Genomic DNA, 121,896 nt, shown 5'->3' on the forward strand with positions numbered 1-121,896 from the left:
TTTGAAACCTGACCCTGAAAGAAATGCCTTCTCCATGACTTCACACAGGCAGCTGAACTTGGCAAAGATACAATTACCATATTTCACTGATTATAAGATGCTCATTGTTTTAGGACCATTGACTTAAAAAAATACTGACAATTAAACTCTGAAACAATGCTAGAAAACTATGGAACAATATTAGAAGGTATTCCAATTTCAGCATACGTCTTAGATTTGACCAATATAAAACCTGGTCGTTTTGGTGTTTTTTAAAATTAATACAGAATTCCACAGCCCTTCATGCAGTTGGGCAATCCTCCTGTGATTCACTGGCAGGTTCGTTTTTCCATGATCCTGGATGACTAAAGACATACATTTGATCTCTTCAAAGTGCTGGTAGAACTTCTCCCCATTCCTCACATTATCAACGTCACTTGACATTTTGCAGAGAAAGTAAAAACCATCCGACGTAAACTCTATCCACTCTCACCTTCACTCCTGTCATCGTAGAGGAACTGTCTTCCTGTCAAAAGTCGTCCCTTCCCAGGAGCTGTCCCCTTCTCCTCACACTTCCTCAAAGACAGCATTCCTGAAGACTTTCTATTCCCTGCCTCATCACTTTCTCCCTCTACAAGGCATCATTCCATTAACATTCAAGTATGTTCAAATAGCTTCCTTCTTCAAACCAAACCAAACCAAACCAAAAGTATCCCTTAGTTTCTACTGACTCTGCCCCAAGGCTTACTCCTTGCTAAGCTTTCCAATTCTAACCACCGTATCTTTTAATCTGATGCCACCTGCAAACATAGCAAATGTTCACGTTTATCAATTCCCAGATCAGCGATCCGAACAAGCCTCACAAGCCCATTACAGGGACTGAGACGACTCTCACTGACGACAGCTCTGGAGCCCTGGGCGTTATCGATGGCGATGGTGTGGGCACTGGCGCAAACGCGCCCACCTGTGCTCTAAACATGGATGCGCATCACTGTGCGAATTCTACCTCAAATGTAACAAATAAATAAATAATAAATGCCGGCTGTGTGACAAGAAAGCCGAAGGCAACGGGTATTTTCTGAAACAGAGTTAACAGAAGAGGCCCGCGGGAAGGTGTCACTGGAGAAGGGCCCCTCCCCAGGCCTCCTCCTCCCCAGGTGCCTCCACCTGGAAGCCCCCACTCAGGCGTTGCCTAGCAACAGCTCATTGCGATCTGATCCTTAGCTCCGCCCACATAGTGATTCCTGGACAGTTGGCCAGGTTGTCTGGTGGCGCTGGACGCTTTGGGCAGAGCGACCAGGTCAGTTCTATGACCCCCAGTGATGGCCATTCCCTGGGGCAAGTGGGCGGCTGTATGGCTCCCTTCACAGACCCAGCTCTAACTTCACAGAAGAGGGGCTGCTGGAGGATCAGAAAAAGAGGAAGAGACACCTGACGCTGAGAGGAAGGAGGTGGGAGCCACGCGGGCAATGTTAAGAGCAGAGAATGAGACCCGAAACTCTCTGTGGTGACCTAGAACAGAAGCATGAAGCGTCAGAGCTTCAAACGCAGCAGCAAACTGCTCCTTGCTGACATCAACTACAACAGAAAGACTTGGAAGTCAAACTTCTGAGAGGAAGACAGACAGAGCTAAGGTGCAGAAGCTGCAGTCAGCCTTTAGTCAGGAAATTCTGGAGCTGGTTGTACCATCAACCCCTGCATCGCCTTCACTGATGACACCAACCCTCAAGCTACCGCTGCTTACAAAGACGTAGAAATTAAACTTCTGAGAAGAAGACAGATCGTGCTAAAGAATAAGTTGCAGAAGCTGCAGGCAGCCACTTAGGAAACTGGCGCGGGGCGGCTGGTGGGGGGCGGGGGCAATGTCGCCGGCCAGCTGAGCACGTACCAGAGCAGGCACAGCACCGCACCCCAGAGCCGTCCCGTTCAGTGCTTCCACACCTGCACCTGCGTCCCCGCTTCCCTGTACCCCTGCCATCCTGCCTGGTCATTGGCAGAGGTTGGGCAACGGTTGCTACAGCAGGCATAGCACCGCCACCCACAGCACCCGCCCTGCTCCCCGCCATCCTGACAGGGCCGCAGTAGCGGTTGGGCAGGGGCTGTCGCTGGCATGTGCCCGCCTGAGAGCAGTGGCTAGTGGGGTGGCAGGTCACGCGCCAGGCGCGCAGCAGCGGTGGGAGCCCCGCGCACAGCGCCAGGATGTGGCACAGGGAAGGCAGGCGGAACGCAGAGGCGCTCAGGATCAGCTCTCGACTACGCTCAGCAGGTACCCGAGCAGGCACAGCACCGCCGCCCCCCGTCCTGCTTCTACCGCAGCTGCCAGCCATTCCAGTGATCTTGACTTTTCCCCCGAAACTGAGCTGAACTGTGTTGCACCAGGCCCGAGAGCTTCAGTGGCGTCTTACCCCTTTTCTGTGATTCAGGTCTGAGTGGATTTCTAGAAAGCCTGGAGCCATGTACGTGGCGTATTTTCAACAAGAGTGCATAGTCCTTGATGTCTCCCTTTGTCAGTTATAAGTTCAGAAACCCACGTTTATGAGCATGTTTATGCTTACGGAACCTAGCAATGCATGGGTAGCTGGGACTCAGGAATGATTGTCATCAGTTTAAAAATCCTTGTGGATTGTTTGAATCTCTTTATCCTTTATTAAGTAGGTTCTTTCAAATCAGCTTTTTCCAGGTGGCAGAAGAATATAACTGCAGAGAGCTCCCATGCTGAGTCTAGCTCTTTATGTTTCAAATATTTTAAATCTCAAGGTCTCTAAGTCAATAACACCATTTGGGCACAGTACTCTCCCTTCTGCCAATCACTGGTGACCAGAGAGGCGGAATCTGTGAGATGGAAGCAGCTCTGTTGTGAATATAATACAAATGAAGGGGTATCTCCCCCAAAGAAAGGCAGTACAGTGGGGCCTTGACTTATGAGTTTAATTCGTTCCGTGCTCATAACTCAAATTACTCACTCGTTTGTCAAATCAAAAAGTGAGACACATGATGTTGTGTCGTTCACTGTGACGTTCGCTGCGCCAACTAGCGGTGGAGTATCTGAAACTGGCTCTTAACCCGAATTTTAGCTCGCAACTCAAAGCAAAAAATCGACAGAGAAGGCTCATATCCCGAAAAACTCATTAGTCGGGACACTCGTAAGTCAAGGCCCCACTGTACTAGGCCTCCACATCCACCTCTCTAAAATGCTTTTGAGAAGAGTTTGGGAGGCTCCCATTAAAAAACAAACACCTCTATGCCAAGCACTCTAGAAGGTACTTTATATAAATCATTCAAATTCCCCCAATATTACTGTGACATAGAAAACGGACTCACAAATGTTTAGTAAACATCACATGGATCTAGAACTTTTAATGCTTTCATTTTACTATTTATAGTTTCTTTTATCTACAAAACTGAAATATAATTTTCACTGTACTCTGCACTAAGCATATGCTAAAGTTAATTTTAAAAATAACCAAGAGACTACACGACTGGCAATAGTATTTTTTATTATTAATTTTTCTTTTTAAAGGAGAAGCATGCTTTTTTTTTTTTTTTTTTTTTTTTACAGCACCTGTAAACAAGTCAGTGAGTGTTGAGTTTCTGAGTTTTTATATATATTTTTTCCCACCCACCACGGAATGTTAGCATACTACACCACCAAACTGCATTACATAACAGTTATGTAGGCAATAGTTACTAAAGGCAAGTTAGGCAAAAACAAGGGTAAAATTTCATGGCTAAAAATATAGCAGCAACTTCTAAAAGATGATTTTATTAAATCAAGTCATTGCACTTGGTCATTTTATTGCTATAGCAAAACAAGGCCATTAAGTTTGTAACACTTCTCATTTCTGGTTTCAACTGATTGTCTCCTCTGTTCATACATTTCAAGTTTAAATGCAAGCATAAAATGTTTACCAACACCTAGAGAGCACTTGGGTTTGGTTTCAATGATCACAGTAAGAAGCATATAAAAAAGAATCATCTGTTACTCCAGGCCCACTTTCCTTTCTCCCATCTTCAGACTTAGATTTTCTGAAGAAGCTTCAGAATTAAATTCTGTAAAGGAGCTTTGTGGTCACACACGTGTGCACACATGTACTACTTCTAATATTGAAGCACAATTAGGAAAATTAGTAATATTGTGTGTTTCAAAGAACAGCAACCTGAATGATACATTCACAAATAACTTGGCAATGACAGATTCCGTGCTACTCACCCATCTGTCATTTATGTTCTCAGAGCAAATAATAATGATTTACCTCCAAGTAAAGGCTGTTATTGTTACACACCATTTTGTGTTATAAACTTTATGAATAGGAATTAACAAAATTCCCATATCAAGGACAAATACTGGTAAATTATTAGATTTAAGTAACCAGTTTTCCCTTTGAGTATGAATTTGTTTGGTTTTCTCTACTTTTTGGTCAAAGGTAGAAAAATAGAGACAGTACTTTAATTACTTTTCTATTCTGATTGAAGAAGTTTATAAGCAAACACTTTAAATGTATTTCTGGACTCTTGACCATCTTGCCTTTATGTGCTAGTGAGAAAATGACCAACAGAAACTAACAATAGCCTGAAGTCAGATGGAAACTTCCCCACCCCATTATTAAGGGGAGGAGGGGCCACTTAGAGATTTTTTTCAGACAGAAAGCTGAGGATGATTTCTAGGACAAACTGTTTGTTTCTACTTGAGGACTTTCATTAAAAGAAAGTAAGGTCTAACTTATTTAACAAGAAGGAAGTCATTCATTTGACAAGTCATTTAAAAACATTAGAATAGGAGTAAACAATTTTGTTCAGTAATGACCTCATCAGAAGAGCCCAAGGAGTTTAAAGAGTTAAAACATACATATTCAACACAGTAAGTTTGCTCCAAACACTCATGTAAGTTGTGCATCTAACATGAAGTAATTATGAATTGGAATTTCTACTATTTTTGGCTTCAGTTATTTTATTTGAAATGTGACAAAATTAATACAAGATTTCAGAATTATAAGATCAAAACTTTAAAGGAAAAATATTGGTTTGGTGCTTTAAAATAACATAAAAAGGAAGCATGATAGAGGGTACTCAAAATCTAAGTCATTTGCAATAAAAAAAATCTTAAAATCTAAATTATTTTGCAAATGAAGAATGTCAGATTTCTACTTTTATTATAAAAACGGACATTTTCAGACTACACATATAACACTTTAAAATATTCAACTGTTCATAAATGACTCTGAAGGAACTGCTAATTCATCCATTTTGTGAAAATGCATTTTTAATATGGTCAACTATATTTGGTTTTAAATAAGCTACGATTTAATGATATATTAACACTCTTTATGAAGCTGCTTCCTAAATCACAGTCCAAAATATCTCCACCACTTAGTTTGATCTATTAGGTCAATTAAACATTGTAAAATCTACCATTTACACAGTGATAACTTGTCAAAGTATGAAACCTCACACTGAACTTCTGAAAGTTTTGAGTTTTGTTTACAATTATTAAAAATCAGAGGAAGGGGCATAAAGGATTAAATCACAAGATTATGAAATGGGTAATAGAGAAGCCTGTAAAATAAGCAGAAAAGCACAGCAATAAGGCTGGTGTTTGCATATCATGTATGTGCTGTAGTTTTTAGGCACAACAAGTTAAGGGTTAAATTGACATTTTTAGTTCTTTATACCCAATGAATTTAAAATATAGCTCGTATTTTTCCAAATATATTTAACAATCCAATATATCTTAACTAAATTCCTTTTATAAATCCTATAGTGCAAGCAATATGAAATATTCTAAAAGCAGAAGAAATTATTCTGATTAACTCATTAGATATTCCTATATGCATGGGTGAGTAATCTGGATACAGCTAGAAAACTCCCATTACATCGCCCAGAATATAAACAGCACTGCAAACAAACAGGCACAACAGTGTCATCCTGGGTAAGAAGCTAAAAGTGAAAGAAAAAATACATATTTATATATATACACACAAAGTACATATCCCCTAAGTATAACGTAGTGACTATAGTTACTATAAAGCTAATCTGTCCCTCTCAAATAGTATATTTTACAGATTATTTGTAAAGATATCACCATATTTATAGTATAGATCTCTTTAAAAATAATACATTTCAATAAAAAAAACTATTGTGAATTTTCCTTTTTATACAGATTCAGTAGTATTTTCAAGCAAACTAAAAAAGAAGTTTGCAATCCCAGCACGTAAGAAATAAGGCCTCTTTTCTCCCTCATATTGGCAAAGCAAAATATATAAAAAAAATTCACCCTCCCCCTACTTTTCTATAGATATTATAGTTCATATACTTGTATTTCTTTACCACAACATCAGCATTTGTTATTTTTAAGTAACAAGTCAATTGAAGTTCATAGTGTTGCCTCTGAATCCCCATTTCATTATAAATACTGGGTCTGTGCCTCTTCAAGAAGACAGGACAGCTTTTTTCAGCTTCGCAATTTCTACCTAAAATACAAAACATAAATTGAGCAGCAGAGACAATATCTTTACCCTAGTCAAGTTTTTTTTTTATTTTATAATATGTCATTAAGATCTGGTCATACTTTCAAGCCTACAGATGCTGATTTCCAGTCTAAATCCAATTTCCAATGGTGTGTACAAAGTTCAACAGAAGAAAATGTCACCATGCAAGTTCCTAAATGGCAGGCAACAACAACACAAAGGCAACTACAGTTGTTTCAGCCAGGAAAAGGTTATGCCACGTAAGCGTTTAGAAGAACTGTAAGAAAATCAGCCCCACAAAGAAAGAGGATCTTTGAAACCAAATTAAGAATTTATACACAGACCTTTAACAAAAGGGACAGTACAGAACAGCAATAATAATAATAATAGTAATAATAATAAAAATATATACATAAAGTACCAGTTTAGTTCTCTTTTTCATGTACAACCAATGTGATACTGGTAAATCACTTAACCTCACTTGGTCTCAATTTCTGTATCTGCAAATAACATCTTCTAAATTGTTATCTTTAAATCCCAGAAATGCATTTAAGTTTCCATGTACTGGAAATATTGTGACCTGTAGGCAAACTCTATCCTTCAATTAACAGAAGTTGGCAATTCAGAAACTTAAGAAAATTTGAAAAATTCATTAAATTATCACAATAACTACAGTTATGTAATTTTGATATATTACAACTAAGTTGAGGCTCAAAAAGATTAAATACCATGCTAATGGTTTCCTGCTAGTAAGTGGCAGAGAACTTGTACTGATAAAGTCTAAGGCCCCAAAACACTGTTTTTATAGTCACATTGATATATTTTGATCATCTTTGACCTTTCCTGGCATGTGGAAATATTTAGGCCTTACCATCTCCTGAAAGCATCATCCCTCTACCCAAAAGTCTATACGTGCAATGGCAAACCTCTGACAGATAGTTCATTATTAAACAACTAGAGGCCCAGTGCACGAATTCGTGCACCAGTGGGATCCCTTGGCTTGGCCTGAGGGATTGGGCTGAAACCGGCTTTCCGGACATCCCCTGAGGGGTCCCGGATTGCGAGAGGGTGCAGGCCAGGCCAAGGGACCCCACCAGTGCACGATCGAGGCCAGGGAGGGACACGGGAGGTTGGCCAGCCGGGGAGGGACCACGGGAGGGCTCCAGGGCATGTCCGGCCCATCTTGCTCAGTCCCGATTGGCTGGACCCCAGTGGAGTGTCTGCCCCCTGGTTGTCAGTGCACATCATAGTGAGCGGTTGAGCGGCCTTAGCATATCATTATTGTATTACACTTTGATTGGCTGAACAGCTGACCAGACAACCAGACACTTAGCATATTAGGCTTTTATTATATACAATGAGCATTTTTGTCAGTAAAAAACTGTAATTCAATATGCTCACAATTCTCTCCAAGGGATTCTAACCATTCAAGAATGGTCTGTTGCAATCCAATGTGGCTCAGTGGTTGAGCATCAGGAGGTCACAGTGTGATTCCCGGTCAGGGCACATACCTGGGTAGTGGGCTCGATCCCCAGTAGGGTGGAGAGGGGCTGGGCAGGAGGCAGCCAATTGATGATTCTCTCTCATCATTGATGTTTCTATCTCTCTACCTCTCCCTTTCTCTCTGAAGTCAATATAAATACAGTGGGGCCTTGACTTATGAGTTTAATTTGTTCCATGACGGAGCTCGTAACTCAAATTACTCATGTCAAATCAAAAAGTGAACGAGTGAGACACGTGATGTTGGGCTGATGTTGTGGCGTTCACTATGACGTTCGCTGCGCCAACTAGCGGTGGGGTATCTGAAGTTGGCTCATAATCCGAATTTTAGCTTGCAACTCAAAGCAAAAAATCGGCCGAGAGACAGCTCATATCTCAAAAGACTCGTTGGTTGGGACATTCGTAAGTCAAGGCCCCACTGTACATTTAAAAGAAGAAAAAAAAAGAGAATGGTTTGTTAATTCCAGGATCTTTCTTGATATTATTATTTGACTAATATGATTATTAAACATTTTAGCAGCATTTGATTGGGACAATTCTTAGTCTTCAGACTGGATGAAGACAAAATTGCTCAATGGCCTGCCTACTGTGCTATTATTGTCTCTAGTCCAAAGATACATTGACCAACCGTACCAACTTTAATGGGAGAGGAAACACAGAAATAGAAAGAAATAAACACTGATAGAAGAGAGAGTAGGGGGTAGAAAAAATAATCCCAAATGCAGTCAGTAATACTCCTGACAGACTGCATAAATTTAGATATTAGGTAAATACTTATATTGCTGGAGTTTCTCTCACCTACTTCTTTTATGTTCATTATTCATATGTAATGCTATATAATGCTAACTTCATAGTAACTCAAAGTACTACTTTTAATTTTTGAGGAAATATAATTTCTCCTTGCAGCAGATGATTCTAAAACTCAAATGCCTAAAGAAGAGTGCTTTTACAAATACAAGTGGACACTTTCCCCATTAGGGAAAAAAAAAATAGTACAAGTCACTGAGCAGCTAATAGCTGATTTGGCTAAAAATAATGAGTCAAACAACTTTCTTCAAAAACTAACAGTTCTGGCCCTGGCCAGGTAGCTAGCTCAGTTGGTTAGAGCGTCGCTCCAATACACCAAGGTTGCAGGTTCGATTTCCGGTCAGGGCACATACAAGAAGCAACTAATGAATGCATAAATAAGTGAACAACAAATTAACATTTCTCTCTCTCTCTCAAATCAATTAAAAAAAACCAAACCCAACCGTTCATTTGATTCTTGTAATATTTAAATAATGTCCCCTCATCCCCCCAATCCTGAGACTCAACACTATTAGTTCCTCTTACCTATTATCTTATTTTCATATATGAATATAAATGTGTATGTATAAAATGTAAGGAATAAATATCAAGAAAACATTTTAAAATTTCTCAATTTCTACCATGTTACACACTGGGAATTTAAGACCTTTTTAGCATGTATCCTCTAACATTTATCAATTTGACAAAAGTTGACTAGCTATCTAATATGTACATAGCACTGTGTTAGAAGATATGGGCAAAGATGAAACAGACATAGATCCTGTCTCCAACAGTCTTATAGCTAAAAGGTAGGCAAAAAGAAGTACATAATGTAACAATGATAAGATAAAATTAATTTCTTACAAAACTAAAGTATATGAACTTGGAGAAACATAAATTAATCTTAATCAGAAAAGACTGGTACCAACCTAAGGTGACTGAGCTGGGCCCTGAGAATCTGTAGAACTTGGGCATGAGAAGATGAAACAAAAAGAAAATAAACAGGCATAGAAGTTCAGATGATTAACTGTAAGGGACAATGGAGGATCAGCAAGTGAGGAAAGAGAGATAAACTAGGATCAGGTCATAAAAGACATATGCCGAGTCGAGAAGGTTAAACTTTATTCGGCAATTAAGAGAAAGTTCTTAAAAGTACTGAATTAAGGAAATTTGAGATAAGAATGAGAGAAATTTCACCAAGCCAAACAGAAGATAAAGAGCATGAGAAATAGTGGGAATAAGGAGATAAATGTTAGGATGTGAAGCTAACAGGCCTGAATGGAATGGAATCAGAAGAGAACAGAAGTACCATGTCCAAATGCTAGAAGGGCAACAAAACCATTGACAGAAACAAAGAATAAGAAGAGCAGGAAAGGAAGATGATAAATTTCACAGGGGACATGCTAAGTCTACATTCAAGTGGAACACCCAGGAAAACTAATAGCTAGAAACACAAGATAGAAGATGGGACAAGAAGGCTTAGATTTAGATAGAGATGCACTAGAGCTAATCAAGATATTCATGGGCTCAGAGAAGAAGAGGGAATGCACAGAAAGGAGGATCAAGGACAGTACTGAGGGAGCACCTCCCTTACGCCACAAGAAAGGAAGAAGAGATGGAAAAGTTAAAGATAAAAATGCAGGCTCATAAAAACCAAGCAAATCTTTGAAAGAGTGGCAATGTCAAAATGTGAAATGCCGTGGTAACTGCAGACACTTTGGAGTTGCCATCAGTAAACTAAAAATGCCAGGGGTGAATTCAATGCCAGGACTGAATTAAAAGTGAAGAATTAGAGACTGCTAATATATGCTTTTTCTTCTTCTTCTTCTTTAACAGATGAATCCCAAATGAAAAGAGAAAACTACAGTAGATCCAGAGGGTATCTGGACATGAGAAGGGGCTTTTCTTTGTTTTATTTAGACTAAAAATAAAAAATTAAAAAAAAGAGTGTTTTTATGGAAGAAGGAAAAGAGCCAGTAAAGGGGATATCTCTATATTTAAAAGCCTAATATGCTAAGTGTCCGACTGTTCGACCAGTCGCTATGATGCGCACTGACCACCAGAGGGCAGATGCTCTGACCAGTAGGTTAGCTTGCTGCTGGGGTCCAGCTGATCAGGACTGGGCAAGACAGGCTGGACATACCCCGGAGCCCTCCCACGGTCCCAATCATGCACCAGTGGGGTCCCTCAGCCTGGCTTGCACCCTCTCACAATCTGGGACTCCTTGGGGGATGTCAGAGAACCAGTTTTGGCCCAATCCCTGCAGGCCAGGCCGAGGGACCCCATCAGTGCATGAATCCGTGCACCGGGCCTCTAGTGTCATATAAGGGTAAAAACAAAGTTTTGATAATTGACTAAATATCTTCACATATAACACCTCAACAACCAAAACCAAATAAGGCTAAGTGACTTCCTCAAGTTCAAACTGTATAACTTAATCCCCATGAGCAAAGGTTCTGAAGTCTGGCTGCTTTTGTTAAAAATTTCAGCTCTACCGGTGACTTAATCATTCTAAACGTGTTTCATCCTTAAAATGGGAATAATCCTACAAGTTGTTATGTGTGTCCAATGAGATAATGTACAGGAAGCATTAAGCCTGACTGACCCATTGTTTAGAACTGGAAGTCATGAGTAGAAGACAGAAGAGGAGCTCAAGTTTTTAATGGCAAGTCCATGTCCTCTCCATGTCTCAGTGCTAACAGAAGAAATGGGTAAGTATAATGAGGCAAGGGAAAAGTTGGGGAAAGTATAAAATAAATAGAGAATGGAATGAGCCTCTGAAAAAAGGCAGGACACACTTTCTCTGACATATGCAGAAAAAAAGACAAATGAAGGCCAAAAATCAGTGAGGATGGGGAAAAAGTTAAGGAAGACAAAGAAAACAAGTGAAATTGTCAGTCATCAGCACAATGAAGGCGATGACATTACAGTTGTAAAGTAAACTCTCAGTGAGAGATTCAAGTCAGCAAATCTATAGCCATCCCTTTACCACCACCACCACCAGCTTTGTTCCCAGCAAAAGTAAGTTGAAAAAAAGAGAACTCAGCTCCAGTAAGAAGCCAGGTTGAGTGCAAAAGATCTAGAAGTAGACACTCTTAAGAGGCAAGAGCCATGCTTTACCCACGTGCCTCATGCACCGCCAATGAGAGGTAGTGCACAAAAAACATGTGCTCAATCATACAGTGGAATGTGACAGGGAGTCAACAAGAGGTTAATTAAATGGTTACAGGCAGCAAGGAGTGTCCAGCTGAAGGAGGATAGCATCATTTGTAGTGGAACCAATCACCAAGTTGGGATGGAAAAAACATGTCTAATTTATCCTGCCTGCAATCTCAATGCTGGCAGAAATGAGTTACCTCTAGATTACTTCTCAGCACCTTCTCTTCTTCCAAATCTTTTCGTAGTTTTTCCAGTTCTTTCCTAAAAACAAAGTCTTAATTACTGTTGAGGCTTAATTAAAATATACATTTGACTAACGTCACCAGTCTCTGGGTTGCCTGACATCCCAAAACATGGGGGAAACTTTTTAAAGGAAAGAGCCATGTTAATTGAGAAAAATTTCAAAATCTCTACATGGAATGGTTCAGTATAAGAGGTAATACTCAACAAAACATGGCACAAGTACCTGAGAATAAATTTTTTTAAGTGAATACAGAACAGCTCATAACAAAATAAATAACAACTTGTTTTTAGAAGCAATTGCCCATATTCAGTTACCATGCATTTCCCAGGCCTAAACAACTTGGTAAAACGAATGTCAAAATATGCCCCCATATAAGGCAAATTATAGTTTATTAAGTAAGATAATCATTTCTCTTCTCTATTTTTTAAATTAAAAGTTACATTAAAATTCCAAAACCAAACCAATATACAAAATAACTTCAGCCACCAATCCCTCTTCTTTAACTCGTGTTCATTTTGTTATGTTCTATCTACCTCTTTATAGTCATTTTTCCTTCCACACATCTCAATATATATTGTATATGTGTCTTTTTCACAAAGTATTTTACACAACATTTCCATGTTGCTAAAATTTTCATATTTCTGATGACTGCTGTTCGGTATTCAAATATTCAGGTTTTTTGTTTGGTTATAGTTGGTTTTGGGGGGGGGGTGCAAAGGAAATTGGAGGAATAAGAACTTTATTTAACATCATGAACACATCAATAGATCAAATTTCTAAAGCAAAAAGTGTGGACATTATCAGCCTCCTGATATACTAGGAAAATTATCTTCAAGAGAATTGTAGAAATAGCTTGAGAAAACTGTGAAAATTCTCATGAAGAATATATGAGAAAAAAAGGAAGTTTTAAATTATATAATATCAGAACTAATTTCTTCTGTGGTTTCAATGATTATAAAGCCATATTGTGATTAAATTTTCTACCGACTAATTTTTAAAATATTTAATTCATATTTATGTAGTTAAGTTTGATATGTGATATAAAATGTACTTCTAAGCTATTTAACTTCCTATTTTGATAAAGTTTTCATTAAATAAAATAATGCTTCTTTTGTCCAATTATTCTATTATTCTGAATTTATTATACATTTAATTTATATCTGAATTAGGATCTACTCCTAGAATATTTATCCTGTTCTCTATATCTATACTTATAATATTGTTACATTATTCTAAGTATTTGTTTTTTATTTTGATAATTTAGAACCACTTTCACAACTTCACTGCCTTTCAAAAACACATTTACAAATATAAGCTTTTTACATAGCATTGTTTTCTCTTTACAAGAATAAGATCAAACTACACATCTTGTCCTGTAACTTTTCTACTGAAAATATAAATTACTGACTCCATCACTCTTTCCATGGCAATCTCCCTCAGTTTTTTAATGACTTGTTCTATGTATTTGAGGTTTTAATACTGAATGCATAAAGTCTATTTATGTTTTTATAAACTATAAAGATATAATAACAAAGCAAAAAGCTAAGAACTCCAAGTCAGCTTAGGAAGTAAAATATATAATACCAGTTACCTCTGATACCCAAAAGTGACCCCCTCTCCTCAATCTCATTTCTCCCGTCTCCTTCATAGGATGAGTTTTATAGTATTTATTGTTCTTTTTCTTCTTTTTAATTCTGTTATGCATACAAACGTATCATGAAACAAAATACTGTTTGCTGTTTTATTTTTTTCAACTTTATGTAAATAAAATAACACTGTATGTCTCTAATTTACTTTTCCTGCCCCCCCAATATTTCTAAGATTAATTCATGTTGACACATGAAGCCATAATTCATTTATTTTTATCACTGTACACTGTACAGTATTTCTCTGTATCAATATACATACATATATGGAATACACACACACACACACACACACACACACACACACACACACACACACACTAAAGGCTTGTTGCAGGAAGATTCCTGCAAGAATAGGGCTTCCTGAGGCCGGAGTAAAGCAGAGAAGGGAGCGAAGCCCACCTTGGCAGGCTTCGCTCCCTTCTCGGCTCCCTCGGCTCCCTCCTGTCTCTGCTGCTTGCTTCATTCCCTCCCATCTCTGCTGCCTCGGCTCCACTCCCGTCTCTGCTGCCTCAGCTCCGTTCCCTTCTCCGCCGCTTTACTCCCTTCTGCAGCGCTTGGCTTCCTTCTGCTTGGCTTCCTTCTACGCTGCCTTCAGTCTTTGCTCCATGCCTGTGTATGCAAATTAATTTGCATATCGCTCTGATTGGCTGGTGGGCATAGTGGAGGGATGGTCAATTTGCATGTTTCTTTTATGTTTAAAAATATACATCATGCCCTAATTGGTTTGGCTCAGTGGATAGAGCGTCGGCCTGCAGACTGAAGGGTCCCAGGTTTGATTCCGGTCAAGGACATGCACCTTAGTTGCGGGCACATCCCCAGTAGGGTTTGTGCAGGAGGCAGCTGATTGATGTTTCTTTCTCATCGATGTTTCTAACTCTCTATCCCTCTCCCTTCCTCTCTGTAAAAAACCAATAAAATATATTAACAAATAAATAAATAAATAAATAAAAATATATTTAAAAAATACATCATAAATATTTTATTCATTTTACAGCTAATTTAAGAGCACCTACAGGAAATTTGTATATGTAATTATTAGTTCATTAAGCACACCTGGTATCAAAAATGTAAAATGTCAAAATCAACAAATCAGAATTCTTGGGTACATGCATGGTACTCAGTAAATATTTCCTAGATGAAATAACTTACAGTTTATAATGCATATATTACAGAATCTGTGAAAAAATAGCTGAACTCAGAAGAGAAAAACTGAAGGATTCAAGAAAGAGCCATTATATATCAAATTACAAATACTCTCCCTATATGATATATATGCATAAAATAATTTAAGTAGTCATTCAAGATAAATTTTTATTTGTATCCAAGGGATGTTTATAAAAATGCTCTGCAAACTACAATACATTCTATTATTCATCTCAATATTGTTTTTATTAAAGAATCAAATGGCAACTGAGTATTGGGGGAGAAATGGTACATTCAAGCTCAGAGGTAACATGATATCTGGTACGGACTTTTACATCAGATTCCAGGAAATACTTGTAGAGGTTATAGGAGACAGTGAGAAAGGAAAAGAGCACCTGACCCTTCACCCTCACTTCAGTTAGATAGCTGATCTTGGATCTGTTTAACTACTGGGCTTTTGCAGAAAACGTTAACTTTCACTGAGGGTATGTGTCAACATACATCATTATCAAAAACTTTCAGGGGTAACAGATGGGTCTTAGAAACCACCTTTCCCAACCCATTTGTTTTATAAACATGCAGCTTGGCTCTAGCAGAAACAGTGATCTAAGTCCTCTGAGAAATAAACATATAAAAAGATATACCCAGATCCAATATACAATAAGGTTTTCCTAATTTTTTAAGTTTAATTAACTCCTGAGTTTGGCCAGTAAATGTCTAGCTTTAAATGATAGGTATGTCTGTACCTTTCCTATAACTGGACTACTTGGACAAGTTTTCTAATTCAAGTTTTTGCCAAGAGGAGACAAGCACTATTGATGGAAATTTCTTTGAAAACATACTTGTTGAAACCAATAACTTGGAATACTACATCTGTACTTCATATGATTTGGAAGAATTCTTTACCCAAGTGTCGAGTAGTACTCCAGGAAGCAAACCAGGGCTCCTTACCCGTGCTCCTTTTTCAGTGCTTCCACAATGCACAGCAGTTCAATCATCTCAGCTTTAATTTCATCCAGGGAATTTTTTTTCCCATCGTCTGCTTCTAATTTAGCTTTGATTTCTAATGGAGTTAAACAACTAGCCGCATTTGGTTTTGAAGGACTTGAAGGTGTTGAAAGGTACAGAGATGGCTGAAAATATAATAGAAATTATTATAATTTTATTTGTATTTAGATTTAATATTACATTTAAGTCCAAAAGGTTTTTACCACAAGGTGATGAATAAAGCAATATGTCAAGATAAATAGTAAATTTGGAATACTAAAAGCAGTCTAGTGTTCACAACTGGAAAACACCACACCAAAGAATGAACTTGCAAATCACTAAGGTATTTTTGTGAGAAATATCAAGGGTTTTGTTTTCTTAAAAAAAAAAAAAAGAAAGAAAGAAAGAAAGTAGGAAAAGAATATACATTAGATTTACCATTATGAATGGTTTGCCTACTGGAATGTCTAGAAGCAAGAATATACAGTCCCTCCTTTATCTGCAGTTTCCCTTTATGCACTTTCAGTTACTTGGAGTCAACCTTGGGCTGAAAATATTCCTTTTCTGTCTTAAAATATTAAATAAACAATTCCAGAGATAAAAATTCCTGTTTTAAATTGCATGCCATTCTGAGTAGTGTGATTAAATCTCGAGTTGTCTCGTTCTGTCCTGCCCAGAATGTGAATCATCTGTTTGTCCTAGTGTCCAAGCGGCGTATAGGCTACTTGACTGTTAGTGACTTAGTACCCATCTTGGTTATCAGATCAACTGGTCCTGGCAATTGATACGCTAAAGAGAAGCCATTGATACTTCCCAAAAGGAAAAAGGTATGTATGCATATACGTATTAAAAATAAAATTATATATACCGGGAGATCTGAAAACAGATCTGCCACAGATAACGGGAGAATACCGTATCACCATTACAATATTGTTTTGATCCTCCATATTAAAATTATTATTTAGAATATCCAAAGAGCTTCACTTACAAGTAATTATGAAGTGCATATAGAGGCATCAAAATGAACACATGGTCTGACAACCTATTTTTTACTATTTCACTAAAATAACAGCAAATAAAATTTCAATGGACTGCTAACAGCTCAGAGAATCTGATAACGTGTATCTGATAAACTGGAATAGCAGCCAAATGCCCTGGAATGAATGGAAGGAAGAAAGATGACCTTCTTAAATATGATTCCATTGTAGTAATACTCCTTTAAATAAAAATGGCAAGAGTTTAGAAAAGGGTCTTAACATCATAAAATAGATGGGAGGAACCATATATTCCACCACTCATTCCAGTGCTTATTATGGTACCAAGCATCAAGCTAGATAAGAAGTAAACACGTGAATGCTTCTACCCTAATGAGTATATGTTTCATGAAAGTAAAATAAATGTATAGATCTATGCCGTAACAAACAGAAAACATATAATATTCTTATATTACGCCTTTAAAATAATGTGAGGTTTTTTAAAAAAAAATATGTGCAGAGAATAGTGTGACAGCTTTAACAATTCAATTTTTTAGCAGGTATTATTTTATTTCTTGGCAGAAGAGATATTTCTTAAAGGACACTTCAAATTACACAGCTTTGACGTTTAAAAAGAATCTTATACAGTATATAAATCTTAGACCACAGTGCACACCTCACCTTTGGAGAGTTGCAAGAATCCTTTTTAAATTCAGATGGCTTTATGTTGGCACTATCTTCTTCTTTGGGTGACTTCAAGATTTTTTCTGGGCTTTGAGTTGGCTAAATGATTTTTTTTAAAATCAAGAAACAGAAAACACCAAAGCAGGAAAAGTTAGTACTTGATAATAAAATAAATAACTTTTATCTCTGTTCTCTGCACCTACTGTTCCATTATTATTAACAGGATGTTACATAATTTCAAGCTGAATAAGACATTTGCATAGCTTGAGGGAAAAACAAGTTCCCTCTCAGCAGTGAAAATTTTCTCTAGTTAGGTAATTTAAAAGCACCACAGTGCTTAAAAAGGAATATATTAGCACTAAAGTATTACTAGTATCCCCGGCAATGTATAAAAAGCATAAAAGGAAGTTCCACATTTACATACCAGGATTTGTACTACATAAATCACTTCCTACTTCAAGGAGAAAGATGTTTTCCATCTTTCCTAAAATGTGTATGTACCACTCAACTCTAATTATTGTTGTTGGTCAGGCAGATTATACAATACACCATGTCCTCTTTTGAGTGCTCTGTGGTTATGGTCTCAGGACACTCTATTTCTGATTCTGGAACCTTCCATTCCCAGCTCTTTAAATGAACAGGACACATTCCCCACATCTCCTTAAATACAACCATGTACCACTTGAGTGCAACAGCTATCTTCCTGTTTTTAAACTTCAGTAAAGCTATAGAGCAGTGATTCTCAACCTTCCTAATGCCGTGACCCTTTAATACAGTTCCTCATGTTGTGGTGACCCCCAACCATAAAATTATTTTCGTTGCTACTTCATAACTGTAATTTTGCTACTGTTATGAATTGTCATGTAAATATCTGATATGCAGGATGTATTTTCATTGTTACAAATTGAACATAATTAAAGCATAGTGATTAATCACAAAAACAATATGTAATTATATATGTGTTTTCCACTGGTCTTAGGCGACCCCCGTGAAAGGGTCGTTCGACCCCCAAAGGGGTCGCAACCCACAGGTTGGAAACTGCTGCTATACAGCCTCCCTCGATCTTATCTTCAGAAGGATTCTGGAGCTGCTAAAGTCCTCGCTGTACAACAGTAAGTGTAACTCACAGAATGCCCGCCATTGAAGCGGCCAGGCAACCTTCTTCCAGGCATCTTCGGTCTGTTTGCAGTGAGATGGAGTAAGTTTTCTGAGGAAGCTATGTCATCAAAATTCACAATATCTGGAGAATAAAATTCAATGTATACACTAAGAGATATACATGAGGCAACTGTGCATTTTGAAAGGTAAAAAATATTTCTGGATTTTTAGCAAGCTTTAAATTAAAGGACTCACAAGTTGACCTGTGCTTTTCATATGCATTTAGAAAACAACACTCACCCTTAGAAAACAAACTTCCTCTTCACCTGATACATTTTATAGCATAAGACTTTAGTAACAATATAAAGTTCATGCTTTTAATAGACTTAGACCAGAGCAAAAAGTTCTTGGAAGATACAAATCTGTACTTGTCACAAGCTGTTGTTGCATAAAAGAGCTGTCATCTTAAGTCTTCCTTATAAAAAAATAATTTATTTCAACTCAATTAATTACTGTATCATATAATAAAAACAAAAACTTTGTTTTAAACTTCAGGTAGTACCCTGATATTCAAATTTTAAGGACTCTACTATATCTGGGACCCACACTGCTGCTTTCCAGTTGCTTTTCTCAATGTGAAGTGAAAGTACAATTTAATGTGTTTGATATACTCTGTATGTATGCATGTAACAGTATACTGTAGCTGGGATGTACACTGTTTATAGTTCACTGCACTTCTGCTGAGACATCACCATGTTTAGAAGTTATAAGGTAGTTATAAATCTAAGGCAGATGGGAGATCAAGGAAAAATCCTACATAGATCATCCACTTGTTTCCCAACCATCAAAGGCTGGCTGACCTTCGATCCAATAACAGATGTAAAGAGAAACCTAGTAATTCATATCTCTGAAACAATAATGTATAATGCCTTTACTTTTTCTACATGATCCAGAAAACCTTTCTAAAGGAGTTGATCTTTAATTTTGAAGCACAGGTATCTATAAGTATACAAAAGCCTTAAGGATAATTCCAGATACTTCCACTGTCACTATTATCTTCCTTAAGCCCAAATTAAAAACTAGGGATATAATCATAGTCAAGATCCTTGAAATGGCAGATTTCTTTGGCCTAATCTTCCAGGTATCAAATCATTCTTCATGTTATCGTTACCTGAATGTTTATACACTTTCTGTCAAATATTTAGATGCTCACCTCAGTTATACTAGTTTATAAAAAAGTCTAAAGATTCTAATCATTACTGCCCTCAGCTAATTCATCAATTTTCATAGTCAAAGTAATTCATTTATATTTTTTTAAAGGGATGAAGAAAAAAAGGGTAAGGCAGAGGAAGTTAGGTATCACTGTTCGGCAATATGCATTTTGTGACACCTTTAAGTGTCTGTTGACCACTTAATTCCTCTTCACCTTCACATTTTGGATTATATTCTGGGTTCTATTTTATATCTAGTCACTAGGTTAATACATCACAATAGGCAATCCAATGTGCTTGGTTTAATTACTGTCTTGAGTCAAATAATTGTAAGTCTGTAAGTAATTATAAAATATAACAAATCATAATAAACAGTGGATTTAATGTATAAGTCATTATACAGTGTGAAAGACCTTGAGTGTGTATGTATACACACACACACACACACACACACACACACACACATATATATATATATCACTTTATCTGCAAATGTCACCAATAAAGTAAATAATCAGTATTTTTTAAATGTTAAAAATATACTGTAGTTTAAAGGGTGAAAAAATATTTTTTACACTGATGTTTATTGACAACTTAAAAAAAAAAACCTTGAAAAGTACAATCCAATCATTTTGGTCCCTGGAGATTATTTTCAAATGCATATTGAAGCAACTTGCAGAAAGAAAAAGAAATAAACAGAAAACCATAGAAAGGATAAATGAAGATAAATGAAACTGAAAGGGTAAATAAAGGTAAATTATACATCATGCTCATGTAAAAAAGGCCTTTTATGTGTCCAATTTTGGGCTACAACACCAAGATAAATGATTTTACTATTCTAAAACTCTCTCAGGTCCTCCATTGAAGCCATTAGGTTAGTAAAATGAAATAGTGCACATCTTAGACTCTGATATATTAAACACTTTTCAATTTCTCTGAGTAATAACAATAGATTTAGACTGTCCACATGGCATAAAAGGCACGACAACCACTTAACTCTTGCAATCATAATGTCACTCTGCCAGCCATTTAAATTTTTAAATACTGCCTAAGACGACATGGAGTTTTTAAAAATCACAATGAAATATCAAATTGGGGGAGAAAGTAAACTGATTTTTATTGTTTTCAAGTAAACACAAAACTTTTATCAAAAAATATCTTAAACTGACCAGGAAAATCTTCCCAACATGAATTTCATTTTATTTTAAAATGGAAAACCAAAGGGTTAGAATAGACAGACAGACATGTACACTTTTAGTAAAATTACAAAAAAAATCAATGTGCACCACCTATTTATACTGAATATAATATTTTGATTTCTTTTATAAATTGTTATCTTACCAAAATGGAGAAAGGTAGAATAATTTTCTGACACGTAAGAAGGGAAACATGGCAAACAGGCTAGGAAACAAAATCTGGAAAGAAAAGTCAAGGATAGAAATGTCTAGAAAAAAGACTAAACCAAAAAAATTATTTTACAAAGCAGGAAAAAGGAACAGTTGTAGAACGAATAGAAGCAGTTCAATGTTTAGCATATACCTATTACAAATAATCTAAATTTACATAAGATGTGTCCTGGATTTTAGATTTTTTTCTTTCATTTTTCAAAGGAAAAATTATGATGGGTATAAATTTCAATAGATATTTTTTAAACAAGCATTTTTTTATTACTCACTGCACACTAAGACAGTTTCCAAAAGGATGTTTTAATACTAAAATTAGTGGTCAGAGTAATAAATCAATATATTAACAACTCAATACTAGTATAGCTGTTACTAAAATTAAACTACCTTTTGATCAAGTTTTAGTCTTCAGCATATAGTAAATATGAGAAAATTTTAATTCTATGATCTAGTAAAAACTATATTATTCTTTTAAAATATTTCAGTATAAAAATGCAACTTAGTATAACACTTGAAATCTCATATATATGTAAGTGAAAATTCATTAATATAATAACTCTCTAGAATGACATCGAGGAAATTATTAGAAAATACAAATTTTAACCCAAGAAGAATTTACCACAGAAAAACAATTTAAAAAGATAAAATACACCATGGCCCGTGTATCTCAGTGGTTAGAGAGTGGCCCTGCATACAAAAGGGTTGCAGTTTCGATCCCCAGCCCCAGTTGGGGCATGTGGAGGAGGCAACCAATCTCTCTCTCTCTCTCCCCCTCTCCCTCTCTTCCAGTCTATCGAAAAATCAATGAAAAAAAATATCGTCAGATGCGGATTAACAACAACAAAAGGAAATATGCTACACTCTAAGAATACTTCATCATCTGTGCTTTTGACATAATTACATTACCACTAAATTTTCTATTTTAAAACTAATTGTAAACTGTCTGGAAAATTAACTATTTAGGCCACATAAAGTTTATAATTAACCAGTAGTGGCAGCGAGATTATCCTAACCAATTTTTTATGAAGTGTTTGAAAAAGCAATATTAACATGGTTGTAACAGCTCTACAACTTGTAATATAAGAGGATATTTATAAACTTTTCAAAAGAAAAATAAAACCAAATTGACTGTTCTAGGAATGTTTTTCTTATATGTACAAAAGTCAGAGTCTGTACTCATATACATACATGTGTTTTATATGCCTTTATATACAGGAAAATCCTATCTGAGAGGAGGATCAGGAATTTACATCCTTCCTAGATAGCAGAAACAGAACGAGATGGGATTAACAATGGAGGGGGGAGCAGAAAGGAAATAACTTTATACCAACTTCCATGTCAGGCATTCTAATAAGTATCATAGAAATTTTGGGCTGTTCAATTGTTACTTAAGCAAGAAAATAGATTAATAGAAGAAACATGCCAATAATGACCATCAGCTAATAATTTACAACCCACATTTTTAAATAGCAAGGACAGTGTACTTTCTACTCTTCGTTTCACTTGAAATTATTTGCTACTTTACATCATAATGAAACTCTAAGAAGATTTTTGTATTTTTAAAAACTTTCTGAAACTTGTTAACACATTGCGTACCACATAGAAATCTCTAAGACATACGCCAGGGACCGCACGTTTTTGGGCAAACTGCACGTTATTTAAATCATCATAATGCACTTTAGGCGTTGTTTTTCAATAATATAACATTTTTATTTACAAAAACAATTAAACAATTAAAGTTCCTAGTACTTTTTTAACGTATGGTACTGCGTAAAACATTTTCCTCTATGAAGAGGGGCCAAACAAAACTTACATAAGTTATCTAGATTCACTCCTTTTTCCATGGGCGTGAAAAATGAGAACACTCGTGAGCGGTCCTTAACAGATGGCACGCGAAACACGAGAAAACTCCTGAGCGGTACGAAATGTGTTAAAGGTCTAGCTGATATGCTGTTTAAAAAATGTAAAACCTGAGTCAAAAATATAATTTAAAATAAGCTTAATTTGAGGCTGTATTTGATGTAGAACACAGTTTCTGAAGAAGAGGTAAAACACCTTTCTACTACACATACTAAGATCATCTGATATTTTAATAAAAAGAAAATAAGGAATAACCTGAGTTATGGTCTGAGACATAAGCTACTGTCAGCAGCTATGTCTTTCACGTTGACACACTACTTATGCCTAAAACAGTACTGAAGAGAGAACACTTCTTACTTAGTAAATATCTGCTACTTAAAATGAGCTCAATTTCCAAAATGTATATTTTCTGAACTTTACAGGGTATAAATGTGGTACACCTGGGCAGACTGATAGCTTTATTCCCGAAAGAATAAAGGACAGCAGCTTGAAAGTCAGCTGTTAGTTTCTTGACCATATATAAGTCTCAGCATCTTTAAAAGTTACTCCCTTATTCATTTGATAAAGAAAGAAATCAGAAAATTTCAAAACCCTGTTCCACAAAGCCTTTTTGGTTTTTAATGAAGACTGAATAATGGCTATGGATGTAAGATAAGAATTGGGACCATAAACAAGGCAAAAAGTAGAACTTTTCAACCACCAATACTTTCACACTGTTACACATCATTTTTATTAGAAATGTAGCAAAGGAAACAAAATTTACTGGTGATCGTATATAGAAAAAGTTTGGAAAACTAAAAATGATTTTTATTTACTTAAAAAATTTTTATTTTGTAATTTTCATGACCTTGAGACAACCAAATGATGAAAAATATGCAAGAATGATACCAAGTAACAGAAAAATACAGAATATAGAAGCTCTAAATATTACTTCTTCAGCTCCCAAAATGACTCATTAAAATTTAAGACTTCTGATAAAAATTGAAGATAATTCTGGAAATTAAAAAGGTAATGTCCATGGAGTTTTTATTTCTAGAGTTAGAACTGTGCACTTAATCTTTATTTCTCCAACTATGACTTTTGAAAACACATTTCTAGCTGTATTTTACATCAAAGAGAAAACAGTAAGAATTGATAGAATCATATTTTCACCACTAACCTCAACAGAAAGGAGTATTTTTAAAAACACAAAGAGAATTTTATTTTATTTAACTAACAGTGAATATGAATAATTTTCATCAGATAAAACATACTGAACATATTTGAGTGAATGCCTCTAAAATACAACCAATATCTCAAATTCCAGAAATTATCAATGAATATGGCTTTATCCAGAGCAGGCAGGATCCAAAATACATGACAAAAGGATCTATAAAACACTTAAATTAAAAACCTGAGAGAGGCCACGTTTAGGTCAGAGGTTTGGTATTGGCAAACTGAAAAGAGGAAAGACAAATAAAATCATGTGAAGAATTTTGGAAGTTGATAAATAGTACTTTTTCCAATATTGTGACAAAAAAAAAACAAAAAACAACTAAGTGTAACTGACCTTGAGTTTACATCAACACTGAAACTAAAAATATATTTAAAATATTAAAAATTTAAAAAAATATTTCGTAGAATGCTTAGTATAAAGGGGATTTAAAAAGTTCCCTTCTGGTTTATGTGATCTTGAACATCTGATGTACCTTTAGCTTTCTCTGTTTAGATGTAAAATAGAAAAATTAGTATTTGCCTCTTACAGTTACTGTAAAGATAAAATAAGAACATATATGAGAAAGTGCTTTGAAAATGTATAAAAACTAAAAAAAAATTCTAAGTACTATACAATAACCATTACCACAAGTGTACAACGCTTTAATAGTGAGACCTTTGATTTGTATCAAGACTTTCTCTGTTTTAAGTGTTCCATTTTAGAACTAATATGGATAAAAGACTGGAAACTAATAAAGATGATTAACAGGCTGAAAAAATCAGTCTGAAACTTAATAAACAACATTTCTCTAAAGAAGTAAAGCCTGCTGATATGTAGAAAGAGAGTAAGTCACAAAAAGCCTATTTGTCTGAATCGAAAAGTATATTGATATTAAGTAGAAAATAAAAATATTCTTAAATGTAATCTAGTGCTGGCATTAGAGTCTACATCACCTCTTTATTTTTAAACTTCTAAAACTAAAACATCCTCAGATCTGCCTGACTTAGGTGGTGTGGTCTTTCTATTCTGAAGAGACAGAACGATAAATGGATGAACTCTTAATAGCCACCTCAGTCCTCTGGCCAATAAGGAAGTTTATGTGAATCATAAATATTCTGCCTATTTATCTTCTTTTATGTTTTTCTATTTTGGCTTCATAGATTTAAAACAAATTTTAATTAAATTCCACTGTATCTGTCCACACACAAATTGAATATACAAATTTATTTTAAATAGTTTCTGAAAACTATATCGGCAACTTTTAAAATGTACCACCTTTCTACACGTTAACTTACCTGTTTCTTTAAAGCTCCTAATTGTAAATGAATCTAGATCTACTGATTTTGGTCTAAGTGGTGACTGTTCAGAATCTAACTTTGGTTTTGATACTGGCTCAGTTTCAAATTTTGATGAAATGGCAGGCACTTCCCCATTAATCCTGAAATGAGAAAATCAGAGGCAAAAATCACTTGTATGTGAAACATGACTATTTTGTAACATTTTAATTTAATGGCACTAAAGATGTTATAGCATAATACCGAGTTTTCTTTCTGTTCTATAAAATGATTTCCATAAACACTGACTTCTACCTTAAAACTATAATCCTAATAAAATCAGAAATGTAGCCCTCGCCGGTTTGGCTCGATGGATAGAGCGTCGGCCTGCAGTCTGAAGGGTCCCAGGTTCGATTTCGGTCAAGGGCACATGCCCGGGTTGCGGGCTCGATCCCCAGTGGGGGAGGGGGGTGGGCAGTGTGTGTGTGTGTGCAGGAGGCAGCCGATCAGTGATTCTCTCATCATTGATGTTTCTAACTCTCTCTCCCTTTTCCTTCCTCTCTGAAATCAATAAAAATATATATTTTTTTAAAAATCAGAAATGTAAAAACAGCTTAATATGAGTATAGTCACTGAATATAAGTGTGAATATAAGGTTAATATTTAACAGAGGAATTATTAAAATATATAGGAAAAACATGGAAACCAAATACTTTAAAATTTTGAGATAAAATTTTCTTTTGAGATTTACTAGTAGAAAGGCATTGATGTCAAAGGCAGGTAAATTAATAAACTACTTAAAACTTACCTGGCTACAGGTGGTAGTGGAGGAACTGGTTTCTCAGGTCGCTTTGGGTATACTGTTCCAGAAGATCTCAATAAATTATTGGCTTTGGTGGGTGGAGTAGGCTTCTTGGGTGGAACTTGTGGAGCAGCTGGTTTAGAAGGTTTCTGGTCCAGCATGGATTTTTCATCTGATTATTTAAAAATAGTTAATAAGTTATTAACAACGGCAACTGTTTAGGTTTTTCTAGGGCTTAAAGCTAATGCCAGGCTGGAAAAGTGTGAAACAGAGAAGAGAGACATACTAGTAAGTGAGCGTGTGCACACTGTTTTTTGTTTTAAAGTTACAATAAGCCTAAATGTCTAAAAAAAGTTTACATTGGTGGGGTGGGGGCCCCCAAATAAGCCTTGATGTACAAATAATGCCTGCTTCTTATTGTCTTCTCAGCATCCTTTGCTTTTAGGAGTGGTATTCCACTCAAATATAACCACTTGTAATTTTACTCTAAGCTGAGAACAAGATTATCTAGACTTAAGTCCATCAGATCACTTAGTAAAAATAAAATAGAGGGAGCTGAAAATGAGTAGGAATTCTAGTGCCATTTAACAATTATTCTGAAATAATCACAATGACAAAAATCAAATGTTGAGACATTTAAGAGAAACTGATGCTAGACTGATTAAGCAAAGGTAAGAAAATAACAGGCTTGTATTTGTAATTCTCACCTTGGTATTAGGAATTTTATTAACATTTAATTTACTTACTCTATGAAATAAATGTGAAAATATGTTGGACAAAACAGTATTGAGGACATTTTTAAACAATGTTAAGAAAAACAATTTTATCACCGAAAGTGCATGATATTATTAACACACTTCCTTGGATCATATGAAATATAGCTTAGTCTTTAAAACTCTGGTCATCCAAACTTAAATTTCTATAAAACAGTTAAATAGATGTTTTATAAAAAATATGAGAAAAAATGTTAAAGGATAGCAAATAGAAGTTCACTGATTAATTGAATATACATTCTTCTTTTAACAGATAATATTCATGGAAAGCAAATGTATCAAAAATAAGATTCATCATCCCTGGTATATCTGTGATTAAATCACTATAGCATACTGATTTATTATACAGGACATCCCAAAAAGTGTATATATAATTTGAATGATTATAAAGTCAGTGTTTATTAATATAGAGTCCATTTTCAAAACTTTAAAAAATCCACAGAAATTTTTTTGTCAATGCCTGTTTTCAAACTGATAACCATTCTGGTCCAGGCTCTGCTGATAACACAAAGCAATGGAATTACAAACATTAAGAATCATTTCCTTTGGTATTTGTGCCCCCTCAATTCGTCGACTGTTCCTGGTTTTGTACCGTAAACTTTATCTTTTATGTATCCCCATAAAAAAAAAGAGTCTAGTGGCACTTTAGGATAAATTTTTTGTTCAAAGCTTAGTCTGGCTTCACCCATTATTTCGAATTAGTTTAACCCTGAAAGGAATGAAAATTAAGTGAGTTAGCAGCTTTTAAAATGTATATACATTTTTGGGGACACTCTATATAATTAATATATGATGGCAATGTATTTGTGTACTAGATTTTAATTCAGGTAAGACTTACATAAAATTAACCATTTTAAAGTGAACAAATCAGTGCCATTTAGTATATTCACAATGTTTTACAACCACCATGTCTACCTACCTCTAAAACCCTTTCATCTCCCAAAAGAAAACTTTGTTCCCTTAATCATTTACTCCCTTTTCCCTCCTTTACCCAGCCCCTGGAAACTACCAAGCTGCCTTCTACCTCTATAGATTTATTTATTCTATATATACATGGAATTATACAGTATGTGACCTTTTTTGTCTGGCTTAGTTCATGTAGCATAATAATGTTTTTGAGGTTCATCCGCATTATAGCAGGTATCACTATTTTTTTTCTTTTTGTGACTGAATAGTATCCATGAATATAGCATAATCCATTCATTTATTGAAGGACATTTGGTTGTTTCCACCTTTTGGCTATTGTGAACTGCGCTGCTATGAACATTTGTGTACAATTATTTGTTTGAATACCTGTTTCCAATTCTTTTTGGTATATATCTAAGAGGAATGGCTGAAACATATGGTAATTTAATGTTTAACTTTTTGAGGAACTACGAAAAATTTTCACAGCAACTGAAACATTTTATATTCGTATCAGCAATATACGAGGGGTTTAATTTCAGCACATCCTTGCTAATATTGCTATTTTCCATTTTTAATATTATAGCCATCCCAGTAAATGTGAAGCAGTAGCTCATTGTGGTTTTTTTTTCATTTCCCTAATGACTAATGACACTGAACATCTTGTCATGTGCTTGTATCTCCTTTAGAAAAATGTCATGTTGCCCTGACTGTCGCTGTCAACATTGTTGTAACCACACAAAGGGAACCAGTTTAGAAGATAAAGTAGACGCTAGGCTGGCAGAATGAAGAGAGAAAGAGATAATCCAGGTCCATCATAAATTATAGAGTTTGGGGTGAGGGAGGTCGGATGACCCCTACTTCTGGACTTCTAATTACCTAAGACTGTTTCCCAATTGTTTAAGTAAGTTTGAATGAGTATTTTATTTTCTTTGCTTTTAAAACGTCCAACTTTTTTTTATCTATACCACCACTACATCTACCTAAATAGCATGAGAACAAAGTTTCAGAAAAACACATCTAAACAGGTCACACCAGTGTTTAAATTATACAATAAATATTGTACTGTGTATCCGTATGCATTATATACCTACTGTGCAAGGACCTACAGAACCAATGTCAAATAAGATTTAGACACACACACACACTCCCTACACCTGTGCCTTTACGAAGTTTAGTCACGTGAGAAAACAAAATAAATCTAAACTAATAGGTGACATATGACAATGAGTTATATCTATTTTTAGATAGAGTAATTAAAAAAACTAATTCAAGGAGGTGACATAAGCTGGATATTATAACTGAAACCTGAAAAATAAAAAGGAATTAGCCATAAAAAGTTTCTGAAAGGAGTATAAGAGAGATAGGATTCCAGGGAAAGAGTACTATACTATGTAACTCTGGAAAAAAAAAATACTGGTATTCTAAAAACATGATATAGTGGGGGAGTGTACTACACACAGTGAGCAAGAAAAGAAAATGATGAGAAATATTAGAAAAGTCAACAGAAGCCAGATCACTCAAAACTTGCAAGGCTAGGCTAAGGCTAAAGTGATCAAGAAAGTCTGCTTTAGAGAAAAAAATATTATAAACTGGATATTTCTTCCAAATGCAATAGGAAGCATTCAAACACATTAAGTTGATGTGTTATATATAACATACACATATTTGAGGGAAAATACACTATTTCCATAGTATAAATTCTGAAACCCTTATCACTACTTTAAATCCTTTTTGGAGCAGGGCAAGATGTAAACAGACTAGAGGCCCAATGCACGAAATTTGTGCAAGGGGCGTGGCCCTCGCAGCCCCAGCCTTGTCCGGAAGGTTGTCCAGCTGTCCAGTCTAATTAGCATATTACAATTGTATTATTATAGTTAAATACATGCTATATCCCATACCATTGAAAGGCCTATCATGAACTACACAAATAGTTCTCAATTTTGTCTTCAGATTAGAATCACATTATATAGGCTAAAACCTGAGCCCTACCCTATAAAATTCTGTAGAGGAACCTAGGCATCGACATATTTTTTAGACACTCAAGTATTCTCACATGTGACCAGGATTGAGGACAACTGTACCAAGCTACCTTTCTAGCTTAGTTCCTCAAAACTCCTCCTAGGTGCCTGTAGCCATTTCCTGAATATGCTATGCTTTCTCTCATTCTTTTCATATTCTCTTTCTGTAGAATCACCTTTGCTTTTCTAGTCAACACATTCTGCTCATTTTCTAAGTCTCTGTATAATCACAATACAATTGTTAATGTCTATTAACTATTCAACTAGCAATGGTCAGATTATTTTTTAAAATGAAAAAGAAACTTTTTAATCTTCCTAGTAATTAGCAGAAGCAAGCTGCCTCATATATATCTGATTGAATTTATGTTATATGTTTAGCATTTGTTAAGTCTGTTTCAGGTATGGTTATAAATAAATATAGTTTGCCACCTCTTAAGAGGTCAAGATTATTTTTAGGTTCAATCTGGAGAGAGAAATTAGAGATATCAAAATGTCCTTTGTAGAACATTAGAGATAAGTATCATTTCCTTTTTGGTAAGCATGCTAAATATAAAATACAATAGAATCCTGCCACAGCTCTCAACTCAATGTCTATGTACTACAGATTGTGTCACAGATTAAAAGACACCTCCAATAATAAATGATCTTAAATGAGCCTGGTTATGTTCTGTTTAGGCATCAACTGAAAAATAAGAAGGCTGACCCCAACTTCTCAAACAGAGAAGAAATGCTCCTCAAGGAAAAGTGAGCAGATTCACTGCCTCTAATAATTAAAATGTGGAACCAGGCGAGGCTTCAGCAGTCTATTCTGTTCTTGCTGTGGATGTGCCTGGGGCCTTGGGGAGGACATGTTAAAGGTTATCATTTAATTGATTTTTATAAGCCTGATAGAGCTTTTATTATATCCTATCCTACACCTCCCTGCCTGGCACCCCAAAATAAACATCAGTTCATCCCTTCCTGTCATACATATTTCATGCCAAGGATGAGAAAGTACACCAAAAATGAAATAAATTACTGATAGGTATGTCTAGGAAAGCTTTTCCAAAAAGCAAGAGAAAAACTTATACTCAAAGTGCTGATAGTGCCAATCTTCTGAGGCACAGCATGGCTGGCATTCAAGGTACCTCTGAGAAAATCAGCGGCATAAAACTGCTAAGTAGATCTGAGAAGATACACATGGCGTCTTGGGGCAAGGAGTAGACAGTGAAGATTTAAACTCCATTCTTAAGATTTGAAAAAGTATCCCAAGGAAAAAAGCATCCTCACTTAAGTCAAATGTAGGATGATCAGATGCATATCTTCCAGTGGCTCTTTTTCCTCCTCCCCAACACAGCAGAGCTTTTCAAAAAATACCTTCTGCGCAATTAGGATCATGAGAGATAAAGTCATGAACACCTGTACTGGTGAAATATGCTTTATTTCCTGACAGAGAGCTAAGGCTCCTAATGTGGCACTTGACATGGCTTGAAAAGGCTTGCTCTGTTGACTGTGGAACAAGGATAGAACTTTAACTTATGCCTATTTTTATTTAAAAAGGGTTAAATTAATCTGCACCAATATTTAGTATCAGATTGAAACTGGCTCTCTCCCCTAGTCCATTTTCCTTATTCCTTGCACCAGATCTATCAAAGTCATGTTAAGTTAATAAAAACTTTGAAAAATATTAAGAGTTTTGTCCCTTGTTATACATTAGTCTTGTTTCACTTATAAAACAACTAGAGGCCTGTTGCACGAAAAGATTCGTGCGATAGGCCTTCCCTTCCCCTGGCTGCCAACACTGGTTTTCCTCCGGCACCCGGTACCCAGGCCTTCGCTGCTCCAACTGGAGCCGCCTTCAGCGCCTTCACTGCTCCACTTCGTGCCTACATATGCAAATTAACCGCCATCTTTGTTGGTGGTTAATTTGCATATCTCGCTGATTAGCCAATGGGAGGCATAGCGAAGGTACGGTCAATTACCCTGTTTGTCTATTATTAGATTAGATTCTTATATTTGCACTTAAACTTTGAAACCAACACATCAATTTTAAAATCTTTTCAGTGAAGCCCGGACCAGTGTTGCACAGTGATTAGAGCATCGGCCTGCCCAACAATGAGCTGCAGGTTCGATTCCCAGTCAAGGGAACGTGTTTTGGTTGCAGGTTTAATCCCAACACTGGACGAGGTGTGTGCGAGAGGCAACCAATAAATGTATCTCTCACATAGATGTTTTTCTACCTCCCTCACTCTCTCCTCTTAAAAAAGAAAAAATCTTTTCAGTGGAATTTTGGTATTAAGATTTAAAACTAAGAGAAGAAATGTCTTTTCTATTTATTTACATACAGTGGGACCTTGACTTACGAGTATCCCGACTAACGAGTTTTTCGAGATACGAGCCGTCTCTTGGCTGATTTTTTGCTTTGAGTTGCGAGCTAAAATTCAGGTTACGAGCCAGCTTCAGATACCCCACCGCTAGTTGGCGCAGCGAACGTCACAGTGAACGCCACAACATCAGCCCAGCATCACAGGTCTCACTCGTTCACAATTGATTTGACATACGAGTAATTTTGAGTTACGAGCTCTGTCACGGAACGAATTAAACTCATAAGTCAAGGCCCCACTGTATTTACCATTTCTGGCATCCCTCATTACTTGGTGTACATCCAAACACCTACATAGCATCATTTTCCTTCTCCAAAAAATAACTTTTAACATTTTCTATTTAGCATATAGTTTGTTGGGCATGTGTTTCCTCAGATTTTGTGTGAAAGTTTTTATTTTGCCTCCATTTCCTGAAAGGTATTTTTGCTGGATGACAACTCAAGGTTGACAGTTATTTTCTTTCCAACTTTATCTGCTCTTCTCTTTGTCACTGCTTTAGTCAAATGCATTATGATATGCCTTAAGGTGGTTTCTTTTATGTTTCTTCTGCTTGGCATTCATTAAGCTTCTTGGATCTATAGGATTATAGTTTTCACCAGATCTGGAATCTTTTCAACTATTACTTCTTCAAATATTTTTTCCTGTCCCCATACTCATTTTATCAATAAGTAAAACCAACTGATATTGTCTCTCAGGGCATTGATGCTCTGTTCATTTTTTTCCCTAGTCTTTTCTATACATTTTAGATAGTTTCTATTGCTTTATCTTCTAATTCATTAATATTTTCTTCTCTATTCTCCAATCTCCTGGTAATTCCATCCAGTGGTTTTCATTTCAGATATTGTATTCATCATCCACAAAGTTCAATTTGGGGTTTCTTTTTATATTTTCCATTTCTGACACCATCGTGTTCAAATTTCTTCCACTTTCTGGAATACATGGGATACATTTACAATAGCTCTTTTAATGTCCTTGCTGTTACTTCCATTATGTCTTATCATTTCTGGGTCTCCTTAAATGGACTGATTTTTCTTTGAGTTATTGGTCACTATTTTCTCCTGTTTCCCCCTCCCTGATAACTGATAATTTTTTTTTAAATCAGATAAAGGACATTGTGAATTTTACACTCTTTGGTGATATTGTGGGTTCAGTTCCAAACTGCTACAATAAAGCAAGTACCACAATAAAGCAAGTTGTAATCTTTGCTGGTAGAAGGATTTTGCCTTCAATTTGTAAAAGAAAACAACATCTGTGAAACACAATAAAGCCAAGCACAATAATAATAATAATCAACACTAATAAAAGAGAAAAATGGTAATTGGCGTACGAGCTACCCTTTCATTGGCTAATCAGGGCTATATGCAAATTAACTGCCAACTAAGATTGGCAGTTAACTGCCAACAAGATGGCGGTTAATTTGCATATGTAGGCACAATGCAGGGAGGCAAAAGGGAAAGCAGGAAGAAGCCCCCTGCCACTGACAGTGATCGGAAACCCAGGGGGGAGCTAAGAGCTGGGGGGCAGGGCAAAGGCGGCCCAAGGGCCGCCTTTGCCCTGCCCCCCAGCCATGATGGGAGAATCAGGCGCCTTTGCCACCCTGGCCAGTGATAGCAGGAAGTAGGGGTGGAGCCAGCGATGGGAGCTGGGCACGGTCGAAGCTGGCAGTCCCAGGAGCTAGGGGTCTCTTGCCTGGGCCTAAAGCGAAGCCCACGATTGTGGGGCCACTGCAGCTGCGGGTCCCCGCTGCCCGGGCCGGACGCCTCTGTCAGAGGTGTCAGGCCTGGGCAAGGGGCCAATCCTGCGATTGGAGGGTGATGGGGGTCAACGCCTGAGGGCTCCCAGTATGTGAGAGGGGGCAGGCTGGGCTGAGGGACACTCCCCCCCCCCCGCCACCCAGTGCACGAATTTCGTGCACCGGGCCCCTAGCAATAATAATAATAATAATAATAATAATAATAATAATAATAAGGTATGCCTGTAGGTTGTTTGTTTGTGTTTTTTTTGAATTTTGTTCTGAAATTAGTTTCATTTGTTTCCAAGATAGCTGCAGAGCACCTACGGTGAGATACTTTATTAGAAATTCTATCTAATGCCTTGAGTTCTTTCCAAGATGGCTTGTAAGAACAAAATTTTTGTGAGTTCCAGAAATTGCTTCACCAAATGCTTTTCAGCACTTATTTCTCAAGCTATCCAAGTTCTCTTACACATGTGTGTAATTCAGTACTCAGCCAAAGAAAGCCTCATGGTAAGTTCCACAGGATCTCTGAGTGCTCTCTCCTGTGCAGTTACAGCCATTCTGGCACTCTGCCCCACACACTGTAGCTGCCTTGGCCTCCCTAAACCCCCATCTCCTCAACTCTTCGGAAAAACTAAGCTCTGTCTGGCTTCCTCTTTTCTGTTGCTTATTAAATGCTTTTAGACAATAAGCTGGGAATCATTTCAGGGCTTGCCTTTCTTGTTTCAGTGAAAATTTCTCTCAGTATAACAATCCTATGCTACTTGTTGTTCAGTATCTGAAACTGTCAAACATTTTGTCATTTTCTAGTTTGACTCAGGGGGGAAAACTCAGTCTTTGCTACTTCATCATGGCCAGGATTCTGAGGAAATAAATGTACAAAAAGCAATTATCTTTGATTTTGTTTATAAGATCAACTCACAGAGCTCAGAAAATATGAGAAGTCAGCATCTGAATTTTAACAAACCACTATCTATTTGATGGAGAGGACTATAAGAGAAATATCATAATGTAGATGAAACCAGCAATACACTTCTACATATCTGTACATGAGTTTCATGAGGGACAGATATTATAACCAAGTACTATAATGAACTGATCCAAAAACCAGACCTAACAATAGCGATACCACAAAGGACTAATCTGAGATTAAGAAATGCTTTTATTAAGTACTAGAGGCCCGGTGCATGAAATTCGGGCACTCAAGGTGGGGGGGGGGGGGTCCCCTCAGCCTGTCCTGCGCTCTCTTGCAGGCCAGGAGCCCTCGGGGGATGTCCAACTGACAGCTTAGGCCCACTCCTCTTAAGCCGCCAGTCGGACATTCTTAGCGCTGCTGGGAAGGTGGGAGAGGCTCCCGCCACCACTGCTGCTCTCGCCAGTTGTGAGCCCAGCTTCTGGCTGAGATGTGCTCTCCCTATGGGAGCGCACTGAACACCAGATGGCAGCTCCTGCGTCGAATGTCTGCCCTCTGGTGGTCAGTGTGCGTCATAGCAACCAGTAGTTCCACAGTTTTTTTTTTTGCATATTAGCCTATCATATAGGAGATAAATTACTTTTATATCATAAATAAAATTCTCAAACGTAAAAAAAAGGAATACGGAAATCTTCCATATTGTATGGTAAATGGGAACATGGGCCCCTTCCCATGCTCCCCCTCCTTCTCCCACCCTGTGGGGAATATGGTGAATGCCATCAGTAAGTGGACTGTGAGACCTTGGGAGACGAGCCAGCTTCTCAATCAGAAAACAGCTAGTATTTTGATCTCACACAGCAGCTGTCCCCCTCCTCCTGTAGGCTCTGTTTTTCTCTGTTTTCTTTACTCTTTAAAATCTTGTGTTGGGAAAGTCTGGGTGGCAGCAAAACAATGGTACTGGCTGCCTGCCCTCTGTGTGGCCTATCTGTAGGCCAGATGGGAGTTAATAGCTCAACTTCAAAAGTGGTAGCTGGTGCAGCAGGAAAAACTTTACTGCATGGCCCTGGTGTGCATGTACCAGTAAGTCCTAATAAATCCATGCCTTTCACAGCCAGTTCTCCAGGTTATTTCTTTGGAATTGGCAAGCATTACCCTGAGGTTTTACCAAACCTCAGCGCTTTGCATTACACACGCAGAGCTCAATTACTGAATAAGAGATAAAGCTATGAAGGAGCATAACATATTCAGGGAAAAGACTGGTTGTTGCATTTAATGAGTGAAAACAGTAGAAGATGGTAACAAAAATATAATTTGGAATCAGTTCCCAACAATACCAAATACTGGACAGGATACTGAGCAATAGGAGCTCTCAATCACTGTTGGTGGGAATGCAAAATGGTACACACACTTTGGAAGACAGTTTGGTGGTTTCTTATAAAACTAAACATACTCTTACCATATGATCTAATAATAACACTCCTTGGTATTTAACCTGATGAAATGAAAACAGATATATAAAACCTGCATGGAGATGTGAAGAGAGCTTTATTCATAACTGCCAAAGCTGGAAACAACCCCTCAGTAGGTAAATGGCCCCAGATAATAGAATATTAATCAGCACTAAAAAGAAATGAGCAATTAAACTCTGAAAGACTTGAAGGAACTTTAAAGACATATTACAAAGTAAAAGAAACCAATGTGAAAAGCTACACACTGTATGATTATAACTATATGACATTCTGAAAAAGGTAAAACTATGGAGAAAATGAAAAGATCAGTGGTTGTCAGGAATTCGGAGCAGAAAGACATGAAAAGTCCTCTCAGAGAGGAATTTTAGGGCAGCGAGACTATTTTGTATGATATTATAATGTACATTTACCAAATTACACATTTGTCCAAACTCGTAAAATGTACACCAGGAGTGAACCCTAATAAAAACTATCATCTTTGGATGACCATGATGTGGCAAATGGAGGTGAACTGATTATAACAAATGTAGTACTGGACCACCCTGGTGCAGATGTTGATAGTGGGGAAGTTTGTACATGTGTGCAGGTAATTAGTATGTGGGAACTCTGTGCCTTCCATTCAATTTTGCTTAACTCTAAAACTGTTTTGAGCCCTGGATGGGTTGTTCAGTTGGTTGGAGCACTGCCCCAGTAAAGTCAAGGTTTCAGGTTTGATCCCCAGTCAGGGCACATACAAGTATCAATCAATGAATGCATAAATAAGTAGAACAACAAATCAATTCTCTTTCTCTTTTTCTCCCTCTCTCTCAAATCAATTTTCTTTCTCTCTTTCAAATCAATAAATTTTAAAAAAAACTCTTTTAAAAAATAGTCTATTAAAAAAATGAATTCTGTAAAGATGTAAAATATAAGCAAGACAAGGAACTAAAGTAGGGGAAATCAGTTAAGAGAGGTCAGTCACACGTTAGGTAAGAAACGAAGAAAGGCAGCAGAAACAAAACCATTCTAAAACAGTATTCATGTTTTTGCAGGTAAATATAGCCTCATCTACTAGATATAACCATTCTAGATCTTTCTGTACAAAGGAGGTATATTCTACAAACTAATAATAGCCACACAAAATAAGTAATGAAGTAATGTTTTTTCTTTGTTTTTAAATATATTTTTGACTTCAGAGAAGGAGGGAAAGATAGAAACATCAATGATGAGAATCACTGATCGACTGCCTTCTGCATGCCCCGCACTGCAACCTGGACATGTGTCCTGATTGGGACCTCCTGGTTCATAGGTGGATGCTCAACCAGTGAGCCACACTGGCTGAGTTGAAGTAATGTTTTTTAACAAAATACATACAGGTATCCTGAATAACGTTCAAGTTTACATGATAAGTGAAGTGAAAATTGAACAATACATAATTAATCACTTCCATGTTTTAAATAACCCTATTTTAACAATGTTTCTCGACTGGGGCACTAAAAAAATAATAAAAGTATGAATGTTTATGCTTAGTTTTCTTATACATTATTTGAAATAACTATGAATAAATACTAAACCCTTACAAAAAAAAATGGTTTAACATTTTAATGGATATAAATTGGTAAAATCTAAACTTCTTATGGATCTTGACAAACTATTCCTCCCAGAAAACACCAAACATTGCAAAGTAAATACTAAACATTTATTAAATATCAGTATAAATGGCTCAGTGTGGCAAGACAACAAAAGAAAGTTATTTTTTTTTAAAGTGGAAAAATTAGGCATACCTCTTTCTTCAGGCTTTACAGGAAAATACTTTTTCTCTGTAGATATCGGCTCAGGCTTTGGGGCTAAGGAAAAAAACAAAGTTCATACCTTAAAAAAATCATTTTAGAGCACAAAGACAATTTTAGTACAGGTTCATTTAAAAATAACATCAGATGAAAACATGGTCAACAAAAAGAACAATAAAGCAGAATCATTATGCTCAATTTAATGCTAAACCTCCCACTGTTAGCATGAGTAAGTAATAACTCTGTAATCTGAGTTTTTTGTGGTTTTTTTTTTGTCAAATGAAGGTATTCATGTCCTCTACACCACCGTCTAGAGAACTAACTACAGTGATGGAAATATTCTACTGCTGTTCTGTCTGATATTGACTGTTGAGACTTGAAATGCTGCTATAGCAACTGTGGAATTAAGTGTTTTATTTTATATAGCTAGAGGCCAGGTGCACAAAATTTGTGCACAGGCAGGTTCCCTTGGCCTGGCCAGTGATCAGGGCCAATCAGGGCCTTCCGGCTGCTGGCTGGGCCCTTCCTTCATTCCGCACCTCCCCCTGGTGGTTAGTACATGTCATAGGGAGCGGTCAAATTCCCAAGGGGACACTTTGCATATTAGCCTTTTATATATATAGAAGATTTTAATAAACTTTGTAGGACCAATTTAACTAGTGTCTACAAAGCCTCCAAAACTATCTTATATAGAAGTTATTTTTAACTTTTTTCCATGGTCTGGGATTAGGTCAGCAGATACAAGGCTAAAACTATAGAGCAAGAAAGGACTTGCATTATTCTATAAAGAGCAAATCTTTCAGAAAAAATTGTACTGTATTTATAAACATCAGAAATTGGGTGCTTTGAAATTCACAGACATAGACAAAGAGCCAAATTATAAAACTCTGGAAAATTCTTCTAGGTTTGTTTAATTCAACTCTTTAAAAAAATAAACTCTTCTAGTTTCTTTAATCCCTAACACACTCCCTTAAGGAAGAGTACATAAAACATCAGCATTTGTTTGAGACATTAAAAAATGGATTTCATCTGAAAAGACAGAAAAAATAATTTGTCAGGTCAATATATTAAGTTTCTCAGCAGTTCTTAGTCAATTCTCTTAATAAAAATGACATAGAACTAAAGTATATAAATTATTTTCAACATTCCTATTTCATACCTTGTATTAATTGATATCTGTTGAAAAACACTAACAGATATTAATGCATGTGAACACTCAGTTTCTATATATTTCTAAAAATTGATACATAGCACTTTGTTTGCTAATGAAAATAAATGGTGTACATAACACCAAATTTCACCATTTTAGAATTTAAAGATATAAAAACAGCAAACTGAAAAAACAGTTTTCTTACATACCTGGACCCTTAGCAGGAGGTGGTGGTTTCTTTGGTTTCTATTAAAATAATAATGGTGAAAACAGTTCAATACTTATATATTAAATATACTTAAAATAAATTCTGATCATTAAAAATCTAAATTATATGAACATCCCCCCTTAATCCCTACCAGCTAAAAATTATAAAATAAAATCCTAACAACTCCACAAAAGGTCATGGAGAAAATTTTATTCTATTAGAATACCTCCTCGATCAAAATTTATCAGTGTTAGATAAAACTACGAATTCTTGAAGAGCAAAACTGTTCTGTTCTGCCTCCCCCTAGTTTAAGATTTCTATGTACCATTTCACTGTGTTTAGCAATTGACACTTGGGTGGGGAGGGGTAGGAGGGAAAGGAAAAGAAATACTCATTGTTTAAACAACAAAAAGAGCAGCTAGTAAATATATGTAGCTTTCATTCTTGATTCTTCAGAATGATCAAAAAGAAGATAAAAGTAAAGGTATGTGTTTCCTTAATTTATTCAAATTCTCTTAGATTTATAAGGATTTACCTAATGAGTTAAAAAACTCGAGACACCTTTCTAAGTATGTGAATTTGGTTTTTCCAAATCTACACTAATAAAAGAGAAACATGGTAATTGGCGTATGACCGCTACCCTTTTCACTGGCTAATCAGCAAGATATGCAAATTAACTGTCAGCCAAGATGGCGGCCGGCAGCCAGGCAGCTTGAAACTAACAGGAGGCTTGCTTGCCTCAGTGACAGAGGATCGAGGAAACCAACGTTCCCCGCCTGCGGCTGCAGGCCTCTGAGCGAGCAGTTTAAGAAACATTGTAACAAATACCGCCGGACTTCAGCCAGCAGATTCGCAACACTGTAAGCAAAGACCAGAAACCTACTTTCAGCCGGAGGCCTAAGAGCTGGAGCCAAGCCTCAAGGTAAAGCTGGCCCAGAATAAAAAAAAAAAAAAAGAAAAAAAGCAGTTGGGAACTTCAGTCAGTCCCAGCCTGAAAACAGCCCTCAGCCCCTCACCCAGACTGGCCAGGCACCCCAGTGGGGACCCCCACCCTGATCCAGGACACCCTTCAGGGCAAACCAGCTGGCCCCACCCATGCACCAGGCCTCTACCCTATATAGTAAAAGGGTAATATGCCTCCCGGCACCGGGATCAGCGTGACAGGGGGCAGCGCCCAAACCCCCTGATCGCCCTGCGGCTTTGTATGTGACAGGGGGCGGGGCCCCAACGCCCTGAGCAGCCCTGCTCTGTGCCTGATGGGGGGAGCTCCCCAACACCCCCCCCCCCACGGGCCCTGCTCTGTGTGTGATGGGGTAGAGCCATAACCTCCCCATCGGCCCTGCCCTGAGTGTGAGAGTGGCGGCACCCCAACCTCCTGATCGGCCCTGCTCTGTGGGTGACAGAGGGTGGTGCCCCAACCCCCTGATGGGCCCTGCTCTGTGTGTGACGGGGGCAGCACCCCAACCCCCCTGACTGGCCCTGCTCTGTGCATGACAGGGGGTGGCGCCGCAACCTCCCCATCGACCCTGCCTTGAGTGTGACAGGGGACGGTGCCCCAACCCCCCAATTGGCCCTACCCTGAGCGTGACTGAGGGTGGCATCACAACCTCCCAATCTGCCCTGCTCTGTGCATGATGGGGCAGTGCCCCAACTCCCCAATCGGCCCTGCTCTGAGCCCGACCAGGGGCTGCACCTAGGGATTGGGCCTGCCCTCTGCCACCCAGAAGCAGGCCTAAGCCAGCAGGTCGTTATCTCCCGAGGGGTCCCAGGCTGCGAGAGGGCACAGGCTGGGCTGAGGGACCGCCCCCCCCCATAGTGCACAAATTTTTGTGCGCCGGGCCTCTAGTTTAAAATAATAATCAATAGGGTATAAGCATCCAATAAAAGACGAAAAAAAAAAAAAGTATTCATTAAGAAAAAGCCCTGGCCAGGTAGTTCAGTGGATTAGAGCGCCATCTCCATACACTAAAGTTGCGAGTTCAATCCCCAGTCAGGGCACATACAAGAAATCAACCAATAAATGCATGAATTAATCGAACAAACTGATGTTTCTTTCTCTCCCTAAATTCAATAAGCAGGAAAAAAAAGTATAAAAAAATAAAGCACACTGGAGGCTGAATCAAATCCAGCTAAGGAAGGGCCTCAAACAGTGTGCGCCTCCACAGAGTAACCTCTGGTAATTTACTTAACTAAATGCGAAACTGAGAAGATTAGAGAGTTTTGCATTGCCTAAGTCAAATGTGGTAGACTGTCTTGCTGTGTATCTGCACTCTAACTCCCTTTCCCCCTATATATTTTTAAAACTCAATTAGATTCATCACTCCATGGGGGAAGAAGGGATCAAGGTGCACAGAAACAAAAGATTACTGATGCAACTCAGATTTACTTTATTCACCGTGAGAAGTAAAATAGATACTAGTAGATTAAATCCTATAAGGAGGCAAAGACTAACTTTTATCCTACCAAAGAATGAACTGACAGAGTAACAGTAAGATCTACATTGCCTTATTTTCAACAAATTAAATAAAAATATAATGTCTTCCAGCTAAGTGCTAATTTATCTAACTAGAATGGCCAGCTTTTTTTTCTTTTTCCACTGCATGTAATATTTTATTTTTTTTGTAATTTATTAAGGGTATCTGTTTCCATATTAAAAGGTGTGTGTGTGTGTGTGTGTGTGTGTGTGTGTGTGTTGGTGTTTCTTTTCTTCCTTTAAAAAAAAAACTTTTTTTAAAAAAAAATATATATTGGAACAAAGACCACTAGGGGGTGCACCAAGGAAGCATAACAAAATGCAGAGACAAAGAAAAAGGACAAAATTGTCAATGGAAGATATAGAGTTCAGAACCACACTTTTAAGGTCTCTCAAGAACTGTTTAGAAGCTGCCGATAAACTTAATGAGATCTACACGAAAACTAATAAGACCCTCGATCTTATATTGGGGAACCAACTAGAAATTAAGCATACACGGACTGAAATAACGAATATTATACAGACGCCCGACAGCAGACCAGAGGAGCGCAAGAATCAAGTCAATGATTTGAAATGCGAGGAAGCAAAAAACATCCAACCGGAAAAGCAGAATGAAAAAAGAATCCAAAAATGCGAGGATAGTGTAAGGAGCCTCTGGGACAGCTTCAAGCGTACCAACATCAGAATTATAGGGGTGCCAGAAGATGAGAGAGAGCAAGATATTGAAAACCTATTTGAAGAAATAATGACAGAAAACTTCCCCCACCTGGTGAAAGAAATGGACTTACAGGTCCAAGAAGCGCGGAGAACCCCAAACAAAAGGAATCCAAAGAGGACCACACCAAGACACATCATAATTAAAATGCCAAGAGCAAAAGATAAAGAGAGAATCTTAAAAACAGCAAGAGAAAGAAACTCAGTTACCTACAAGGGAATACCCATACGACTGTCAGCTGATTTCTCAACAGAAACTTTGCAGGCCAGAAGGGAGTGGCAAGAAATATTCAAAGTGATGAATACCAAGAACCTACAACCAAGATTACTTTATCCAGCAAAGCTATCATTCAGAATTGAAGGTCAGATAAAGAGCTTCACAGATAAGGAAAAGCTAAAGGAGTTCATCACCACCAAACCAGGATTATATGAAATGCTGAAAGGTATCCTTTAAGAAGAGGAAGAGGAAGAAAAAGGTAAAGATACAAATTATGAACAACAAATATGCATCTATCAACAAGTGAATCTAAGAATCAAGTGAATAAATAATCTGATGAACAGAATGAACTGTTGATTATAATAGAATCAGGGACATAGAAAGGGAATGGACTGACTATTCTTGGGGGGGAAAGGGGTGTGGGAGATGTGGGAAGAGACTGGACAAAAATCGTGCACCTATGGATGAGGACAGTGGATGGGGAGTGAGGGCGGAGGGTGGGGCGGGACCTGGGAGGAGGGGAGTTATGGGGGGGAAAAAAAGAGGAACAAATGTAATAATCTGAACAATAAAGATTTAATTAAAAAAAAAGTATCAAAAAAAAATAAAAATAAAAAAATATATATTTTATTGATTTTTTACAGAGAGGAAGGGAGAGGGATAGAGAGTTAGAAACATTGATGAGAGACAAACATCAATCAGCTACCTCCTGCACACTCTCCACTGGGGACGTGCCCGCAACCAAGGTACATGCCCTTCACTGGAATCGAACCTGAGACCCTTGAGTCCGCAGGCCGACGCTCTAGCCACTGAACCAAACCAGTCATGCTGGGAGCCGGTCCATCCTTGCTGCTTGACACAGTCGCTGCAGGGAAGAAACATCTGCACAGCATATGTTTCAAGGGGCCTGGCGTATATGGCATACTGTTCTTAATATGTTTGCTCACCTTCTTGGCGCTATGTGTTTTAACCAAGGTCACCTCTCTGAGAAAGGTTGTTTCCCCAGGTAGGGATTTTTCCCTGAAGTTAGAGAGGGGATAAAACCCCTTAACTAAGTGCCAGGCGGGTAGTTAATCACTTTAACTACGAACAATCATGCTTAAGCTACATAATCTTTACTCCCTGGAATGGAGATAAGAAACGCCCTAACCTTTGGAATAGAGATTGATAGGATTGGAATCAACTGGTATAAATACAGATGTAACAAGACAACAGGACACAGAACCTAGAGACAGAACCTGGCTACAGAACCTGGCTAGAACATGGCAAGAGAACCTGACTAAAACCTGGTGACTGAACCTGGCTGGAGAACATGGACACAGAACCTGGCTGGAGATCCTGACCAGAACTTGGCTAGAGATCCTGGCTAGGCTGCTGATCAACTGAACGCTGTCTGTGTCATTCCTTCTTCACCGACTCTGTCCACACCTTTGGGGACCCCTGGACCTGCTGGGGTTGGACCCCAGCACAGTCAGGGCAAAAAACCCCAAAACTTTTAATGTTGACATTATTGCAGGTATCCCTCTCCCCACACTGCTTTTCCCATCTCCACCACCTCTGACTCCCCTCCCACTTAATTAAATAAAGTAATGAGCCCAGCTGGTATGGCTCAGAGGTTGAGCATCCACCTATGAACGAGGAGGTCTCGGTTTGATTCCCAGTCAGGGCACATGCCTAGGTTGCAGGCTCGATCCCCAGCAGGGGGGTATGCAGGAGGTGGCCGATCAGTGATTCTCTCTCATCATTAATGTTTCTATCTCTCTCCCCCTCTGAAATCAATAAAAAATGTATTTTTTAAAAAACGTAATGAGTCAAAGGTTACTCTCCAATATTATCAGCAGGGAAAGAAAACCAGGAATAAAGGACAGAACTGAAATACTGTTTTGTTTTTACTATTATTCAAATAAGTTACTTGAAGACATGAATCTAAGACACCCTCATAACAGTATTCAGCAACAATGTAAACATTCTGTTTTTTTAAAAAATATTGAGAAAAGGTTCTTTAAACTATTATCATCATTGAAAAATAAAGCTTACTGGAAAGTCCTTATCCAGTTCATTTATATGAACAGCAAAATTGTCCGGAAATACTCCTTCTTTACCATTAAGTTCACCCTTCCACCAGCCAGTTTCTCCAGTCTCCTAAAATTCAACATGAAGAATAATTAAAATAAGGGTTATCTTTAAATAAGAAAAAATTATAGAAAATATTGAATTCCATTATTTTTTACAAGGAAAAAAAAATACCTAAACATATCATGAGATCCTCCTAATAAAAAATATTTCTCACTATTGCTTCTAGCAGCAGTTATAAAGTTGGGTTTATAAGTCAAGTGTTTTAAATTTAACTTATAAGGATAAAAAGTTCTTGGGGAGGAGAAAGAAAAAAGAAAAGGAAGTAGGAGAGGAGGGTGAAAAGAGAATATGAATTTCCAAACTGTTATCTTACTAAATATTCTTCCCAACATTTTAATACTCAATATTAATCACATTATTCACTTGGTTTAGAAATTAACACGTTCTTCAATTCCTTCAAAATGCCATCCTTCCATGAGAAATTAATCCAAACTGTATGAATATTAAAAATGGCATACAGTGAATCATCTGATCATTAATTTAAAACAATAGAAATAAATTTCAAAAATGATTCAATGGGATTACACCAAAAACAAAATATTTATAATTTTGCTCTCTTACAAAGACTAATTATAGGATTTTGCCTACATACCAATAATACTGTTTAGCTGCATTACTTTCCACAGGATAATTTTACATGTTGAGGGACATTTAAATTGTTTCCTCATTATTCCTTGTGGGTTTTTTTTTTTTGGTTTTTTTTTAAATATCAACATGTTAAGCGCCCAGCCTGTTTTATCTTCTGGACAGAAAGTATAGTGTCAGTCACTGGTGACTGACTGGGCGCTTAATGTATTAAAAACAAAACAACAAACAGTAGGTTCAAATAAAATGGGATGAGGCAAAAGAGAAAGTAAGAACAGAAACCTGGAGGTGGGTTAAGGTTAAAGAAAAGCGCAACATGACGGTAAAAATAATTCCCAATAATATCAATTATAACAAAGTTTCCTAAACACACACACACACACACACGTGCGCGCGTGCGGGCCTCTCACTATGTGCCAGGTTCTCAGGACACAGAAACAAACATGACAAGTCCCAGCACTTCCAGGGCTCAGATGCTAGGGGGAATATAAGAATACTGAAAAAATGTTTCTATGAATAAATTACATATGATTTTCAAACCAGAGAAAGATCTTACCTTACTTATCAAGTGGATTATGTCTCCCTCTTTAAAAGTAAGTTCATCTTCATTAGTACCTTCATAGGCAAATAACGCTCTACAATATTCCTTAGCTAAAATAAAGAATGTAAGTAATATAACTTATATACATTGATTCTTTCCATAAATACTTAAGTTTCTATCTAGTGCAAAGTAATGTATACTAGAAACTATTAAAATGAATTTAATAATTTCAGCTAATACCATATGTGAAATTAAGTAATAATTTCATTAATCATATCCATTCAACTGCTTACGAAGTTCCTGCTATGCTCTAGGCACAGTTCTGTCAGGGTAGAACATTAGTGAACAAAGCATATTAAAATCTTTGACCTCATGATACCTATAGCTAGCAGGATTTAATACTCTGATCAAGTGGTATGGTGTTGACAAATGCCTTCAACAAATATAAATTTCTGAGCATGTTTCAATCTTAGTATCAAGATTTTATTGAAACACTTACCTTTTGTTTTACCTTCAGTGTCTGATTTTGTTATCTCCGTGTTCTGAGTTCTGGATCCTAGTGACTGTATGATTGAGGGCTACAATAGAAAAGGATGAGAACAACTATTTTAAGTTAGAATAAAGAGAATGCTGTTAAACAAAGTTTACATTTACAGGTATCCAGTTTTCCCTAGTAGTACTTAGTAACGTGACTGAAAACTCTACCATAAGAGAAAGATTTCAAAAGTGAAATGATAGCTCAGAACATCTAACTTTTAAAACTTCCTGGTTTTATGATAAAAAATTCTGATACCCATAATACATTACCCTAATTTTAGAACCTCTAAAATAACAATAGCATTTAAAAACTTACTATGGGCCAATCCCTGAGCTAAGAACTTTACATTCATTATAATTTAGTCTGCAGAACACCCTGCATAAGGCAGGCACTATCATTTGTTCCTTTTATAGACTAGGAAACAGTTACATAATCCGACTATGAGAAGAGTAATTTAGTAGAACCCAGATGGAAAGTCAGAAAGTGAGCTCTTTTTTTAAAAAAAATATTATTTTATTGATTTTTTTTTTTTTTTACAGAGAGGAAGGGAGAGAGATAGAGAGTCAGAAACATCGATGAGAGAGAAACACCGATCAGCTGCCCCCTGCACATCTCCCACTAGGGATATGCCCGCAACCCAGGTACATGCCCTTGACCGGAATCGAACCTGGGACCCTTCAGTCCGCAGGCCGACGCTCTATCCACCGAGCCAAACCGGTTCCGGCAGAAAGTGAGCTCTTAAACATCATTAAACTTCCTTCAATGAGAAAGAGAAAGAGAGAGAGAGAGAGAGAGAGAGAGAGAGAGAGAGAGAGAGAGAGAGAGTCTTGTTACCTCATTGCTCTTATTGCAATGAAAATATCATTAAGGTCATTATAACTATAGTGTTATTATAACTATAGTCTAGTAGACAACTTTCCACTATAATTTATTACAGTTAAGTCCTTTGCCATTTTATACCATTTCCTTGAGTCCTATTCCCAGAAATAACATTCTATTTGACCTTAGATTTCATTGCTTTAGTTAAAAATCTGAACACACTGCTAACTTACCCACTGACTTTAAAGAGAGGAAAGGGAAGGGAGGCAGAGAGAGAAACATCTATGTGAGACAAAAACATCAATAGGTTTGCCTTGCCCTAAGCTGGTTTTGCTCAGTGGGTAGAGCATCAGCCTGTGGACTGAAGGGTCCAGGTTCAAGTCCGGTCAAGGGCACATGTCTGGGTTGTGGGCTTGATCACCACTAGGGGATGAGCAGGAGGCAGCCAATCAATGACTCTCTCTCATCATTGATGTTTCTATCTCTCCCTCTCCCTTCCTCTCTGAAATCAATAAAGATATATTTTTGAAAATGTAAAAAAAAAAAAAAAAGGTGTTTGCCTCCCATACATGCCCTGACCAGGGATCAAACCAACAATCTAGGTATGTGCCCTGAATAAAAATCAAACCCACCTGGCCAAGGCTGTTCTGTTTAAATTTTAAAACACTTTAATTCCTCCTAATTCTAACCACCATATCTTCCAATCTGGTTTCATCTACAAACATAGCAAATGTGCTCCCTACTTTATCAATTCCTAGGTCAGTGATCAAAGCAAGCCTCGCAAGCCCATCATGTAGGGTGACCCTGAGACTACTATCATAATCACAACTCTGGAATAGTGGACATTATAAATGGCAATCAAAAAATCACTAGTGTCGGAGTCAATACGCAGGCACAGATATCTACCAAATATCACCCATTTATGCTCTTAAGATGAATGTGTGTCACTGTGTGAATTCTACCCCAAATGTAAAAACAAAACAAAACAAAATGGTGGCGTGGAAATCACAAACTGCAGGACAACATGAGCCGTGTGACAAAAAAGTCAAAGGGAATGTGTAGTTTCTGTTTGCCTGCGTGTAGGGAGTGTTTGAAGGCAATGCCTTCACAGTGGCCATAGTGGCAGTAGAGTTTATGTTGGTGGAGTGGAAACAGTCACTGGGACAGAGAAGCCCACCTTGTCAGGCCCAGGCCAGGCCTTTCAGCTCCCAGGTGTTCCCCACGTGGAAAGACCCTTCCACCACTCAGGTGTGGCCTAGGAATGGATCATTGTGATTTGATCCTTAGCCCTGCCCATGCAGCAATTCCTGGACAGTTGGTGGGATTGTCCCTGGGCACTGGACATTTTTGGCAGGCAGATCAGGTCAGTCCTCTGACCCACAGCAATGGCCTCCTGGTTTGGTGGCCTTGGCTCTGGCTAAGGCCATTCTCTGGGGCAAGTGGGCAGCACTGCAGCTCCTTTCAGAGACATATCTCTAACTTCACAAAAGAGGTGCTGATGAAATAATTTTTTAAAAAAAGAGGAAGAGCCTGGCCGGCATGGCTCAGTTGGTTGAATGTTAACCTATGAACCAGGAGGTCATGGTTCAATTCCCAGTCAGGGCACATGCCCAGGTTGCGGGCTAGATCCCCAGTGTGGGGCGTGCAGGAGGCAGCCAATAAATGATTCTCTCTTATCATTGATGTTTCCATCTCTCTCTTCCTCTCTGAATAAAAATATATTTTTAAATAAGAGAGGAAGAAACACTTGACTCTAAGAAGAAGGAGGTGGAAGCCACTCAGGCAATTTCAAAAGCAGAGAATGAGAAACCTGAAACTCTCTGTGGTGACCTAGAACAGAAGTATGAAACGTCAGAGCTTCAAATAAAGCAACAAAAATGCTCCTTTCTGACATCAACTACAACAAAAAGACTTGGAAATCAAACTTCTGGAAGGAAGACAGATTGTGCTAAAGAACAAGGTGCAGAAACTGCAGTCAGACAATCAGTGAGAAATTTTGGAGTTTGCCTTGTACCATCATCCTTGCATCACCTTCAGTGGTGATGACATCAACCTTCATGCTTCAGCTTGCAATGGAGATGACATGGACTTTCCTAACCTGATTTCATCACAAGGAAATAAACTGTCAAATACAACTGTAATACTTGAGGCTGAAGTTAGCCATTCGAGGTGTTTTGTTCAGATTTCCACAGCCAACAGCTGTGATCACCATGAATTCTACAAATTCCAATAAACCATCAAGAAACTTAAACAGAAGCAAAACAAATATATTGATAAACATCAATTTGAAATGGCAATGCTACAGAATGTTCACAATAAGTAAGGGGTAGGTATCTACACTAATAAAAGAGAAAGATGCAAATTGACTGTACCTTCACAACATCCACAAGCCAATCAGGAGTGCATATGCAAATTAACCCAACAAAGATGCCAGGTTAATTTGCATACACAGGTACCAAGCAGCTGGGTAGGGCAGGACACTTGCATCATAGCCATGGCGACTATGCAGGCATTCAGCACCGCCCCAGCCGCTCGGGGCCTCTGAGCAGCATGGGAAGGCGGAAAGGTGGCTCTGGGTCTGAAGGAAGGCAGAAAGGAGGCTCGGGGCTGGAGCAAAGGTGCAAAGGTGGCTCCAGCTGGAGAGCCAGGGGAAGGAAGGCCCATTCTTGCACGAATCTTCGTGCATCGGGCCTCTAGTCATAAATAAATGAATATGAAGAAAAAATTGAATAACTTGAAAATCTGTTACAGCAGGGAATCTGAGAAAGTGACCTAAATATCACGAAATCTAAAATTCATGATATGCAAAAAGTCTATTCAAATTCTACAAACAGAAAAAACAACCAAAAAAAACAGTTCACGAAAAGACCATAGGATTTTAAATCAGAATTAAATTCCTCAAGAAAAAATTACCATCTGTACAAAATGAGAGATGTTTCAAAAAGAGAACAAGATGAAAAGAATGAGGAAAAGGAAAACAGCTAAAGAATGTGAACTGAAGCCTGATGTTACAAAGCAAAATAGTGTGACAAGAAAGAAAAAAGTTCTTCCCCAAACTACATTCATGGAAGAATCACTGAGTGCAACAAGCACTGTCTGCTGCTGAAAATAAAATAATGAGATGGAGTAGCTTAAACCAAGGTAACAATCTCATTGAAAACAACCAACTTTTGGAGAAGGAACCAGCATTAATTCAGCTCAGTATAAGGCAGCTCTGCTGTTTTAGGTCAGTTGAGCTTATTTTACCACAGCCCTCCACCGGGTCAATGACCACAGAATGCACTCTCTCTGAAGGCAATGAAATCTGATGAACTCAGTGAGTCTTCTAAATTGTTCTCAGAAGGGCTACAAGGGCTGAGAAATCAATGCAGGGAAAAGGAGCAACAATTAGAACCCTCCAGAAAGAGAGAAAGATCACCAGAGATTGATTCAATTGCTGCCACCTCTGAACCAGAAAGAAAACAACGTGAACAAACTGATTCAGAAATTAATCAGCTAAAGGAGAAACAAGATGTTTTACAAAATCTATTAAGGAAAAAAGAGCTCTTATTCAAAGCAAAATGTGATGAATTTCTTTCTTCAAGTGAAAATTTCACTAATTAAGTGAGTGAAAATAAACTTCTGAGGTAGATGGTAACCAACCTAAAGGAGGAGACTACTGAATTTTGAAGTCAACATATGGATAATCTAACAGGGAAATGAAACAATAGTAGAAACTTCACAGGAAAAGCAAACAGAAAATCAAGCACTACAAAAGACAAATGTGTGGCTTTCTATGGTGAAAAAAGAAAAAGAATTGAAATATGCTGCAATGACGAAAAAGACTCTTGTTTTAGAGTAATTACTGAAAAAAAAGAACAGGACAGGACCAATTAAATCAGCTCTTAAAGGCAGTCACATCACTCCAGGAAGAGAAAGTTATGTTTCATCAGGAGGGAAATGAAGTCCTGTTTGCACTGAAACAGAAACAAATGGAAACCTGTGCCTTATGGGAAGGAGGTTCAGTATATATGTGACAAAGAATTACACTTAAAGCAGGAGCTGGAGAGATCCCTTAACCATGCTTTAGGATCACAAGATTTCCCTTTGCCAGAAGCCTGGGCTACAGAAGATGGAGCAGCTAATCTGAGAAGGAAAGTCACAGTGTTGTAGGAAAAGCCAGATTCACCTTCTAATGCAAGCCATCGAGTCAGTCAATAGGTAGAGTCATTGCAGGAACAATGGAATGTTGTCACCAAGGAGAAGGATGAAAGTGCATTACAGCTTTCTGTCTCAGGAACAAGAAAAGCAGTGTGCTCACACATTAGCTAACATAAAGCTGGTACTAGCTGAATTGATACAGAAGGCAGACAGTCTAGATCAGTGGTTCTCAACCTGTGGGTCGCGACCCCTTTGGGCGTCAAACGACCCTTTCAGAGGGGTCGCCTAAGACCAATGGAAAACACATATATAATAACATATTGTTTTTGTGATTAATCACTATGCTTTAATTCTGTTCAATTTGTAACAATGAAAATACATCCTGCATATCAGATATTTACATGACGATTCATAACAGTAGCAAAATTACAGTGATGAAGTAACAATGAAAATAATTTTATGGTTGGGGGTCACCAGAACATGAGGAACTGTATTAAAGGGTTGCGGCATTAGGAAGGTTGAGAACCACTGGTCTAGATGGAAAAGTGGGGGTGTTGGGTGGGGGGGGGGGGTATCTAGATAAAATGAATGCTGGCTTGTATCAGAACAAGGACAAATTAAAGAATTTAACAAAACGAGGTCCAACGGGAAGTACTGGATAACATAAAAAAGAAATTAATTAACTTACTAAGTAGCACAGAAGGAAAGTCGACAGAGTCCAAATGAGAAATCTCTTTGCAGTGGTTCTCAACCTTCTGGCCCTTTATTTTTATTTATTTATTTGTTTATTTTTTAAAAAATATATTTTATTGATTTTTTACAGAGAGGAAGGGAGAGAGACAGAGAGTCAGAAACATCGATGAGAGAGAAACACCTATCAGCTGCCTCCTGCACATCTCCTACTGGGGATGTGCCCGCAACCCAGGTACATGCCCTTGACCGGAATCGAACCTGGTACCTTTCAGTCCGCAGGCTGACGCTCTATCCAATGAGCCAAACCAGTTTCGGCTTTTTGGCCCTTTAAATACAGTTCCTCATGTTGTGACCCAACCATAAAATTATTTTTGTTGCTACTTCATAACTGTAATGTTGCTACTGTTATGAATCGTAATGTAAATATCTGATATACAGGATGGTCTTAGGCGACCCCTGCCAAAGAGGTCATGACCCACAGGTTGAGAACTGCTGCTTTAGAGGATATTTTCAAACATCTAAACATGAACATCATGAAATGTTACAAATGATGGGAAGCACCCTGCATATCAAAAGCAAGGAAATGGAACAGTTGTTCAACAAAGAGCAAGGCAGTGTTACTAGGTGGGTGACCAAGTGGCTTAGATCAAAAAGTGTCCCCCACATAGCTCTGAGACCAATACAGCAGTTGTGCAAAGGGTTCTTTTTCAGAACTTTTTGTTAAATATCTAGAAGCAAAATTTCATTCAGCTTTTCCAGCAGCAAAACACTCCACTTCGTAATATGAAGCCTTGAGATTCAACAGGAAAGACAAAATAAGCTAAAAATGTGCCACTAAGTCTTCAACCTTCCCGAGGATCCATACCCAAAAAACAGGTGTGAATCCCTGTTCCACAGCTGTGTCTTATTAATCCACCTGAACCTGCAACTGGTGGTCCTGGGCATCATCTTCTAAATGCCATTGCTAATGTTTTGCACACATATTCACCTTTATTACTCCCACCTGACAAGAGCATTCAAGTTGTCCTGAAAGACCTTCCAAAGCAAAATAGATGATTCTCAAACCAGAGATAAAATGGCACTTTGAAACAGTGGCCTTTAGGAAAAAGGCACATATTTGTTTTTGCAGTTTTACTTAGTTTAATAAAAATATTCTTAATAATTAAAAAATGTTGGTGACGACATTAATCAAATGAAGTGTTTCAATATAGTCCTAAACTGTAGAGCTGAAAAGAGACCCCATATCATCTATTCTAATGGCTCTCCAATGCAGATATTGCCTCTCCAACATTCCTAGCTGTTATAGCTACAGCACCACTCCAAAATCCACAAGAATTCCAATCTTTATCTTGAAAACCAAGAATCAATTAGGCCCCCAAATCTTAAGGCTAGAAATCTTATAGCTAGGAGAAGATAAGATACAAAATACAAGTTTTCTTTCCCGAACCCAAATCACAATTACATGAGAAAATATGTAGCAAGCTAAGAAAGAAAGAAAAAAAGTTGAAACTAAACATGTTAGGAGAAAACTTAAATATATATTTCACCAACCAAAACAGTCCTAAAGTGAAATACAGCTAAACAAGGCAAGTAAATACTGAAATATTTTAAACTTTTAAGAGTTAAATAAAGACATACAAAGGAGAACTAAAAAGGAAATAATGCCGTAAACATCACAGGAGAGCCTCCTATCTGAAACAAGTACTTCATCTGAAGCTCCCAGATATTAATTAACACCAGGAACAACAGCTTTGAAATAAATGCCCTTCAGATTGTAGCTATTTCCCCCCCAAAATAAAAACTCACAAGATTTAGTTTTAAATCTCTTATTAGAGCTTAGAATGTATGGTACATTCACTTTGACCTATGTTACAATGCCAGAGAAAAGTTAAGCAGTGCCTAATACACTTCATATCTCATTTTTAAACCATTTAAAAATGGTCCATTTGAGACCTACTTCAAATTAAATATGTAATTTTAGTTTTAAAAGGAAAAAAAAGACTTGCCTTTTCTATTTTTAAACTGTGACAACTAAAACTCTAAGGCTTCCACTAAGGAGAGTTTGTGTTAAATTTTGCCACAAAACATTCTAATTTTATAAAAATCAAATGTAAACATTAATCACTGTAAATTTGAAAAGAGTTTTCTCAGTCTTCTTAACCAATGATCAGCGATCTCAAAAAAGAACATTTAAGAGTTGCAAAGTGATTTTTACATTTTAAAAAATGCTTAATGAGAGAAATGGTGATATTAATCTAAGTAAAGTTTATCGATATTACCTTTTCTGATTTTTTCTCTTCTGTTTCACTACTGGATGCTCTTGTCCTAAGTTTCACAGAGCCTTCTTTAAAAATATCTCCAAATCCAATCCCTCGAATTTTCTTTGGCTGTGTCACTGATCCGGGTGCAGTTTCATTCCCATTCCCCTGAGAGGGGAAAGATAGGGCAGGCCCAGTCCAAACAGATTCTGAAAGAATAATTCGTTTTTGAAGAATGACATGAAAATCTTGATACTCCTCCCGCCTTCCATAGTGTTTACATTTTATGCCTCCTAATAAAAAATGTCAAATAAAAATAATAAATTAAATGACTGAGCACTAACATATTCAAAAGAATAAGATATACTTTATCCTGATGTTTTTCTGGATGTTATGTGAAACAATAACAATTTAGGTATTTTCTTTTTTAAAAATATATTTTATTGATTTTTTACAGAGAGGAAGGGAGAGGGACAGAGAGTTAGAAACATCGATGAGAGAGAAACATCGATCAGCTGCCTCCTGCACACTCCCCACTGGGGATGTGCCCGCAACCAAGGTATATGCCCTTGACCAGGATTGAACCTAGGACCCTTGAATCCGCAGGCCGATGCTCTATCCACTGAGCCAAACCAGTTAGGGCAATTTAGATATTTTCAATTAGTAAAATGCTAATTAAGAAATCCAAAAAATCATAATATACAAAATCCTTAACAAGAGCATGTCAAATTTACAGCTTCTGTGCCCAGCCAGTGTGGCTCAGTAGTTGAGCATTAACCCAGTGGTTCTCAACCTTCCTAATGCCGCGACCCTTTTTAATACAGTTCCTCATGTTGTGGTGACCCCCAACCATAAAATTATTTTCGTTGCTACTTCATAACTGTAATTTTGTTACTGTTATGAATCGCCATGTAAATATCTGATATGTAGGATGTATTTTCATTGTTATAAATTGAACATAATTAAAGCATAGTGACTAATCACAAAAACAATATGTGATTATATATGTGTTTTCCGATGGTCTTAGGTGACCCCTGTGAAAGGGTCGTTCAACCCCCAAAGGGGTCGCGACCCACAGGTTGAGAACCACTGCATTAACCCATGAACCAGGAGGTCAAGGTTCGATTGCCAGGCAGGGCACATGTCAAAGTTACGGACTCAATCCCCAGGGTGGGGTATGCAAGAGGCAGTCAATTGATGATTCTCTCTCACTGTTAATGTTTCTATCTCTCCCTCTCCTTTCCTCTCTGAAATCAACAAAAATATGTATTTTTTAAAATTTACAGCTTTGGGCAAAGATATGAAATGTAAGACTAAAGCATTAAAAGAGATGAAGTTAATCATTTTTAAAAGTGGTAGTTTCCAAATACAAAAACTGGTAATATTAAAAAAATTTTATCTTAAAAAGTCAACAGTTCAAGATCTGTCCTTTTAACTCATGGATAAAGTAACATAAGTTGATGAAATTTTACATTATAATGGTAAAAAAAATATTAAAGAAAGTCTAATGTTATATGAGTAAAAAAGTTGTTTCTACATTCTTGCTCAGTAGCAAAGGGTCTTATTCAGAGGCCTCAATGAGTCCATGACCAGCCCCAAGGAAAACTGGATTTTTTTCAGTTCATTTTTCTGGGCAAAAAAAGCACAGCTCATAACAAATTCTCACAGGCCTTATAATCTAAGAAATTAAGTTCTAGAGTAAATCATCAAAGAAAATTTAAGAATAATTTTCCTAAAAATCCGTGATTATCAGCTCATTGATATTTAACAGTAAGAAAGCAGTGAGTAATAATTAAAATGGTAGTACCATTTATTCCAGGCTTATTCTGTACCAGGCACTTTCTAAGCACTATACATGAATTGTAGCTACTTTGTATAACTACCCATAGGCTTAACATTAGCATTATTACTCCTCATTTTGAAAATAAGTAAACTAGGCAAAGAGATGTTAAGAACTTTCCCAAGGCCACGGTAACAAAGGCAACATTTGAATGTAATCTAGATGACCCCAAAACCATTTTAAACATTTTAGTGTAATGATTCAACAACAAAGCTTCTTGAGCCAAAAACCTGGTAGCCACTGGCTCTTCCTTCTCAATCATTCACAGTTCCCATCGTCACATGGTGCAGTTCTTTGTATCACCTATTTAGCTCCTATTTTACCCATGCTTCTTCATTCCTATGATCACTCCTCTAGTTTAAACTGATACTATTTCTACCTTAATTATCAAAACATTCTCAGCTAATCTCCGTATCTACTTTTTACTCTTCTCCAAACTACTTTCAACAATGCAACCAAACCAATCTATCTAAAAACAATCTAATCATTTCACTCTTGGTGCCTGGATTTAGCATTTTTGCATTGCTTTCTTAAACCTGACCCAATAATTTCTCCAGCCTCAACATTCACCACATCCAAGTATATACTCTACAATCTCTCTGAATTGAATCTCTTTCAGGATCTTGAAAATACTATGCTCTTTATCTTCTGTCACAAACTTGCCTAGGAATCTCCTACCTATTTTGGGATCTCAATCTGTAACTTCCTCTAAGGCGCAGTCCCTCATACCCTGCTAAGTTTGGTTTCTCTAACATACATCTATAGCACCCTAAAGTTTCCTGTCACAAACATTTCTCATGTGGAATTATAATGACTTGTTTAAGTCTTTTCTTTCTCAAAGGACCAAAAGCTTCAAATATGGAGAAGAATCATACCTATGTTGCTCACTACTGTATTCTCAGAACCTTGCATAATATGCTCACCAATAAGCACTCAATATATTAAACAAATATATGAATTTTGAATTAAATTTATATTAGGAATTTTCCTTCACTGGCATTGACTTTCAAATGCCACTGATATCACTGCTCATAACTTGCATAGGAATAAAAGTATATGAGAAGACAATTTTACAGGCATGATTTTTTAAAATTAAAAGACAACAGGCAAACAAAAGGGATAAAATAATGAGAATCATCTAATATCCATACCCCCACATGTTAAATAGCATAGTGAATTTAAAAGATCAGAACAGAATTCCAATTGTGACTTTTACCACTTCATGGATAAATAATCTCAGAGTTACAATTTCTTCACCTTTAAAACAGGAGTGAACTAATCTCCTCCAAAGTTATGAGACTTTAACATGACAAAATGTTTGAAAAGTTCTCTGTAAACCACAAAAACTATCCATTCATTCATTCATTGAGCATCAATGTTCCAATGTTCTAGAAACTGGATATGCAGCAATGAACAAAACAAAATGTATATTTAACACAAGGGTACACAGTCAATAAGAAAATTAATAAGGACCAATAACAAATATGTCAAAGATCAAAGAATAAAAGGAAATTAGAGTGGAGGATGGGAGCTTTTGGCTGTTTTATCCAGAGCTATTAGGAAAGGCTAACTGAAAAGGTGACTTCTGAGCAGACTATTGAAATCAGACCAAAAGCCATAGGGAGATCTCGAAAAACATTCCCAAAGATATACAGCAAGTACAAAGGCTGTGAGACTAAAATGTTCCTGATTTCTTAAAACGCATACCTACTAGAAGTGAGCACTTGAACATTCAGAAGGAAAGTAATGGCAAATAACAGGCTGTTACAATTATACAGCAAAATAAAACTTACACCAGGGTAGCAGCAGTGGAGGCAGTAAAAGAAAACAGATTCTGCACATTTATTTAGTAGGTGACAAATAGAGTGTAAGATTAAAAAGAAGAGTAAAAGGTGAATCCAAGTCTTTGGTCTAAGTAAGAGAGAGATGGAGTTGTCATTAACTTGGATAAAAAGACTGTATAGAGCAGATTTGGGTGCCAAGAAAAGGACAGAAGATCAGTTTTGACCATCTTAAATTTAAGATACTTATTAGACATAAATGGAGATTTTGCAGAACAGAACAAATTATGAATTTACCACACTCCTATAAAAATGTAATAGTGGCTCTTATAACTTTTATTCTATGGTCCTTCAATAAAAACTGAGGGCATAAAAATAAGTTATCCATGAAGGATCAGGAAATATTGTCTAGCTTTTGTCTAGAATCAGAATTATCTTCTTAACAGTAATAGCTAGAGTTTAACTGGTGAAACCAAGAACATTATCCCATTTATTTCAGTTTATTGATTAAAAGAAAAGAACAGAAGAGTTCTACTAAATGAAAAAAGTGTAAGGAAAAACTATGTAAAACAATCAAATTGTGGTGGATATGGCATTATAATACTATAGGGAAAAAATAACATTTCATAATATACAGTCAACTATAATTCCTATAACAGCTACTAGAAATACACACTACTACCTAAAAAGACTGTTAAAATACCAATTATAAACAGAGGCTATTACACTTTGTTAGGACACAGGAAGCGTGAAGATCAATTCTTTAATGTGTAAGATCAAACTCTTAAATTAAAACTTAAAGGATTATATACTTTTATCACTAAAGTTCTAAAATCTTTATAGCACACTCACTTCCTGGCATTCAAATCAATATTCAAATACTCTCTGCAAAACCTAGAGTTTAAAAAAAAAGGAATTACAGTGCACTTAAACCGCTGTCTTACCACCCCATAATCACAAAGCTCCACATTTAGAACGCTTGTTATTGTAAATGGGTTAAACAAGCAAGGAAGTGTATTTTTAACAGATATAACTGCAAGGTTACTAAAATTCAAATAAGGCTAAACAATGTGAGAAAAATGCCCAAAATACTCACAATTATAAAAATAATAATCTATATCCAAATTTAAATTTGATTTCTTTTGCTAGTGGTCCCACTTGGACTTTAAATTTTGTACATATTTTAAGGGCTCAATTTATATAGCATTATAAAAATCATTTCAAGATAAGTTTTAATTAATACCAAATTCTAATGTTAAGAACAAATATCAGAGGATCTAATACCTATAAAACATAAGAAATAACAATATGGAGCAAAAGTAAATCAGGGGACAGTCTGCAATAGAGTAAGTGTACCATTAAATTTAAGCCAAATGTTTTCAGGACTTGTTTGTTCTCTAATGGTTACTATACATCCTTAAAACGTAAGTTTTGACTTCAGAACTGGTACCAATCATTCTCAAATAAGTGTAACGTAAAATACTAAGTCTATTTGTTATGAGTCCTCTATTTATTCCTATCTCAATGATTTTCTATCTTTCAATGGAATCAGTATCTGCACTGAAGACTGACTTCAGCATCTTTGACTTGAGGAATTTCTAAAATTGTGGACAGGCTATTTGCAAAATCAGATCAAAGCTGTACGTAAAGCCTGGCCAGTGTCGCTCAGTGGTTGAGCATCCACCAATGAACCAGGAGGTCATGGTTTGATTCATCCATCAGGGCACATGCTTGAGTTACAGGCTCGATCCCCAAAGGGGGGTGTATCATTGATGTTTCTATCTTTCTCTCCCTCTCCCTTCCTCTCTGAAATCAATAAAAATATGTATTTAAAAAAACTGTATATAAGCATATCTTAAGTGGGAAGAAATAAGATAAGTATTATCACTTCACAATCAGAGTACAGTACTACAGGTTTACTTCAAGCTAAAGCAGACATCAGAGGAAAAACATTGTTATTTTGCCTACTTAGTTCATTTTGAGACCCTGTCATAAGTTATTGTTGGTGGGTTTTTTTCTTAAAGTAGATAAACCAAAGCTCACAGTTCAAAAGTAAAAAAAAGAGATTCAAAAAAATATAAAATAAACACTAATTGATATATAAGTTTATTTAAATCTATTAAAAATTTTTTGAGTTTACCTGAATCCTCCTGGGCTTCATGAGTTTCACCATCATCTGTTATCTCTATTTCTTTCACAAAATTTGAGGGAAACAGCCCCGACTTATTGTTCAGGGTTCCACTCCACCAGCCTTCTTCTACCTGAAAGAGTTCACAACTCAAAAATTAAAAAAAAATTTCTCCTAAATGAGAATCTTCCCCCTATGGAAAAATTTAAGCTACAGAAGTGCATGAGCACAAAGTTAGTAATGCAAAATAATTCCTTTAAACCTGTAAGAAAATACAATGGGAAAATATATTCGACGTAGATTAAATCTAAATAGACTGGATTAACCACATCAACAGCACTGTGCAACATTTGCTATGAGAACTTGTAATCTATAAAAGTATCAGATAACCAAGAATAATGTATTAATAGCAAAAAAATAGTTTTCTTCTGGAATGTTACTCTTTTAAAGACTACTGAGCCTTGGTTTGTAATTATGACATAATATTTCAGTATTTGTAAATTTTTGTTTTGGAAAAAGTTTGATGAATATTAGAATATACCCTCCTAATAGACACATGAAATTCCTCAGCCTTTTACTTGAATAGCAAGTCTTAACCTAAGTATGAAAAAGAAACATTTACTTTTAAAAGTCAAGATTTCAGGCTCTACTAAACACTGCCTCCACCACAACCAGAAATATCCTCAGAAACCAAACTCTTTAGAAAAATCTATATTCACTAACAAGGATACTAAATTTTCATGAAGTTACTTAATAGTATTTTTTTTTCAGGTTAATTTTTAATGTCATGTATAGAAACACATTAAAGGGAATATCACTAGTAAAAAGTCGATCCCTTATTAGGTTTTGAAACAAGCTGTTTGGTTAAAGTGAACCATTTCTTTACTATAATTAGATATTTTAAAAAGACTAGAAAAAAATACCAATAATAAAGGCACTTGATTCTGTTGATGAATAATTTTGAGTAGCCGACCTTTTTACCTAGTTGTAGGAGTGGGTGCTCAAAGATTAACTTGAGATCCCTGCTCGAAGGTATCCATACACCCGAAAGGAGGGACAGTTGGCTTGGTGCATTGTAACTACAAGGTACTAAGAGGCACATAAGGAGGAGAAAAAGCTCAGAAGTAAACCAAAATCGAAAACCTGAGCATTTTCAGGGGGACTCAATTGTGAAAGTAGACCAAACTGAACAGGCACAACAAAGAGGTAAACATCAAAAAATTTATTATCTACACCTGGAATCCCAAATTGGCAGCAACTGGGTACTTAGGTAACTAACCCTATAATAATATCTATTAATTAAGGAATTCTTAAGAGGTAGGTAGTATGGTGGTAAAGAACACTGATTCAAAAGCAGACTGTGTGGATTCAGATTCCAGCTCCTCTGCATGCCAGGCATATGAACTTGGGCAAAGATGTCTGAAACAAAATCTATCCCATATGCTCACCTACAAAATAAACTTAACACACTCCTCCCACCAAGAAGTGGTGGCCTTTGTCCCTAACCCCTTCAATCTTGCTTGTATCCAACAGAATGTGGTGAAAGTTAGATTATAAAAGGTTATGTTTGCTGAAATGCTTACACTTTAAGAACTCTAAACTGCCATGTAATAAGTCCAACTATCATGAGCCCTCCCTCGACTACAGTAAAAAAGGCAATCCTGATGAAGAAGCTATATAAAGGCTCTCCACAGTCAGTCCTAACCTTCAAGTATTCTAAGCACCAGACATGCGAGTGAAAAGGCCTTCCCATGATTCCACAAGCGATCAATCTTGAATCTTTCCAGTGGAGGCCCCAAGACATCAAAGAACAGACACAAGTCATCCTTACTGTGCCCTATCTGAATTCCAGACCCACACACCCATGAACCTGTCTTTACCACAACAGTAAATGGAACAGCCAATCACTTATCTTCTATGACTCAATCTCTTCATATGTAAAACTGGGATAAAAATTCCTATCTCTAGGTTGTTTAAAAATTTAAAGGAAATAATACATGTAAAACATTTTTTCAGGCATAATATAGGCTCAATAAACATTATCATCATTGCCAACTAGTAGAAATAAAACAGAATTGCCCTTTGTATAAACACATTGAACTTAACATAAACCTAAGTGATAAACTACATTACATGTTAGGACACAATATCAATCCCTGTGGCACTATATGATATCAAAACATATACACTGAAAATGAGAATTTCAACTGCCAAGTAAAACTTTAATATTCCTTTAATGGTAAAAGCAGAGATGTGAAATTATTACTTTTGTTGTTGTCATTAATCCCCCCTGAGGATATTTTTCCATTGATTTTTAGACAGAGTGGAAGGGAGGGAGAAGAGACAGAGTGAGAAACATCAATGTAAGACACATCAACTGGTTGCCTCCCACACATGCCCCTGACCAGGGCCAGGGATAGAGCCTGCAACAGAGGTATGTGCCTTTGACCGGAATCCAACCTGGGACCCTTCAGTCTGAGGGCCGAGGCTCTATCCACTGAGCCAAGCTGGCTAGGGCTAAAATATTTTTAAATATCATTCGAAAACATTAAAATGAGGGAACATATTTTGGGGCAATATTTCAATGTGATAATTCAAACCATGCAAAGCTTTATAAAGATTCTTTTTAAAGTATTCCTTTACTACGTAAAAGGTAAAATTTCTTCTATTTTACTGCTTTGTACCTAAAGTGAATCCAGAATCAAAGGAAAGGTTTATTTATATTCTTAACCACTTAGATTACATTAATTTTTAGTTTAACAAGGTTTTGTCTTCTTAAAGTCAACAAATACAGTACACAAATATTAGATATAGCAAGGATGAGTGAAATTTTATTTCTACATATAAGACAATGAGATATTAAGTCATTAAAGATTAATTTTAAAGTCTGTATCTTAAAATTTTTATTAAAAAAGAAAACCAATAAACTTGCAAAAAATTGTAACAAAAAATTAATATCCTTACAAAGCATTTTTCTGATATCCAGAGCATTAATTCTAACTGCTGCTTGATCTCTAACACGTTTTCCTTACCTCATCATTAATATCAATAATATCTCCCACTTTCAACTCCAGTTCATCATCATTTTGTGGAATGTACTCAAACAGAACCTTACATTGCCGCTTCCTGATCTCTAAAAAAAGTAACATTAAAAAAGTCAGGTTAAGAAAGATCATTAAAATAAGCAATAGCACCTTTATTTACATACTTTACATACTATGTTTGTTGTCAGAGTATTTATATACAAAAACAGAACATGTAAGCATTCTAAGCAACTAACCACAATCAGTTCTTGTTGGCTTTCCAACTTGCCCCCACGTTACAATCTATTCAGCCCCAAATAAATTCAAACCAACTACAAAAAACGTATAAGGATCACAGCAATGAAATCATTTATGCAATTGATCCCACCGATTACACAAAAGTAAAATGTCAACTGCCACTTTTGAGACTAAAAATATAGAATATAAAAGACACTGTTGGCACAAAAAATGTATCACATACAAGTCCTCCACGCCAGTGATTTCCAGACTACATCCTGATCAAAGCCTAGGAATACTTAAAATGAACTAATTTAAGAGTATCTGTTTCAAGAGATAAAACGCACAAGTCTACAATGTACTTTATCTTCTTTAATAGCCCTGTTTTCTGACAGATAAAAATCAAACTCATATAGGAAATGATAAAAATAGTTTTATTTTTAGCCTGGCTGGTGTTGCTCAGTGTTGGAGCATTGACCTATGAACCAAGAGGTCACTGGTTAATTCTGGTAGGGCACATGCAGGCTCGATCCCTGGTAGCGGGCATGCAGGAGGCAGCCAATCAATGATGTTTCTCTCTCATCAATGCTTTTATCTCTCCTTCTCACGTTCTCTCTCTAAAAATCACTAAAAACATATATTTTTAAAATTTTTTTGCGTTAGCTTTTCAAACAAGGTTCATTTATTCAGATAAGTTATGATCACTTATAACCATCCAGGTTTGTGGTTCTTGACTTCTTTGAAACTCTTAATAATTGGGAACTCAGAATCACTCCCATCTTTAAAAGTGAACCATTAAAGCAGCTATGGGTAGATGACCAAGTATGGTTAATTAAAGGATTGCTTCTTGCTACTCAAAGAAATCAAGAGGAGGCTAAGACTTGGAAGAGTAGTAATGGAAGAATTCAGAGAAATCATGAAAAACAAGTCGTAGTGAGGATGTGGAGAAAAGGGAACCCCAGTACACCACTGGTGGAAATGCAGACTGGTACAGCCACTATGGAATACAATATGGAGTTTCCTCAAAAATTTAAAAATGAGACAGGCATTTGACCCAGTGGTCCTACTTCTAGGAATATCTCCTAAGAAATCTGAAACACCAATCAGAAAGAATACATGCACCCCTATGTTCATAGCAGAGTAATTTGCAACAAGACCTGGAAACAGCCCGAGTGTCCATCAGCAGATGAGTGGATTAAAAAAGCTGTGGTACATTTACACCATGGAATACTATGCTGGAGGCAAAAATGACAAAGCTGAAGCTGTACTACCCTGGGCACATCATGAGAAGGCAGTTACTTCGGCTGTCACATTCTATATATCCATGAATTTATCAACACAAAAAATAAATCCAATTGGACCATCAAAACAACAGAAGAACATCATAACCAACATTGTGAAGAGGTGCAAAACAGACATTACAATCAGGTAGATAGAAGAATCTATAATCTCCAAATAAGAAGCAGTTACAACAACTGCTGGCGAGGAAGCAGAGGAAAAGGAACCCACCCTCTTGCACTGCTGGTGGGAATGCAGAGTGGTGCAGCCACTGTGCAAAACAGTATGGTGTTTCCTCAGAAAATTAAAAATGAAACTTCCATTTTGACCCAGTAATCCCACTTCTAGGAATATATCCCAAGAAAACAGAAACACCAATCAGAAAGGATATATGCACCCCTATATTCATAGCAGCACAATTTACAATAGCTAATTTTTGGAAACAACCTAAATGCCCATCAGCAGATGAGTGGATTAGAAAACTGTGGTACATCTACACAATGGAATACAGACAGTCCTCGGGTTAGTACGTCATTTTGTGGTTATGTTGCCATCTCCTACTTATTTATTTAAAAAAAAATTTCCATCATTTCGACGTATGTACATATGTGCTTTATGTAAAGGTCAGGAATTGTTATCTTTCTTTTAAATTTTTTTTACTGTTTCACTTCATTACTGTTGTGTATGTGCTCCATGTGAGTGACGTAGGTGCTTATATAGGTGGGTTCCGACTTACAGTGAAAATCGCGTTACGTCACGCTGTAGGAACAGATCTCCAACGTAACCCGAGGACCTACTGTACTATGCTACTGTAAAAAAGAAGGAATTCTTACCATTTGCAACAGCATGGATGGAGCTGAAAAGCATTATGCTAAGCAAAATAAGCCAGTCAGAGAGAGATAAATACCCCATGACCTCATTAATTTGTGGAATATAATGAACAACATAAACTGATGAACAAAAATAGAACCAGCATCACAGAAGCCTTGAACAGACTGTCCAACACATGAGGGAAGGTGGGGGATGAGGAAGTAAGAAAACAACCAAAGGACTTGTATGCATGCATATGAGCATAACCAATGGACACAGACAGTAGAGGGGAGAGAGCATGTGCTGGGGGTTGGGGACGACCAGGGAGAGGTCAATAGGGGAAAAAGGAGACTTATGTAATACTTTAAACCAGCGGTTCTCAACCTGTGGGTCGCAACCCCTTTGGGGGTCGAACGACCCTTTCACAGGGGTCGCCTAAAACCATCGGAAAACACATATATAATTACATACTGTTTTGTGATTAATCACTATGCTTTAATTATGTTCAATTTGTAACAATGAAATTGGGGGTCACCACAACATGAGGAACTGTATTAAAGGGTCGCAGCGTTAGGAAGGTTGAGAACCACTGCTTTAAACAATAAAGAATATTTTTTAAAAAGAAACAGTTACATTTCAATAATAGTTTATCCCTTCCTAAAGGAATAACACTAGTTCTTTTTATGACAATACATTTTTAGCCCTGGCTGGTTTGATCAATGGCTAGAGCGTCAGCCTGGGGACTTAAGGTTCATGGGTTTGATTCCAGTCAAGAGCACATTACATAGCTTGGTTGCAGGATTGATCCCTGGCCCATATGGGAGGCAACCAATTGATGTGTCTCTCTCACACTGATGTTTCTCTGTCTCTCCCCCTCCCTTCCACTCTTTCTAAAAAATAAGGAAAAAATATCATCAGGTGAGGATAACAACAAAAATCATTTTTAAACTGACCTTACTTTTATAACGAGCCTAGAGTTTACAGTAAAATTCTGCAACGAGAGATGTCTGAGATTTGACTGCCTATGGTTTCTTCTAGATTTTTATGGTTTCACAACTTACATTTAAGTCTTTTTGAGTTTATTCTTGTGTATGGTGTAAGTTGGTGGTCTAGTTTCATTTTTATGCATGTACCTGTACAATTTTCCCAGCACCATTTATTGATGAGACTGTCTTTACTCCATTGTATGCTCTTGCCTCCTTTGTCAAATATTAATTGAGCATAATGACTTGGATTGATTTCTAGGTTCTGTTCTGTTCCACTGATGTATATGACTGTTCTTGTGCTAATAGCAGGCTGTTTAGAATACAGTGGCTTTGTAGGATAACTTAAGTGGTATTGTGATCCCTCCAACTTGGTGGTTCTTAAGATCACTGTGGCTATTCAGAGACTTTTGATTCCACATAAATGTTTGGAGTATTTGTTCTAGATCTGTGAAATATGCTATTGGTATTTTAAGAGGGATTGCACTGAATCTATAGATTGCTTTGGGCAGTATGGACATTTTAGTGGTGTTTATTCTACCAATCCATGAACACCGTATAATCTTCCACTTATTTATATCTCCCTATATCTTTTTCAAACATCCTGTGTTAATTTCATAGATCCACAGAATGTCAGAGCTGAAGTAACTGCCTCCTCATGATGTGCCCAAAATAGTACAGCGTCAGTTTTGTCATTTTTGACCCCAGCTATGTTTCAGGCTTAATTTGCTCTAGGACCCACATGTTCATCTTTCTGGTGGTTCCGGGTACCATACAACTCCCCTGCAATATCATATTTCAAAAGAATTGATTTAATTTTCTATCCGCCTTTTTCACTGTCCAACTTCCATATTTGTAGATAGTAATTTGGGAATATGAGAATGTGGGTGATCTTAGCCTTGGTGGCTAATGACACATCATTTGTTGATGGTAGCCATTCTGACACATGTAAGGTGATACTTTGTTGTTGTTTTAATTTGCATCTCTGATGATTAGTAACTTAGAGCATTTTTTAAAAATGTTTCTTGGTCATCTATCTGTGTCTATTTAGGTCATTTGCCCATTTTTTAATTCAACTGTTTGACCCTTCAGTACTCAGGCTGACACTCTATCCATGAGCCAAACAAGCTAGGACTCCCTTTTCATTTTGTTGATGGTTTCTTTTGTAGTGCAGAAACTTTTCATTTTGGATGTAGTACAATTTATTTCCTCTTAGTTTCCCTTGCCCTAGGACAGTGATGGCAAACCTTTTGAGCTTGGCGTGTCAGCATTTTGAAAATCCCTAACTTAACTCTGGTGCTGTGTCACATATAGAAATTTTTTGATATTTGCAACCATAGTAAAACAAAGACTTATATATATATTTTTTATATTTTATTGATTTTCCACAAAGAAGGGAGAGGGATAGAGTTAGAAACATCGATGAGAGAGATCGATCAGCTGCCTCCTGCACGCCCCCCAGTGGGGATGTGCCCGCAACCAAGGTACATGCCCTTGACCGGAATCGAACCTGGGACCCTTCAGTCCGCAGGCCGACGCTCTATCTGCTAAGCCAAACCAGTTCGGCAAGACTTATATTTTTGATATTTATTTTATATATTTAAATGTCATTTAACAAAGAAAAATCAACCAAAAAAATGAGTTCACGTGTCACCTCTGACACATGTGTCATAGGTTCGCCGTCACTGCCTTAGGAGATGTATTGGCAAACATAGTGCTGCAAGAGATTTCTGAAATTTTCCTGCCTATGGTTCCTTCTAGGATTTTTATGATTTCACGACGAACATTTAACTCTTTTCTCCATTTTGAGCTTATTGTTGTGTATGGTGTAAGTTGGTGGTCTAGTTTCTTTCTTTCCTTTTTTTCTTTCTCTTTCTTTCTTTCTTTCTTTTTTTTTTTTTTTTTGCATGTAGCTGTCCAATTTTCCCAGCACCATTTATTTAAGAGATTATCTTTACTTCATTGTGTGCTCTCGTTTCCTTTGTCAAATACTAATTGAGCATAATAGCTAGGGTCAATTTCTGGGTTCTCTGTTCTGCTCCACTAATCTATATGCTTTTTCTTGGGCCAATACCAGGATTTTTTGATTACAGTGGTTTTGTAGTATTACTTGTTATCTGGTATTGTGATTCCCTCCAACTTTGCTCTTCTTTCTCAAAATTTCAGAGTCTACTGGGGGTCTTTTTCAGTTTCAGATAAATTTTTGGAATATTTGTTCTTGATCTGTGAAATATGCTGTTGGTATTAATCAGAATTGCATTGAATCTATAGATTGCTTTGAGTAGTATGGACATTTTAATCATGTTAATTCTACCAATCCAAGAACACAGTAATTTGTCCATTAGTTTGTATCTTCCTCTATCCCTTTTCCAACATCCTGTAATTTTCCAAATAGAGGTATTTTACCCACTTGGTTAAGTTTATTCCTAAAAATCTTTTTGTTATTGTTGTTGCAATGGTAAATTGGACTTTTTTGTTTTGTTTTGTTTTAGTTTTTATTCTGAGAGTATATTATTAGTGTATAAAAATGCCATCAATTTCTGGGGGGGATATTTTGTATCCTGCAACATTGCTAAATTCATTTATTAAATATAGTTTTTTGGTGGAATCTTTAGGGTTTTTATGTCATCTGTGAATAATGACAGTTTTACTTCCTGCTTTTCCATTTAGATACTTTTTACATTTTCTTGTCTGATCACTGTGGCCAGGACCTTCCAGGACCCTGTTGAATAAGCGTGGTGAAAGCAGACATTCTTGTCTTGTTCCTGCTCTTAGGAGAAATTTTAGTTTTTGCCTTTTGAGTATGATGTTGGCTGTAAGTTTGCCATATATGGCTTTCATTATACTGAGGTATGATCCCTCTATTCCCACTTTGCTGAGAGCTTTTATCAAAAATGGGTGTTGGATTTTGTTGAATGCTTTTTCTGCATCTATTGATATGATCATGTGATTTGTCTTTCAAGTTGTTTATGTGATGTATCACATTTATTGATTTGCAAATATTGTACCAGCTTGCATCTGTAGAATAAATCCCACTGGGTCATGGTGTATGATCTTTTCAATATTTGCTGGATCCAATTTGCTAACATTTTGTTCAAGATTTTAGCATCTACCGGTATATTTATCAGGGATATTGGCCTATAATTCTTTCTTTGTAGTGTCTTTATCTGGTTTTGGAATTAGGATAATGTGGCCTCATAAAAGGAGCTTCCTTCACTTGGATTTTTTAGAATAATTTGAGGAGAACAGGTATTAGTTCTTTGAATGTTTGGTAAAATTCCCCTATGAAGCCATCCGGACCAGGGGTTTCTTTTGCTACAAGTTTTTTGTTGTTGTTGTTGTTGTTTTTTATTACTGCTTCACTTTCATCACTTATTATTGGCCTATTCAGGCTTTCTGCTTCTTCCTGATTCAGTTTTGGAAGATTTTATTTTTCTTGGAATTTGTCCATTTCGCCCATGTTGTCCAATTTGTTGGTATATAGTTGTACATAGGATTTTCTTACAATTTCTGTGATGTCAGTTGTTACTTCACCTCTTTTATTTGATTTATTTGGGCTCCCTCTTTGTTTCTTGATGAGTATGGCTAAAGGTTCATCAATTTTGTTTATCTTTTGAAAGAACCAGCTCTTCGTTTCATTGATCTTTTGTATTGTTCTTGTTTAGTCTCAGTGTTATTTATTTCCACTCTGGTGTTACTATTTCCTTCCTTCTACTCACCTCTGTGCTTTTCTTATTCTCTTTCTAATTCTTTAAGTTGTAGGGTTAAATAGTTTATTAATTTTTCTTGTTTTTTGAGGTAGGCCTGTAGTGCTATGAACTTGCCTCTCGGGACTGCTTTTACTGTGTGTCATAGATTTTGGGTTGTGTCTTCATTTTCATTTGTTTCTAGGAACTTTCTGATTTCTTTCTTGATCTCATTGGTAACCCATTCATTGTTTAATAACATGCTATTTAGCCTCCATTTATTTGAATGTTTTTGACTGTTTTTACTGTAGTTGATTTCTAATTTTATGCTACTGTGATCTGAGAAGATGCCTGATATAATTTCAATTCTTCTAAACTTCTAGAGACTTTTTTTGGGTCCTAACATGTGGTCTATCTTTGAAAATGTCCCTTGAGCACTTGAGAAGAATGCTTATTCTGCAGATTTGGGATGAAATGTTCTCTAAATGTCAATTACATCCATCTGATTTAGTATGTCATTTAAAGTCACTGTTTCCTTATTGATGCTTTGTCTGGAAGATCTATCCAGTGAAGTCAGTGGGGTGATAAAAGTCCCCTACTATGACTGTATTGCTGTGAATCTCTCCCACAAAGTCCTCCAGAAGTTTATTTTTAATATATTTAGATGTTCTTACATTGGGTGCATATATGTACCAGGGTTATATTCCCTTGGATCAATCCCTTTACTATTATATAGTGACCATTATTGTCTCTTATGATGCCCTTCATTTTGAAGTAGTCTGTTTTGTCAGATACGAGTATTACTACTCCAGCTTTTTTTTGGTTTCCATTTGCATGGCACAATTTTTTCCATCCTTTCACTCTCATTCTATGTGGGTCTTTTGTTCTGTTGTTCTGAGATGAGTCTCTTGTAGACAGCATATAATTGGGTCATGTTTTTGTATCCAGTCAACTACTCTATGTCTTTTGATTGGAGCATTTAATACATTTACATGTAAGATTATTATTGACTAGAGGCCCAGTGCACAAATTCATGCACAATGAAAGGAAACTAATTAGAAGAAATATTTTAATATCATTATTCGTCCTCTCTCTATAATAGAAGTGGCAACCAAATTAACAATCGAGAATGACAGATTGAAACACACACATGCAATTGGCGTGAATGAAAGCTTTATATGTATTGTGCATGCGCAAGTCAACTTAGCTTTATATATATATATATATATAGAATAAACTTGCTAAATTAGACTTGCTTTCTGATATAGCTAAACTTTTTCCAGCCCAGTGAAGCACCCCAACTTCTCTTTTAGGTAATTGTCAGCAACATGGCAGTAAATATCAACACAAAGCAGATTATTATTGTAGATTACACAGGGAAAATAAAGGGTAAAATATTTAACTGCAGCAGTGTTTGACTATATTCTGTGCAGTGAGAAAACCTGAAGTCATTTTCAAAGTCCACTATTTCTTACTTCTTTTCAGTCAGGTCAAGTTTCTAAACTTTCTAAATCTCCATTTTCCAGCTAACGAAAAGAAAATAGGATTCCACCGAGTCTCCTATCTACTTACTCTAGGACTTCTGTGAGAATCAAATGAGATGAGGCACAGGAAAACACTTCACAGACATTTGGTTGAAGTGTGAAATGTTTGCACCTGGCTATAAAGCAAGTCATGTTCCTGGGCTGAAGAAACTGCAAGGAGGCTAGCTGTCACTAGGGAGAGGAAGCCGGGCATTGCTATGTGACGTCATTACCCGGCGCCCACAGCCACCGTTTCCGGGCTGGCCTGGGCTGTGGGCCGCATTTTGTGCCATGGGGTCTTGGCAGTGTCGGCTGCAATTTGGTGGCGTGTCGCTCCGGCGTGGTGGTGGGGGCTGTGTCCCGCTTGGGGGAAGTTGAGTGTTGCTTTGTGGGTGCCAGGTCCACGGTCGGGTGTCATAGCAACTGGTCAGACGGTCGGACACTTAGCATATTAGTCTGTTATATATATAGATAGTACTTATTTATTGCCATTTTAATTCTTTATGCCTATGTTTCTCTCTATATATATATTTCTTATTATTACAGCAGTCCCTTTAGCATTTCTTGCAATACTGGTTTGAACTCTTATAGCCTTTTTTTTTGGTCTGGGAAGCTCTTTGTTTCACTTTCTATTTTGACTGATAGCCTTGTTGAATATAATAACCTTGGTTTCAGATCCTTCCTTTTTATCACCTTGAATACTTCATGCCATTCCCTCTGGCCTGTAGAGTTTCTGATGAGAAATCAGCTGACAGCCTTATGAGAGTTCCTTTGTAGGTAACAAATTGCTTTTCTCTTGCTACCTTTAAGATTCGCTTTTTGTCTTTAATTTTTGGCATTTTTAATTATGATATGTCAGGGCATGGGCCTGTTTGGGTTTTTCTTGCTTGGGACTCTCTGTGCCTCCTGAACTAGTATGACTTTTCCCTTCACCAGGTTAGGGAAGTTTTCTGCCATTTTTTCTTTAAACAAGTTCTCTACTCCTTGCTCACTTTCTTCTCCTTCTGGTACTCCTATAATGTTATGTTTTATGTTGTCTCACAGCTCCCTTAAGCTGTCCTCCTGTTTTTAAATTGTTTTTTCTTTTTTGGTTCTCTGGCTCAGTGACTTTTTTTCTACCCTCTCTTCTAATTTGTTGATCTGAACCTCAGCTTCCTCTAATCTGCTGTTTATTCCTTCCCATATATTCTTTATTTCTGTTATGTCATTCTTTATTTCCAACTGGTCATTTTTCATAATTTCTATACCTTTTCTCATGCTGTTAAGCATCCTTATCATCATTGCTCTAGACCAGTGATGGTGAACCTTTTGAGCTCGGTGTGTCAGCATTTTGAAAAATCCTAACTTAACTCTGGTGCTGTGTCACATACAGAAGAAATTTTTTGATATTTGCAACCACAGTAAAACAAAGACTTATATTTTTGATATTTACTTTATGTATTTAAATGCCATTTAACAAAGAAAAATCAATCAAAAAAATGAGTTCACGTGTCACATCTGATACGCGTGTCATAGGTTTGCCATCACTGCTCTAGACTCTCTATTTGATAAATTGCTTATCCCTATTTCATTAGCTCTTCTTCTGGAGATTTCTCTTTTTTCATTTGGGGTTTTTTTGTCTCCCCATTTTGGCTAATGTTTGGGTTTATTTCTATGTATTAGGTACATCTGCTACAACTACCGTATTTTTGAAGGATCTCTGGTGCAGGACAACATCAGATGCTGCTTGTGACTAGCCCAGAGTACCCTGTTTGGAGGTATCAGCAATCCACAGCTTCTGTCTCCCTCTGTTGGAGCTGGGTGCCTTTGGAAAGGACCAAGATGTAGACTAAGATCTGCTTTTCCTAGAAGATCAGGCAAAGACTCAAAGCATTCAGAGATCCACCTCTGCCTGCAATCTGACTGTTATTCTCAGCCTTTTCATGAGCCTCTGGCTATAGACCACAGCATGGCATACACTCTACAGGGTGGGATAAAAGGTTTTCCAACAGGGTAGGGCAACTGCTTCCCCACCAGGCAAAAGCTGCCTGGATGGTAAAGGTCTGCCTGAGAGAGATTTCCTCTACAGTATGGGGGAATGACTCAGCACAGGAATGTAGGTGGCTGGCTTCTGAGTTCTATTCCCAGAGCCACCAACCCTAAATTCTCCTTACACAGCTCTAGTCCACTCTACCATCCCTCTTCAAGAGCCCAAGGTGAGTGGCTGCACACAAAATTTTGTACTTTGGCCCTTTAAGTGGGTGCCCGCAATTCTAGCCATCTCTCCCTGGCAGATAGAAACCCCACTGCTTTTCACAGCCAGATGTTATGTGGGCACATTTCTCAGTTCCGGTGTTCTGGGCCCAGCTTGGGGTTTAGACCCCAGGGTTCTCAATGGGGGACCCCCCCCACCCCCCTGCAGTTGAGATATCCCACTGAAACTTCAGCTGCTGTCTATTGAAGCCCGGCCAGCCCTCAAACTCCCCTGTCCTTCCTACCAGTCTTTATGTGGTCTCCACTTTCCATCTTTGGTTATAAGGGTTCTTCCCAGCTAAGCTTCAACTGGTAATTAAGGATGGTTTTTCTATATTTTAGTTTTAATTCCATTTTGGTCCTGGGGGGTGGGAGGGGATGTCATTGTAGCTTCCACTTAATCTGCTGCCATCTTGGAATTCCCACTGGCAGATTCTTGTATGTACCATGACCAGGGATCAAACCAGCAATCTTGGCATATTGGGACGACACTATAAGCAACTGAGCTAACCAGCCAGGGCTCTCTTTTTTAAATTGAATTTATTGGGGTGACACTGGTTAGTGAAATTAGATAGGTTTCAGGTATACAATTCTACAATACATTAATTTGTATACTGTTATGTGTATTTACCATGCCAAGTCAAGTTTCCTTTCATCATCATTTATTCCCCCTTTACCCTCTCTTGCCTCCCTTCTCCTCAAATTCCCTCTGGCAATCTCTATACTGTTGTCTGTGTCCATGAGTCTTTCTTTTTATTTGTTTTGCTTAATCCCTTCGTCCTTCTCACCCAGCCCAACAACTCCCCTCTGAGAGCTGCCAGTCTGTTCTTTGTATACATGGGTCTGTCTCCACTTTCTTGGTTTATTTTGCTCATTAGATTCTACATATAAGTGAAATCATATGATACTTTTCTTTCTTTAACTGGCTTATTTTACGTTGCATAATATTATCCGAAAGTAGTAATGAGTATTTTCTTATCACAAGTAATTTCCACATAGCTTCTCAGATCTACAAACAATGTCAAGGAAGTTTTTTAAATTAATAATTTATAAATAAAACTATTAACAAGAGGATAAAGGAAGTACAAAAAAGGCAGAGACATATTTCATGTATTTTATGTACCACTACTATTCTAAGTCTTTCACAAACATCTTCCACACAGCAGACCATGAAAAATGTATTATCAGCCCTGGCCAGTTTGACTCAGTGTATAGAATGTTGGCCTGTGAACCGCAGTCTCAGGTTTGATTCCGCTGTAACAGTCGCTTAGGCTTTTATATATATAGATTGCAATGAACCACTTTTTAAAACTAGTCTATTTTGTGATTGCAGGATATGATGCAAACTAACAATAACCAAAAAAAATCAGATTAAAAAAAAATACCACATAAGCTTGCTTTTCCTGGAAAAGTAATCTGAAAGCAAAAACAACCTGCATCCTGTTTTAAATGTTAGCTAGCACCAAATGACCAATTTAGTCCTTCTGGCACAGGAACTAAAAAACTAGTTATAGAAGATCCTTAGGAAAAAAAACTAAGCTTCCTGGAAACAATGACATTTTTTTTTTCTTACAAAAAAAAAAAAAAGAGGAATTACATCCTATATGAGGAAGATAAAATTTAGTGTGTCTTTATCTATTAGGAGACAAAATAAAATACTCATAACCTTTAAGCCCTTTGTCTAGCCTTCACTTAAGAAGAAACCTATCTCTTTATAGCTCAGTAAAGCTAAAAAAAAAAAAGAGGTAAGTGAATTTTAGAGTAAGCAGAAGTCATAAATAGTCCTTCTGTGGGCCTAAAACTTCTCCTTTTGCACAGAAAGTCTACATTGAGCTTCACCTATAGGATGTGGACACACCGTTAATTGTTCCCAATCTCAAAACAAATAGAATTTGAAAATTCAAGACAATTAAAACTACTGAAACTGTCCATCTTCAGCCAGTGCATGTAAAGATTACAGGTAATATCTAAATATGGTTTGTATGTTGCATTTACTGGGAAATAAAGTACACATAGAATGCTTTTACTGATCTGTCTCAGTGTCATAAAATTTGTTGCATTTTTATGAAAATCTGATTTTATTTTATGAAAGTAATCAAAGGGTAATATAACCCAGAAAGTACAGGTTTCCCTCAACCTTCAGACAGTAGCATAGAAAGTAACAGGTTGAAATATAAGAAGACTATAAAAGTCATTCATTTTTCTTACATTTGTGAAATGCATGTAAATAAGATTTGTTTACAGTAGAGTACTTGGTACTGCAAGAGATTTGAAGACCACATATCAAATACACTAATTTAAGATAAATGTGGTTGAACACTTACTACTTATTAAAGTAAATTGAACAAAGTAATTAGTAATCAATCTCTCAAGGAGCTTCAGAATTTACTATGTTAAAATGCTATCTGCTCCCATAAATGTTGCACTTCTTTGTACATGTTTAATACTTTCTGGTACAGTCTTTGTCAAGATGTCAAGCTCTTTGAGAACAGCAAAATTATCCATCTTTTCTAACACTTTCTCACCAGCAACAAAATAAAACTGAAGAGTTTCAGGTTGGGAAACGTCTGGCCCGTGGGCTGTTTAAGGCCGGAGAAATCACTTGGTCTGGCCCTGCCAAGGCATTAGGGGTGAGTTAATTAAATGTTTGACCAAATACAGCAGGCTAATATTTAAGTTGATAATTTTGTATGGCCTGCAAATGATATTATAAATATCCAAATGGCCCATAGCAGAAAAAAGGTTCCCCACCTCTGGTTTAAATGATCTAAGATAATAAGACAGACCCCAACTCATGTCTGATTTCAAATGTGATGCTGTTCCTCTATGCTAAACTGTTCTTCTAACATATTTGCAGAGTGCCAAATATTTAAAAGGCACTCTCTTGGGGCAATAACCTTGGAAAACTGAATGTTTATGTTCAGACGTCTAACCACTAAAGAATCATACTATCGATATCCAAAAAACCAAGATGGCGGCATAGGTAAACACCGGAGTTTGCTGCCTCGAACAACAATTTCAAAAATACAACTAAAAGACAAAACGGACATCATCCAGAAGCACAGGAAGGCTGGCTGAGTGGAAATTCTACAACTAGAAGGAAAGAGAAAAGCACACTGAGACTCAGAGGAGCTGCGGAAGTAAAGTGCAGAAGTATGGAGGCGCACGGACGTGGAACGGGAGGGAGTCTCAAGCTCCCAACTGCTCTGAAGTCCAGTTCCGGGTGAGTCTCTGGGGACTCAGACTCATACGGGGAGAAATTGGACTGTCTGGCATCAATTGGAACTTGAGGGCGGCTTTCTCTCAGAGGTGCTTGCAGCAATTACAGAGGAACATTGAGACCTGGGGACTCTTAGGGCAGGGCTGAGAATCAGCCATTGTTGCTTGCTCTGCCCTATTGATCCCCTAAGACCCCACCCCACCCAAGCTGTGCACAGAGGCTTTTGCATATGAAAGGCCTGGCCCTTTGCAATATGAAAATTACCTAACAAACTGCAGCTGGGTCAGAGAGACCCAGAACTTCCAAAAGAAGGCCCAAGGCCCCACAGCAGCTTGCATTGTTTCACAGCTGGGCCTCATCTGGGGACCTCCAAACCCCAAACAAAGAAGAGGAATCTGCAGATCTCTCCATAGCTCCTGCTGGGTAGCCTCAGGCAGAGTCTAAATTAGCACCTCCTTAGAGATCCAAGAGCCAATGTACCCAGAGGTCAGAGTGGGACCATCCAAATTACAACTCCTCAGATCCATAAGTGACACACTCAGGGGGCAGACTCAGTGAGCACCAATGCCCCACTGAAGCAAGTCTTGCCCCAGAAGGGTGTCTTCAGCACAGAAGTTCTCCCATTGCAGACACAGCTGATTCTCACAGCCAATTGGCCTGGAGGTCAATTCCTTCCAGTGATACCTACAACAATCAAGGCTTAACTACAACAAGACTGTGCACAAAGACCACAAAGGGGTGCACCAAGAGTGTCCACCTCAGGTAATTGGGGAGGCTGAGCCACTGGGCCTTATATGACACCTAGCACAGAAAGCCACTCTATCAACACAGGGAAGCATAAAAAATGCGGAGACAAAGAAACAGGTCACAAATGACAGAAATGGAGGAAAGCAAACTACTGGATATAGAGTTCAAAACCACACTTCTAAAGTTTTTCAAGAATTTTCTAGAAACTGCCGATAAATTCAGTGAGACCCTCAAGAAATCTAGTGAGACCCTCGAGGTTATGAAAAAGGACCAACTAGAAATTAAGCATACACTGACTGAAATAAAGGATATTATGCAGAGTTCCAACAGCAGACTAGAGGATCGCAAGAATCAAGACAAAGATTTGAAATATGAAGAAGCAAAAAACACCCAACCAGAAAAGCAAAAAGAAAAAAGAATCCAAAAATACGAAGATAGTGTAAGGAGCCTCTGGGACAGCTTCAAGCGTACCAACATCCGAATTATAGGGGTGCCAGAAGAAGAGCGAGAGCAAGATATTGAAAACCTATTTGAAGAAATAATGACAGAAAACTTCCCCTACCTGGTCAAAGAAATAGACTTACAAGTCCAGGAAGTGCAGAGAATCCCAAACAAAAGGAATCCAAAGAGGACCACACCAAGACACATCATAATTAAAATGCCAAGAGCAAAAGACAAAGAGAGAATCTTAACACATTGTATGCGGGAAACGTATTTATACATTTTACTTATACGTTTTACATTGACTGGTAGTAGAGCGCGAGACACGTATTAATACGTTTTTTATAGACTAGCGGTAGAATGCGGGTAATGTATAAATACGTAAACTAAAGTTATCATAATTTTACTGAACATTGCCATTTGCGCAAAAAATTAGCAAAAATGGCCCATGCCACCTGTTAGCATGCGATAAAAACTACCCGCAAACAATGTGTTAAAAGCAGCAAGAGAAAGACAGTCAGTTACCTACAAGGGAGTACCCATACAACTGTCAGCTGATTTCTTAACAGAAACTATGCAGGCCAGAAGGGAGTGGCAAGAAATATTCAAAGTGTTTAATACCAAGATCCTATAGCCAAGATTACTTTTACCCAGCAAAGCTATCATTCAGAACTGAAGGTCAGATAAAGAGCTTCACTGATAAGAAAAAGCTAAAGGAGTTCATCACCAAACCAGTATTATATGAAATGCTGAAAGGTCTCCTTTAAGAAGAGGAAGAAGAAGAAAAAGGTAAAGATACAAATTATGAACAACAAATACACATCTATCAACAAGTGAATCTAAAAATCAAGTGAATAAATAATTTGATGAACAGAATAAACTGGTGAATATAATAGAATCAGGAGCATAGAAAGGGAGTGGACTGACTATTCTTGTGGGGGGAAAGGGTGTAGGGGATGCGGGAAGAGACTGGACAATAATCGTGCACCTATGGATGAGGACAGTGGGGGGGGGGGTGAGGGCGGAGGGGGGGTGGGAAACGGGTGGAGGGGAGCTATGGGGGGGGGGGGAGGAAAAACTGTAATAATCTGAACAATAAAGATTTAATTAAAAAATAAATAAAATTGCTAAAAATGAAGTGTTAACAAGTCAACAGAGCCTTAAACAGTAATAAGAAAACCATTCCCACACATAGCTGTCAGCAACTCATATAAAGAATTGACTACATGGGCCAGTAACTAGTAACATGAGAGTAAGTGGGAAGTTTCTGCACTCAACTGCCAAAGGTTGAGCTAATTTTTCATAACATAATTTATGAACAGCTACAAGACATCCTTCTATTTTGACTCAATTTATTAAAATTATTTTGTAATAAATATTACAATATTATTATTTTATATTAATATTTTATAATATTAAAATTACTCAATTTATGTAAAATTTATTTACATACTTTTTTTAATGTTTTTAGTTGGTGGATGTGGCTGAATTCCTCCAGCTGGAAGTCCATAGGTGCTTATTCGTTGTACAAGACTTGCTACATTCCCATGCCTTTCCCGTCTGATGGGCAAATTGTCATCCTTGGATTCTGTGTCTCTCTTAATTTCCTATAAAAGGGAAAATCAGGAAATAGGAAAATTAAGTTATTTTATTAAATTCTCTATTGTAAAATGCCAAAGCACAGGTACAGTGATAATAATAAAAGTGTAATATGCTAATTAGACTGGACAGCCAAAAGACCTTCCAGAAATCATTCCAGACGAAGCCACTGTGGCAGGGGCCGAGGAATAGGTGGTTAGGGGCGATCAGGCAGGCAGGTGAGCAGTTAGGAGCCGTCAGGCAGGTAGACAAGTGGTTAGGGGCAATCAAGCGAGTGGTCAGGGGCAATCAGACAGGCAGGCAGAGTGGTTAGGGGCGATCAGGCAGGCAGGCAGAGTGATTAGGGGTGATCAGGCAGGCAGACGAGCAGTTAGGGGTGGTCAGGCAGGCAGGCAAGTGGTTAGGGGCGATCAGGCAGGCAGAATGGTTAGGGGCAATCAGATAGGCAGGCAGGCAGAGTGGTTAGGGGAGATTAGGCAGGCAGGCGAGTGGTTAGGAGCCAGTGGTTTCAGATAGCGAGAGGGTGCAGGCCAGGCTGAGGGGAACCCCCACAACCCCATGCATAAATTTCGTGCACCAGGCCTCTAGTTATTATATGAAACGTGATTCCAAAGTTTTCAAACTTTTTCTCTGCCCACACAAATTTAAAGACTGCAACGCACTTCGGTAACCGTGGCTCACTATGAGTTTAGGTCTTATCAGAATTGGAGATATAGGTAAAGAAAAGGAGGCTGAAACACCACCTCCACCCCAACATACACATGGCACCCTGAAATACGTAGACAAACAATGACAAACAATAATTCTAAGTCAGGGGTGGACAAATTTTTTCTATAAAGGATCAAATAATAAAATATTTTAGATTTGTGGGTCATTCAATCTCTGTTGAAACAATAGACTCTGCTATTTGAAGTGCAGACACAGCCACATACTTAAATGAATGAACATAACTATGCACCAACAAAATTTTATTTATGAATAATAAAATTTCAATTTTATATCATTTCACATGTCACTAAATGTCATGCTTCCTTTGGTTCTCCCCTCCCCCATTTATAAAATTCTTAGCGAGCATTTTCGGCTCATGAACTACAAGAACAGGTGGCATTCAGATTTGGCCAATGGGCCATAGTTTAATGAACCATGTTCTAAGTTAGAGGCTAAGAGAAGATATGCAAACCTTCATGAAAATAAGTATAAGAGAAAAGGGAAGTTATGCCGTTCAGTGATTTTAAAAACTCAGTATCACAAAGATATCAAATCTTCCTAAAACTGTTGATGCAATGCAATTTCAAAAATATCTCACAGATTTAGGAGAGCAATTTAATAAACAGGTTCTAAATTTGTATAGAGGAACAAAAGGTCAAGAATAGCCAGAACACTTCAGGGAAAAGAAAGTGAGGGGAATTCCTCTTTTTTACTACGACATACAGAAAAACTACGTGACACTATAAATTAGTACAGTGCTGGCATAAAAACAGACATAGTGATAAATGAAACAAAATAAAAGTCCATAAACAAACAAACTTGATTTATAACAGACAAAAAGTAAGAGAAAAAATAGATTCTTAAAATACATAGTACTTGTAAAACTAATGTTTCCTATTTAGGGTGTAGGGAATGAAACTGGACTCCTAATCTCACACATTTAATATTAAAATTAACAGTTTCTGTTCATTACAATTAAGCATTAAAAAAAGTGAATCACAAACCCAAAGACATTTTTCACATACAAAGTTAACAAAGAATTTCTGTCTCTAGGTGTTTGTGTCTACCACAATGTTAACCAGTTACTTTCTAACTAGTAGGAGTTCAGGTGATTTTGACTCCTTTGTATTGGAGTCAAAAAGTGTTTGATGCTTGCTTTGTGTTTTTTTTTAAGCAATGAATATCGTCTTTCAATCAGAATAAGTTTTTCATTTCGGGAAAACTTAAAGTTGGTGGAGAATTGTGAAAAATTGTTAAAGTACAAATTACAGAAGACAAGATACTTTATAATATAGACACTTGCTTCATTTTTATGGTAATGCATTTAAGGAAAAATACTTCAATTTACTATTAATAATACATGACATGTCAACATTTGAAAACCTTACAGTTTTCAGACTGCACTAAGTATTTTTCAAACATAAAATCTATGTGAAAACTGGTAGTTTACAAACTCAACATGCCAAACCTATTCATTTTGGATTCTCCTGAGCTAACAAGGTTTTAAACAAATAAAAGTCGTACCTCTGAGAGCTACTGTTGCTTTTTAGTACAAAAGACCAAGAACTTAGCTTGATATTCAAATCTTGTTCTTCTAAGAAAGTAAAGCTAGTTTAACTTAATATTATTAAGTACAGTATCAGATCCTAGCCCGTTTGGCTCAGTGGATAGAGCACCAGTCTGCAGACTGAAGGGTCCCGGGTTTATTCTGATTAAGGGCACATGCCCAGGTTGTGGGCTCAATCCCCAGTAGGGGGTGTGCAGGAGGCAGCTGATTAATGATTCTCTCTCATCCTTGATGTTTCTATCTCTCTCCCTCTCCTTTCCTCTCTGAAATCAATAAATATATGTAAAAATAAATAAATAAAAGTACAGGATCAGCAGACAGATGACTTGGGTACGAATTCTGGCATTATCCTGTATACTAGTTAAATAACTTTGGATATTTATGTTATTTTTAAATAAAAATTGTGTGAATAAATATATTCGAGACAATGTTTCCCATTTCTATAAAATTAATTTACAACATATTGCTCAAGATTTAGAAACATTTTAAGGACCTTCAAAATTCTTTGAAACATAATCACATCCATGAATACTAGATATAACAAATCTGAGGGCAAAAGATATAAAATGAAAGGGAGAAGTAAGCTAGAATATATATACAGTCTACCCTACACAGGGAAAACTCAGGTTCCAAATACAAAGTACTAACTAAGATATCACAAGTACCAAGTGACCTCCAGGCTATAAGCAAAATTACAAATAAAGTTTACACTGGGCTCCTCCTCCACCTCCTACTGATACTATCTACCGCCAGGCACTTACTTACTTTCTCTCTCTCCCTCCTTCCCTTTCTCTCTTCCTCCTCCTCTCTCACCAACCTACTGACCTAACTCTCTTTTCTAGTTCCTAGATACATAGTGCCCCCAAATTACTCTTTGGCTATCATCTTCAACAGCAATTTTATTGAGTACTTTTTTATTAGTAAGGCTTCCAGTGTTTCTTCTTCTCCCTTTACTGCTTTTTACTTAATTAGTCAGTAAATAAAATACATATTAATCCCGTAGCATCCATTGTCTACCAACTTCACTTTTTTCCTGATTTTGAAAATGACTTCAGGAGATCCAGTAACAAAAAAAAAAAAAAAAAAAAAGGAGTCCTCACTCAGAGAGTACCATGTCTTGACAAAGCAAACACAGAAAAACTCTGAATCTCATTCCACAAATGAGGAAAGCCTCCTACATAATAAGTAATCCAATTTTTCAATCCAAAATTGACCAAGAAAAAATACACAACAGGGATAATTTCCAAATAGATAAGAATGTATTATACTGATTGATTTTATTTCATAAGGAATAAAAAGTAACAATTAAAGGAAGTAAAAAGTAAAAGTAAAGGAAGATGAGAAATATAAGCAAATGAGGAAGCTAAAAAGATTGGGGAGCATATAGTTATTCTTCACCTATTAAGGTAATCCAAGATACTTAGCTCTGATTGCACTAAGCAAAACCAGGTAACTTAAAAGATTATCAACAAAATTCACAACCTCTCCTTCATGTTGTAATTTATCTATACAATAATTTAGTTATCTGATCATGGCCAGTGCCATGATGAGGATTTGAAAATAGAAATCACTTAAGTTCATATCATAAAATCAAAGGTCGAAAAGAATAAAAACCAGGTAAGAGCTTCTTTTTTCTTAAATGAAAGAGAGAATATCTAATCACCAAATTCCTAAACAGAGTTACAGATCTGTTTAGGTTAATTAAAATTAAGGAATACACATAATTATTTTAAAGTTTACATTCAGGATTTGCAAAAAGTGTTGGAAATCCTGAATGTAACCTCCATCTTTACAGAAGCATAAATCAGAAGGTATGGAAAAGTGACATCATTAAGAAAAAGAAAAAGAAAAATAAGATTAAATGTTTATTTGGTACCATATGCTGTTCTAGCTAACAAGATAATTAACCCCGTTCTTAAAAATCTTATGAAATATGTATGAATCGCTGAATGCTAGCATATCAAAATCATCAAGGAAAACAGTAAAAGATAATGTAGGATGGCCATTTTGAAAGTTTCTAAACTTATTTTTCTCCTTCCCCAAATAAACTATTCTCCATGTAACCAGTCTCTTCAACTTGGACAAAGGGCCTCCCTATTTCACTGTCCCTCCCCCATCTGCAAAAGGGAAGAGCAGGAAAAGGGGTGGGAGGGTTTATGTACACTTATTGGCATCCGACTCCTTTCCTTTTCCTACCACAAGAATGCCAATGATGGCCAAGTGAAGTAGATTAGAAAAAAACACTATGAAGAACTCTTCTACCCATATTCTTTCAGACATACCACACTGATCTAAATGAACTGGAAATACCTCAATAATTTATAATGGTCACAGTTTTCATACTAGTTTTATTTTTAAAAAATGCTATTTGTGTTTTTAGCGCTAGGATAAAGGAGTTTTAGAATAAGAACAACAGGGGATGAGGGTTAGTCTATGACTCAAAAGACACCAAGCCTACATGGAGATCCTTCTCTCAAGTCTCCTAGACTCCCTTGAGGCCACAGATGACAGTGACAAGCAGGCAATGAGGAATACTGACCTAATAAAAAGCAAAACCAAGAGATATCTCAGAAGCCCACGTTCTGGCAATCAAACTTTCCTGGTTTAAATCATTACAACTTGAAATACTTTTGCAGAAACAAAATATATTAACTGCTTAAGGGAAAAAATTAGATTTTAACTTTCCAGGTAAGTCCCAGGTAAACACTAACATGATTTATATCACAATGTCTCAACTTGAAATTTATGGTGTGAAAAATAGGAGATAAAGGGGATGAGGGTACAAATAATTCAGTTTAAAAGAGTTTCTATAGAAAACAATCTATAAAATATCTACCAAATTCCTAAATGTAAAAGGAGGTTTTTGAAGGAGGGTTTTAAGAAAAGAAATGTATTTTTCCCATTAAATGCTGCTATACTACTTGAATTTTGTTTCAGCATGTATTACTTATTTTTAATTAAAAAAAACTTGGTGTGCCCACAAATAATATCACTGTAAGTCAAGTTATTTTAGAGCATTTAGAAATATCTTAGGTGTGTGAGCACACATTACAAAATCTAAATCCTTATACCTCTTTTCTAACATTACCTGTATTAAACTATTTCTCTAACTCAGTAAATATAGTCTATATGGATTCAAAATATTATCAAAAGTAACCCAAGTCACAAAACAAACTGCTGTAATCAGTGTGTAAAGTATAGTTAATGTTTTACAATATGTAAAAGAAAATGTACTATGAGGTAACATGAATAACTATATATAACTTTTGCATTATATCTGCTATTTTTATTGTAATTCCCAATAAGCAAATAAAAGTTGTCTTCTATTTAATTTTCTGTTATCTACAGAGTTGTTTTCTCCTCTCTTGTGTTTCCGATTTACGAAAATAAATCAGTCTTCTTCTCCTGATTTAAAGCTAGCTTTCTGAACTATTTTATTAAAGCTACCAAATCTCCTACTGCTCAACAAAATCACTGAGATTTATCTAAGCAAATTAATAGTTTTCACAAAGTAAGGGATTTAAAAAAGAAAGTAAAATTGTCAATTCCTTCACTCAAATAGTAATTTCTCTTGTTGAAACAGTGGAATACCATAAGATTTAAACACAATATCAGCACTCTTCCAGAAAAAGAAGTTATATTTAAAAAACAAAAAAATCTCTAAGACCCTTTCCAAAGTAGCCATGTACATCAGGTCATCTTATTCCCCATTTTGCTACTTAGTATTTTTAAAGAAGCCTTTTAAAAGGTTTTTAAATACATTTGTAACCTATATAATCTAGAAATAAAATGAAATTTTAAAATGCAACATAAGTTGTCAAACTGCCTATTTTTTTTAATCTAAAAAAAAGCAGATTCGATAATTTAAATCTTTTTCCTAAATGTGGAAAAAAAAAAAAAGCCTGCTAGAAATTTAGGTCAAAACACATCCAAAAGATTTTTATTTACTTGTCAGCTTTTGTTTCTTTGTTTCTTATTATATCAAAAAGCCTAAAATACTTTATAAAGTTCCAAGGATTCTTCAAAGGAGATCAAACTTTCATTTAAAATTTTAAAATATAATAATACACTTACCAACACCTGAGACATCTTCTGTAAACATATCCACTTCTTTTTTAAAACACTAAAGTAAAATCACCATAACAGTAACCGATCCTATAAAAACCTGTAGCACCTCCAAGATCAGTATAAAGCCCACAAGAAAGCTGCTTGGAAGCTGGTATCCCCAACCAACCCAAAACTACTGTCCTAACACTCTTTAAATACAACTAATGTTTCTAACCTCTTTTGATATCTCATTTCACTGATATTTCTCTGCTTTCCCCATAACCTCCTGTGCTTCAATACTTGTGAAACTACCAAATGTGCCTTCTACATTGGTGCCCAACCCCTTCCCTCCCCAACTTCCTCTGACTCATTCACTCAGGTCATCAGACTATGTACTCTACCATATATGAAACTCAAAGAGCAGAGTTCACTAACATTTACTAAATGCCTATAACTAGTCAACTGCACTATTACCTATTTTCATGTGTTATCTTAATCTTCAGAAGCAAGTCATAAAAGAAAATAAAGGTATCAACTATGCTTATTACCTTTTTACTGAATGCTAATCTATTCTTGTGCTAATAATAACTAATATTCATTTTTCTTAGCACTTTATCACAATGGCTTAAGTAAAAACTATTCCTACACCACTTCCAAAAGAAGAAACTCTTCTAGATTGTGAGACTTTAGACTGTTAAGGATGTGCATTACAATCTCTACTTAAACGCATCATCATCTTGCTTTCCCCTTACAGAAAGATAGATATATTTTCCCCTATTCCTCCCATTAAGTACAGTTAAAAACTCTAGATACTACTTATTTTTAAAAATAGATAAAAGTATTGTGAAAAGTGGAGGAAAGAAGGTAACATAAGCCAAAGAGACCAGGTTCCTCTGAACCTGTTGAGTTCACTGGATTTTCTTTCTGCCTCATATATTCCAGACTGAGTACTGGAGGAGCTGGCAACCTGGAAATGCCAATAGGCAGAGAGAAAAAAAAGCCTTCTCTCTTTAGCCAAAGGACCAAGGAAAGGATAGTCTAGCACAGTGGTCGGCAAACTCATTAGTCAACAAAGCCAAATATCAACAGTACAATGATTGAAATTTCTTTTGAGAGCCAAATTTTTTAAACTTAAACTATATAGGTAGGTACATTGTTATTAACTTAATTAGGGTACTCCTAAGCTGGCCTTTGCTAAAAACGTCCTCAATCTGATTGAGGTACATTCACTGAGGTCGACCCCTTCCAACTCTCCCACCCACACTCGTCTTGTATACTTGTTTCTCAGTGGTCAGCAAACTGCGGCTCTCTGGCCCCTTGAGTGTGGCTCTTCCACAAAATACCACATGCGGGCATGCACGTACAGTGCGATTGAAACCTCGTGGCCCATGCGCAGAAGTCAGTATTTTGTGGAAGAGCCACACTCAAGGGGCCAAAGAGCCGCATGTGGCTCGCGAGCCACAGTTTGCTGACCACTAGTCTAGCAAGACAGAAAGCTCTTAGACAACAGCCACTACACTGCAGTCAAATATCACAGGAAAAAAACCTATAGCCCCATCCTCACCCACACCAACAAAGGCCAAGCAGGGAGCCTACATTTCCACCCTTAGCAGGCTGTAATGAGGTACCCCAACTACCACCCCTTCCCCATGTCCCCAGCCAGGGTGGTATCAAAGAAGGCCAAATGGAGAGCCAAAATTCCCCTCCCAACCAGGTAGGAATGAGCCCTCCTCTCCCACTTACTGTGAAGGCAGAGGCAGGGCACAAGGCAACACTGAGGCACACCTGCCCCTCCAGGGAGGAGGGGATCAGTGGAAGCTCCTGGAGCCTGAACTCCTACTCACCCAGAATTAACAAGAAGCTCCTCCCCCTCCAAGTGACAATGGAGCCAAGTAGGGAATCTGATTTTGAGGTAACTTTTTTCCCCCCAGCACAAGTTCCCCCTTTAGTTAAATAAAGTTTATGTTTTCATCCCAGGTCCTCAACCAATATTCTGATTTTTTTAAAAAATATTTTTACCCCCAGATTTCTGCTTTCTCATCTTACAACTGAAGCAACCTTCTAAAGGCATTTTATCTTAGACCCTTATCTTCAAAGAACGACTTTTTTCCCCCAAAGGACTCAATAACAACAAGAACAAAAAAAGATAATTTCCACCAGGTCATTTTTCTATAAATGTGATTAGTTACACAGAAAAAAACTATCACAATTAGTGTTATCCTAAGGAACTATAGCTTACTCAAATCCTAACCACCAAAAGCTTTTTTTAGTGTCTAGTTTTTCATCCAGTCAGTCCACTTTTAAATAAACTTAATCTGTTCTATCGCTAATACCACCACCGAGACAAAATGATTTCCCTAGGCACATAGGCTAACCAGGCTAACTGCTTGTTCCATATTTTCTCATTTTAATTACTTTCTTCTTATTTTCTCCTTCCTTTAAAACTATTCACTTTTTCTAAAGAGCAATTAGTAAAGTTCTACCTTATTTACCTACTTTTATTATTAACATTTAATAGTACCTGGACTATTACAGGCACAAAAACAAAACAAAACAAAAAAACCCCTAAATATATGTTGACTAAATTAACAATTTAGCTGATTTTCTTCTCCCATTTCCCCTTTCCAAAATGGATGAAATAATAAACTCCATCATATATCTACATGCAAGACACATAATCAAATACCTACCAATAACCCAAACAGGTGGAATATCCCACTCTTACATAGGAAGAAATGAATGCACTAGAACAGCGGTTCTCAACCTGTGGGTTGTGACCCCTTTGGGGGTCGAAAGACCCTTTCACAGGGGCTGCCTAAGACCATCAGAAAACACATATATAATTACATATTGTTTTTGTGATTAATCACTATGCTTTAATTATGTTCAATTTGTAATAATGAAAATACATCCTGCATATCAGATATTTACGATTCATAACAGTAGCAAAATTACAGTTATGAAGTAGCAACAAAAATCATTTTAGGTTTGGGGGTCACCACAACATGAGGAACTGTATTAAAGGGTCGCGGCATATGGAAGGTTGAGAACCCCTGCTCTAAAGCAAGCATGTCAAACTCGCAGCCCACAACAAATATTTCTGCGGCCCAGCCAATCTAACGGTATGTAAGAAACATTTTAATAAAAATTTTGTAACTTAATTATTACAATATTCTGTTATACATAATTATTAATAACGAACTACAACGTTCATTAATGACTGATTACTATAATCGTGTTGCATTCATTTCCCTTACACGCCTTACCGGCAGGCACGCCATTTCTCTCCACTAATAATAGCAGCAAATATCTTAGCAGCCGACTGGCACATCATTAGTCTTGTGCTGACTTGTTTGGTGCGCTAAACAGGAAATATTTTACTTTCGGAGAACAAGAAAAATAGGTTTATCTGCATTACGCTTATTAATTTGAGCAGTTATCCAGTGTCTGGTAAGTTAATGTTCAAGAAAAAATACTAATTTTTATTAAAATGTTCTATTATTTTATGTTAACTATTACTCATTTATTTCAGCCCTTTGTATTCAGCATGTCTCTATCGAAATAAACCTACAAAAATTGAAGCTTTGTTTATTTGTGTCCCACATAAGCTTAAATCTTGTTTATTTGGCCAATGTTAGTCTTTGAGTTTGATATGTTTGCTCTCTAGAGAGGTGTCTTCAGGAAGAATACAAAGGAGGTATATATGCGGATATGAGGGAGATGAAGAGAGAATCAAATTCAGGTACATACACCGTGACTCCAAAGGCCATGTTCCTTTCACAATGCCATGCTATTTTCTTGATGTACCTCTAGTACAGTAGATGGAAACCACAACCATCACATTGAGCCTACCTTCCTCTAATTTCAGGGATCTTTCTCAAAGGAAATAAATGCCTTATCTACTCCACATTCTTCTGTGATTTATTGGCCAAATAACCTCAGAGATTTTATCCCAGAATAGTATTGATAGTTTGATCCAATTTAAAGTATCAATGACATTTTGCATCCCACCACCACTAACTTATTTCTTTCAAAGCACACGTGACTATCAGAAATTATCTTCATCTATTTCATTTACTTTTTTCAGATGTCTGTTTCCCCCCCACCATTAAAATATAAACTCATTAAGAGGGAACTTACCTGTTATTCACCATTGTATCCCTAGTATCAACAAAAAGTCCTAGCAATAGAACATCTATAATAAAAGTATAATATGCTAATTAGACCGGACGTCCTTCGGGACGACCTTCTGGACAAAGCCGGGGACGACCTTCTGGACAAAGCCGGGGCTGACCAATGATGTTCCTCTCTCATCGATGTTTCTATCTCTCTATCCCTCTCCATTCCTCTATCTCTAAAAATCAATAACATATTTTTAAAAAAGAATAACTCTAATAATCCTATATAATAAAAGGGTAATATGCAAATTGACCCTAACAGCAGAATTACTGGGAGTCACTGGTCACTATGACACACACTGACCACCAGGGGGCAGATGCTGAATGCAGGAGCTGCCCCCTGGTGGTCAGTGTGCTCCCACAGGGGAGCTTTGCTCAGCCACAAGCCAGGCTGACGGCTGCCAGTACAGCGGTGATGGCAGGAGCCTCTCCCGCCTCCTCAGCAGCGCTAAGGATGTTCGACTGCAGCTTAGGCCTGCTCCCTGCTGGCAAGTGGACATCCCCCCGAGGGCTCCCGGGCTGCCAGAGGGATGTCTGACTGCCAGCTTAGGCCCGATCCCCCCAGGAAGTGGGCATAATCCAGCAAGTGGACATCCCCCAGACTGCGAGAGGGCACAGGCCAGGCTGAGGGAACCCCTGAGTACACAAATTTTTGTGCACCGGGCCTCTAGTCTATATATATATAAAAGCCTAAGCGACCACTCACCTGGTTGCTATGACATGCACTGACCACCAGGGGGCAGAAGACGCTCAACGCAGGAGCTGTCCCCTGGTCATCAGTGTGCTCCCACAGCCGCCATCTTAATTGGGTTAATTTCCATATTTGCTCCTGATTGTCTTGTGGGCGTGGCTTGTGGGTGTAATGGAGGTACGGTCAATTTGCATGTTTCTCTTTTATTAGATTAGATAGCCACTACTCTTTCCTCTTTAAAAACTTTTCCTTCGAAAACCAAGATGGCAGCATAGGTAAACACCGGAGATTGCTGCCTCACACAACCACTTCAAAAATACATCTAAAAGACAGAACGGACATCATCCAGAACCACAGGAAGGCTGGCTGAATAGAAATTCTACAACTAGAAGGAAAGAGAAAAGCATACCAAGACTCAGAGGAGGTGCGGTGCAGAAGTAAAATACAGAGGTACAAAGGCACATGCGGACAGGGCTGGGGGCTGAGGACACGGTTGTCTTTTTCAATCAGGAGGGAGTCTCAAGCTCTGAGCTCCAGTTCCGGGCAAGTCTCTGGGGACTCAGACTCATATGGGAGAAACTGGACTGTCTGGCATTGGTTGGAACTCGAGGGCAGCTTTCTTTCGGAAGTGCTTGCAGCGATTGCTGGGACACTGAGAAGCAGGGCCTCTGAGGGCAGGACTGAGAACAGCCATAACTGCTAGCTCCACCCTGTTGATCCCCTGGGACCCCGCCCTGCCCAAGCCATGCACGGAGGCTTTTGCATATGAAAGGCCTGGCCCTTTGCAATCTGATAATTACCTAACAAACTGCTGCTGGCCCAAGGCCCCAGGGCAACTTGCATTGCGTCAAAGCTGGCTCCTGCTGGGTAGCATCAGGCAAAGGCTAGATTAGCACCTCCTTAGAGATCCAAGAGCCAGTGTACCCAGAGGTCAGAGTGGGACCATCCAGATTGCAGCTCCTCAGATCCATAAAGGACACACTCAGGGGGCAGACTCAGTGACCACCAAAGCCCCATTGAAACAAGTCTTGCCCCGGAGGGGTATCTCCAGCACAAGAGTTCTCCCACTGCAGACACAGCTGATTCTCACAGCCAACTGGCCTGGAGGTCAATTCCTTCCAGTGATACCTACAACAATCAAGGCTTAACTACAACAAGACTGTGCATAAAGCCCACATGGGGGTGCACCAGGAGTGTCCACCTCAGGTAATTGGGGAGGCTGAACCACTGGGCCCTATAGGACACCTAGCACAGAGCCACTCTATCGACACAGCGAAGCATAAAAAAATGCAGAGACAAATAAACAGGACACAAATGACAGCAATGGAGAAAAGCAAACTACTAGATATAGAGTTCAAGACCACACTTTAAAGGTTTTTCAAGAATTTTCTAGAAACCGCCAATAAACTTAATGAGACCTTCAAGAAATCTAATGAGACCCTCGAGGTTGTGATAAAGGACCAACTAGAAATTAAGCATACACTGACTGAAATAAAGGATATTATGCAGAGTTCCAACAGCAGACTAGAGGATCGCAAGAATCAAGACAAAGATTTGAAATATGAAGAAGCAAAAAACACCCAACCAGAAAAGCAAAAAGAAAAAAGAATCCAAAAATACGAAGATAGTGTAAGGAGCCTCTGGGACAGCTTCAAGCATACCAACATCCGAATTATAGGGGTGCCAGAAGAAGAGCGAGAGCAAGATATTGAAAACCTATTTGAAGAAATAATGACAGAAAACTTCCCCTACCTGGTCAAAGAAATAGACTTACAAGTCCAGGAAGTGCAGAGAATCCCAAACAAAAGGAATCCAAAGAGGACCACACCAAGACACATCATAATTAAAATGCCAAGAGCAAAAGACAAAGAGAGAATCTTAACACACTGTATGTGGGAAACGTATTTATACGTTTTACTTATACGTTTTACATTGACTGGTAGTAGAGCGCGAGACACGTATTAATACGTTTTTTATAGACTAGCGGTAGAATGCGGGTAACGTATAAATACGTAAACTAAAGTTATAATTTTACTGAACATTGCCATTTGCGCAAAAAAATTAGCAAAAATGGCCCGTGCCACCTGTTAGCACGCGATAAAAACTACCCGCAAACAATGTGTTAAAAGCAGCAAGAGAAAGACAGTCAGTTACCTACAAGGGAGTACCCATACAACTGTCAGCTGATTTCTTAACAGAAACTATGCAGGCCAGAAGGGAGTGGCAAGAAATATTCAAAGTGTTGAATACCAAGATCCTATAGCCAAGATTACTTTACCCAGCAAAGCTATCATTCAGAATTGAAGGTCAGATAAAGAGCTTCACAGATAAGAAAAAGCTAAAGGAATTCATCACCACCAAACCAGTATTATATGAAATGCTGAAAGGTAAAGGTAAAGGTAAAGGTGAAGGTAAAGGTGAAGGTGGAGGTGGTAAAGGTGAAGGTGGAGGTGGTAAAGGTGAAGGTGGAGGAGGTAAAGGTGAAGGTGGAGGAGGTGGAGGAGGAGGAGGAGGAGGAGGAGGAGGAGGAGGAGGAGGAGGTAAAGATACAAACTATGAACAACAAATACACATCTACCAACAAGTAAATCTAAATATCAAGTGAATAAATAATCTGATGAACAGAATAAACTGGTGATTACAATAGAATCAGGGGCATAGAAAGGGAGTGGACTGACTATACTTGGGGGGGAAAGGGGTGTGGGGGATGCGGGAAGAGACTGAACAAAAATCGTGCACCTATGGATGAGGACAGTTGGGGGGGGGGTGAGGGCGGAGGGGGGGGGGAAACGGGTGGAGGGGAGCTATGGGGGGAAAAGAGGAACAACTGTAATAATCTGAACAATAAAGATTTAATTTTTAAAAAAAGAATAATTACTGCAGGGGTTGGATAGAAGGTAAAAAGGCAATAAATGGTTGACTTGGGATGTTAAATACACAATACAATAAACAGATGATGTATTATAGAATTGTAGACCTAAAACCTATATAATTTTATTAACCAATGTCACCCCAATAAATTCAATTTAAAATAAGAAAAAAAAACAAAAAGAAAAAAAAAACAACTTTTCCTACTCACTCAGATTACCTTTAAGTAATATTCAAAATGTACTGTACCACTGGCTTTAATCCACACTTTTGGCCTTAAATCCCATTATACCCATCCCCAATAGGAAAACTTTCATTCAACCGAAGTAGTCCACCTAATTATATTTACCACAAAACACCTTTTGCCGTTGCCAGACATACTACAATGAATATTCATCTAACTCCCCATCATTAAAAAACAAGTCAAGTGTTACTTTTAACATATTTTCTGAATAATATTTTTCCAAGACCCTTTAACACCCATCTCTTTACCACACATCTAACATTCAGTCATTACAATTTACCATCCTGTTTCCATGCTGTCATTTTCCCATATAAAATAAAACATGGGAAATACTCTTCACTCCATACCACAAAGCACTTCATAGTCAATTACTAAGCACTTATTTACTGGAGTGTTTATTTTGTTTCCTATCTCAATTATAAAGCAGGAAGTCTAACAGCAGAGTGTCAAATATCAACAAAGACATGGATACTGAATCTCAAAATTTACACAAAGAAATAAATCAGACACTCATTCTCAACTTTAGTCTAAACCACTGAAGTAGAAAGATCTGATAAACCAGCATGTTTCTTCTCAATGTTGACTTTTTTTTTTTAATATTTTATTGATTTTTTACAGAGAGGAAGGGAGAGGGACAGAGAGTTAGAACCATTGATGAGAGAGAAACATCGATCAGCCGCCTCCCGCATACCCCCCACCGGGGATATGCCCGCAACCAAGGCACATGCCCTTGACCGGAACCGAACCCAGGACCCTTCAGTCCGCAGGCCGACACTCCATCCACTGAGCCAAATCGGTCAGGGCTCAATTTTGACTTCTTAAACATTATATAAATCAGTGAGAAAAGAGTAGACTATCTGATAACTTTTCATGTGGAAAAAAATGTAACCGTGCCCAAATCATATATGTACAAAAAAGCAAAACTGATGAAAGATTCATACTGAAAACCAAAACTTTAAAACAAACACAAAAAAGAATATTTTTAAGACTTCTCTGCTCCCTTAGTTATAAATATGTTATACTTAGACTAGAGGCCTGATGCATGAAATTCTTTACTTAGACTAGAGGCCCAATGCACAAAATTCTTTACTTAGACTAGAGGCCCGATGCACAAAATTTGAGCAAGAGTAGGACTTCCGACAGAAGTTTTCCCACCGCAGACACAGCTGACTCTCACAGCCAGTTGGCCTGGAGGTCAAATCCCCCCAGTATTAACTACAACAATCAAGGCTTAACTACAACAAGACTGCTCACAAAGACCACTAGGGGGTGCACCAAGAAAGCATAAAAAATGTGGAGACAAAGAAACAGGACAAAATTGTCAATGGAAGATATAGAGTTCAGAACCACACTTTTAAGGTCTCTCAAGAACTGTCTAGAAGCCGCTGGTAAACTTAATGAGATCTACAAGAAATCTAATAAGACCCTCGATGTTATGATAAAGAACCAACGAGAAATTAAGCATACACTGACTGAAATAAAGAATACTATACAGACTCCCAACAGCAGACCAGAGGAGCGCAAGAATCAAGTCAAAGATTTGAAATGCAAAGAAGCAAAAAACACCCAACCGGAAAAGCAAAATGAAAAAAGAATCCAAAAATACGAAGATAGTGTAAGGAGCCTCTGGGACAGCTTCAAGCGTACCAACATCCGAATTACAGGGGTGCCAGAAGATGAGAGAGAGCAAGATATTGAAAACCTATTTGAAAAAATAATGACAGAGAACTTCCCCTACCTGGTGAAACAAATAGACTTACAACTCTAGGAAGCGCAGAGAACCCTAAACAAAAGGAATCCAAAGAGGACCACACCAAGACACATCATAATTAAAATGCCAAGAGCAAAAGACAAAGAGAGACTCTTAAAAGCAGCAAGAGAAAGAAACTCAGTTACCTACAAGGGAATACCCATACGACTGTCAGCTGATTTCTCAACAGAAACTTTGCAGGCCAGAAGGGAGTGGCAAGAAATATTCAAATTGATGAATGCCAAGAACCTACAACCAAGATTACTTTATCCAGCAAAGCTATCATTCAGAATTGAAGGTCAGATAAAGAGCTTCACAGATAAGGAAAAGCTAAAGGAGCTCATCACCACCACACCAGTATTATATGAAATGCTGAAAGGTATCCTTTAAGAAGAGGAAGAAGAAGAAAAATGTAAAGATACAAATTATGAACAACAAATATGCATCTATCAACAAGTAAATCTAAGAATCAAGTGAATAAATAATCTGATGAACAGAATGAACTGGTGATTATAATAGAATCAGGGACATAGAAAGGGAATGGACTGACTATCCTTGAGGGGGAAAGGGGTGTGGGAGATGCGGGAAGAGACTGGACAAAAATCGTGCACCTATGGATGAGGACAGTGGGTGGGGAGTGAGGGCGGAGGATGGGGTGGGAACTGGAAGGAGGGGAGTTATGGGGGGAAAAAAAGAGGAACATATGTAATAATCTGAACAATAAAGATTTAATAATAAAAAAAAAGAGTAGGACTTCCTTTCCCCAGCTGCCAGCACCAGCTTCCCCCAGCTGCTGGCACTGGCTTCCCTCCGGCTGCTGGAGGCACCCAGGATCCAGGCTTCCCTAGCAGCCCTGGCTTCATCCATAAGGTCGTCCGGAAGGACGTCCGGTCTAATTAGCATATTATGCTTTTATCATTATAGAAGACAAGTCACAAAAAGTGCTTATGATGGATAGGATATAAGCAAAAAGAAGACAAAGGACTAGTATTTACAATATATTAAGAACTACAGCAGGTCAATGAGAAAATGTGCAAGAACTCAATAGAAAAATGTATAGATATATATATGAACAAATTATACACAAGAAAATAAATTTCTAACTCCATTAGTAATTATGAAAATGAAACACTGAAAAATGTTGACTACTACTGTAGATCTATAAGATTAGTCTCCCTGCTTGTCCCCCAAAATCTGATGATATCAAATGTTAGTGAGAATGTGAGAAAGGTACTCTTTTTTTTTTTTTAATATATTTTATTGATTTTTTACAGAGAGGAAAGGAGAGGGATAGAGAGTTAGAAACATCAATGAGAGAGAAACATTGATCAGCTGCCTCCTGCACGCCCCCCACTGGGGATGTGCCCGCAACCAAAGCACATGCCCCTGACCGGAATCGAACCTGGGACCCTTGAGTCCGCAGGCTGACGCTCTATCCACTGAGCCAAACCGGTCAGGGCGAGAAAGGTACTCTCTTATATTAGTGGTAGGAGTTTAAATTGGTATACTTATATAGTGAGAAATTTGACAATATTTAGTACACATGAATATGTGCATACCCTAAGATGCAGCAAATCCTCTGCTATGTAAGATGTTTATTGCAGCATTCTTTTTAATAGCTAAAAACTGGGAAATAGCCCTAAATATTCATAGAATGAGGTACAGACATACAATGGAATATAACACGACTATTTAAAAAAAATTAGTTGTAAATGAGCCTCTGCCATAACACTAGATGTGCATTCCTAAACATCTGACATTCTGAACACAGGCACACTAAAATACCACTGATTATGTGAAAATATCTAAACCAAACACTAAAAATGCTCGTAATTGTGTAAACAGTTGGGTTTGGAGAAGACCACTCTAAACCTATGCAACTTTAGAACCTGAACACTAAAAATGAGAGTAAGTAAATAACAGTAATTGGAACCTCAGAAGATAACTTAGGACTGTCCAAGCAGTTATGACAATGGATTCCTAGGGAAATACTAAAAATGCATAAAAATAATAAGGAAATGTTGACTTGTGAATGCTGAAACAGTGCATTCACTGAAGTGGAGGTGAGCACCAGAAGTTAAGAGCCCTACAATGCTAAGACTGTAACATTAAAGAGAAAAAAAAAGAACACTAAGCAGACAAGCTGAGAGCCTACCCCCGTCCCTTTCTTGCTAAAATTATAATTCTACACTCTATCACATTTCTCCTTAGCTAGAAAATAAAGTAACACAACTTTCCCACTGACGTGACATCATTCCTGCATTTATCAATCACTTGTGAGGTAATTAGTTTCAGAATACAGGTGGTTGGAAAAGAGAAATAAGGGGGTAATAAATAAATTTTATCTGTAATGGGTGTGTATATACATATATATGTATATATATATATACAGATACATATATACACACACATATGTATATACACATTTCTTTTTTTTTTTTTTTTTTTACTAACAACAGAAACAGAAATTTGACAGTTTTGGAGGCTAGAAGTACAAGATCAGAGTGGCAGCACTGTCAGGTTCTGGCTAAGGCTCTCAGGTTGCAGAGTGCTGACTTCTTGCTGTGCCCTTACATGGTGAAAGAGGCATTCTATATTCTTCATAAATTATTTCTTAGATCATGTAAAGATGAACTAACATTGCAAAGGGACCCTAAAATGAACGTTTGTTTTTCACAAAACAAATTTAGAGTGTTCTATAGAAGGCTGCAAAAATGACTTGACCTTTCTATCCACCTTCCAGCCCAATTTGAGTATCAAGGGTCTTCAGTATAGGTATCTGAAACAATAACAGAGATATGAGTTTTCCATAGGAAGCCTAATTCTACCATTCGCTCCATAATCTCACACTTAGAAAATAGCAAATGTACCTTAATGTCCCACTGAGAAGCTCATTTTCAAGTAGACAATGATTAAAAATTACAACTTTCCCTTGAATCTTCATACATACATCTGACGTGCTAAAGCCAATTATTACTGTCAACTAAACTACTGACTTTATACAGGTTTCATTAGTTTTTCTACTAACATCCTTTTTCTGTTCCAGAATCCAGTCTAGGACACCACAATGCATTTGGTCATCATGTCTTCTTAATCTCTTCTGGTCAACATCAGTTTCTTAGTCTTTCCTTATTTTTCATGATGATGTTATTCTTTATCACTTGTTTCAGGTAGTATTTGCCAGGTTTCTTCATTGTGAAGTTACTATTTTTTTTCTTCCATCTATTCTTTAGTTCAGCCCATACCTGAGGGATGCTTCTGAAGAGGGCAGGAGGTTAGGAGGGTATGGGGAGAAGATTCATCCCTGCTCCCCTATTTATGTATTTATTCAAACATTTATATCAGCATGGACTCGTTTATATTTTTGTTCTACTTTGGGTAATAATCAAATACTAGATTATTTTGTTGCTCATATTGTTCCTGCTCTAGACACTGGGAGCTCTTTCAGATTGGCTCCTGTATTGCTTTGACATGGACCCAGCATTTTTTTTCAAGTGCTTCCTTACTTTCTGGCACTACTACATGCTCTAGTGTCATCTTGTATTTTCCTTGCTCCATCCATAAAATCAGCCATTTCTCAAAGGACTCCTGCTTGCTTTTACTTCAGAATAATATTTAGAAATCAAGATCTGGGCACTGTGTCTACTAGCTTCTAGACCAGTGATGGCGAACCTATGACACGCGTGTCAGGTGACATGCGACGTCATTTTTGTGGTTGATTTTTTTTGTTGTTAAATGGCACTTAAATATATAAAATAAATATCAAAAATATAAGTCTTTGTTTTACTATGGTTGCAAATATCAAAAAATTTCTATATGTGACACGGCACCAGACTTAAGTTAGGGTTTTTCAAAATGCTGACAAGCCGAGCTCAAAAGGTTCACCATCACTACTCTAGGGATTGAAACTTCAACCCAGGCATGTGCCCTTGACGGGGAATTACACCCTTTGGTGTGTGGGCTGATGCTCCAAACACTGAGCCACACGGGCCAGCTTCTTTGGTTTTTAATCCCAGACTGAGTTTCCCTCTAATACCTAGCATACTCAAACTGTATCCTCTATTAGCATGCAGTTCATTAAACTCAAGTTCTAGTATTAGTTTTACTGAAACAGGAAAGTAAAATACATTTCAAAATAGAGTCCCATGAGAGGTCATCTCCAGTGCTGGGACTATACATCAGCACACAATTAGAACTATATAAAAAATTTTTTTTATTGTTTTTAACCAGTGTGCTGTTATTTCAATATTCACTGATCCTTGAACAACATGCATTTGAACTGTGCAGGTCCATTTAGACACAATTTTTTTTTCAATAAATACTCTAAATGTATTTTCTCTTATGATTTTCATAATATTTTCTTTTTTCTACCTTAATCTTTTATAAGAAAACAGTAATATAATATACATAACATACAAAATATGGTTAATTGACTATTCATGTTATCAGTAAGGCTTCCAGTTAACAGCAGGTTATTAGTGGTTAAGTTTTTGGGAAATCAAGTTATATAGGAAGTTTTGACTATAAGGGGGGAGAGAGGGACGGAGGGAGGGAGGTGAGGGGTCAGCACCCCTAACCCTTGCATTATTTAATAGTTAACTGTCCTTGCTCTGAAATAATAAAAGCCATTTTCTGTTAAAAAAAGAGAGAGACCAATGTAATGGCTTACTATGTATATAGTATAAATATACCAGTTTAAAGATAAGAAAATAGAGAAATTATGTGACATGCCCTACATCACACCACCAGCAAAGGGCAAAACTAGAACTTAACTGTTTAAATCCAATTATTCTACACCAGTTTCCCTGGTATCTGTATCACACTCCATTTTAGGTTATAAAAAAGAAGTCAATTTATAAAATAAAAACAAAAGTGATCTTCTTATTTCAAGAGATAAAATGTAGTTAGTTCACCTTCTAAAATCAATTAACAGTATAAAGTATACATTCATACTTAAGAGGCAAAAACACAACTAAAATAAACACAAATTTATTTAGGGAACGAGTATTTACTTAACAACTACAAACAATCTGGACAAATATGACACACATTCTAGCTTTCCCAGAAGAACTCATAATCTAATGATGCCAGGGATGTGGCTGGGTGTAAGAAAACTAATCTAGAAAACAAGACAATTTAAGTGAAATGCAAATATACAAATATTCTTCATTTTCCTTTTCTTTTAAATTTATTAGTTTATAATAGCTGTTATTGTTTACTGGCAGAGGTAACTAGACTATTTACAAAAAGAAATGTTTGGTTATGATTGAAGTATAACTGTTACTTTGCTAGATTAACTGTTGCAATGCTGAAAAGCAACAAGATACAACAAGACTTAAATAGAAAGGCAACAATCCTGGATTTCAGTTCAGATTCTATGTCATATTAGCTATCCAACATTGGGAAAACCATTTAGCCTCTCAGTCTATATATCGCCATATTTAAAATGGATATATAGGACACACACACACACACACACACACACACACATAAATACATATTCCACTTATTTCACAAGACTTTTGAAGGCTCAAGTAAGAATTTCACGGTAAAACTTCTTTGTAAATTATGAAGTGCTATCCAAATGCAAACTACTATGACCATTCAACTAGTCAACAGATCGACCAGTCACTATGATGTGCACTGATCACCAGGGGGCAGATGTTCAACACAGTAGCTACCCCTGGTGGTCAGTGCGCTGCCACAGTGGGAGCACCACTCAGGGAGCTTACCGAGCAGCGGTGGCAGGCACAGAGGAGCCAAGATGAGCGGGAACGGGCGCGGCACCCGGTCCAGGCTCCAGCTCCTCCCAGGCTACCTACTGCTTGGCACACTACTACATCCATCAGTGGGATGTTGAACTGCTGGAATCAGGCTGAAACCAGCAGTCCGACATCCCGCGAGGGGTCCCAGATTGCAAAGAGGACGCAGGCCAGGCTGAGGGACCCCACCGGTGCACGAATCCATGCACCAGGCCTCTAGTTAAGATATAATGCTAAAGATTAAATCCTATAAAGCCATAGCTAGATGTTTTTACTGAAAATACCTACCTTAACAAAATTATCAGGAAACATTCCTCTTCTCCCATTTAGTTCTCCTTCTAGCCATCCTTCCTCCTGTAGTTTTTTCACATTCCTGATGATTTCCCCAACTCGAATAGTTAATTCATCATCATGCACAGCATCATAGTCATACTCCACAATATAGTCAACTAAAAAAAGAAACAATAGATTAATGTCTAAAACTTATTTATATAACTTTCAAGTTTTATTATTTATATAATCATCCTTCATTGATAATCTTAGCTAGATCTCTGGATAATTTGCTGAAGATTCCACATCAGATGGCTTTTTTCTTTAAACCTCATGAACCTCTGCTAGCATCAAACTTTTCTTCTGCAGTCTCCTCTCCTCTCAGTCTTCAGATCCTGGTCAACACAACCACTGAGCCACACTGGCCAGGCTCAGTTTACTTTTGAAGTGTGAAGAAAGCAATCCAAATTGTGCACTGTTGGTAGGAATATAAATTGGTACACCCACTATGGAAAACAGTATAGAGTTCCTCAAAAATTAAATACAGAACTACCTATCACATGATTGAACAAATCCACTTTTGGGAATTTATCCAAAGACAAAAAACTAACTTTTAAAAGATATATGCACAACCATGTTCAATGCAGCATTATTTAAATAGCTAAGATATAAAAACCACCCAACCTTCCATTGTTGAATAAATGGATTTTTTTTTAAAGAAAGTGATATATATACACAACAGAATACTATTTAGCCATAAATAGAAGGTTATATTGCTATCTGCATCAACATGGATGGAACTTGAGGGAATTTTGCTAAGTGAAATAAGTCAGACAGAGAAAGACAAATACCCAAATACCATAAGATCTCACATGTGAAATCTTCTGTACTGCATATTTGAAAGATGCTAAGAAAGTAAAACTTAAAAATTCTCATTACAAGAAAAAATTTTGTAACTACGTATATAGGTAACAAATGCTTACTTAGACTTACTGTGGTGGTGATTTTGCAATATATACAAATATCGAATCATGTACAAATGAAAGTAGTGTGTTATATGACATATAATAATAGGAAGAAAATTAAAATACAGAAAGATTAAAATAACAGCAGCAGTACAAAAATCAGGAGAAAAAGTATTCTAAGATGGCCCTGGCCGATGTGGCTCTATTGGTTGTAACATCATCCTGTGCACCAAAAGGTTGCAGGTTCAGTTCCCAGTAGGGGTGCAATACAGAAGGCAATTGATTGATGCTTCTCGCTCACATCAATGTCTCTTTCTCTCTCTCCCTTCCTAAGTCAATAATTATTTTTTTTTACAAAAATACATGACTCAGTTTTAGCTCCAACATGTAGAAATCTTGGAAGTTGTCACTCTCATCCTTCTCATCCTTACAAGAAAAAAGCTAAACAAACTGATAATCAATGACTTTCTTTGAACCCATCAGAGAAATGAGGACACAGAGCAAACTACCACTTCAAGATATGGAAAGATAGACATATTCAGAGAGTCACAGCCATCATCTACTAGATCACATCCAGTAGAACCACTAGAGCCATAAACTGGGAGGAACACTGTTACCAGTCTCCCAAAGATGTTGTAACAAACTGACACAAACTAGGTGACTTAAAATACAATACTGTTCTCTCAGTTATAGCTCTGGAGGCCAGAGCACAAAATCAGGGTATCCAGCGGGGCTGGAACTTTCTTAAGACTCCATGGAAGAATTGCTCCATACTTCTATCTTGGCTTCTGGGAGCTGCCAGCAATCTCTGGAATTCCTTGGCTTGCCTAATTCCAACCTCTGCCTCCATCTGCACATGGCCTTCCCCTTATATATATCTGTCTCATATCTCCCTCTCCTTAGTCTTAAAAAGGGCACCAGTCTTTGGATTAATGGCCAATCCTAAACCTAGATGACATCATGTTCAGATCATTAGTTACATCTTCAAAGGTTCTACTTTCAAATAATGTTGCATTCATACTTACCAAGAATTAGAACTTGAACATTACTGTCTGAGGGACAAAAAGTTAATCCATCACAAATACTTTCATGGTAATTTCAATAAATTCCTGGAGGCTGAGTGTGGAATATCATGAGAGTGGGAAACTTCTGGGGACTGTAGTCTTAGGAGAACCCCATACTTTTGTGGGCTTTACTTCCAGGAATCCCATCCTGTTCTCACCCTGAAGAGCTCAGATATGTCTTTGTAGTTCTGGCAAAGGGAAGGAAAAAGTAATCACTGTGAAATAACCAAGAACCAGAGCATTCTCCATAACAAAGACTTACACTCCAAGAAAATGACCTTATCAGGGACTTATCCTACCTGTGGAAAGGGCATTTCTCAGATTCCAGTCCCTTCTCTTCTGTGTTGGGGGTGGAGGGAAAGCCAACAACTAAGAAAGGCTTATAATGGTCACAGTCCCAGTACAGAGATCCACTAAGTTTAAGATTTAATTCTAAGATTATAGGATGCTTCCTCTCTCCTACACCTTACCACCACACCAATGGAGCTCCAGTATAAGAGTTAATTAATGCTGAAAGAGCTGCACAGTGCAAATACTATCTAGAAAGAGTCCTTACGGAAACCCAAATACATTGAGACAATAACAAGGACACTAAAAGAATCTGAAGCCTCTGGCACTTACAGCTAGAGCAAATATTAAACAAAATACAATCCCTAGCTAGTTTAATATAAACCCTTACACTAAAAACCTATTTACCTCAGCTCCTATTGCCTAATACATCATGCCCAACTGTCAACAACAAAAAAAATTACATCATGCTTTTATTTATTTTTTATTGAATTCAGAGGAAGGGAGAGGGGGAGAGAGAGAGATAGAAACATCAATGATGAAAGAGAATCATTGTTTGGCTACCTCCTGCACGCCCCACACTGGGGATCTAACCCACAACCTGGGCATGTGACCTGACGAGGATCGAACCGTGACCTCCTGGTTCAGAGGTAGACACTCAACCACTGAGCCATACTGGTTGTGCCACATCATGCTTTTAAAAGGCAAGAAAAGACACAAATGCAAAGCAAGCATCAGAGCTGAACTCAAATATTTTTGGAATGAGACAGGGTATTTATTATTTTTTAAATATGTTTTTGATTTTAGAGAGAGGAAGGGAAAGAGAGAGAAAAAAAATCAATGAGAGAGAAACATCGATCAGTTGCCTCTTGCACGCCCCCTACTGGGGATCGAACCCCAAACCTGGGAATGTGTCCTGACCAGACATCAAACCAGTGGCCTCTTGGTGCAGAGGACGACACTCAACCAACTGAGCCACACCATCCAGGGCCAGACAAGGAATGTAAAATAACTATGCTAATACGTTACTAATGATAATGGAAAAAACAACAATATGCAAGCACAGTTAGTAAGGTAAGCAGATGAATAATCACGAGGAAATACAAGAAATCAAAAACTCTGTAACAGAAATAAAGGATGCCATTGGTAGGTTCAACAGCAGACTAGACACATGGACAGAATCAGTAAGCTTGAAGATAGGTCAATAGAAATTTCCAAAAAAAATGCAAAGAGAAAAAAATAATTAAAAAAACAAACAACTACAATAGCAAAAAAAACAACAGAACATCCAAGAACTGTAAAGTAATTTAAAAAAATGTAACATATCTGTAATTGGAATACCAGAAAAATTTCCACAATTAATAACATACACCAAGCTACATATCCAGGAAGCTCAGAGAACACAAAAGAGGATAAATGCAGGAAAGTCTACACCTATGCATAACATATTCAAACTACAGAAAACCCAAGACAGAGAAAATCTTGAAAGAAACCGCAAGATAAAAGCCTAGAGATGAACAAGGATAAGAATTCCAGCCCTAACGGGTTTGGCTCAGTGGATAGAGTATCTGCCTGCAGACTGAAGGGTCCCAGGATCGATTCCAGTCAAGGGCATATACCTTGGTTGCGGGCACATCCCCATTAGGGGGTGTGCAGGAAGCAGCTGATCTATGTTTATCACTGATGTTTCTAACTCTCTATCCCTCTCCCTTCCTCTCTGTAAAAAATCAATAAAATATATTTTTAAAAAATTCCATCAGCTTCTTTCTCTTCAGACACTCAAGCAAAAAGGGAGTGAAGTAAACTATTTAAAACATTGAAAGAAAAATAACTACAAACTTAGAATTCTATTTCCAGCGAAATTAGCCTTCAAAAGTGAAAGAGAAATAAACATTTTTTCTCAAACAAAAACAAGAATTCATTGCCAGACCTGCCATGAAAGAAATATTAATAGAAGTTCTTCAAGGATCTTGCCCACCTTTTTATTTTGAGTGCTTTTGTCTTTGCTGATGGATATATAAAGACTTTAAGAAACTTCACCAAATTTAAACCAAAGTATTTACTAACAAAATAAAATTCTAACTATTTTCCTGGCAAAAAACAATTAATGTGGGATATGACTGATTAAAAAGAAGTAGAAATGTTTGATTGTGGGGGGAAAATCATGTAATACCTATTAACAGTCATTCAGAATTTTTCTTATCATAGAACTCACTGAAAAGCTAATAAAAGATACAATCCCTTTAGCCATAACAATTCCATCACAAAGATCTGTTCAAAAAATTTTAAATATATTTTTATTGATTTTAGAGAGAGGTAGGGAGAGGGAGAGAAACATCAATGATGAGAGAGAATCATGGATCTGCTGCTTCCTGAACACCCCACACTGGGGATCAAGCCCACAACCTGGGCATTTATCCTGACCGAAATCGAACCATGACCTACTGGGTCATAGGTCAATGCTCAACCACTGAGCCATGCTGGCTGGGCCAAAATTTTATGTTTAAAACTGACAGGCTTCTAACATGTTTACTCCATATCATTTCTGAGGACTAACATATCCCCAATAATTATCTGTGTTCTCCTTTTGAGTTTTGACCACAGCATTCATTTATTTGTAAAATGTGACTCTTAACCTTACTTATTTCTAACGATAAGCATTCTAAACTAAAAGAACAGCTCTCTTACTATTAAGGCCAAATTACACTTTCAAGTAACAATCCAAATGCCATTCAAAGGCCTCAAATTCTCTCACACAAGTAGGCCAAGTGCCCAAAACCACATTTTATTTAGAAAACAGAATGAAATAAACTTCAGGCCTATTATATGTAATACACTAAATTGAGTATTTTTTCCATTAGAAAATATACTTGCTATTTAATTATAATAAATTATCATTAATATCTAATACAGAATTAATCAAACAAGGACAAAAATGACTTATCATTAACAAACCCTAAAACAGTACAATTCCTTATAATTTAAAGTTGTATAATACTTTGAAAATATTTTCACATATGCTCCTTAGATTCACAACAAATCTATAAAGTTTACATTCTAAAACTAAAACTGCACTGTCCAGCTGGTAACCACCAGCACAGGTGTTTACTGAGCACCTGAATTGTGAATAGTCCAAACCAAGATGTTTTATAAAATACACAACAGATTTCAAAACCAGGGGAAAAAAGTACACTATCTCATTAATAACCTATTACATAATTTTGAAATAATGTATTAATTTCAACTATTCCTTTTTGTTTTGTTTTTTTAATTTTTTTTGATTAATTAAATCTTTATTGTTCAGATTAGTTGTTCCTCTTTTTTCGCCCCATAACTCCCCTCCACCCAGTTCCCACCTCATCCTCCTCCCTCACTCCCCACCCACTGTCCTCATCCATAGGTGCACGATTTTTGTCCAGTCTCTTCCCGCATCCCCCTCACCCATTTCCCCCCCAAGAATAGTCAGTCCACTCCCTTTCTATGCCCCTGATTCTATTATAATCACCAGTTCATTCTGTTCATCAGATTATTCACTTGATTTTCAGATTCACTTGTTGATAGATGTGTATTTGTTGCTCATAATTTGTATCCTTACCTTTTTCTTCTTCTTCTTCTTAAAGGATACCTTTCAGCATTTCATATAATACTGGTGTGGTGGTGATGAACTCCTTTAGCTTTTTCTTATCTGTGAAGCTCTTTATCTGGCCTTCAATTCTGACCGATAGCTTTGCTGGATAAAGTAATCTTGGTTGTAGGTTCTTGGCATTCATCACTTTGAATATTTCTTGCCACTCCCTTCTGGCCTACAAAGTTTCTGTTGAGAAATCAGCTGACATTCGTATGGGTACTCCCTTATAGGTAACTGACTTTCTTTCTCTTGCTGCTTTTAAGATTCTCTCTTTGTCTTTTGCTCTTGGCATTTTAATTATGATGTGTCTTGGTGTAGTCCTCTTTGGATTTCTTGTGTTTGGGGTTCTCTGCACTTCCTGGACTTGTAAGTCTATTTCTTTGACCAGGTAGGGGAAGTTTTCTGTCATTATTTCTTCAAATAGGTTTTCAATATCTTGCTCTCTCTCTTCTTCTGGAACCCCTATAATTCGGATGTTGGTACGCTTGAAGCTGTCCCAGAGGCTCCTTACACTATCTTCGTATTTTTGGATTCTTTTTTCATTTTGCTTTTCCGGTTGGGTGTTTTTTGCTTCTTCATATTTCAAATCGTTGACTTGATTCTTGCGATCCTCTAGTCTGGTGTTGGGAGTCTGTATAATATTTATTTCAGTCAGTGTATGCTTAATTTCTAGTTGGTCCTTTATCACAATCTCAAGGGTCTCATTAGATTTCTTGAAGGTCTCATTAAGTTTATCGGCGGTTTCTAGAAAATTCTTGAAAAACCTTAAAAGTGTGGTTTTGAACTCTATATCCAGTAGTTTGCTTTCCTCCATTTCTGTCATTTGTGTCCTTTTTCTTTGTCTCCGCATTTTTTATGCTTCCATGTGTTGATAAAGTGGTTTTCTGTGCTAAGTGTCCTCTAGGGCCCAGTGGTTCAGCCTCTCCAATTACCTGAGGAGGACACTCTTGGTGCACCCCCTTGTGGTCTTTGTGTACAGTCTTGTTGTAGTTAAATGCCGGGAGCCGGTCCATCCTTGCTGTTTCAAGGGACCTGGCATATATGGCATACTGTTCTTAATATGTTTGCTCACCTTCTTGGCACTATGTGTTTTAACCAAGGTCACCTCTCTGAGAAAGGTTGTTTCCCCAGGTAGGGATTTTTCCCTGAAGTTAGAGAGGGGATAAAACCCCTTAACTAAGTGCCAGGCGGGTAATTAATCACTTTAACTACGAACAATCACGCTTAAGCTACATAATCTTTACTCCCTGGAATGGAGATAAGAAACGCCCTAACCTTTGGAATAGAGATTGATAGGATTGAATCAACTGGTATAAATACAGATGTAACAAGACAACAGAAGACAGAACTTAGAAGACAGAACCTAGACACAGAACCTAGACACAGAAACTGGCCACAGAACCTAGCGAGAGAACATGGCAAAAGATCCTGGACAGAAACTGGCCACAAAACCTAGAGACAGAACCTAGCAAGAGAACATGGCAAAAGATCCTGGACAGAAACTGGCCACAAAACCTAGAGACAGAACCTGGCTACAGAACCTGGGTAGAACATGGCAAGAGAACCTGACTAGAACCTGGTGACTGAACCTGGCTGGAGAACCTAGCGAGGGAACATGGCTACAGAACCTGGCTGGAGAGCCTGGAGAACCTGGCTAGAGAACCTAGCAAGAGAATATGGACACAGAACCTGGCTGGAGATCCTAACCAGAACTTCACTGGAGATCCTGAACAGAACTTGGCTGGAGATCCTAGCTAGACTGCTGATCAACTGAACGCTGTCTCCATGTCATTCCTTCTTCGCCGACTCCATCTACACCTTTGGGGACCCCTGGACCTGCTGGGGTTGGACCCCAGCTGTTAAACGTTGATTGTTGTAGGTATCACTGGGAGGATTTGACCTCCAGGCCAATTGGCTGTGAGAATCAGCTGTGTCTGCAGTGGGAGAACTTCTGTGCTGGAGACACCCCTCCGGGGCAAGACTTGCTTCAATGGGGCTTTGGTGCTCACTGAGTCTGCCCCCTGAGTGTGTCCTTTATGGTTCCACGGAGCTGGAAACTGGATGGTCCCACTCTGACCTCTGGGTACACTGGCTCCTGGCTCTCTAGGGAGGTGCTAATCTAGCCTCTGCCTGAGGCTATCCAGCAAAAGCCTCCCTGCAGTGCTTGGGTGGGGGTGGAGGGGTTCCATGGGATCAACAGGGCAGGGCTAGCAGTTATGGCTGCTCTCAGAGGCTCCACTTCTCAGTGTCTCGGCAATCACTGCTAGCCCCTCCAAGAGAAAGCTGCCCTCGAGTTCCAACTGATGCCAGACAGTCCCGCTTCTCCCATATGAGTCTGGGTCCCCAGAGACTCACCCGGAACTGGAGCTCAGAGCCTGCGAACCCCTCCCGATTGAAAACAACAACCGCGCCCTCAGTCGCCAGCCCGCTCCGCATGCACCTCTGCACCTTAGTATTTTACTTCCGCACCGCGCCTCCTCTAAGTCTCAGTATGCTTTTCTCTTTCCTTCTAGTTGTACAATTTCCACTCAGCCAGCCTTCCTGTGATTCTGGATGATGTCCGTTCCGTCTTTTAGTTGTATTTTTGAAGTGGTTGTGCGAGGCAGCAATCTCCGGTGTTTACCTATGCTGCCATCTTGGTTTCTCCTCCTTTTTGTTTTTTAACATAGCTACTAGCAAATTTATTGGTACGTAATTTTTCAATTCAGTATACTTCAGAGAACATATGTACACTTGCTTTGCAGCACCCAATGAAGATAGTATAATTTTACAGTTCAACCAACATTGTTCAAGTTATTAGACAAACTTTTTAAAAATATATTTAATTGATTTTTTACAGAGAGGAAGGAAAAGGGATAGAGAGTCAGAAACATCGATGAAAGACAAATATCAATCAGCTGCCTCCTACACACCCCCTACTGGGGATGTGCCCACAACTGAGGTACATGCCCTTGACAGGAATCAAACCTTGGACCCTTCGGTCCGCAGGCCGACGCTCTATCCACTGAGCCAAACTGGTTAGGGCATTGGACAAACATTTTTAAGCAAATTAATTCTTAATGCCTAAACTTGTTTAACATGATAAAAGTCATACAGAAATATCTCATCTATAAAATCAGTAATTTTCACTTTATTTACTAGAAGTATGTAACATCAATGTAACATACTAGTACATGGAGTAGGCAATCAGCAGATCCACCTGAGAAGATGCTTAATATCCCAGATCATTGATTTTCTACCAAAGTGACTTACTAGTAAGAGCCACAATGAGTCAGACAGAAAGGATTAAAGAGTTTCTTTTTAAAATGATAGACCTCATCCACCAACTTGAAACAGGAACTCCACTTAGGCAGCATTCTGTTAATCTGGTTTAGGTGGACATATTTCAATATATTTAAATTTTGTATTGTTCATTAGATTGACCCCCTCCCCCCAACTATTCCAAATTAAAGTACTATTGAACTTAGTGAAAGTACTATTGACGTAGTGAACACATAGTAGCCTCCAAATTTTCTGTTACTTATTAAGGATTGTTAACAAATTTTTTAAATAGAATAAAAAAAGTGACGTAGTTTCTGGCATCAATTAGTTCAGGGCAAGTAAGGTCATTACATATGAAAGGAAGAGAATAACAAGAGTTTTTATTTTAGCCTGGTTGGCATGGCTCAGTGGTTGAACGTTGACCTATGGACCAGGAGGTCACAGATTCCCAATTCCTGGTCAGGGTACATGCCTGGTTGCAGAACTCGATCCCCAGTGTGGAGTGTGCAGGAGGCAGCCTATCAATAATTCTCTCTCATCATTGATGTTTCTATGTCTCTCTCCCTCTCCCTTCCTCTGAAATAAATATATATATATTTAAAAAGAGTTTTTATTTTGGCTTTAAATTATGAGCTTCTAAATTATAAATTCAACTGGGTTTTGGTCCCTTTCTTTCCAGCTCTGGCATCAGATACTACAGTCATTGTGATGTTAATGCCCAAAAAAAACAGATTGCCATTTATGAACTCCTTTTTTAAAAAAAATATATTTATTTTATATTATTTTTTATTTTTTTTAACCCTCACCTGAGGGTATTTTTCCATTGATTTTTAGGGAGAGTGGAAGAGAGAAAGACAGAGAGAAATATCAATGTGAGAGAAACACATCAATTGGTTGACTCCTGCACACACCCCAACAAGGGCTGGGCTGGGGAGAAGCCTGCAACCAAGGTATGTGCCCTTGACCGGAATCGAACCCAGGACCCTTCAGTGCACAGGCCGACACTCTATCCACTGAGCCAAACTGGCTAGGGCTATGAACTCCTTTTTAAGGAGGAAGTGATGGTGGTGAAGAATGATGTTCACATGCTTAAATACTCCCAGCTTACAGACAACAATGTGCCTAATCTTCATGTCATGAAGGTCATGCAGTCTCTCAAATCACAAAGTTTGCATGGAGACATTATTACTGCTACCTTACCAATTAGGGTATCCAGTATCTCCCTGGTTATCTCCACCTGCCCCCTGAAATTTTGCCTGCCACTTTGCCTCTAGCTGGCCTAAGACTGACAGGCCAAGACCCAAATGTCTGGAGGGCATGCAACCTGCTAGAGTCACAGGAGAGGAAGCCAAGGGAGACACCTACAGACTATAGAAGGAGTGCTGTGCCTGCTGGTGCTAACAAGGAAGCTGAGGCTGGTGCTGGGTTAGCAACCAAATTCCAGGATTTAGTTGTGGACATGGTCAATCACCTCAGTAAAGTTGGAGGGATTATTTTGTGTTGAATATTTAAAAATTTTAAAAAATAAAATTTAAAAATAAATAAGTTCAACTGAATTTTATAGAATACTAGAGGCCCAGTGCATGGATTCGTGCACCATGGGGTCCCTCAACCTGGCCTATGGAAATCGGGCCTGAACCAGCTGACATCCCCCAAGGAGTCCCAGATTTCGAGAGGGCACAGGAGAGCTCCAGGGCGTGTCCGGCCTGTCTCACCCAGTCCCAATCAGCCAGACCCCAGCAGCAAGCTAACCTACCAGTGAGAGCATCTGCCCCCTGGTGATCAGTGCCCGTCATAGCGACTGGTTGAATGAACAGTCGGACACTTAGCATATTAGGCTTTTATTATATAAGAAATTTAGGAAATTTTCATGGCAAAGGTTTTACATTTCCATTTGATATTCATTCTGAAAATTCTGAACTGTCAACAGACCTATTTTCATTATTTAAGGTAATTTTCTTAAATTGCTTCAGAAAGTGTGCTTGATAAGAATGGTCTAATTAGTAGATAAGTAAAATGGAATCTTCATCTTAAATAGTGCGTACATATGCACAAGTGCACAAACACACATACACACTCCAATATAGCAAGATAAAATACTCATCAGAGTACAACCCACTGCAGCAGAGCAGGAATTTTAATGGAAATCTAATACAAAAACTTTGATATCAGCAAAACACAGTTCTCAATAAATTAAGTTACAAAATACAGAAAGATTATACATTTGATAGACCAACTTTAAATGTTTCCTAAAAACATTATGAATATGTAGTCTTAATTTCACAAATATATAAACTTCTAAACTTATAATCCAAAACAAATAATTTGGCACTTGATTATTATAATGATCATGATAAATAAATACTCCAGGAATGACACTGTTATAGTTAATAAAATCAGTCTAGATGTTGGGTAAATTTTTTGCTTCCGTTCTGGGGCACTGATGGCTACTAAGAAAGTTAAGACAGTTTGAATAGTTAAGTACAAGGATCTTAAAGACATCATCAGTTCAACTGAAAGTATGCTTTACTCTAAGGACTCAGTGACAGGAGTAGAAAAAATATATATATTGGCTATGCCAAGTACTCACTATGTGCCTGGTCAAACTAAAGAGAGATGAACAAATCTTACCTATCTTCCAATGTAGGAATCTATATCTTCACCTTCTTTATATTACTCCTAGTACATTTTAACATATCTCTTGGCATATGTTCTTTTAATGTACTATATATTTCCTCTCTTGTTTGGATTTCTAATGATTCACCTGTTAAGTTTTATTCCTATCTCAACACTGTAAACTATCCCCACACATTCATGACACTCATCAACAAATGGAGGGAAGGGGAGACAAGAGCATTTATACCAGTTTTCAGGGGTTGTGGAATTTTTTTTTTTTAATCTAGATGATTCTAATAATATACCCAACCCCCAATACTTCTGTAAACCATTTGATGCACCAAAAACTTAAATTGGTCCTAATTCCCTTAATGTCTAGCATGGCATTAATCACATTGCTCATAATAACACAAATTCTTCTTCATTAATCTCTCATCTAACGCTCCTTTCCTTAATGATGTGGCAGAAACTTTCTCTTAATGTTGGTGGTAACTGTTTGTTACTGTTACTATGCTTACTAGTAAAGTATTTTTCTACTAGAAACTCCCAGTGGTTAGATGCCACACAGTCTCTTGCAATTACCTTAACACTGAACCATCAAAAAAGAACCTGAACTAAGTGGCACTAAAATAGACACTGAAATTTAGGATCCCATCTTAGTCATCTGTCTTATAAATTAGTTGAGAAACAGAATGAGATCATGATGGTATGTTTAACAAAGTATAAAAAATTTGAAAGATTATGAGATGCAAGTCTACTTGGAGGCATTGGGAAGGACTGACATAGCACAAGTAGGTTTTAGGAAAGAATGAATCCATAATACTGCCATATCTGACACTAGATCAACATCTTAGGCTAGATATAAATTTAGAATAATGACTTTTTTTAAAAGAGAGTTTCTTCTTAGAGTACTAGCTTCTTTAAATACAAACAACTAGTAAGTATGTTTTTAGCTGAATGAAAACGGTGAGAGAGTGGAACATCCAGGCACCTGAGACCTTCAGAAACTAAAACAAAATCCAAAACAAAACAGAAGTAATGTCAATTTACTCCAAAGAAAGAAACATTTAGAAGCCCAGAGAAAAATGCCTACCTCACTTGGGCTAAAAGCCAAAATTATGACTGAAAAATGAAAGTATTACATATAGCAAGGTCTCAGGTCAGAGAAGCCCTAGTAAGATGATGAAAGAGATTCTATCTGCTTAATAATGGTAATAAATTACTCTATTAAGTTTGAACATCTAACATAAACCTAAAGAAAGCTGGATGAAATGATGTGGGGAAGTGCAAAGGAGGACTGAAAAGGACAAGTACAGACTACCAAAAACAAAAAACAAGAAGGTCTTTCCAATGCCCGTTCAACACCACTTCAGTGAAATCAAGGGACCAACAATTAGTACTTTCAAGTTTCTTATGCTTCCTTGCTTGTTTATTATGTTGGCAGTTACGAATACTTGACACTATTAAAAATTGTGTGCTTACTTCTGAAACTGAAGGGTATGCTGAAACTTTGTAATCTGCTTTGCACTGGGTCTGAAAGGAGTTGACTCATGTGAAGAGATAGCAGCAAAGAAAAAGCAGGCATTAAATCCCTGGGACCAAATGAACAAAGGGAATGCTAAATTGTGACCAGGGAATATCCTCAAACATTGAGATAAAAGATGATCTCATTTCATTTCACCTATCTAGCACCATTTATATCATGTTTATAGATCGAACTACTAATATAGACAACTAATGTGGTCCCAAGACAAAAAATACAGGAGTCCAACATCCTGTCAGTTTTACTGCTTGGCTCATCCTTTATAATAAAAGCCTAATATGCTAAGTGTCCAGTTGTCCAGTCAACTAATCAAAGCATAATATGCTAAGGCCGCTCAACTGCTCGCTATGACATGCACTGACCACCAGGGGGCAGACTTTCTGGTTGGTAGGTTAGCTTGCTGCTGGGGTCTGGCTGATTGGGACTGAGCAAGACAGGCCGGAAATGCCCTGGAGCCCTTCCACGGTCCCTCCCTGATTGGCCAACCTCCTGCGTCCATCTCCGGCCCTACTCGTGCACCAGTGGAGTTCCTCAGTCTGGCCTGCGCCCTCTCACAATCCCGGACCCCTTGGGGGATGTTGGAGACCCGGTTTCGGCCCAATCCCGCAGGCCAGGCCAAGGGACCCCACTGGTGCACAAATTCGTGCATTGGGCCTCTAGTCTTAAATAATTCCAATAACCAAGCTCATCCTGGAAACAAATATCTACCTTGTATCTCTCACAAGAAACCTGGACTCTCTCTGGTTTCGCTTCCCTATGGCTAGGAGTCTTCAAGGCCTACATACTATCAAACCCCACATCCTTCCCTTTCCCCCAAGATGCCAATCTGAACTGCTACCAACAACCATTCCACTCTCACACCAAGCTGCCCTACTCCATCTATCTGTCTACACACTACCTTTTGCTACACATATCCCTCATGCTGACAAGCTGACTGTAGATATAGACGAACCTCCATCCAGACTTCCCAGACCAGTTTTCTCCCCCACCTAAAAAGACAAGTTCTATTTGAGGTCAATCTGCCTAGCAGTAGTGGATATCAAATTCTACAACTAAGCAAGTCATAGCTCCATCATCATGATTACCCAATTTCCCTAACTTTCGGTCATATATTAGGTTTTAGTCACCCTTTCTTTTCAGAACACAAACTAAAACTTTCAGATCTCTCACAACTTGCTTTACCAGTTTACCTAGGAAGCAGATTTGCAGTTCTGTCCTATTTTCACCCAAATCAAGAATCATTACAGCTCTTTCCTTGCCTACTACCTTCAGGCCCTTGACAAAACACCATTTCTTTATATACATTAGAAAATTAAACAGTTATCACACTTAAAATACATTTAATAGGGGAAAATGTTCCATGACTAAGGGGGGGAGAAAAAAATAACAAATTTGGATTACGTAGCAATAAAAATTTGGAGGTATTTTTTTTCTTAAAAAAAAAGCCACATCTGTATTATCTTTTTTTAATTTTTTGAGAACACTGGCATTGTTTTATTTTTTAAAATATGTTTTTATTAATTTTAGAGAGGGGAAGGGAAAAAGAGAGAATTCCATGAGCTGCTGCTTCCTGGACGCATGCATCTTGGTGCATGGGATGACGCTCAACCAGCTGAGCCACATGTGCTAGGGCTTGTACGTACTTTTGATTGGCAATATGGAATGAACTAAAAGCATTTCATGTTCTATAATTTTTATATTAAATGCTTTAGAATTCAAAACAAAGAAATTAAAGATTTTTTCATTTTGTGACAAAACCAAATAAAATACCATGTAAATATTTTAACCTCTCATCTGAAAGCATAAGAAATAAAGACTGCTGCCTTGGTAGGCATGTTCAATGGTTAGAGCATCAGCCTGCACACCCAAGGTTTCGCTTTCCCATCAAGGGCATGTACCTGGGTTACAGGTCCTATCCCGCCCCAGTTGGGGTGTGTAGGAGGCGCATATGGAAGACAGCCAGTGGATATATCTCTGTCACATCAATGTTTCTCTCTCTCCCTCCCTTCTCTTGCTTTTCCCCCCTCCCCCTCCCTTCCACTCTTTTTAGAATTAATGTAAAAAAATCCTAACTCCTGAGGAATAAAAAAAGAAAGACTGCTGATAACCAAGCAAATGAGATTTCTATTATAAGAGGAAACTCCCTTTAAATGATTTTAATAACTTTAATATTACTACAGGACCAGTAAATTTAAAGTATACATAGATATGGAAATATCTGACAAATACCTTTCAAATGTTAATTACAAATGCCCCAATAAATCAACCTTCGAGAAACACATTCTGGGTAATCAAAGTGAAAGTACGCAACAATCACACTTTACCAAGATAATTTGGCAACTCATCTAACCAGAACACAATGAGAAAGTCACTAAGAAAAGACCTCTGGACAGTCAAAATAGATACTCCAATACCCAAGTATTGATACTCATTTCCTTTTCACACACTACCTAAGGATCTACTTTATTTTTCCTTTATACAGAACTAGAAATATGAGCAGGATCTCCACACGTGTAGAAAATTTGAGAAAACAGAGTTGGGAAGGGGGACATTGATCTCAGTGACAAGCACACCCAACAGCAAAGCAGAAAAGTACTTAAATAACATCAAAATGCAAAGGAGTCTGATCAACACGCCTATATACAATCCACAAGATAACTCCAGGCATGACAGACAGTACCTGACAGATCTGAAATAATGACCCTAAGTCATCAAGAAGATTAATTACATTCTGCATCTCCCACTCAAATGACAGAAAAGTAGTACATATTTGACTTTAGTCTGATTTTCATTCAAAGCAATTACAGTGATTTTACAATTTGGTGCTTGAAGGAACAATCCCTCGATCACCCAATAAGCTCAAAACCAATCAATCAGAAAGGAATTCATCTGCAAGTTGGAAATACCAAAGGTTTTCCTGTTTCTGAGTGTTAAGGGCACTTTGTGCGCAAAAGTCACCTGGAAGTGAGCGGGAGGCGGCGGGACGTGAAAGCGGCAACCAGCCTCAGGAAACACAGAAGCGCACGGCGAGTTGTCCAGAAACACTATATGCTTAAAGCATTTCCCACAAAACGACGTGTGGGCCAGGAGGAGCCACATCAGCAGGATTCTGCATATGCCCTGCTCCTAACCCATTAGTTGGTTTCATACATTATTCATTTAGGCTAACAGCGTGCCCGTGTGAAGCAGCAGTTTCCAACTCCGCTCAACTCCGGGCGCCCCACCCTCCTCATCGACTGTCCAAGACCAAAATCAAGGTGACGCTGGCAGCACATGCTTGTGCCTTATGGCGACGCAAACTCAGGCTTCAAAAGGTGGCACGCTTTGATTTTTTTAAATTTTTTTTAAGCAGCTCTCTTTCAAACTTCTTTTGATTTTTAACGCGCCGAGGGAGATCGTGCCTCGCCCTACGCGGCACTTGGTTATCAGCAACACTCCCTCTCCCACCGGGCTGCACCCTCCCCCCTCCCCCGCTTTCCCTAACTTTCCCCAACAAAACTTTAAAAAAGCAAAACAGTAAATAACATAGAAGGCCTTGGACTTTTCCCTCCGCTAGCAAGGAAGTCTACATTCCCAAACAGGAAACTGCTTCTCCAAGGGTTTGCACACAGAAATCCTACCAAACCCCAACCCGGTCCTCGGGGATTTAATATTTAAATGCCCCCAGACCCGCCAGGGTAGGAACGGAGTCGATACGCGAGCTCCCACCCTGTCCTCGAGGCACCCCCGGCGAGTTTTTCACGGAGGGGACTGCCTTTCCGCACCCAAAATAAACTTCTTTAAAAGCCTCGAGGGGGATAAAGCAGTTGCAAGTGCTACTCAGTCAGGTTTTTCGATCACCCTCCCCGGTGGGGGGAGAGGAAGGGGCCGGGGAGAGAGGGCAGCGGGAGCTGAGTAAGCGGGTGGCGGGCGAGGAGGCGCGGCCGGGCGCCCCACTGCCCCCTAGCCTTTCCCTGCGCAGGAAGAGGCGGGGAGGGGGCGCGAGGCGCACCCGCGAGCCCTCCGGCTCCCCTCTCCCCGGGGAGAGCAAGGTGGCCGGCGGGGCGCAGGGGCGGAGGAAGGAGGGCTCGGGCTGGCCGCCCCCCGTCCCTTCCGCGCCGAGACCAAGCAGGGACGCCGCCCTCCCGAGTGGGCCGGGCCGGCGGCCGGTGGGGAGCGCCCCCCGTTTCTTACCCATGCTGGGGGCCCCCGCGGGGAGAAGCCCGGCGCCGCTGCTCCTCCTCCAGCTGCTCGCGCCGCCGCTCTGGCGGCCGGAGGCGGGCCCGGCGCCCCGCGCTTGCCCCTCCTGAGCTCAGGCGGGGCGAGGAGGTGCCTCCATCAGCCCGCGGCGCTCCCCGGACAGTCCCGTCGGCGCGGCCGGCGAGGGGGAGGCGGCGGCGGCGGCGGCGGCTCCTGGCGCCTGGCCCGCCCCCGTCCGCCCACACAGCGGCTTTCCCACCCGGCGTGGCTCCCGCAGGGGGAGGGGACCGGCCGGCTCCTCTAGGCCGCTGGCTCCAACCCGCCGAGCCCAGGAGCCCGCCCCGCGCCTCCCCTTTGGTGCGCGCCGTTCAAAGCGAGCGCGACGGCGAAGACTGAGGTGGAGACGCGGACCGAGGCCGGGAAGGTGTCGGGAGCTGGGCCCGGGAGGAGGGAAATCTCGCGAGATTCCCTCGCACTCCCCGGCCCTCCCGCCCCGCCGGGTGCCGGCTCGCCACCCCGCCCGCGGCCCGTGCCAGGTGCGGTGACGTCACGGCCGGAGGTCGCGCGCCGCCCGCGTCCAGGTGCGGCGGGCGGATGTCGGAGGCCGCCGGAGGGACTGCGGTTTACCCCCCGCGCTCGAGCCGGGACCGGCTGGGAGGGGGTTTGCTCGGTGGGCGCCTCGGATGAACACAGAGAGTTTGCTGAGAGGCAAAGGGCGCCTGGGTTGCCCCACTTTCCGCGGCGACGACGCGGAGCTGCAGAGCGTTTCTTCATGAAAAAACAAACAAAAAAACCCGAAGTACAAAATAAATAATATTTTACAGGAATAAATTATTGGCTTCCTATAAGACAATTTTTAAACCCTTTTTCTCTTTTATAAGTTGTTACATGATATTCATAATTTGAAGTATTGCCAGGTATGTTTTCTATCCTCAGCATGAAGAAGGGCAAAGGATTATTGTAATCAAATAGTGGTTTTTTTCTTTTTTTAAAAAATGAAACATTGGCTACAGTTACACCTTCGCTAAATCCCAGTGTGTTTTTTTGTTTGTTTTTGTGTTTATGAACGATTCTTATTGATTTCAGAGAGAGGAAGAGAGAAACATCCACCGGCTGCCTCCTGCATGCCCCCAACAGGGGGGAATCCAGCCCGCAACCCCGGCATGTGCCCAGACCAGAATCCAGCCACAACCTCTGACTAACCTGGTGCGTGGGTCCAGGCTCAACTACCGAGCCACACAGGTAGTTGTGCTCAGTCTTTCTTAGAATTAGAAACTCTGAATAGAGGTTAAGGAAAACTAACAGGAGGGGGGAAAGTATAATTAGTTCAGCCGGTTTTTTCCCTTCTTGTTTAAGTATACCCAACCCCAGACAGAAGTGTGTGACAGCAACATTTGTTGAATGCCAACCACTGTGCATCGTGCTTTAAAAAAAAAAAAAATGTCATTTAATTCTAACAATCATCCAATAGTAAAACTGCCTCGCTCTTTGAAACCAGACAGACCTAGGTTTCTGAAACTCAGCACGGCCATTGGCCATTTACTTTTTGTGGAATCTTGGATAAATTAATTAACCTTCCTGGACTTCAGTTTCTTGAGTCTTTTGAAAAAAATCTTCACAATGCAAAGCACAGTGTCTGGCACAATGTAGCAGCCTTATAAATATCCATTCCCGCTGTCTCCTATAGGCCTGCTTTTGTGAACTTTTAATTCCTTTATAACTTCTAAAATGTTGCATGTGGTACCTTTATAAAAAGAATTGCCAGTTATAATCAGAAGCCAGAAAGGAGAAAAGAAAAGAATTTAATATGCACACCTAAACAAGATGTACATGTTGGTTGTGTTGTATTGAAACCACAGAATATATTGTGCCTTTTTCAATCAAATATTTGAGAATTATGTTCATTGTC

The 121,896-nt window shown here is 38.0% G+C and overlaps 1 protein-coding gene across 3 annotated transcripts; it reads right to left on the reverse strand.

Moving 5' to 3' along the window:
• Positions 1-3,457: 3,457 nt before the first annotated feature.
• CD2AP (CD2 associated protein) lies at positions 3,458-120,412 on the reverse strand. 3 transcript variants are annotated; one of them, XM_059701489.1, is made up of 18 exons: positions 119,982-120,410; positions 102,462-102,622; positions 80,213-80,366; positions 63,612-63,712; positions 60,592-60,712; positions 54,852-55,039; positions 46,882-46,960; positions 46,398-46,492; positions 45,158-45,262; positions 39,718-39,754; positions 38,353-38,415; positions 26,419-26,584; positions 25,632-25,774; positions 18,697-18,809; positions 17,567-17,668; positions 15,876-16,057; positions 12,086-12,149; positions 3,458-6,446 (listed from the first exon to the last, which is right to left on the reverse strand). In XM_059701489.1, the coding sequence occupies exons 1-18, from the start codon at positions 119,983-119,985 to the stop codon at positions 6,405-6,407; spliced, it is 1,920 nt and encodes a 639-aa protein (XP_059557472.1). In that variant the 5' UTR covers positions 119,986-120,410; the 3' UTR covers positions 3,458-6,404. The 3 variants fall into 3 exon arrangements, with proteins under 3 accessions (XP_059557472.1, XP_059557471.1, XP_059557473.1); XM_059701488.1 differs by lacking the exon at positions 3,458-6,446 and adding an exon at positions 9,017-9,112 and having other exon boundaries at positions 119,982-120,412; XM_059701490.1 differs by lacking the exons at positions 3,458-6,446; positions 102,462-102,622; positions 119,982-120,410 and adding exons at positions 9,017-9,112; positions 86,708-86,964.
• Between the last annotated feature and the right edge of the window lie 1,484 nt (positions 120,413-121,896).

This window comes from Myotis daubentonii, chromosome 6, assembly GCF_963259705.1.
Source record: "Myotis daubentonii chromosome 6, mMyoDau2.1, whole genome shotgun sequence".
NCBI lineage: Eukaryota > Metazoa > Chordata > Mammalia > Chiroptera > Vespertilionidae > Myotis > Myotis daubentonii.

Excerpts from the sequence above, each read along its gene's own strand:
- CD2AP (XM_059701488.1), bottom strand. Across the intron at positions 60,713-63,611 it reads TTATTGATATTAATGATGAG|GTAGAAGAAGGCTGGTGGAG; the intron begins GTAAGGAAAACG and ends GAACTCTTTCAG. Across the intron at positions 9,113-12,085 it reads TGCTGAGAAGTAATCTAGAG|TTGCTTCTTGTATGTGCCCT; the intron begins GTAACTCATTTC and ends TGCATTCATTAG.